The sequence below is a fragment of the Anomaloglossus baeobatrachus genome, chromosome 3 (assembly GCF_048569485.1).
Source record: "Anomaloglossus baeobatrachus isolate aAnoBae1 chromosome 3, aAnoBae1.hap1, whole genome shotgun sequence".
Taxonomy (NCBI): Eukaryota; Metazoa; Chordata; class Amphibia; order Anura; family Aromobatidae; genus Anomaloglossus; species Anomaloglossus baeobatrachus.
The window spans coordinates 661,996,490-662,140,668 of NC_134355.1; the positions used below are offsets into that span (position 1 = coordinate 661,996,490).

General features: G+C 49.3%; 1 protein-coding gene across 1 annotated transcript; it reads right to left on the reverse strand.

Moving 5' to 3' along the window:
• Positions 1-37,751: 37,751 nt before the first annotated feature.
• Positions 37,752-99,165, reverse strand: LOC142297003 (cytochrome P450 2C5-like). The gene is made up of 9 exons (XM_075341210.1): positions 98,989-99,165; positions 88,990-89,152; positions 81,832-81,981; positions 79,269-79,429; positions 73,027-73,203; positions 51,930-52,071; positions 40,112-40,296; positions 39,818-39,959; positions 37,752-37,930 (listed from the first exon to the last, which is right to left on the reverse strand). The coding sequence occupies exons 1-9, from the start codon at positions 99,163-99,165 to the stop codon at positions 37,752-37,754; spliced, it is 1,476 nt and encodes a 491-aa protein (XP_075197325.1).
• Between the last annotated feature and the right edge of the window lie 45,014 nt (positions 99,166-144,179).

The following is a 144,179-nucleotide window of genomic DNA, read 5'->3' on the forward strand; positions in this document are numbered from 1 at the left end:
GCTGCCCCTAAAGCCCAGGCAGCACCCCTTGACCCACAGTCCAGCACAAGTTACCCGAGCGGGATCTGTCCTTCCCTCCAGAGGGTAGCCACCGGTTCCTTTGGTGGCTGGGCCCCAGCCTGCTCTGCTGAGGGCCCTCCCTCCAACCTGCCTCTCCGGAGACGGCATTGCGGAAACGGCAACGGTAACCAACATATTTACAAGCCACTAACGTCTGTGGTTGCCCTGCAAGTTCACGGGCTTGTCCATGGATAGTTCCCATGCAAAACTTTAAACGGTCCCCACGGGGACAACGGTGCCGGCTCCGGCCGGTTCAAATCACAAAGACAATCTGGTGACTTTCACGGTATCATCATTTTTCATCATTTCAAACTTTTCAAACAAACAAACAAACAACTCAGTGGTGGTCCCAACGGGGACGGTGCAACGGGCATCCGCTGCCCTACTCCGGTCCTTCTGCTGCTTCATCCGAGGGAGGGGGTGCAGAGCTCACCCTGCTCTCGTTGCTGCCCCTGAGCTTCACATCCAGGGCAAACCACCCCCTCTCTCCGCAGTGCCGGGTATACCGCACCATGTCCCCCGGCATGAGGTTACGGCCAGGATGCTCCTCGGGCAGATGGGCATTCACATCCCGCCGGGCTACAAACACTTCGGCCTCCAGGCCCGGTTCATATATAAATCCGTAGCCCCGGCGGACATCAAACCGCCTCACCTGCCCTTCATACAACGGGCCCCGGACACGGAAGGTCGCTTGCCGAAGATTTTCTTTCTCCCGAATGGCTCGGGCTACCAGCTCGGCTTTCCTTCTCTCCCTCTCCGCGATCTCCAGGCCCAGCTTTGTCGGCTCCCTATCCCAATATGGCGCTGCTGCCAGCGCCGGCGCACGGGTCGGGCCCCGTGGGACATCCAGAACGTTACCCACTGTCAGGAAGGTGGGCGGCGTATCCCGCGGTGTCATGGCCTTGGGCGCTGCCTTGCAGCAACAACCCGGCGCCACCTCAGCCGAGGTGTGGGGGATGGGCACAGGGGCTTTCCGCAGCTGGGCCTTCGGCTCGGAGCGGGTCATCGGCTCCGGCTCGGGAAACTGCTCCGGGACTGTCTCTGGCACAATCTTCGGGGCCTTCCATGGCAACACCTCCGGTTTGCTACGGGCTCCGGCTACAGGTCGGTCCGCTGGGGCGGACGGGCTGGGTATCGCTACCGGTTGCGGTGGTAGCGGGCCTAGTGGCGGGGTCACGGCCCCCGAGACGGGTGGCGAGGGAGGCAACGGGGGGAGAGGGCTTGGACCGGGTCCCTCAGCCGCAGCGACCGGTCCCTCCGGGACATAGGGGCGTGGGTCACTCACCCTCCCTTCCTCCTCGCGTCTCCGCACGGTGGCTATAACGTCCGCCATGTCGGTCTCCCACTCCTCCAAGAGGAGCTGCATCTTGACCTGCAGCCTTAGATGGAGCTGCGCGGTCCGGATTTCCACCCACGCTGCGGTTCCCGGCGCGGGGGCCACGGTGTTTCGGGACGGCATCCACATGGTGTCTTTCTCTCTTTCTTCCAGGAACGGTATGCTTGCAGGGTCCTGGCGTCCCTGCTTTTATAGCCGCGATTACATGCCGCCAGCCGCCATCGCGTCCCCCTTAGCTCTTTCCGGCCCCTCCTCCCTCGGGGCGGGGTTTTGGCCTTCGCGCCTCTACTGCTCGAGAAGACGCTCGAGCGGGAACTTTTCGCGCCAAAGATGGCGGCTTCTGAAATTTTTCTGCCGGATACCTCCGGCGGTAACAAGGCGCACCTCTACCAGACGGCAGAGCGGTAAGATCCTGTTCGTGACGCCAAGTTGTCGCGGGCGGGGAGGAGGGTGTCAGCACACTACGCTCACCCCTTCTGCTCGGGTCCGGCGGCCGCTGCTCAGTGGTGGCTCGAGCCGTAGGCCGGATCCCAGGGGCTCCTCGAGCGGCACTCCTCGCCCGTGAGTGAAAGGGGTTTGTTGGGTGTGGGGATTGTTATAGTTCGTGACGCCACCCACGGTTGTGGTGATTTCACCACCGCTGCTCAATGCGGGGATCCCGAGGATGGTAATGCGGAGCAGCCAGGTGTTGTGTTGCCCCTCCGTGGGCAGGGGTTGGTGATCCCGGGGCCCGGTGATGGTTTGTGAGGTGCGGGGCCTGGTGGGCGCAGGGACGCGGGGGCAGCGCTGTGCCTTGCGGCACTGTGGTACTCACTCAGCCTGAGACGTGGACACAGTTTGTACAGTAAACCAAACGGCTGGTAGGACGGTCCCACAGACGGCTGCACCTGCACTCCCGGTAGGTGACGGTGATGTCCCTCTTCCTTGCACCTATGGTTGACTTGTGGTAGCGGTGGATTCCCTCCGGTTACCCGCTCCCCGACTACAATCTGGGCCGGAGGAGCTCTACACTTTGCCCGCAGGCGCTGGCCCTGGGGAAGCTGGTGCCTTGGCGGTGGCGGTGTCTCCCCTATTCTGGTTGGGCTGTTGCCTTCAATCGGGACTTGGTTGTTGGGGGATCTACGTCCCCTTCACTGACGGATTCGGCAAATTTGGCGACTCCTAGCCTTGCCGGGGTCCGAGAGGCCTCTGCCCTGGTGCTGACTGTCCTTCGGAACACTGCTCCAGACCACCGGGCACACAGCCAACGGGGTCCTTCCAGGAACTTCCAAACGGTCCCCCTCCAGACAGTCACCGCCGTCGCTGACCTTGCTGTCCTGGTCCTACACAAAGCTGGACCCTTCAGGCTTTCCTTCCTTCTTGTCACCTCACTTGCTTTCCTCCTTTTCCACTTTTCTACTTTTCTACTTTCACTGCTTGTTGACTCTCACTTTAGCTCCTCACACTTGCCCTGCCTGGGCTGATCTGCTCTCTCTAGCTCTTCCCTGAGCTGACTGCCTGGTTTCTTCCCGCCTCCAGAGCTGTGATCTCCTCGGTGGGCGGAGCCAACCGCCTGGCCCACCCCCTGGTGTGAATCATCAGCCTCTGGAGGAGTTTAGCTGTGATGTGCCTACCTGGAGTGTGGGGTGTGGTGGTGTTGTGACCTGTGACCCCTGGCTTGCCCAGGGCGTCACACATGATGCCTATATACAGTACCACCATAGGCCTAAAACACACATCCTTGAAAACCACGTCCGTGTAAAACGGGCCGTTTTTTAGGTCCGTTTTTATGGTATGTGTGGCCTGCGTATGTATCCCGTGTGCTAGCCGTATGTGCGTGTGAAATGTCCGTGTGTGCGTGTGAAACTTAACTGACATGTGTTTGTGTTGTCCGTGTGGAATGTCCGTGTGTGATGCAAAATGTCGTTTACTACATGTGGGCAGACAGCAGACAGAGCAGCTGGATGAGAATGAACTCGGGTGAACTTCACCCGACTTCATTGTCATGCCGCGGCTCTGTCTGTGTGCCGTGTACTGATTAGCGGTCACCTGTGAAGGATTCACCGGTGACCGCTAATCCCCCGAGTGACTGAAGTGTCCCCCCTCTCTCATACTCACCGATCACCGGCGCTGCACGGCGTTCATACTGCTCCGGCGGCTTTTTCTAATTTGAAAAAGCGAGACGCTCATTAAACAATCTCGTATTCCCTGCTTTCCCCGCCCACCGGCGCCTATGATTGGTTGCAGTGAGACACGCCCCCACACTGAGTGACAGGTGTCTCACTGCACCCAATCACAGCAGCCGGTGGGCGTGTCACTATGGAGTATAGAAATAAATAAATCAATAATTAAAAAAAACAGCGTGCGGTCCCCCCAAATTTAATACCAGCCAGATAAAGCCATACGGCTGAAGGCTAGTATTCTCAGGATGGGGAGCTCCACGTTATGGGGAGCTCCCCAGCCTAACAATATCAGTCAGCAGCCGCCCAGAATGGCCGCATACATTAGATGCGACTACCCGGCTCTTCCCGATTTGCCCTGGTGCGTTGGCAAATCGGGGTAATAAGGAGTTAATGGCAGCCCATAGCTGCCACTAAATCCTAGATTAATCATGTCAGGCGTCTCCCCGAGATACCTTCCATGATTGATCTGTAAATTACAGTAAATAAACACACACACCCGAACAATCCTTAATTAGAAATAAAAAACACAAACACATTCCCTGGTTCACCAATTTAATCAGCCCCAAAAAGCACTCCATGTCCGGCGTAATCCAGGATGGTCCAGCGTCGCTTCCAGCTCTGCTGCATGAAGGTGACCGGAGCAGCAGAAGACACCGTCGCTCCTGTCACCTCCATGCAGCAAATGAAGAGAGCCGCGTGATCGACTGAGCTGTCACTGAGGTTACCTGGATCCAGCGGTGGATGCAGCGGTGGCCGCGGGTAACCTCAGTGACAGCTCAGCTGATCACGCTACTCACCGCCGCTCCAGTCAGTTGCACGCAGCAACTGAGGTGAGTAGCGCGATCAGCTGAGCTGTCACTGAGGTCAGGGGTGGGATTCAAATTTTTAACAACAGGTTCTCTGTAAACCCCGCCCAGTTGAAAACCCACACCCATTCTGTAACCACACCCATTTTGTTAACCACACCCATTTTCACGCACTTTCGTCAACCAAAAAATACAAGTAATTTAAAGTAAAATCTCTTTCCCCTTCTTCCCCTCCTTTACCTTCACTCTCCTGTCCAGCACCAGATGCTCCAGTCACTGTCTGTCATATTGTATTAAACGGTTTTTATACAATTTTTAAAAATTATTACTAAAGGAGTCCTGCTAAAATTGGAAAGGACGACTCTCCCCATACAGATCCCATCCCATGTGCTCCTTTTCTCATATAGCTGCCATCTATGCAGCCTCCTCTCCCCATAATAGTTGCCATCTATGCAGCCTCTCTCCCCATATAGCTCCCATCTATGCAGCCTCTCTCCCCATATAGCTGCCATCTAGGCAGCCTCTCTCCCCATATAGCTGCCCTCTTATGCACCCTCTCTCCCCATATAGCTCCCATCTATGCAGCCTCTCTCCCCATATAGCTCCCATCTATACAGCCTCTCTCCCCATATAGGTCCCATCTATGCAGCCTCTCTCCCCATATAGCTGCCATCTATGCAGCCTCTCTCCCCATATAGCTGCCATCTATGCAGCCTCTCTCCCCATATAGCTGCAATCTTTATGCAGCTCATCTCCCCATATAGGTGCCATCTTATGAGGGTCCTCTCCCTGCATCTTCGGCTCTATAAGCGCTTACCTGCTCCAAACACCAGCAGCTTCTCCTCTGTCCTCCATCCTCCTCTGCGGCTCTCTGCACACACTGACGCTGCCAGACGGCAGTAGGAGTAGTGACCTCCTCACACTGCCATGACCTCTCTGCAGCGTCAGCACGTCACTGCACGCCTGGTCAGGAAGCCGACAGGCTGCCCTGCACCAGGAAGTGCGGCGCGGAGGTACGGGGATTCATTTGTGCTAGTGTCTTAAAGAGACACTAACACAAATGAATACAGGGAACCGGATCGCCACAGCTGTTTCTTGCCGGTTCTGGGAACCGGCTGCTATTTTAACAACCGGTTCTCCAGAACCGGATAGAACCGGCTGAATCCCACCCCTGACTGGAGGTTACCCGCGGCCACCGCTGCATCCACCGCTGGATCCAGGTAACCTCAGTGACAGCTCAGCCGATCACGCGGCTCTCTTCATTTTCTGCGTGGAGGTGACAGGAGCGGCGGTGTCTTCTGCTGCTCCGGTCACCTTCATGCAGCAGAGCTGGAAGCGACGCTGGACCATCCTGGATTATGCCGGACATGAAGGGCTTTTTGGGGCTGATTAAATTGGTGAACCAGGGAATGTGTTTGTGTTTTTTATTTCTAATAAAGGATTGTTCGGGTGTGTGTGTTTATTTACTGTAATTTACAGATCAATCATGGAAGGTATCTCGGGGAGATGCCTGACATGATTAATCTAGGATTTAGTGGCAGCTATGGGCTGCCATTAACTCCTTATTACCCCGATTTGCAAATGCACCAGGGCAAATCGGGAAGAGCCAGGTACTGTCCCAGAACAGTCGCATCTAATGTATGCGGCCATTCTGGGCGGCTGCTGACTGATATTGTTAGGCTGGGGAGCTCCCCATAACGTGGGGCTCCCCATGCTGAGAATACCAGCCTTCAGCCGTATGGCTTTATCTGGCTGGTATTAAATTTGGGGGGACCGCACGCCGTTTTTTTTAATTATTTATTTATTTCTATACTCCATAGTGACACGCCCACCGGCTGCTGTGATTGGGTGCAGTGAGACACCTGTCACTCAGCGTGGGGGCGTGTCTCACTGCAACCAATCATAGGCGCCGGTGGGCGGGGAAAGCAGGGAATACGAGATTGTTTAATGAGCGGCCGGCTTTTTGAAATTAGAAAAAGCCGCCGGAGCAGTATGAACACTGTGCAGCGCCGGTGATCGGGGATCGGTGAGTATGAGAGAGGTGGGGACACTTCAGTCACTCGGGGGATTAGCGGTTACCGGTGAATCCTTCAAAGGTGACCACTAATCAGTACACAGCACACAGACAGAGCCGCGGCATGACAATGAAGTCGGGTGAAGTTCACCCGAGTTCATTCTCATCCCGCTACTCTGTCTTCAGACATGTAGTAACGACATTTTGCATCACACACGGACATTTCTCACGGACAACATAACCACACATCCGTGCAAGGAATGTTTTATTTGGACTACCATAGGCTAACATTATGTCCGTGTGTGCGTGCTCCGTCCCAAAAACGAACATGCTTCCGTGCCAAGCGGAGCAAAAAACGTGGGACGCACACGAACACACGGAAGATCAAATAACACGCACGTGTGCCTTTAAACATAAAAAAACATATGTGCACGTTTGGTTGTATCTCCGGTATGTACAGAAACGGACCAAACACGCACGTTTTAAACGGATGTGTGTTGCAGGCCATAAAGAGCACCGTTCCCATGTCAACCAGATAATGAGAGCTCTACTGGAGATGTACTGACAACAAAAATAGATCACAGATCTACTGAACTGTGCCCCATCACTGTCAGATCTTGTCCTCATGGCTGTATTTTTGGTCCGAGTGCTTTCCAACAAAACATCAGATCGATCTTGGACCAACGTTATTCTATGGGGCCGAGCACAAGTCCTTTTTTTTTCGGGGGGTTTTCCTCAGACCAAGACGTTCCGAGGAAAAAGTTACAGCATAACTGAGTTGGATCCAATAATCGAACCATACTCCGCAATGTAAGTCAATGATTCTGTGGCGCCCTGGTAGCCATATGAATAACACTCACACCCTCACCACCAGGCAGAAACACCAGAGTCAGACACAAAATCCTTGTTGCCTCCCTCCAGGGGCTGATGTCCACACCAGGTGGGGTGGAGCCAGGCGGTTGGCCCCACCCACTGTGGAGTTCACAGTCCTGGAGGCGGGAAAAGAGAAAGCAGTTGCAGACAGTTGGTATTGAGCAGTGAAAGTGAGAGGAGCTACTGCTAGTGTCTGGGTTGGAGCTCAGGCACTGACAGCAAGGTTGGCAGACGGTGGTGGCCGTCTGCAGGAGTGGTGGATCGACGTGGAACCGTAGGACCGGGGTCGGGCGGTGGCCCGCCGGTACCGAACTGGGGAGCGAAGTAGAGCCAGCACACACAGGCAGGGCCTGCGGACCCCGACCAGGCTTGGAGCCGCCGACAAAGGTCAAATCCGTTAGTGACCGGAACCCCAGGGGTTTCCTAACAACCCAAGTCCCGTTAGAAGGCAACCGTCTGCACCAGAGGATATACAGCTACCACCAGAAGCTAGAGATCCAAGGGCCAGCGCCTGCTGGCAAAACGGGCTCCTCTGGCACATATACGCCAGGGAGTGGGCTATCGTTGGGAAGCCATCGGAGCCAAAACACTACACAGGTGCAGGGAAAGACAGCCACCATCATCTGTCTGGGGAGAGACACTGCAGCCGGCTGCAGGACTCATTCATCCAGCCGTTTGGTTTACTGGAGACTTTTTTTATCGATTACTGAGTGAGTACACCAGTACCATCCGGCACCGCGCCGCGCTGTCCCAGCAACCCTGCACCTCACCAACCCTGCCTCCCCGTCACCTCACCGGGACCACCAACCCCTACCCACGGAGGGGGAGAACAACATCCCAGCTGCTCCCTAACACCGCTCCCGGGATCCCCGTCACCAGCAGCGGTGGTGCCCATCTTCACCACAACCCGTGGGTGGCATCACGGACTCAATCCCCAAACCAAAAACTATCCCCTTTTAACTCACGGGCGAGGTGCACCGCTCGAGTCCCCGGATCCGGCCCACCGCTCGAGCCACCGAGCAGCAGCAGCAGCAGCAGCGCCGGACCCGAGCGTTTAGTGCGAGCGCAGCGCCCCGCCGCCCGCGACAATTCCATAGGAAACATTGAATTATACTCAGATGACATCCACATTAGGTATCATTTTCATGGACTGACAAAGAGAAGATGTTCATTTTTTTTCTCCATCTTCCCCTCAAATTGAGAAACTTGGATCACACTTTGCGCACACTGATCAGTGTCACGATTCTTTGTGCCGAGCTTCACACAGACTTGGAGATGCTCTGCGGTGCTTAGGCCGGTTTCACACATCCAGCATTTCGCCGCTTTGCCGGATCCGTCACACTCCAGTACATGGAGTCATGTGACCGGAGGTTGCCGTGATGCCATTGTACTGTATTGCACTGTACTGGAATGTGACGGATCCGGCAAAGAAGCGAAATGACGCATGTGTGAAACCGATCTGACAGTGTGTCTATTCCTTTGTGCAGAGAATCTTGCCTTTGGAGATGCTCTTCATCACTTACAGATCTGGCAGTGTGTCCCCATTCCTTGTGCAGAGCATCCTGCCCTTGATGATGATCTAGCAGTTGGGTCACTATACTGGAGTCCAGACTAGGTTCTCGGAGGTGCTGATTACTCATCTGTTCCATCTTCCAGGTAATTGCTCTGCTTCTTTACTGAGCATGCTCCCCCAGAACTCTGCCAGTTGTATTCTCTGGCTCTGCTGTGCTTGCTGTAGTTTTTGTGTGTTTGCGAGTATTCTGATCTTGGCATTCTGACCCCGGACTGTTATTGGACTTCCCTCTGCCCGCTCCCTATTCCTGTCTTGGGCCCGGACCATTATCTTACTACGTCTTTGCTTGCTTCCTTTTATTACTATGCGCTCTTCTGGTATTGTGACCCTTGGATTGTGCCCTGACTACGTCTCTGTTTACTCCTCCTTATGCATACATCCCAACATTTAGCGAAAAGAAAGAGAGACAGAGTAGGGGCAAGTTTTGACCACACCCCTGGCCACACCCATTTGGCAGTAAGGGTCATTCAGTAGATGCCCCGGACTGTTTATTCATAGTCATACCAGCCAGAATTTTCTTATATTTATGTCTCACTTTATGACATGTTGCTTATTTGTACCCATAAGGCCGTGTTGACACGTTGCATAAATTCTGTTTATTTTTGTTTCTGCCGCTGTCTGCACCAAACTACACAATCCATTTTTTCTGCCTTTTCTCTATTATTTAATGTGGTTTTGGTTCAAATATGAATCTGCATTTTTAAGTGTTTTTATTGTACAGAGAAGCTTTTTCCTGCATTTTTTTTCAGCTCCACATAGAAACCTCCAGAGGAAAAAAAACCCCAAAACCACAGAGTTCAGCTGACTCGCCCACCCCAGGGCTCTGGGACACCTGGTGCCGGGACGGACTAGTCCAGGGGTCGTCAGCGGTGGCAGGGCCCGGCTCCGTGACCCTGGCGCGGTCAACTAATATGACGGTTGTGGGGATGGTAATTATAATTAAAGTTTATGGAATATTCGTGACGCCACCTGTGGATTGCGGCTACGGAGCCGCCGCTGCTGGATGGGACCTCCGCGGCTGATGGATTAGCAGCTGGGATGGTTCTGCTCCCCACAGGTGGAGTGGTACCCCGGGGCAACCGTTGGTGCTTATGAAAGTCTATGCAATGGTGGGGCGGTGCAGGGCCAATCAGGTAGTGTAAAGAACCGACACAAACAACAGTCTCTTTACCCTCTTTTCTTTTACTCGGCAACAGTTCAATCCTGGGAGACAGTCACAGGTGGTAAGGGTGATTCGGTCGGCCTGGAAGTACCTGGGGTGATCTCCTTGGCCAGTCGAGTAATGAGGCCTACTCCCTGCTCTTTCTTTGCTTCTACAGGACCCTGCAATCTTGGTTTAGCAGTGGCCCTCTTGCTGCTGGGACTTGTGGTACGTCCCTTTCCCCGTGTGGTAGGCTGCGCAGGCCCTCTCTGGTGCTTCTCTGCTGGAGTCCGCACCGGGCCCCTGTGATGCAGCTGGACCTTCGGGTTCTTTTGGGGGCCAGGAGACCTGCAGCTCTCCTGCCCTTCGGATTCGGCTACCGGGGAAGGGTTTTACACCCTGGCAACCACAGACTCCGACGTCCGATGTTTTGTTGCATGCTCTTCTGAGGCGAACAGGTCCTGACCCGTCCTCCTCTAGCATCTTCTCTATGTGCCTCGCTATGGCTCCTGCTTTCCTGGGTTGAGCTAGCCTAGCTTCAAACCCCAGCTCACAAGACCGTACTACTCAGCTCCTCTCTCCTTCAACTTCCCTCACAGACTCACTAACTTCTCCCTTAGGTCAGGCTTAAGAAAGTGCTCCCTGGAACTCCAGGTTTAGAGCTGCCTCTGCTGGCCTGAGAGAGGAACGGCATTAGATGTTGGTACTTACTGGCCAATAGATTTCCCCAATTACCTCCAGGCTCAGCATTAACCCTTTGGGAGGGGCAACACTATTGTGGCAACCAGATGCTGGGGCGCCACACAGCGATATTATTTCATGGAATCGCATCTACTTTGCTTGGACAATTAAACACAGCAGAATAAGGCTAAGACCCTACTTTGCTTTTTACCTGCTTTTTACCTGCTTTTTCAATTGCAGCGTTTAATGCCAAAATGGATGTGCTCTGCTTTTCAAGCTTAGTCTATGGGAATTTGGGTTTCTAAACCAAACTATGCAGTTCAAACTGCAGCCTTTTTGTGGCAGAAATTTGGGCAAAAACTCTGCTTTGCAGTTCTAAACGCAAATTGCAAAAATCCTTTTTTTTTTAAACAAAATTAAAGTAATTTCAAATGGCAACTTTCTGGCTTTAAGAAACACTAAAGAAAATCATGGAAACAAAGTACTAGCCAGTAACGGGTACCTTTCAAGACCAAACAGGGGGAAAAATTATGAAATCATGAAAAAACAAACAAAAGAACCCTGCAACACATCACTAGTATTTTGTTGCACCACCTCTGGCTTTTATAACAGCTTGCAGTCTCTGAGGCATGGACTTAATGAGTGACAAACCATGCTCATCATCAATCTGGCTCCAACTTTCTCTGATTGCTGTTGCCAGATCAGCTTTGCAGGTTGGAGACTTGTAATGGGCCATTTTCTTCAACTTCCACTAAAGATTTTCAATTAGATTGAGATCCGGACTATTTGCAGGCCATGGCATTGACCTTATGTGTCTTCTTTCAAGGAATGTTTTCACAGTTTTTGCTCTATGGCAGGATGCATTATCATCTTGATAAATGATTTCATGATCTCCAATTCGGTCACAGACATTGACTCCAGTTTCCTCCCATTCGTTCCTCATTTTTGTTGTTGTGCATTTCCTTTAAGTTTCCTGTCTTGACGCTTTGATGTCTTCCTTGATCTACCAGTATGTTTGCCTTTAACAATTTTCCCATGTTTGTCTTTGGTCCAGATTTTAGACACAGCTGACTGTGAACAACCAACATCTTTTGCAACATTGCGTGATAATTTACCCTCTTTTAACTGTTTGATAATACTCTCCTTTGTTTCAATTGACATCTCTCGTGTTGGAGCCATGATTCATGTCAGTCCACTTGGTGCAACAGCTCTCCAAGGTGTGATCACTCCTTTTTAAATGCAGACTAACTAGCAGATCTTATTTGATGGAGGTGTTAGTTTTGGGAATTAAAATTAACAGGGCGATTCCATGATGTTTTCCTCATAATTGAGTGAATCCATTACCTCCCCATTTGGTCTTGAAAAGTAACAGTTACTGGCTAGCACATTATGTTTTCATGATTTTTTTTTTAGTGTTTTTTTAAAGCCAGAAAGTTGCCATTTGAAATGACTTTAGCAGTTACCCTTCCAGTTCAAGGTCACAGTCCTTCACCAGATGCCACACTGAAGAGCACTATGTGGTTTTGTCTATGTCTCCCATCTGCCGCAATAGTTGTTGTATGGTCCTTAAAACTATTCAACCATAAAGAATATAACATGTCCAAAACCGGCTAGTACATCTGGTGATCCGTCTACCCTATCTAGACTCACGATTCACTGTACTGGGCACAGTCTCTCAGGGGATGGACAGGGCAAAATCAATAGGGGTAGGATGTAAATGAGCAATGTCCAAAGGGGTAAACTTCAAATGGCAGTTTAGAGCAGAATTCCTGAGAGCTGCAAGGTTAAAATGCTTGACTGAGAAGGCATCCTCCTTCATCCCAGAGAGCTCAAAGTTCTCCAAATTCAGCAGAGGGGGGCGAGCGCAACAAGTGCAAAACTTGGTGTCACAGTTCAGGGTTCTCCTGGGTCCTGAACCACTCCTGTCCCTACCTCTCCTCTTGCTGTGGTGCCTGCTGGCTCCCCTGCACCATCGGTCCACCATTCTGGACGCTTAGCAGCCAGGCTTCAGGTGTTCAGGGTCTGTGTGTCTCATGAGGCTAAGTCCCTAAATTGCCCTACCACTCATGCGCGGGTTCCCAATACCTTTCCAGGCTCTAAGTGCAGGAATCGTGCTATCACACATGCATGTGACGTCACCAGCAACATGGAAGCCGCTGATTGGCCACCGCTGACATCAGTGGTGACGGGGCTGATTGGTCGTTAATGATGTCATTGGTAATGTGGTCCCTGAGTGGCCGCTGCCGACACCATTGCCGTCTGGCATCTGTGTTTGGGGCTGGGCTTAGCCTTTAAAGAACCATGAACGACGCCCATGGGTGCGCGAGTGTCACATGCAGTCACTGGCAAGCTAAGCCAGATCATTGTTGGAGATCATTGTCATCAGGGACAAGTGGCGAAAGTCATACCTAGAAACATTGTGTGGGCACCACAGTAAGCTGTGGGTAGTCCAGGGGCAGACCAGACATGGTTTCTTACTCTTTAGTGTTAGAGACCTTCACTGCCTACCCGGCTAGGTCTAACACTTGGTAACCTCCCTGGGTTCCTCCCCTCTCCGTGCAGTTGCACGTGATCCATCTCCATTAAGTGTATGTTATACATTGACCTCTGTGAGGTAACAGGGGTCAGTTTTCATTATACCCTCTGTAACAAAGGCCGTGGTTGTGGTAGTTAGTCAGTCCTTTTGTAGCTTCTCCCTCTGCTCAGTGGACCTTGGGAGACGTTTGAGTTGTCCATATTTTCAGCTCAAACCGTCCCCTTCCATAAAACTTGGAAGGGGGAAAACAGCACTCCAAAGAAAAAACAAAGAAAACAAAACTGGCCTATCCGGGCAATATCATCTCCTGCCATTTAAACTGTTAACTTCAGGGCCTCTTCTGGCCAACGTGGCATCCTGCCCAACCGAGGCTCTGGAACTATCCTCTTTTTCAACTTGGCCATCAGCCAACTGTGGAACTGTCCGGTTCAAGACGCCTTTTTATCCAGACCACCCAGGACCTAGAGGACTGGGGCCTGGTCCATTTCCATGGCTGGTCTGTTTATTCATTCCAGTCCTCTCAGAAAAGGTTGGTGCCGGTATAAAATAGTTGTGCCTTCTAGTTCCTGGTAGCATTTATGGTAGTACTGGGCATGATGCTGGTACTCCTGTTCGGCCACATGGGAATCCGGGCCACAGGCTCCTTTTGGCAAGGGATGTCCTTGTGACTGACAGACTGGGTCCTCCTGCATTGCTGGCTTTGCCATGGCCCGATATTCATATATGTGGTACCCGGTCTTACTGTCGGCTATAAACCCAATACCTCGAGTCTGATTAAAGTTGTTGACCTTGCCTTGGGTACACCCATTTTCAAAGTCGCCTCTCTTCGGCCCGTCAGCCGCTCCTGGGCTAAGGCATCTGCCCTCATCTTCTCCCCCACATTTAATATATCTGCTGTTTTTTTAAGGCAGAAACTGGAGACAGGGGGCAGGGGACCACAACTTATCTGGCTCCAGTTGACTGCAAGGTGGGGTGGGGCCTGGACAGCTGATTCACTTGGGCAGGTGGGAGGACTTCTTTCTCTGATTAATCTTCCGCCTTCTCTGGCTGGCTCTAACGGGGCCATTACAAGGTGGTCCTCGGGGGGGGGGGATGGGGGAGAGGAAAAAAAAAAAAAAACGGTCCCCGAAGATACCACCTCCGCATCAGAAAGCTCCTCTCCCATCTGGTCCCAGTGCTGGATCCCGAACTTGCTGCAGATGAGGGCTAGCATTGGGTGCTGTACATCCCCCTCATTACATATAAGTGAGACGTGTTGTCCAAATCAAGATTGCGATACACAGAGGGTGGGCGAGGAAAGCATTGAAAATTCATTGTTTAATAAGCGTACCCGAACAAAGTCTGACTGCAATGATTTCCCTGGCCAATCACAGCCATGCCAATACTTGACTTGGCGGTGATGGGGTCGGTAGTGGATGATTTCTGCAAACTAAATAGTTACCGAACAAAACCTTACATTGCTAACTTTTGACAAAAGTGTTCAGAAATCCAAGCCCGATCTGGTCAAAAATTGTACCGAATATGAAATTGGCTAACCTTTTAGGAACAAGTTCACTTATCTCTAGTTATGATTTTCCATGGCTTTTTGCACCTCTTTCTTCATGTTTTTAATACTTTTTCCCTGTGTCATTTCTCATTATTACATACAACTTAATTTACGGACATCTATGGCATGATCCTGTGCAAATTCAATAGGTTGTTATTGACATCTGGCGATAGTTTCATGTCAAATATATTTAGAAAATTGGTGACGTTTTCAATACTTTTTTGACCCACTATATGTGTCTAGGATATGATTTTGTGTCACATACTAATATATAATTATTACAGGTTCTGCTTCTTATTAATATACAGTGCTCAGCATAAATGACTACACCCCAAAAACCTATACTTTCAGAGTCAGCATTTGCTATCGGATAACATACTACTAAATATTACCACATATGTGGGCCATTGATTGCAAATCTGATTTGTTATTTTGCACATCGAAATCTGGGGGTCCTGTCTGTGCGGCGATCGGGCTGCCGGGTGCCTGTGGCTGCGTGCAAGCGGCCAGGTACCTGTGCTTGTGTGGCGCCCTGGACAAGCCAGGGGCCACAGAGAACAACACTAACACACCCCACACTCCCGGTCAGGCACACCGAAGTCAGACAAAACCCTTGTTGCCTTCCTCCAGGGGCTGATGTCCACACCAGGGGGTGGAGCCAGGCGGTTGGTCTCCGCCCACCAAGGAGTTCACAGTCCTGGAGGCAGGAAAACAGTCAGTCAAGTGTTAGAGGAGAAAAGGAGAGGAAGGAAAGTGGCAAGTGAGCAGACTGAAGTTAGTCCGGGTGTGTGGCCCGGACGGAGTAGCGGGGTTGGCAGACGGTGGTGACCGTCTACAGGAGTGGCCTATCGGAGTTTACCACAAGGACCGTGGACGGGCGGTGGCCCGGCGGTACCGGACCGGTACACAAAGAGAAGTCAGCACCATCTGGCAGGGGCTTACGGACACCGGCAAGGCTAGGAGTCGCCGTGAATTTGCCAAATTCGTTAGCGAAGGGAACCTCCGGGGTTTCCCAGCAGCCAAGTCCCGACAGAAGGCAACAGTCCAACCAGGAGAGGGAGACACAGCCACCGCCAAGGCAACCGTTTTCCAGGGCCAGAGCCTGCGGGCAAAAGGGGCTCCTCCGGCCCATATCCAAGCCGGGGAGCGGGTTACCGGTGGGAACCCATTGGAAACGTTACACTACATAGGTGCAGGTAACGGCAGTCACCATCAACCTGCCGGGAGAAACAACACCGCAGCCGTCTGTGGGACCCGTCCATCCAGCCGTGTGTTTTACCGAGAACTATGTCCTCATCATTGGCTGAGTGAGTACCACCGTGCTGTGCGGCACAGCGCTGCCCCTGCGACCCTGCACCTCACCAGGCCCCGCAACCCGCCTGCAATCCATCCCTACCTACCCCCATCACCGGGCCCCGGGACAACCAACCCCCTACCCATGGAGGGGAGAACTAACATCAAAGCTGCTCCCTGTCACCGCTCCCGGGATCCCCGTCCAGAGCAGCGGTGGTGTCACCAATATCACCACAACCGTGGGTGGCGTCACGGACAATATCCAATCCCCATAATAAACCCCCTTTTCACTCACGGGCGAGAAGCGCCGCTCGAGTCCCCGGGATCCGGCACGCCGCTCGAGCCACCACCGAGCAGGAAGCAGCAGCCGCAGCAGCAGCCGGACCCGAGCAGTGGGAGAGCGCAGCGTCCCCTCCTCCGCCCGCGACACTTGCGTGCGGGTGGCAGCCGGGTACCTGTGGCTGTGTGCGGGCGGCAGTCAGGTGCCCGTGCGGGCGGCAGCCGGGCGCATGTGCGGGCAGCAGTCGGATGCATGTGCCTGCGTGCGGGCGGCAGTCGGATGCATGTGCCTGCATGTGGCCACCGGGTGCCTGCGTGAGGGCGGAAGCCGGGTGCCTGTCCGTGCTGGCTACCTCTCTGTGCGTGCGGGCGGCTTGTGCAGCAGGTTTCCCAGTGTGTCCGCGGTCTCAGTTTCAAATGATGGTTCCGGGAGCAGGCGCGTGCGCAGATGGAGCGCTTAGATGAGAGCTCCATCTGCGCATGCGCCACTCCGGGAGTCAGTGCGTGCGCAGATGGAGCCCTTGGATGAGAGCTCCATCTGCGCATGCGCTGCTCCAGATGCCATCATTTGAACCGGGACCATGGACACTGGGACACTGACCGCACCGGTCTGCTGCACCACTGACCCGCTGCCGCCACTACTGACCTGCCGCGCCTGCCCCCATGGACCCCTCCGCGCCTGCCACCACGGACCCCGCTGCACCTGTGACTATGGACGCCGATGCCGCCAGCACAACCTCTGCCTCCCCGCTTCACCACCACTGCTGCCCCCCCCCCCAGGTAAGACAACACCGGAGTATAAGACGGACCCCATTTTTATTTTTTTACCTTTTTTTATGTCTAAATTTGGGGTGTGTCTTATAATCCGGTGCATCTTATAAAGCGAAAAATACGGTGATTCAAGACTAAGCAGAAAAAATTAGTACACTCTAGAAGCAAAAGCTATAGTTTAGACTACACAATTCTAACAAGAATTTAACTCCAGTTAAGTTTAATTATTTATTAAACAGGTGCCTTGCAGATAAGCGACTATAAAAGGAAGTTAGTCACCTAATAAAGATAATCCCTCCAGTCTGTTAGCAATGGCACCACACGGAAGAGAAATGTCACAAAGATCTGGGCAAGAAAATAATTTAATTTTCAGTAGGAAGGTCAACACTGTTGCTACATGCCTTCAAATCAAAATAAAAAACAGGAATATTTACTCCATGGATACATTTTGACAAGGCAATAATTATGACTCTAAAAATCTGAATTTGAATTGTTTTTTTAATTTGGTCATAATAGCAATATGAAACCAAAACCAAAATATATCTAAAATCCAGAAAACAAAATATCAAACCTTAGCCACCATATTCTAAGTTCATTTCAGGAAAATCTCATGGCTCTAAGTAATGCTAAAAAGTGAACTTATACAGTAATGGCCATCCTAGAGTTTGTCATCACATTTTGTTTTATGCTTTCTTCTTGAACAAATTCTGTTTTATACTTTTACTGACTGTTCAATGGTCTAAAACATCTGATAATCCAACAGGTCCACACTTGCTTATCATAAAACATGTTATATACTGAAAAATAATAATTTGGGTGCACCTACCTCGAAAATGTAGATTTATGTAGAATCAGATATACAGGTATGTTCGTGATCAGTAACATCCAGAAAGTAAATGGACAAAATGAATTTCTATGCAGTTTTAGAGATTTTTACACTTTCATTTTATAGAAAACCAGCTCCCTTCCTAAAGGGGATATTTTCCTGAAAAACTGGTTAGTCCGGGTCAGAAATATTCTAAATGTATAAATTCTTGGATAATAATGTCCTGCAAGTCTCTTCTTTTTTTTTTTTTTTTTTACTGTATGAAGAAGTACACTCAATGCAAAACCTCAATATGTTAAATTTAAGTTTTACTTTTTTAATATATCAAGTTAACTGCAGATTTAAGCCAAAACCTATGGAAAAGCTGACTGTAGTGTTTTTTTATGGATTGAATTATTATTCAGCGCCACTGGAGGGCGATGTTGTTGGAGTTGAATATGCAATATCAGTTAATACATAAAATTGTTGATAATGGTTGGTTTTATGCCAATTTGCCATCCTGATGAGTAGTATAAGCTAGAATGTTAATTACAGCTTCTAATACTAATATTTTGAGAACAAAGTTTCATTACTTTTATACAATAAAGGGGTGTTTCATTGAAAAATATCAAGGTTAACTATTAAAAGTAACTGTACTTTTAAGTAAATTTACAGAATATGCCATTGTGTCTGTGTAGTGCCCAGGGTTATGGGGTACTTGGTCCCGGGCAGTGAATATCTGAGGAATGTCACTTTGGTGGCCGTTGCCCGGTTCCGTGCCCTGGCACTTTTTGTAAAGGGGATATATTTACAGGGGATTAGAAGTGTTCACACGTGATGCCACTTCTGGTGTTGTGGCTATGTAGTTGGAGTCGCCGCTGCACAATGTTCATTACTGGGGCTGGTGTTGTACCGCCCCGTGCTCGGCTGCAGCCGAGTCGCTCGGATCCGGGCTCGTGTGTCGGTGGCTCGAGCGCCTCCAGACCGGGGGTCACGTCACTCTGTAAAGGGGCTGGCGTGTCGAGTGGGGTTTTTGGATTGGATTTAGAGTTTGTGACGCCACTCACGGGTTGTGGTGAATGTAGGCACCACCGCTGCCGGTTACTGGGCACCCCGGGGGAGATGTTGGGGGCATCTTGTGATGTTAACCCCTCCGTGGGCAGGGGATGGTGGCCCCGGGACCCGGTTGATGTGGGGCAGTGTCGGTGCGCGGCCCGCGGGCCCAGTAGTACTCACTCGGACAAACACACAGGAGTTTCTGGTAAACCAAACAGTGGACAATTGGTGTCTGCAACTGGTCGCTTCGGTCCTAAAACGGTTGGTGGTGTCCGTCTTCTCCTGCACCTTTTTGTAGATTTTGGACAACCGCGCTTCAGCAGATCTTTGACTCTTGGCAGTGGCCATTATCCGGAATTGGTGGGCTGTTGCCTTCTTTCGGGACTTTGGGTGGGAAAGGACCTAGAGTCCAGACCTCAATCAGTTAATTAATGGAGTCCGGTAGATTTGTGATCGCGTTTCAGGGTCCGAGTACCCCCACTGTGCGCCGGTTTCCAGCTGGTTTCCTGGTTCGGCACTACCCTGTCCCGGCTACTTACGGTTCCACCAGGACTGTCTTCCCGGCTCCTGCAGACAGCCACTACCATCTGCCTCCTGGTCACAGTGCCCGGGCGCCTACCCAGGGCACAGACAGATTCTACTCCTCACAACTCCGTCTCACAACTACTCCACTCCACTGTCACAAATAATCTGACGTGTTTTCCTGCCTCTGGGCATGTGAACTCCTGGGGGGTGTGGCCAACCACCAGGCTCTGCCCCCATGGTGTGGACATCAAACCCAGAGGGAGGTAACCAGGGTTTATTAGGTTGGCTGCTGACACCTTATTTGGGGATGGGTGTAGTGCATGGGGCTATCTGTGACTACCTGGCTAGTCCAGGGCGTCACAGTGTTAATGGCAGCCTGGATGTTAGACCCTCTGTAAGCAGGGCCAGGCCCCAGAGGATAGGTGTAATGGCAGGTGTCGGAATAAGGTAGTCCACACAAGGGGTTCAGTACAACTGGTTCTTTACTCACTTTCTGGAGGTAACTGGTCACCCGAGGCTGGCTGTTTTCACCATCCCCTTTGTCCCAGTGCCAGTGTAGTAATCTGGTACCTTCTTCCCCTGCACCTGTCTCTGGTTAGCGGGTCCCCATGGCATAGAAAAACTGGGGGTCCTCGTCCGGTGTTTTTTCTTTCCACTGCTGTAAGTATGACGGTAGAGTGAACCCTGGGGGGTTGGAATCTCTGGTCCTGTCCCCGGCTCTCTCTTTGCTACTGAGTCTCGGATTTTTAGGGTCAGCGAGGTACTTGATGGTCCCCTCGCTGTACAGGTGGTGTTAAGCCTGCCTAGAGCTTTATGCCTGACCTAGGGTCCTGTACCTGTTGGTGGGTAGTTTTGGGAGTACTCCACCAGCAACTACCCTCCTGGGCACCAGATTACTGTCAACTCCTTGTCAGTGCATCTCCTCATGTCCACCCTCACTCCTCTCCTACTCAGACTCTGACTGTCCACAGTCTGCCCCTCCCACCTGGTAAACTAGTGGACTGGACTGGCTCCACCTCTAGGCGGCCATCCATTGGTCCAACCCTAGCTTTGCACTCTTGTATGAGGATTGTTGGGCAAAACTGGGATTACCTGAAGTGTTTGTGTGTGACCAGCACTGGTCTTCCAGGGCTATAGGGGGTAGACCCTGCCTCTCGGTGATGATGCAGAACCTTGAGGCTCCTTGATGGCTTCAGGGGCGCTACATCTGAATAGGAACTTGCATTGTTCTTTGCCATCACATGACTTATATCCTGATTTTTCATAGGTTATTTCCCTTTGTAGGCACTATCCCTTAATTTAGAATTGTGTCTATGATGGCGACTGAAGACTAGCTGATATGATGTCTCCAAAACCAATAAACGTTGGGATTACTCCTCTTCATTTCTTAGCCATAACCCAAATAGCAGCAGCATGGTGGTTATTACACAGCAGTATCAAGCAGTGTAGATGTGAATCAACTCTGGGGGTGAGATAAAAGACTTGTTAGAAAACTCAGTACAATTTTTCTGTGTCTCCTTCCTATTTTCTCACTCTGCTCCGCACACCTCATTCCCATGGAGTATAGTGGGATGTGTAATCTCACGACAGTAATTGTCTTGTTGAGCTGTTTTTCACATTAATGGTTCTTTTCCACTTGCATACCACTTCCGTTGCGAGAGCATCGGAAGCGATATGCTAATGACCCTTTACTGCGGGTATCAGCCGAGGGTCATGCGACTGATGTGATCTTGTGATCATATCACAGCTGCAAAGAAGAGGGAGCGAGCACTTTATCCCATCGCCTCCCCGGCCAGTCTCTGCGTTTATTGCACTGCAGTCGCATAACATGCGAGTGCAGTGCAAAGTTTCACATGCTCCTATTGACTTGTATGGGGGTGCGTGAGCAGAGACTCGCTGCCAAACGCAGCATGATGTGACTGCAGTGAGAGCATGATTCGTGTCGAGAAGTAAAAGGCAAGAGGACACTGCCTCATTGATAATCGGATCACATTCGCACATGAAAATTGCAAGTGGGGAAAAAAAAAAAAAAAAAGTCCTAAATGGCAAGTTCAGGAGATGGGAAGAGGAAAAAAAAAATGTCTGAATAGTGAAAATGAAGCACATTTCTGTAAAAACATATATTAAAGTTCATTATCATTGAGCTATTGATATATGCAAATCATTTTTAAAGTACAGTACCCTTTCAAAAAAATTTGACAAGTTGTCATAGAGAAAGTCATGACTTTTTCAGTATGAGAATCAAAAACACTGCTGGAACACCATTGTAAATGTGAACAGGGTGCTAGCCAAAAAATACACAATTTATATAAAGTGAAAGCTGCATACAAAATTCAGAGAAATATGAACAAGCATAACTGCTTTATAATACATAAGGAATGAAAAAAACTAGCCATATGAAAAATTGAAATTTTTTTAAATGCGACATTGTATAACTGCTGAGGATTATTTGAAAAAAAAAAAAGATATTTAGCTAATGTATTGATCAATTCATTACTACCCCATAACCAACGTCACGGTAATCGCTTATTTATGGAGTTCCTAACCAAATGTTACCTCTGTCCCGCCCTTTAGCCATGATTATTCCACTTCCTATATAGCCAGGTCCCTTGCTTCCGATACAAAAGCAGGTTTTAACCACATATAGAAGTAAAATTTGGATAGGGACCCCATAAATAAGAGATTACCGTGAAGTTGGTTATGGGGCAGTAATGAATTGATCAATACATTAGCTAAGTATCTCTTATTTTTCAAATAATCCTCAGCAGTTATGCAAGGTCACATTTACATTTTTTTTCAATTTTTCATATGGCTAATTGTATTTTTCATTCCTTATGTGTTATAAAGCCGTTATGTTTATTCATATTTCTCTGAATTTGGTGTCCAGCTTTCACTTCATATAGATTTTTCAGTATGAGAACTTTGTTTGCAGGAGAAGGTCAAGGATTTTGTGCTATCATGTTGGGTACATAATTTACTAACTCTGTGGGACAAGGAATAAATAACCTCGTTTAACTTGCAGTGGGGCATAAATGATATGGTAACGTATGTTGGTATGATATGTATATGGTAACGTATGTTGGTATGATATGTACTTTTTATCATTTAATATTTTTAGTTAATGCTCAAAAAATTCCTTCTATTTAAAAAAAAAAAAAAATAATTTTGAATATTTCCTTTGTAAGACATTTGGGGGAATCTAGCTTTTGTAAGTTCCTTTGAGAAACAAAACCCAAAACAAAAAACTGCAAAAATAGATTTGAAGAACAGCAACAAAAAAAAATAAAATGTTGGCTACCCCCTCTAGCTTCAATTTTTTTTTTTTTTGGGGTGTGGGTGGGGGGGGGGAAATCTGCAGATATAGGCTCTCTTTACTGTGGAAAGCTTCAAAAGGAACCTGAAGACCAATCTCTTCCAACAAGCTTACAACCTACAATAACGCACAGTCCAGTACACCACTGCGCAACCAGCTCTGTCCTCACCTACTGTACCCTCACCCATTCCCTGTAGACTGTGAGCCCTCGCGGTCAGGGTCCTCTCTCATCCTGTAGACTGGGAGCCCTTGCGGGCAGGGTCCTCTCTTATCCTGTAGACTGGGAGCCCTTGCGGGCAGGGTCCTCTCTCATCCTGTAGACTGGAAGCCCTTGCGGGCAGGGTCCTCTCTCATCCTGTAGACTGGGAGCCCTTGCGGGCAGGGTCCTCTCTCATCCTGTAGACTGGGAGCCCTTGTGGGCAGGGTCCTCTCTCATCCTGTAGACTGGGAGCCCTTGCGGGCAGGGTCCTCTCTCATCCTGTAGACTGGGAGTCCTTGCGGGCAGGGTCCTCTCTCATCCTGTACCTGTCTGTTTCGTATTGTTAATGATTGTTGTATTGCTTTTATGTATACCCTTTTCTCACTTGTAAAGCGCCATGGAATAAATGGCACTATAATAATAAATAATAATCTTAATAAGCTTTGGGTCAAGTCAGAAAAAAGGCTCTGTAAAGGCTTTTTTTTTAAGAATGTTTTGCTCTACGGTTGAACTCTGGCAATCTTGGCTGTGTGGGATAACCGAGTAAAGAGACTGTTTAGTGGCCTTTTTTTAAATTTGTTAAACTCCTTCCTCTGGCACAGGCCAAAGGATGTTCCTCGGCACGCCACAACATTCTGCATCACCATCTGCTACACTCCATCAACATGGTTGGAGGAATATGTGTCCACACGTCTCCAGGTACTGAGTGATGGGACTTCCACATTTAGTTCATGTTCCTTGGCTTCGGCTTCCACCCATACCCGCTTAATCATGACTCTAGTACCGACAATAAAGCAAATATACACGAAGTCCTATTTATTACTCCTTGCTGTATTATTCAGCCATGGTTGCCTGCTTTGAACAATAGCTTTTTCAAAATAATCACTTTAGGCCCCCTGTACACTTTGTCAACAGCACGAAGGAAGTGCCTAAAGGCAAAGTGGCTGAGGCTGGCGGTAGCAAGGCTAGCTAGCGAACCGACAGTTTGATCCCAAATCCATCCATAAGCTTTTTAACTGCAGCCGCTGTATTATGTGCTACTGGAGTTTACATTTTGGCTCGGGGGAAGGGGGGGTTACTATGAAAGCAGGCTCTTTAGGGTCTTTTCTTAAACTTTATGCTCTGTGTTTAAACTATTGCAATCTTGACTGTATGGGTGAACTGTGCGTACAGGCTATATAAAAGGAATTTGTTAAACTTTATGCTCTGTTGTGGATTTCTTCCAATCCTTTCTGCAGATTGCCAGCTCAATCAGAAATCCAACTACAAGCTTTTTACCTGCAGCAGCTTTAGTGTATGCTACTTGAGTGTAAAATTAGGCTCTCTAGGGGCCTTAAAAAAAAAAAAAAAAGTTAGTCTTTGGGGGTACCCTTCCAATCTTGCCTATGATGGTGAAATGTGAAAAAAAGTTCTGTAGGGTGTAATACAATGTGCGACTTAGGTGGAAACAGTTTTGGCTCATGTCCTAACACCACAGAGGCTTGGTGCACATTTTTTTGTCCATGTGGCCACTTCCTACTACTCTGCTTCCTGCACTTCCTTCTCATCTGGTCAGGGTACACCTGCACGACCAACCTCAATCTAGCCTTGGGGGAAACCACAGCAGGATGTTTTGAGATTCTGCTGTTTGGGGTTAAAATCCCCCACCTCAAAAAGGAGCTGTGGATTTGTAACGCCCCTGGACTACTCAGTTTGTCACAGGGTACTGCACAAACTGCCCTCCCCGTGCAGTATTCAACCCCTATGGTTCTGGGTCTCTGTCTTGCAGTGTTGCCTCCACCAGCATTCACAAATCCTAGATACACCTCGCACCACACCTGTCAGGCACACCAGTGGGCTGCTTAAGCAGGAATAGGGTCCCCCACCTAGGTGTCAGGCAGGGAGGTGGGAGGTGTCAAGTGAGTTCTGTGGTAGCCCTCGAGCTGTGAGGAGCTCTGAGGAAGCTGGGAGTTGGAGCTCCCAGGGGAGAAGGAAACTAGGTCGCAGATGGTGGTCTGGACCTAGAGGAGTCGGATTCCCGGTCGCAGGGGATTGAGGCTAGGTGCCTGGAACCCATCGAGGAGGATGGTCAGCAGCCTGGTTCTATTGTAACGGGGTGCCGGGGGTGCCTTGGGGGTTGTAGTCGTGGCCCCTCTGTGTGACAGGCTAACCCCTGGCCCCGCCGTCACTATTGGGACAGGGGATTGTTTTGCGGGGCAGAGTATGGATGAAGGAAGCACGTTGACAGACGCAGGAAGATTCTGCAGGCGGGCATCAGTTGAACCAAACGGCATTTTATTGCACATAGTTTCACAACAGGCTCAATGTACGAATCTTGTAACAAGCAATCACAATTCCTGCCGGGGAAAAACTGCTCCTGTCTTCTCTCCTCAGGGGACCTTGCCCGGCTACTTCTAGTCTTCTGCACCCGGGCTCCCGCTCCGGCTACCACAGATTTGACCCACACAACTCTGCTTCACCGACTAGGACACTTTCTTTCTCCTTTCTTTTGCTAGCTGCCACCATAGCTCCCACACTCTGCCCCCGTTGCTCTTGCTCCCCCGTCCCGGACTCGACTCACTCAAACTTTCCTCCCTACAACACTCTCTCTCCCTCCCCTAAGCTGCCGGCTCCACCTCTCTCCTGCACTGTTTCTATGGGGACAGCCGTCCCACCAAGCCACTAGGGGGGGGGAACCCACTAATACAGTAAAAACACAATTTATCATTAACAGCTTTATCTACCCCCAGCGTGGGGTATCTTCAGGGGGGGATACTACTCCTCTTTGTAAGGGGCCCGTCCACCCCTTACATTCCTCCCCTCTTTTTGCCTTAGCCTCCCGGCAAGGCTCGCACCTGCAAAACACAATCTTAGCAGCAAGGCAATTTTTATAAAAACCTTAAAACTTTCATGTAAAAACACACTCAATGGGCGCACAAGTCCGGCGCCCAGAGTCCCTCCAAGGGAGCTCCTGGTCTTTGCAGCAGGTTTGCCCGGAGGCCTTTAACAGGCGCTCCCGGTCTTGGCTGATCTTCTGCCCGGAGGCTCTCACAGCACTCCCGGTCTTTGTAGGCAGGGAGCACAAACAATAAAGTCTCCGTCAACATCACAGAGGGAGTCCTTGCACAGTTCGGCATCAGGCTCCTTCCGGGCTCGGTAGCTTGAATGTTGTTACAACTCTAACTCTTCACCGGTTCTTTCCACAATACCGGTACTTAGCACAATTATGTCCACCACCTCCGGTCGCTATGATTCACACGAGGTGGTAAGCGCGCTGCCATTCAGCCCGCTGGGCCCTCACATAGTCGGAGAGGGATTGGCCTGGCAAGCGGCGCAGCCTCCGGAACGGTTCATAGTTGACTGGTGGCTCTGACGCCTCTGTCTCCGGTTTTGACTCCTCGACCCCCGACGGGGGTGACGGGGTCGCTGTACGGGATGGCTGGGGACTACCCATGACGACCACCGGGTGCGTCACCATACTCTGGTGGATCGCTAACACCGCCGGTGTCCCCTTTTCTGGCTCAGCTATCAGTCCTGTAATGACTTCTGGCGACACCGCCAGCGTGTTTCTCGGCCGGCAAGTCTCAGCCAGCACCGGTCTCTGTTGTGTACGTCTCCGGTACTGACACTCTTCCCACTCAATCTCTTGTTGCCACTGTGCGGCCTCTTGCGCAGTGGGCATCCGGGTCACTCCTACGGCAAATAGGCCCCGGCATCCCACTTCTCTCCGGAATTTCACTTTCTCTCCCGGATACAGGGTATGAAGGCGTTGGGGCAAGCCCTCAGTGTCCAGGTTAACCCAGTTATAAAAGAAGTGATCCCCGGTCTCTTCGTCCTCTATGAACCCATAGCCCTCGGCCTGATTAAATTTGACCACGGTGCCAACGGTACACTGCCGATCAAACTCTTCGCTAAGGGGACCGGCCATTATCTCACGGGCCACGGTCTCGGCCAGTAACCTTTCTTGCACCGGATCTGTTTCAGGCGGCGGGGACTGTCGTCGGGTCAGGGGCGCCGGCTTCACCGGCTCCCAGAAAAATCCCCACTCGTCTTCCTCTAACTCCGGGGCATGTTGCTCTCCCAGGGCCGGAACTTCTGTGGGGGCTGGAGGTCCCACCTTGACTGGCGTAACCACCTCCGGACTCTGGAGGGGTGTTCCCAGGGTTTCGCTTCCCGGCTGTAGTTGCGTCTTGTAGGTGGCCCGGACTTCAGTGGATGTTTCACCGATCACGGCATCCCATGAAGTGACCCACGTTACTTTTGCGGGCCGCTCCGGACCTCCTGGCACAGCCGGTAGCTTAATGGTAAGTGCCTCCTCGGCTGCAGTCTGCCTTAGGCGTCCTCTTCCCGAGCTGGTTGCCACCAGCGCGCCCGCTGCAGCTCGCTGTTTTGTCTGGGTCTCCATCTCACTCAGAGTCAGTCGCTGAGTTGGCGTCTCTTGCAGCCCTTCCTGTAATGGCGCCGGGGACGGTGGAGATGCTGGGGAAGGTGGAGGCGGGCCTTCTTTTCCCGCTCTTGTATACACTCCACCCCCAGTCTCGCACATCAAATCGACCCAGCATAGGCGGCCCTTCTTTTTTTTCTGTAACGCCGCCCTCTTCACATGTCTTCAACAGCATCTTGGGGCCAGTACCTCCCCTCTTTGGGCGGCGTACTCTGTACTTCTTTTTCTTCGCCGGCCAGCTCAGGGTTCTTCGCTTGGTGCCAATTCTTCGCGTGCTCACTATTTGTGATGACGGCGGCCATCTTAGCGCCATCTTGTGCCTGGTCCAACGCCTTAGGCACCACTTGGTCTTCACATTCAGGGATCGGGACCCCCCCGCAGATAGTCCGCATCCTGCCGACTACGCCACATGTAACGGGGTGCCGGGGGTGCCTCGGGGGTTGTAGTCATGGCCCCTCTGCGTGACAGGCTAACCCCCGGCCCCGCCGTCACTATTGGGACAGGGGATTGTTTTGCGAGGCAGAGTGTGGATGAAGGAAGCACGTTGACAGACGCAGGAAGATTCTGCAGGCGGGCATCAGTTGAACCAAACGGCATTTTATTGCACATAGTTTCACAACAGGCTCAATGCACGAATCTTGTAACAAGCAATCACAATTCCTGCCGGGGAAAAACTGCTCCTGTCTTCTCTCCTCAGGGGACCTTGCCCGGCTACTTCTAGTCTTCTGCACCCGGGCTCCAGCTCCGGCTACCACAGATTTGACCCACACAACTCTGCTTCACCGACTAGGACACTTTCTTTCTCCTTTCTTTTGCTAGCTGCCACCATAGCTCCCACACTCTGCCGCCGTTGCTCTTGCTCCCCCGTCCCGGACTCTACTCACTCAAACTCAAACTTTCCTCCCTACAACACTCTCTCTCCCTCCCCTAAGCTGCCGGCTCCACCTCTCTCCTGCACTGTTTCTATGGGGACAGCCGTCCCACCAGGCCACTAGGGGGGGGGAACCCACTAATACAGTAAAAACACAATTTATCATTAACATTAATATTAACAGCTTTATCTACCCCCAGCGTGGGGTATCTTCAGGGGGGAAAACTACTCCTCTTTGTAAGGGGCCCGTCCACCCCTTACACTATCACCGGTCCGGGACGGAAGGCACAAAGGGGTATAGGGACCCTAGGTCGGGGAGAAGCTTCAGGCAACCCAGCAATTAACCTGAGGAGGACGGGGCCTTTATGGACTTTTCCCAACCCGCTCAGAGATCGGGGGCACTAGCCCAATGAGAGGGATAGGGCTTTCCTTGCAAGCAGCCCACTGAAATCCCAAGCGTGAGCTCCTGAGAGCAGCTCCCTCACTTAGCCATAGTGGGGAGTGGGGCCTGGATAGCTCCAAGCTACTAGGCCACAACGGACACTTACAAACTTTAGTGCCAGGAGGCAGGTTACGGACCAGCAGCAAAACTGCAGGGGACAGGACCCAGACTAGCTCCTTGCGAGAGGCAACGGTGTTCAGAGACTTGGCTTACCCTTTTCTCAGCATCTGTTTATTGGCTGAGTGAGTACCCGACTGACCCCTGCACTGCGTCCCCCTGCATCCCAGAGCACCATCCAGAGTCCCAGGGCCTTTCTCCTACATGTGGAGGGCAACAAAACCTTGCTGCCCCACTTCATCACCTCGAGTATGTACCGCCCCACGCTCGGCTGCAGCTGAGCCGCTCGGATCCGGGCTCATTTGTCGGTGGCTCGAGCGCCTCCGGACCGGGGGTCACTTCACTCTGAAAGGGGCTGGCGCTTTGAGGGGGATTATGTTTAAGGCCGGGGCATGGTTTGAGTTTGTGACGCCATCCACGGGTTGTGGTGAATGTGGACACCACCGCTGCTGTTTACTAGGCACCCGGGGAAGATGGGATGCAGCTTTAGGTGTTAACCCCTCCGTGGGCAGGGGTGATGGCCCCGGGACCCGATTGGTGTGGTGTGTCGGTGCTTGGCGGTGCAGGGCGATGCATGGCCCAAGGGCCCAGTTGTACTCACTATTACAGATGCACGAGAGTCACTGGTAAACCAAAAAGATGGTGGTCAGTGCCCAGTCGGCTGCGTCTGGTCCCCCACCCAGGTTGGTGGTCTCCGCCTTTCTCCTGCACCTTCTTTGTAGTTGGACACCCATGCTTCAGCTACGGGAGCCCCGCTCCCCGGCTTGTATGTGTCGGGAGAGCCCGTTTGCCCGCAGACGCTGGCCCGTGGGATCTCTAAGCCTGGGCGGTGGCGTTGATCCCTCTCGGTGGGCTGTTGTCTTCAGTCGGGACTTGGGTGGGAAAGGAACTAAAGTCCAGACATCACTCAGTTAATTAACTTAGTCCGGTAGTTTCGGGACCAAGCTTCAGGGTCTGAGTACTCCCACTTGTGTTCTGGTTTCCAGTCGGTTCCCCGGTTCGGTACCGGCGGGTCACTACCCTGTCCCGGTCCCTTACCGATTCGACCTGGCCATCTTCCCGTCTCTTGCAAGCTGAGGCCACTGTATGCCTCCTAGCCAGGAGGTGACTGGGCTCCAACTCAGGCACCTGGTATAGACTGTGGCAGACCTGGGCAAAGGTCTGCCTCTGCACTTAACCTTCACTCCTCAACTCCCTATCACAATCTCCCACTATTTTTCCTGCCTCAGGGCCGGTGAACTCCTTGGTGGGCGTGTCCAACTGCCTGGCCACACCCCCCCTGGTGTGCTCATCAAACCCTGAGGGAGGGGACTAGGTTTTAAAGGTTGTCTGTTACCCTTTTTAGGGGACGGGTGTTGTGCAAGGGCCTACCTGTGACTACCTGGCTAGTCCAGGGCGTCACAAGTACTCCCAATGGCAGCGACGGTACTCCCCATTACCGTCAACCACGGGTGGTGTCAGGAACTATATACCAAATCCCCTGTAAATATTCCCCCTTTTCAGTTAGTGTGGCCCAAGGACCCCGGGTCCGGAGACCCTCGAGTCACGAGTAGTTACTTTCCCCAGACCCGAGCGGTTCGATACGCTGCACAGATTGACTGCATGTGGGCCCATTTAAAATTGTTTTTCCATCTTCACTGCGTGTCATGTGACGTTCAGCTCTGAAAGTACTTGGTGGCACGGTGGCATCAGACTCTGTTCACACTACAGAGTCTGACAAGCAACCTGAGGCTTCTGAATTGTTCAGCCAGAGCTGGGTGTTGTCCGATTCAGGGTCACTGGACTTCAACTCTGCAGGAGTTCATTCCTGCAGACCAGTGGGTAGGAGCTAGGAACTCAGGTTCCTAATTGCCACATGTAGCTGTCTTTCCTATTTAAGACACTGCTTTCTTCCGGTATCCGTCAATGATAATTTCAGCATAAGCTCTAGTCATCCTGGTCTTTTAGGTGAACCTATTTATGGTGATCTTTGTTGCGAGTTTGAGGTGAGTGGACATTCCCCTATTGTGTGTTATGTAGCACCCCTGAACCCTTGAGGGTGCTACAAAGTTCTGCATCCCTGCCAGGATGCAGGGCCTACCCCTTTAGGGACCCAGAACCCCAGTGCCGGTAGCACCAAAAACCCAGGTAATCCCAGTTTTCCCCAACATTCCCTCATACAATGGTAGCCAGCTAGGGTGGGACCAATGGATGGCCGCCTAGAGGTGGAGCCACTCTAGACAACTAGTTGACCAGGTGAGAGGGGAAGACTGTGGAGACTAATCCGTTGAGAGTTGACAGCAGAAGTGTGAATGTGTGACTGAGCAACGTCCTGACTTGGGTTGACGGTAACCTGGTACCCAGGAGAATTGGTTGCCGGAGGAGTACTCCCAGAACTACGCACCGACGGGGTACAGGACCATAGGACTGGAAAGAGCTTCAAGCCGACCTGTTAACACCTGCACAGCAAAGGGGACCATCAAGTATCTTGCTGACCTTAAAGAATCCACAGACTCAGTAGCAAAGGGAGAACCGGGGACAGGACCAGAGACTCCAACCTCACAGGGTTCAAGCTACTGTCAGGCAGACAAAAGTGGACAAACCACAGAACAGGGACCCCCAGTGTTCTATACCACAAGGACCCACTTACCAGAGACTAGTGCAAGGGAGGAAGGTACCAGAGAACCAGACTGGCACTGGGACGAAGAGGACCTGGAGGCGAAACTAGCCGGCCGTGGAACATCTAAAGTGAGTAAACCAGTTGCACTGAACACCTGTCTGGACTCTCTTCTGATGCCCACTGCACCATACACCTGCTGGGGAAAAACCCTACTTGTGGAGGGACTACCAAGGACTAGTAAGCTGCTAATACCACCAGCCCCAGTAGAGACATTCTGCAGCGGCGGCTCCCTACACATAGCCGCAACACCGCAAGTAGCATCACGAATAAACTCTATTCAAATATCCCCATTACAAAAAAGGCCCAGGGCACGGAACCAGATAACGGCTATTATCGTGACATTCCAAGACATACACTACCTGGAACAGAGTACCCCATATCCCGGGGTGCTACATGTTACTTTCTTCCCTTTTCGTTGTTCCCCTGTACACATAATGTCTCTCCTGTGTGTTTTGAGTGCAATATGTACACTTTTTTTTTTCTCCCTGATCCATGCAGTTTTTGTGGGATTTTGTCACTTTTTTCCAGCCTGCTCCAAGAGTTGGGGAGAGGGGGAGTAAGACCAAGGCTCGGACAGGAGTCAGGGTCATGCTGAAAGCTTAGACCTGGCTACCATCAAGCCTACCTCTGAGATAAGAGACAGCGCAGAGTCTCGAGTCTGAGGGTCAGTCCAAGGGTTTTAATTCTGTCATTGCATACCCAGTGACACGTGGGTGAAGTGGGAATACAGGTATATAGGGGCCATTTATTTAATTTCTTGCCCTCTACTCCTCTCTAAAGATGAGCAGAACAATTAAAGTTGAGCTCAGACAGATTTTAGAGAAAGTTCTGTTCTGGACATGAACACTATTGGAAGTTTTTTGGACACGCTACATCTGATAACAAGAAGATGTGTATCCAGCACCGATGTAGATAAAACTCAAATTTATTAGTAATAGTAAAAAACACAGAACAGCTGATGCGTTTCAGGTGTTTGTATTTCTAAATTTGAGAGTTTTATCTACATCACTGCTGAATACACATCTTCTCACTTTCGGTGGAAGCCAGCCACGTATTGCCATGCACCTCCAATCAAGTCCAGCACAACATAATGGCTGCTTGGACATTACATGAACTCATGGCGAGCTGATCATCTAGTTTTTGTTTCTAAATCCATCTGTCGTGGGCGGAGGGGAGTTTCGAGGAACGCCGCTCACCTGAGGGATTCGCTGGCGCTCGGGTCCGGTGCTTCTGCTCCTCGGTGGCTCGAGCAGCGCCTCTTCGCCCACGAGTGAAAAGGGAGGGAAGGTTAGTTGGTGATGGGTTGTCGGTTGTGACGCTACCCACGGGGTTGTGGTGATGGTGGGCACCACCGCTGCTGGTGATGGGGGTTCCCGGGAGCGATGGCGGGGAGCAGCTGAGGTGTTGGCCCCTCCGTGGGTAGGGGCGGTTGGTCCCAGGGCCCCGGTTCGGGGAGTAGTGAGGAGGGGATAGGTGCAGGTGCCGATGCGGGGAGGCCGGGTGGATGCGGGGGGGGCAGCGCCGTGCAAGGTGGCACTGGTGTACTCACTCAGGTAGTCAATAACAGAGTCACTGGTAAACCAAACGGCTGGATGGACGGGGCCCACAGTTGGCTGTGGTGTCTTCACTCTCCCCAGACGGGTTGATGGTGGCCGTCTTTCCCTGCACCTGTGTGTAAGTGTTTGACCCCTATGGATTCCCACAGGTGGTCCGCTCCCCGGCTTGTTCGTGTCGGGAGAGCCAGTTTTGCCCGCAGGCGCTGGCCCTTGAATCTCTGGCCGTGGCGCTTATCCGGACGGGTTGGGCTGTTGCCTTCTGACGGGACTTGGTTGGGAATGAACCCCTGAGGTCCAGACCACAATCAGAGAATTTGACCGTTACGGCGGCTTCCGAGCCTAGTCGGGGTCTGAGTACCCTGCCTTGGTGCTTAGCTTCGATCCGCTCCCCGGTTCGGTACCGGCGGGCCACCGCCCAACCCCGATCCTACGGTTCCGCAGACTTCCACTAACGCCTGCAGACGGCCACCACCGTCTCCCGACCTTGCCGATGGTGCCTGACACACACACACACACACACAGTGTTACTCCTCTCACTTCCACTGCCTAACACAATCTGTCTTTTTCCCGCCTCCAGGCCTGTGAACTCCTCGGTGGGTGGGGCCAACCGCCTTGCTCCACCCCACCTGGTGTGGACATCAAACCCTGGATGGAGGCAGCAAGGGTTTTGTTTGACTGGTGTTCCTGTTTTTACCCCCAATGTGAGCCATTCAAACACTGCAAGCGGCTCACACTGGGCCGAGCACCGAGCGAACCCGGTCAAGGCGATGCTCGCTCAAGTGGTTTGCATACGTAAAGCACCTGAGCTCCGAACTCTTAAGGGGGCTTAACACGTTAGCGATATCGCTAGCAATTCGTAGCGATAGCGAGCGTGTAAGTACCCGCCCCCGTCGCGCATGCGATTGTTTGTGATCGCTGCCCTAGCGAACATTATTGCTACGCAGCGTCACACATACTTACCTGGTTGGCGGCATCGCTGTGACTGCCGAACAATCTCTCCTTCAACGGGGAGGAACGTTCGGCATCATAGCGACGTCACCGGAACGTCACTAAGCGGCCGGCCAATCAAAGCGGAGGGGCGGAGCTGAGCATGATTTAAACATCCCGCCCACCTCTTCCTTCCGCATTGGGGCCGGCGGCAGGTAAGGAGACGTTCCTCGCTCATGCTGTGTCACACATAACGATGTGTGCTGCCGCATGAGCGATGAACCACAACGCTAAACAACCCTTACTGATTTTTGAGTTTGGGACGACCTCTCCATGGTGAACGATTTTCACCATTTTTGAGGTCGCCTAAGGTCGCTGGTAAGTATTACACGCTGCGATATCGTTAATGACGCCGGATGTGCGTCACTAACAACTTGACCCCGGCGACCAAACATTAACGATATCGTAGCGTGTAAAGCCCCCTTTACACTAATTTGTAAAATTGATGTTCAGTACAAATATTGAATTCTAAAGGTTGGTTTCGCTCATCTTTATGCATTTCTCCTTAATATATGCAATTCTTTTCAAATTTTTGTCATAAATAAAGCCTCCATGTTATTGTAGTTTAGTTACAGTGAATAAAATGCAGCTGAGCTGTAATACCAGCCATGGCCTAAAGCGAACAGGGTACCAGACAAAAACTTCAAAAGTCATAATATCAAAAAGACACTACATTTTGTGTGGTAATCAGACATAACTTAAAACATTGTAGGAAACCTTAAAAAAAAAAAAAAAAAAAAAAAAAAAAGGACATTCATAAGTGAAAATAAAGTTTAATAATTTTACTGCTAAATTTTTACAATTTTGTTTATATTACTATTCATTCTTATGCAACAATACTGTGAGAAATTACAAGAGTGGTCTGTTCCATGGCTGTGGACCATTCAGAACTTTAAGGCCTAAAACACACGGCATGAAAATCAGAGTGAGTGGAATGCGATAAAACATTGCATTCTACTCGGACCAATATTAGCCTGTGTGTCAGCACCCATGAGCGATTATTTTCTCAGCCCTAATCGGACCGAGAAAACAATTTGAGCATGCAGTGGGTGCAATGCAATCCTGGTTTCTGTCGCACCCATTCTAGTCTATTGGGCGAGAGAAAAATTGCACTGCACTTGCAGAACACCGGTGTAATGCGAGTGCAGGGCGAGAATGGCAATAGCCAGCAACGGAGGAGAAAGGGAGATAAAGCCCTCCCTCCCCTCCGCAGCTCTGGCCCACCCCCCACAGCTGAGGTCCGATTGCACGATCGAACCTCAGTCGCAGTGACACTAGCATGACACTCGGATCCCGCTGTGTTGCCAGCATAAGCAGAGTGTCATGCGAGGATTGCAGTAGTCCCCAATGTGGCCCTGGCCTTAGCCTGAAAGTAGTGTTGTATAGCAACTGTGAGATCATGAATGTCTCCATATTCTCTGCATGTAGATTCATTTTAAGTGGGAACAATCTACTATGGCACAATTTTTTTTTAGATAAATGCATCTGCTCAAAGAATCAAAATTGCTTTGAATTTTCATTAAAAATCTAGATTTCACATATTTTGGGGATTCTATTTGCTGGAATGGGGCAAACACCAACTACCATTTTGCAGGTAACAGCCTGAAAGGAGTAAAATTGTATAAAAAAAAAAAATATACTACATTATGCATAACTAATACTCCCCTTGCAGTGGCTTTCATCTCTCTAGCCTCACAGATCTCTCAGACTCCAGAGTCTCTGCAGTGCTGGCACTCTGGTGATGACTGGTCTTCACAATGTCATGATATCGGGTGGTGACATCATGGTAGGCTTACTTCATCCCTTGTGATATCATTATGTTGTGAGGCCTAGTCAGCACCCAAGGCCCTGAAGAGTGACTGGTGCCAGAGGAATCTGGACAGATGGAAAGGATAGTATTATACCTATTTTCAGTCCTACATTTAGTATGTTCTGGGGTCTGCCAAGATTCCTGTAGCATATTAAAAAGTCTTTAAAATAGCAAATTTGAGGTGAATCAAATTTCACCAAAACAAGGCAAATCTTCTGAATCTGAATTTTGGCAATTTTACTCATGTCCAGATACGGTATGGTCACGTGTTTGACATCTTTGTTTGCATATGTGTGATATCAGGGTGACATGTACCAGAGAAAACAAGTGTCTTTGAAATAAAAGGAATTTCTATACTCCCCTTTCTCCAGGCCTTTCTTCGGCTCCTTTGTCTCCTGCTTCTGACCCCCACTAATTATGCTTATTGTATATTCACTGCACCTCGGGCCAGGAAGAAGGAGCATTGCCTGGGACAGGCGAGTATCCAGCAGTGTGTGTACAGTGACGTCAAAGAGGTCACCAGAGTTCTCAATGAACTCAGATGACCTCTTGATGACACTCCCACTACAGCGGGCGTCACTACGGTGACTTCATGAGTTCATCAGAGTTAATTGGGAACTCGGATGACTTCCTGGACGTCACTGTACACACACTGCGGGATACTCACCTGTCAACGGCAATGCTGTCCCTGGTGATGTTGTCCCTGGCAATGCTCCTACTTCCAGGTCCGAGGTGCAGGGAATATTCAATAAGCATATTTAGCAGGGGTCAGAAGCAGGAGACAACAAAGCTAAAGTCATCAGGACTGGAGACAGGCGAGTATAGAAATTCCTGTGATTTCAAAGACATGTTTTCTCCGGTATGTGTCACACTGATCTCACACAGATCACATAAGTGTTCATTCCGTATGACACCCGTGCTGTTGGAGGAAAAAAAAAAAAAAAAAATGGACATAGCTTCAGGCAACCTGACAATTTACTCGACGAGAACGGAGCCTTCAAGATCCGTTCACCAACCGCTCCAAAAATCGGGGTACTAGTGCAACGAGGGGGATAGGACTTTCCACAAATACGGTTCAGAAAATCCCAAGCGTGAACCCTGAGAGCAAGCTTCCACACTTAGCCATAGTGGGGAGTGGGACCCGGCAGGTTCCACACTACCGGGACCAACAAAGAAGTAACAATGCCAGGAGGCAGGTCATGGATCACCAGGCAACACCATCGGGGACGGGACCCGAACTAGCTGCCCTCAGCGGCAGCGGTATCCAGAACTTTGGTTTATCCAGTTGTCGGTGTCAGCTTTATGGACTGAGTGAGTATGGAAGTGGCCCCTGCGGTCCCCATTGCACCCCCCAAACACTGTCACCGAGTCCCAGGGCATTCCCCCCACCCATGGAGGGTTCTAACACCTGGCTGCCCCATTCCATCGACCCCATGCACTCCCAACTGCAGCGGTGGTACTCCCAAAATTACAACAAACCACAGGTGGCATCACGAACTCTAACACATCCCCTGTAAATAATCCCCCTTTGTTTGAGTGGCCACACGACCCCCGGGTTAGGAGACCCCTTGAGCCACCGCGGATCCGGATCCGAGCAGCTCTGCTGCTGGCACGGGGGCGGCACAAAAACACGGATGTGTGTAACGCCAGAGAACATGGGTATATGTGCCATCCGTGTTAAAAATAGATGTCACATGTACCTGACACACGGACGTCTGAAACCGGCCTAAGGCAAATTTGTGAACAATGCTTGAGAGAAAAAGTCCTCTTCTATAGTAGGTAAAAAAAAGTCTTAGACTTAGATTTTTGAAGTCAGCTCATGAAAACTGGGAGTAACCAAAAAAACACAAAAAAAAACGCTTGTGTATAGTGTTGTTCAGCAAAATATACATCATATACATATATATTCACTGTGTCTTATCTGCGAGGGATTGCACAGATTTCATGGGGTAATGGGGCATTAGTAAACCCTGGAGCCGGGCTAAGGTCCAGTTCTGCCCCTGGTGGAGCCCGGAATATAAAGTTCTGTAATAGAGTTGTGAAGAACAGAAAGATCTCCGTTTTTGCCAAGTTCTCTCCAGCGCAACTTCTTTTACCTGTATAAGAAAAGAAAGAAAAAAACAAACATTCTGATGATCGGCCATATTGATCATGGATGTTATACAGTAGAAAGATCTAGTTTTTTGTTTTTTTTTTTTTACTGAAAACTTAAATCAAAACCTGGTAGAAATTGTTGTAATTTACAGTTATTAATAGTTGATGATTTATTTTTAGGCCCTTTAATTGTGAACAGATGCTTTGGGGTTTGAGTGCCTAATTAGAGATTGTGCAAATTGATTTACAGGAAGGGGTTCAACAGCACATCCGCCATTGGTGGTCAGTGGTCAGGAGACATTGAAAAGGGTATTCCCATCTCCAAGATTATCCCAATATGTAGTAGGAATAATAATAAAAAAAATAATAATAGCAAATACCTCTAATTAGAAAAGTATTATAGTTCTCCTGATTCACTGTGTCACTTGCCTCATATTCAGGGCATTGTAGAACCTTAAGTAGCCACAATTATGACCACTAACTGACTATATGTGTAGCTGTAACCATGGATACCCAAGGTCCTGCAATATACCTACTACATATTAGGATAGGATATTGGAGATGGGAATAACCCTTTACACCTCATCTTACCTTCCTGCATCTATTGATTAGCCGTCCTAGCTCAAGGATTTTCTCACTGCAGGCCGGCTAATCAAAAAAAAAAAAGCCTAAGATTCCGGCAGGTAAGAGTCTGAACACAAATGGTGGAAACAGATAATACATGTGGTGTGCAAGTTGATCCGCACCATTTGTAATCCTGAAACCCTCACTGACCTCTGGGAAAAGAAAAAAAAAAGACCACAAAAAAAAAGGTCAATTCAATTTTTGGATTTTTTTTTTTTTAATTTTAGAACCTTTAAAAAGGTTGCCCCAAGAAGAAAGTTGATTTTAATCCCTAGATCTTGTAGTAATAATAATTTCCACAACTGGATGTGTTTCAAATATATGTTCTTGTGCTGAGATAATCTTATACATGTGCCCGTGCTATGTACTGTGTAATGGCCATGCCATGGGACATTGTGGCATACTAATATAATATAAAAATATATTAAAATATATATATAGGTATATATATATATATATATATATATATATATATATTAATATATTAAAATATTATATATATATATATATGCGCATGCATGCATTATATATATATAATGTGTGTATGTATATATATTTAGGTGTGGGTGTGTGTGTGTGTATATACAATATACACCATACACCATACACCATCACATACACATACACATACATATATATATATATATATATATATATATATATATATATATACATACACACACACAGTGCATTGGACCCGTGGAAGCTAAGTTCTAGCGAAATGGCACGCCGGCGTCCGGCGTTGATATGGTGATCTGGATCTGGAGTGCGACTTTCTTTATCCTTTGGATTTATCTTGGTCTTCACCGCAAGTCTGCACCATGATCCCCTCCATGGCTCAGCAGGGCTCAAGTAGCTGAACGTGTAGTAACACGCGGAGTAGGTGGTGCACCGGGACTCTTACCTCTTTCATTCTAAATATATATATATATATATATATATATATATATATATATATATATATAATGTGTGTATGTATATATATTTAGGGGTATATATATTATTATTATTTTATATTATTATATATATATAATAATATACATACACATATATATATATATATATATATATATATATATATATATATATATATAATGTGTGTATGTATATATATTTAGAATATATATATATACACACACACACACACACACACACACACACACACACACACACATACACATATATACATACACAAACTCAGTACCTATACATATGGGCACACACACACACACACACAGCCATTCAAGAGGAACAAAAATATTTACCCAATGAGAAGGGAATGAATGCTTCATTCTTCTTAAACTTTCCTTCTGAGTCAAGAAAGTGCCCAGGGTAAAATTCTTCTGGCTTCTCAAAATAAGCTTCATCTTTGAGAGCAGAGTGAAGTAATGCAATGACTGCGGTACCCTGGGGAAAAAAAAAAAGTAATATAGATCACCATATCAAATCTAATATATGACAATATAAATAGACAAATGTTACACATTCAATGTAAAACACACACACACACACACACACACTACTGTATAACCTGAAGTTAAAGAACAAGCCTTCCTCACCTTTGGAAGACTATAGCCCCTGAATGTGAGGTCTTTAGTTGTTGCATGTGGGAGGCTTCCAGGTAGGATGTCCCCAAATCTTTGAATTTCGTGAATGACTGCATCTGTATACGGCATTTCCTTCCTGTGTTCTATTTGTGGTTGAGCCAATCCTATAACATTTTCAATTTCATTTTGCACATTTTCTAAAAAAAAAAAAAAAAATATAGAAAAGTATTGCTCATAATGCAAATTCTAAAAATATATAAAAATTAAGTGATTTACAAGTCCAACATTTTGAAATTGTGCATGTAAATCTTACTTCATTTTGTTAAGGTCATTAGGATGAGTTTATTTGTAAAGAACTAACAATATTTACGGTGCGTCATTTAAACCCCTTAAGCAACAAAATAAATTGTCAGATTCCAAGTGTCAACCGTTTTTTTTTTTCTTTTTTGTATAGCTGTACAAGGTTTTTTTTGCGGAAAGATATGTGCTATTGGCACCATTGAGATTTTTATTGCACTTTTTGGTAGATTAGACTTTTTGATCAACTTTTATTCCTCTTTTTGCTATGAGAGATATACAAAAAAAGTAGATATTCTATGATTGCCATTTTTTAGCAATAATTAATACTATAATTTTTAGGTGCCTTTATTTTTTTCAAAATAAAACCACAGGAAGGACTCATCCATTGCATGCTTAGGAGGGAGACAGTCATTTATGACACAGTATGCAGCATCTTATATGTAGCACGTTTCAGTCACATTTTGCATACTATGCCACTTTATTAGATATTTGTATATAACGTAAGAATAGCATTATGTACACACACACATATATAAAATATATCTACTACACACACACACACACACACACGCACACACACACACACACACACACACCAAAAAGAGTAACAATGTTTTGAACATTTGAATTTCAGGCTCCATATCTCTCCATCCACTACAGCTTTGAGTGCAGGAGGACCTTCATTTTATAGACAATCATCCTGGCTATCTCATACATAAATTTGGCGTGTTACTTCATTGTTCCTCTTTTGCTATTAAAAATCTACATAAAAAAAAAAAATGTATTATTTTGTAAATCCTTCTTTGGCTTTCAGTACTGTGACTCCTTCTGGGCTCTATATAATAAAATCATCATCATTTATTCATTTATTTAGCGCTATTAATTCCACAACACTTTACATACATTGGCAACACTGTCCCCATTGGAGCTCACAATCTAGAGTCCTTATCTGTATGTCTTTGGAGTGTGGGAGGAAACAGCAGGACCCAGAAAAAAGCCACACAAACACTGGGGGGAGAACATACAAACTCCTTGCAGATGTTGCCCTTGGTGGATTTGAATCCAGGACCTCAGCGCCTCAAGACTGCAGTGCTAACCACTGAGCCATTGTGCAAGCATGTCTCAACTAAAATCCCATCCCAGGTCTCATCTACACATTCCCAATGTTGGTGTATACTGGTCGGCTCACTTGGAGATTTATACAGATTTTTCTTCAACTCTACCAACAAGTGTTGGGTTGATTGAGGTCTGTCAAGCCAATCCAGCATCTCTAATTGTCCCTGAACCGTTTTTGCCAATCTCAACATGTGCTTCGGGTCCTTGTTCTGCTGGAACACTAGGTCATCCTTTTCCTACCCATAGTACTCAAATGAAGGATGTAATTAGTCTTTAGGATACTCACATATACAATAGGACCAATTGAGTTCAATATACGCGTCGCGGGCGGAAAAGGGGACGCCACACTCTCCCACTGCTCGGGTCCGGCTGCCGCTGCTGCTGCGGCCTGCTGCTGCTCGGTGGCTCGAGCGATGGGCCGGATCCCGGGGACTCGAGCGGCACTCCTCGCCCGTGAGTGAAAGGGGATTGTTTTTTTTGGGATTGTTTATTGTCCGTGACGCCACCCACGGTTGTGGTGATTGTGTGGACACCACCGCTGCTCTGTATGGGGACCCCAGGAGCGGTGACAGGGAGCAGCTTTGTTATTTCTCCCCTCCGTGGGTAGGGGGTTGGTTGTCCCGGGGCCCGGTGATGGGGTAGGGATGGATGGCAGGCCGGGTGCGGGGCCTGGTGGGGTGCAGGGACGCGGGGGCAGCGCTGTGCCTCACGGCACTGTGGTACTCACTCAGCCTGAGACGGGGACACAGTTCTCGGTAAAACACAACTGGAAAGACTGTTCCCACGGACGGCTGCTGTTGCTTTTCCCCAGTAGTTGACGGTGACGGTCCCTTTTCCTGCACCTAAGTCTATGTTGGTAGCGATGGGTTCCCACTGGTAACCCGCTCCCCAGCTTGGATATGTGCCGGAGGAGCCCCTCTTTGCCCTCAGGCGCTGGCCCTGAGAAACTGGTGCCTTGGCGGTGGCGGTGTCACTCTCTAACGGTTGGACTGTTGCCTTCAATCGGGACTTGGTTGTTGGGAGACCCAGAGGTCCCCTTCACTGACTGATTTGGCAAATTCACGGCGACTCCTAGCCTTGCCGGGATACGAAAGGCCCCTGCCAATGGTGCTGGCTTCTCTTCGTATACCGCTCCGGTACCGCCGGGCCACCACCCGTCCACGGTCCTTTCGGCAACCTCCAAGCAGCCTCTCCTGCAGACGGTCACCGCCATCTGCTAACCTTGCTGTTCTTAGTCCGGGGCACACACCCGGACCAATTTCAGGCTTTCAACTGTCACTTTCTCTTCCACCTTAACTCCTCTCTCTTGCTCCTCTACCACTTCACTCCAACTTCACTCACTGTTCTCACTAAACTGAACTGCTGGTTTTCCCGCCTCCAGAGCTGTGAACTCCTCGGTGGGCGGAGCCAACCGCTTGGCCCACCCCCTGGTGTGGACATCAGCCCCTGGAGGAAGGCAACAAGGATTTTTGTGTAGCTTTGGTGTACCTATCCGGGGTGTAGGGTGTGGTGGTGTCATGACCTGTGACCCCTGGCTTGCCCAGGGCGTCACATACGCAAAACAAAAAACCTCAATTTCAATTAAATTTAAACTTTTATTGATATATTTTAAAATTTAGTGAACACACAAAGGGCATAGATGATGAAGGTGAGGAGCTAAATATATGGGGTCCCTATAGCACCCTATGGGACCTTGCTCCTACCTACCAACGGAGGGTATGACGCCGTAACTGTTTTGGGCGCCCCCGTTCCACGTCGGCTCACCCTCTAGTGCCCTGGATAGTTAGTGAATTAAAATAGTAATTACACTATGGATGGCCATACAATAGTACTAGCATGTATTAAGTACAAAGTGCTCATAGAATCACACTGTCTGATAGATAACAGATTCCTATCAGGAAAACCAGGACAAAAAAAATCAAATATTAAGCCCCAATATAGGTAGGCTTCTGCAGAAAAATTAGTCCATAGTACATGATCAAGTACAAATTAGTACATAGTATCATAGTATCATAGTATCATAGTTTTTAAGGTTGAAGGGAGACTCTAAGTCCATCTAGTTCAACCCGTAGCCTAACATGTTGATCCAGAGGAAGGCAAAAAAAACCCCAATGTGGCAAACAAGTTCCAATGGGGAAAAAATTTCCTTCCTGACTCCACATAACCATTCTTTTCTTCCCTGTGGGGTTATCTATACCCTTTTTTTCTGCTCTATAACAATCATCTGCATGATTGCCCTGAGACATTGCATTACATGTATCAGCATCGGTTTATGCAGTGCAAATCTGTGCAATTATTATTGTGTAAAAGTTTATCCATGTGTGATTGCCATACCATACTATATCACACTGGGACAGGGGAGGAAAAACTGACAGATGGAACTGAATTTTCCATTATGTTAATGTGTTCCTCCATTATGTTAATGTAGATTGTGTATTATGTAGTATGTACTAATTTGTACTTGATCATGTAGTATAGACCAATTTTTCTGCAGAAGCCTACCTATTTTGGGGCTTAATATTTGATTTTTTGTCCTGGTTTTCCTGATAGGAAGCTGTTATCTATCAGACAGTGTGATTATATGAGCACTTTGTACTTAATACATTCCAGTACTATTGTATCGCCATCCGTAGTGTAATTATTTTAATTCACTAACTATCCAGGGCAACTAGAGGGTGAGCCGACCTGGAACGGGGGCGCCCAAAACAGTTACGGCGTCATACCCTCCATTGGTAGGTAGGAGCAAGGTCCCATAGGGTGCTATAGGGACCCCATATATTTAGCTCCTCCCCTTCATCTATGCCCTTTGTGCGTTTGTGGCGCCCTGGGCAAGCCAGGACGTCACAAGCACTACACCAACACACCCCACACTCCCGGTCAGGCACACCAAAGTCAGACAAAAACCCTTGTTGCCTTCCTCCAGGGGCTGATGTCCACACCAGGGGGTGGCCCAGGCGGTTGGCCCCGCCCACCGAGGGGTTCACAGTCCTGGAGGCGGGAAAAGTAGACAGTTTGGGGAGTTGAAGTTTGGAAGTGAAAGTGGAAGGAGGGAAGTAGCAGTTGAGTAGCCTGAAGTTGGTCCGGGTGTGTGGCCCGGACGGATCAGCAAGGTTGGCAGACGGTGGTGACCGTCTGCAGGAGTGGCCTATTGGAGCTAGCTGTAAGGACCGTGGACGGGCGGTCGCCCGGTAGTACCGGACCGGTACGCAAAGAGAAGCCAGCACCATCCGGCAGGGGCTTACGGACCCCGACAAGGCTAGGAGTCGCCGTGAATTTGCCAAATCCGTTAGCGAAGGGAACCTCCTGGGTTTCCCAGCAGCCAAGTCCCGACAGAAGGCAACAGTCCAACCGAGAGAGGGAAACGCAGTCACCGCCAAGGCTAAAGTTCCCAGGGCCAGAGCCTGCGGGCAAAAGGGGCTCCTTCAGCAACCTTCAAGCTGGGGAGCGGGTTACCGGTGGGAACCCATTGGAACCGCTACACTACACAGGTGCAGGGAAAGGCAGTCACCACCAACCTGCCGGGAGCAGAAACACCGCAGCCGTCTATGGGACCCGTCCATCCAGCCGTTTGTTTACCGGAGACTTTGTGTACATCATTGGCTGAGTGAGTACCACCATGCCGTGCGGCACAGCGCTGCCCCCGCGACCCTGCACCTCGCCAGGACCCGTAACCTGCCTGCCATCCATCCCTACCCCATCACCGGGCCTCGGGACAACCAACCCCCTACCCACGGAGGGGAGAACTAACATCCAGGCTGCTCCCTGTCATCGCTCCCGGGATCCCCATCCAGAGCAGCGGTGGTGTCACCAATCTCACCACAACCGTGGGTGGAGTCACGGACAATATCAAATCCCCACAATCAATTCCCCCTTTTCACTCACAGGCGAGGAACGCCGCTCGAGTCCCCGGGATCCGGCCCACTGCTCGAGCCACCACCGAGCAGCAGCCGGACCTGAGCAGTGGGAGAGCGCAGCGTCCCCTCCTCCGCCCGCGACATGTTCACTATTAATGGGTGTTCAAATTTTAAAAGATATCAATAAGTTTAAATTTAATTGAAATTGAGGTTTTTTGTTTTGCGAAAAAAACCCATATCATCAGGCTTCCGCCACTGAACGTCGCAGTTTATTCAATTTCTCGGTCCGTTAATCCCTTTTCCCCTTGCATCTTCCAGACCTATTTGCACCCATCACAGCCTTGTCTATTGACTGTCATCTCATGGCTCCAAATCACCCATTTCCAATAATTCTACTGTCCACTTTCTGTACTGCTTTGCAAAGTCGAGCCAACACTTCTTAGTTCGGCAGTGTCTATCTTTTCAGAAGTGCACAAACTGTGGCCAACCATGCCTTTATGAACATTTAGAAAAACGGACCGCTGGATCATTGGCCAAAGTCCAAAGTGACTCCCTCTGCCTCATTATACAGAATTATCAATTGGGGCTTCTACTTCAGATAGAGTCACAAATCCAAAGTAGCCTCCCTCCGTTTTGAGATCCACACTGTGCTTAAAAAGCAGTACTGAGGAGAGACCACTTGATTACTGAGCGTGTTTCTCCAGAGGCACAAGAGAGGCACAATGTATGGCCATTATAATGGCATATTTTCAATTTTTATTTTGCAACATACATATACTAAAGCTCCAGAAGCAAGGACTAGGGGACACAATATGCAACTGGGTAAGGAATTGGCTAAAAGATAGGAAACAAAGAGTAGTCATAAATGGTACATTCTCTAAATGGGCTATAGTCAGCAGTGGGGTGCCGCAGGGATCTGTGCTTGGACCAATTCTTTTTACTCTCTTTATTAATGACCTTGTGGATGGGATTGATAGTACAGTGTCAGTCTTTGCTGATGACACCAAACTATGTAGGATATTAAAAACTGACCTGGATAGTACAATATTACAAAAAGATCTGGATAAGATGTCAGAATGGGCAGATACTTGGCAAATGAGATTTAATGTTGATAAATGTAAAGTAATGCACCTAGGACGGAGTAATCCTATAGCTGCGTATACATTAAATGGAAGTAAACTCGGGACTACAGAACAGGAGAAGGACTTGGGTATTTTCATTACAAATAAGCTGAGCAGCAGCACTCAATGTCAGGCAGCAGCTGCTAAAGCAAACAAGATTTTAGGGTGTATAAAAAGAGAGATTAGATCCCCTGATCCCAACGTATTGTTACCCCTCTATAAATCACTTGTAAGGCCACATCTGGAATACGGGATCCAGTTTTGGGCTCCACATTTTAAAAAGGACATTCAGAAGTTAGAGTCAGTTCAAAGGCGGGCAACTAGACTATTACAAGGAATGGAGGCGTCCCATATGATGGCAGGTTGAAAAAGTTAGATATGTTTAGCTTAGAAAAAAGACGTCTCAGAGGAGATCTCATTTATATGTATAAATACATGTGTGGTCAATATAAAGGACTGGCACAGGACTTATTTCTTCCGAAAACAATACTAAGGACCAGGGGGCACTCACTGCGAGTGGAAGAAAAGCGATTCCGACACCTAAATAGGAAAGGGTTCTTTACAGTTAGAGCGGTCAGACTGTGGAATACACTACCACAAGAGGTAGTAATGGCAGATACTATAACAGCTTTTAAAAAAGGGCTGGATGATTTCCTCAGTACACACAACATTGTTGGTTATAAATGACTTAGTGACTAAATGTAGAACTGGTGGAGGAAGGTTGAACTAGATGGACCTAGGTCTTTTTTCAACCTAAGTAACTATGTAACTATGTAACTATAACATCCCCTGCTCATTTCTGGAAATCTCCCAAAGAGTCAAATTCATTACTACACTGAAATGAAGTCCCCTAGGGGTATCATGTCCACAATTTGGTCCCATTGAAGGGAAATTCTTCTCTTCTGGCACTTAGGGGCTCTGCAAACGGAGTCTGCAAGCTATTCTACCAAAATCTAGACTTCAAAAGTCAAATGGCGCTTCTTCCCTTCCAAGCCCTGCCGTGTGGCTACACAGTACTACTCACATGGTCAAAATGGAACCAACATTTGTTAGACAATTTCTGTTGAATGTGGCAATATCTCATAAGCGAGTACACGTGGTCACAATCATTGGTGTCCCTCGTTTTATGAAAGAAAAACCCACAATGGTCACAGCAATAACTTGAATCTGACAAAAGTAATAAATAAAAGAAAAAAACATGAAAATGAAAAAATGAAAGTCAGACATTGCCGCTTTTCTGCGTCCACAGAATTAAAAAAAAAAAAAATAATAAATAAATAAAATAAATAATAATATAAAAATAACACTCATGAAACAGGCCTGGACAGAAATGATGGTACCCCTGAAAATAATGTGGCAAAAAGGACAGGTTTAATAAAGGTGTGTCCACTAATTAGCATCAGAGGTGTCTATAATCTTGTAATCAGTCAGTGGGCCTGTATATAGGGCTACAGATACTCGGATTTTTTATTTATTATTACTTTTGTCAGATTCAAGTTATTTCTGAGACTATTGTGGGTTTTTATTTCATTAAATGAGGGGTACCAACAATTTTGACCACACGTGTATATACCCACATGAGGCATTGCCACATTCAACAGAAATTTGCTAACAAATTTTGATTCCACTTTCACTTATTCCCTCTTGAGAAAAAGTAAAATCTTGGGCTAAAACAAAATTTTAGTGGTAAAAATGTAATTATGTTGTTATCTTCACCACCCAATGGTGTAAAATTCTGCAAAGTTAATCAACCTTTGATGTCAATATGCTCATGGCACTGCTAGATCTATTCATTAAGAGGTGTAGGTTTGTAAAATGGGGTCACATGTGGGAGGTCTCTGCTGTTTTGACATGGTCAGGAACTCTACCAGAGTCACATGGCACCCGCAACGCATTCCAGCAAATACGCATTATATTTTGATATTTTGCTACTTCCCTTCTGAGCTTTGCACGGTGTCTAAAAAATAGTTTGACCACATATCAGGTACTGGTGTACTCAAAAAAAAAAAAAAAAAAAAAAAGTTTGTTTCGTTTCTTACTCCCCTTCTTCCGAGAGCCATTACCTTTTTTCTTTTTTTTCCTCTCTCTTCAATATTGCCATATGAGAGCTTATTTTTTTTGTGAAAAAAGTTAAACTTTTGAATGAAATCATTAGTTTTACCATATAGTGTACTGAAAAATGGCAAAAAACAAAAAAAATCCAAATGTGGAGAAAGTGAAAAAGTGAAATTCGTTATTTTTGTGTTTTTTTTAATTCATTCATAGTGTTCACTATGTAGGAAAACTGACAGAAGTATGATGCCTCAGGTCAGTATGAGTTTGATACCAAACATGTATACTTTCACCTAAATGGTGAAAAAAAAAATGAAGATGTTTGTCCAAAAAAAAAAAAAAAATAATATGCTTGTGTGACCCTTTTCCGAGACCCGTAGTGTTCTCATTTTTTGGGAATCTGGGGCTCAGTGGGGGTCTATTTTATGCAGCTAGAGCTGATGTTTTTAATTTTACCATTTTTGTGTAGATGCAAGGTTTTGATCACATGTTATTGAATTTTAAAGAAATGTTATGACGACCCAAAAACATAATTGGATCAGATGAATTGATTTTATATTTTAATAGATCGCGGGCATTTCTGAAAGCAGTGATACCAAATGTGTTTTTTTGTTTTTTTTTTAACGGTTCTATTTTCATTGGGGCAAAAGAGGGGTGATTTGAACTTTGTTTTTAAAGCTTTTTTTTTTTTTTTTGCTGTATTTAACTAGACCCTCAAGGGGAATTTAGCACTGCAGTGTCAGATTGCTTCTCCCGATCAGAGCAATGCTGCCTCATTGCTCTGATCAAGAGAGATGCTAATCTCCTGTGAGAGCCGGCCCTCTGCCGGCTAACAGGAAGTGTCATTGTCGCAGGCGGGGAGGAGGGTGTCGGCACACTACGCTCACCCCTTCTGCTGGGGTCCGGCAGCTGCTCAGTGGTGGCTCGAGCTGTGGGCCGGATCCCGGGGTTTCTCGAGCGACACTCCTCGCCCGTGAGTGAAAAGGGGTTTGTGGTTGGGTGTGGGGATTGTTATAGTTCGTGACGCCACCCACGGTTGTGGTGATTTCACCACCGCTGCTCTATACGGGGCTCCCGGGGATGGTGATGCGGAGCAGCCAGGTGTTGTGTTGCCCCTCCGTGGGTAGAGGTTGGTGATCCCGGGGGCCGGTGATGGAGAAGTAGGTGCGGGGCCTGATGGGCGCAGGGACGCGGGGGCAGCGCTGTGCCTTGCGGCACTGTGGTACTCACTCAGCCTGAGACATGGACACAGTTTGTACGGTAAACCAAACGGCTGGTAGGACGGTCCCACAGACGGCTGCACCTGCACTCCCGGTAGGTGACGGTGATGTCCCTCTTCCTTGCACCTATGTTTGACTTGTGGTAGCGGTGGATTCCCTCCGGTTACCCGCTCCCCGACTGCAATCTGGGCCGGAGGAGCTCTACACTTTGCCCGCAGGCGCTGGCCCTGAGAAACTGGTGCCGTGGCGGTGGCGGTGTCTCTCTGCTTCAGGTTGGGCTGTTGCCTTCAATCGGGACTTGGTTGTTGGGGGATCTACGTCCCCTTCACTGACGGATTCGGCAAATTTGGCGACTCCTAGCCTTGCCGGGGTCCGAGAGGCCCCTGCCCTGGTGCTGACTGTCCTTCGGAACACTGCTCCAGACCACCGGGCACACAGCCAACGGGGTCCTTCCAGGAACTTCCAAACGGTCCCCCTCCAGACAGTCACCGCCGTCGCTGACCTTGCTGATCTGGCCCCTACACAAAGCTGGACCCTTCAGGCTTTCTTTCTCTTCTGTCACTTCACTTGCTTTCCTCCTTTTCCACTTTTCTACTTTCACTCTCACTTTGCTGTTTACTTTCGCCCTGTCTAGACGACTACTCCACTCCTTCCACTTCCTCCTCCCTGACTAGACTCTGTTCTTCACTCTTTCATGTCCCTCACTGGACTGCCCGGTTTCTCCCGCCTCCAGAGCTGTGTCCTCCTTGGTGGGCGGAGCCAACCGCCTGGCCCACCCCCTGGTGTGGATCATCAGCCTCTGGAGGAAGGCAACAAGGATTTCTGGTTAGCTGTGATGTGCCTACCTGGAGTGTGGGGTGTGGTGGTGTGCGACCTGTGTCCCCTGGCTTGCCCAGGGCGACACATCATGATAGCATCAGGGGTCATCAGCTGACTCCATGCTTCCATGACAACACCATGGCACCCCGTGATCAATCACGGGGCCGCTGATTGCTTCAGGGAATTGCACGATCCCCGCTGTGGCCCTTTAAATCACACTGTGTTTGATAGTGCAATATAAAAGGATTAACAGGTACAGGTGGATCGCTGCTACATCTACGCTTCTTAGCCACACTTGTCTGCTGATGTGATCAGCAGATATGTGCAGGGAATACCATGCACTCGCCGCCAGAACCTACGGTAACCGGAGGGAGGCGACCAAGGACATACCAGTAAGTCCTTTGTCGTCAAGTGGTTAAAAACAAAGTCTGGCACTAAAATATTTCCACTAAAAACATGAACAGAATTATTTCTCACCGCCCACTGACGTTTCTGTGGTTTAATTTGTTTGTTTTTTTTCCCTTCCACATTGCTTAAATTTCAAGCAACAAAAGGGTTAACTATACTTCTTGAATGTGGTTTTGGGAACTTTATGGGTGCAGTTTTTTAAATGGTGTCACTTGGGTATTTTCTGTCATATAAGCCCCTCAAAGTCACTTCAAATGTGATGTGGTTACTATTAAAAAAAAAAAAAAAAAAAAATAATTTGTTGGAAAAATAAGAATTCTGATACAGTCTAACTTCCTAACAAAAAAAAAATATTTAACAAAAATGATGCTAATATTAAGTAGAAATGCCTTTCATTAATGAATTTGGTGTGATATAAGTGGTTTAAGGGCATAAAGATTAAAAGTTTGAAAATTGCAACATTATTTATGAAAAAGTAGAAAATTTTACAGACATTCGGATTTCTGATCAACCAATATTTACCAGTGACGAAGTACAATGTTTCACGAAAAATAAAAACAAAAACGACAATTCTGAAAACCACTGGAATATGTTAAAGGATTACAGCGTTATTACCAGATTGTCAGAGTGACAATGGTCAGCATTGTAAAATTTGGCCTGGTCAGGAAGGTGAAAAACAAGCAGCCGTGAAAGGGTTAAAAAGTTGCATTTTGGCATCACAAAATGAAATGCGCTAGAGGCATCACACGAGAAATACCTCTGAATCACCTACATGTCATGATAAATATATGGTACTTATTGCATTCAGGTAATATATTGAAATTTATAAACTGAGGTAGATTCAGTGCCCATCGCGGTACCATAAATTATTTCATTGATGCAGTATAGAAATCCATGTTTGTATCTGTGGTTCAGTCTCAAGTTTACATTCATTACTTACTTTGGATTTCAGGATATTTCATCATTAATAAAAGGCCCCATCGCAGAGTGGTTGATGTAGTCTCCATACCCGCAGCAAATAAGTTGCTCACCAGTTTGCCCAAGTTTTTATTGTGGAAGTATAATGTAGATTCTGGCTTACCCTTTGTAAAATATAAATATACAGTTCAAGTTATTTTTTTATTTTATTAATTGAATTATAACACTTAAAAGCCTAAATGAATGATGCACAATATTTAGTGATAATTAGTGATTACAGAATACACAGAAATTTGGTTCCCCAAATCAGCATAAGGGAGAAAAAAAAAAAAAAAAAAAAGAAAAATCGGATTTGGGCAGAGGAACTTGACATCAAACAATGAAACCCATACAAGTTGTTATAGCAATAATATAGAGTACCCCTCACAGAAAATAAGAGTAGACAATCTCCACAAATGATAATGTATAGGTAACACTCTTCAGGGCAAGGCAGATTTAGATCAAAGATAAATATGCAAAAAATACATATTGTAAGCCATATATCAACAGGTATTGATGTGAAATAGAATAGACCCTGAAAAGTCCTTTTGGGTACAGCCAGTGATGTGTCAGAGGTTTACTATATCAATAAATAGTTCAGATGACCACAAAGGGTTAACTGGTGAAACCCATGAAGCATAAAGCACACCATAGGCTCTAGATGTACTGGTAATTCACTGTTTGATTGCAAGTATATACCTGACGTGCCCAAAAAAAAAAAAAAAAAAAAAAAAAAAGATCAAGTGTGTATCTAGAGGAGAAGAAAAGGTAATACATTGGTCAATCTATGATGTGATGGCAAACCTAGGTCACAGACCCCTGGTGATACATAAGCGATCACCTAAAGTGCATTAAAAAGTTAAGATAGTAGATCAAGATAATGCAAAGTCTGGATCAGGAGTATGGGTAGCCTGGACGGTCATCCAGATAGGTAACAGGACCATACTCACACCTGACAGAATCACAGCGATACCAGGGAGAGGGAGGAGGGTAGGTACAGAGAGGGGAGGCGGATGCTACCCGTCTAGGCTACCCATACTCCTGATCCAGACTTTGCATTATCTTGATCTACTATAGAAACAATGTTTTGGGGGTGTTTCTCTGCTAAGGGCACAGGACTACTTCACTGCGACAATGGATAGAGCAATTTACCGCAAAATTATGAATGACAACCTCCTTCCCTCCATCAGGACAATAAAAATGGGTTGTGGCTGGGTCTGCCACCTTGACAATGACCCAAAACACACAGCCAAGACAACAATGGAGTGGCTGAAAAAGAAGCATATTAATTTCATGGAGTTGCCTAGGAAGTCTCCAGACCTTAATCCCATAGAAAACTTATGGAAAAGCTAAAGCTCAGAGTTGCCAAGCGACAACCTTAAAATCCTAATGTTTTAGAGAGATTATCAGCAAAGAGGAGGGGAGAAAAATTCCTCCTGCCATGTGAGCAAACATCAAAATCAACTGCAAAAAATGTCTGACTGCTGTGCTGCCAACAAGAGTTTTGCCACCAAGTATTAAAGGGTGCTTTACACGCTGCGACATCGCTAGCGTTCTAGTTAGCAATGTGACACGCCAGATCGCAGATGCGATCTGCCGAGAACGCACATAGGTCGTTTTTATAGTGCCGGTCGCATCTGTGATCTGGCGTGTCACATCGCTAACGAGATAGCTAGCGATGTCACAGCGTGTAAAGCACCCTTAAGTAGAGTTGAGCGAGGTTCGAGGTTCTCCAGTTCGCGGCTCGAGTGATTTTGGGGGCTGTTCTAGATCGAACTAGAACTCGAGCTTTTTCCTAAAGCTCGATAGTTCTAGATACGTTCGAGAACGGTTCTAGCAGCAAAAAGACAAGCTAATTACTAGCTGGCTTTCCGCTGTAATAGTGTAAGTCACTCTGTGACTCACACCATTATGAAATTTCAGTGTATAGTGTGCGGGAACAGCGTATTCAGATCACTGCTGTTTGGATAATGGCGATCGCCATTTTTTTTTTCTTTGTCTTCCTTCCCTAAGCGCGCGCGTGTAGTAGTGGGGCGGGCCAGCATGTCAGCCAATCCCAAACACACACACAGCTAAGTGGACTTTTAGCCAGAGAAACAACGGCATGTGTGATAGGATGTCCATGTCACATGTCCCTGCATTATAAAAACGGACATTTTCCTCCAGCACGCCATTATCTGCCTTCTGCGTCTTTGTGTCAGTCACCGCTGGCATAGCTCTTGTCTCAGATACTGCTGTGTATGCTCTATACACAGCGCTATACAGAATAGGGATAGAAGTTTCTTTCAGCCCTTGTAAGGGCTCATACCGGCAGGGTCAGAGCCATAGGTGACAGTCAGGGCCGTGAAAACAGATTTTAACAGCTACACAAGATGACCGCGTCTGTGTAGCTAAGGTCAGGGATTTCCTCACTGCATTTCCCCATTAGGAGGGATAGAAAGGGAGGCTTCCTTTCCTCTACCCAGACCCACAAACCTGCCACTGTACCCTCCTGCCCTTTGCACACTCCAACTCATTATTACTAAGCCATTATACTAGCAAACACTGAGGAAACTTAGTGGCATCCTAAAAGTGGCTGTTGGACTGCTGTATTGTCCCACTAGTGCAAAGATATTTGCAGCAAGTCTGCCTGCATTGCACACTCAAACTCATTGTTACTAAGCCATTATACTAGCAAACTATGCTGCCAGTTTAAGGGCCGTAGTTGCATTGTCAGGGATAGTTATTGTTGTTTATTCTGCTGTTAATAAAGCTAGACCACCGCTGCAATCTACACCACCTCTCAATTTTTACTACCACATTTTAAGTGCACAATCTTGTCGCAATCAAAATGAGTGGCAAAATGACAGATGCTGGTGGAAAGGGGAAGAGGCGTGTTGGAAAAGGAAAAAAAGGGTTTGTCCGTGGGGAAGGTGGCAAAGCTCCATTAACATCTGCTGAAGATAGACCATCTACCAGCAAAAGTAAGATGTCTACTACTTACCGTGGACAATCCGATGTGCTCCCTTTTTTACGGACACGAACAACTGGAACAAAGGTAGATGATGGCCAAAAAAGGAAAATGCTTGAATGGATCTCAAGTAATCAACAAGTGCCCTCTCAGCCACCTCAACTACCGCATCCAAAAAACACCAGTCCTCTGAGTTGTCAGCCCAATCACACTTGCATTCTCCCAGCTCTGAAGTCTCCATCCGCCCTGCACAGTATGGTGGAACTGAGATGGCTGAGTCTGCAGAGCTGTTCAGTCACACTATAGCCTGGGAATCAGAAGTCTGCTCCCAAGCTACAGTGAGTACAGACCAGGAAATGGTCTGTAGTGATGCCCAGAACCTTTGTAATTCTGATTCAGGCCGTGAGGACCACGTTTCTGAGCATAATATTGACCCTTTTTCACAAACTGTAACACCTGTTGTTATAGACAATGAGGAACATACTGATGACGATGAGACGCAGATACCAGATTGGGATGACAACTTAAATATTCGGTCAGGGCAAAAAGAGGCTCGGTCTGAGGGTGAGGGGAGTGCAAACACAACAATTGATGAGGAAGTTCTAGATCCCACCTACTGGCAACCCACAGTCAGGCACTCGAGGAGGTCAACAGAGGCGGTGGAGGAGGACGCAACCGACGACGAAGTTACCTTGCGCCTTCCTGGACAGAGTCGGAGCACTGGTAGCACGTCTACAACTACATCCTCAGCCACCACTGTGCCTCTGAGCACTAGTCAGGGGGGGGGATCAGCAGGTCGCATACCCTCTAAGCCTTGCCTAGCCTGGTCCTTTTTTGACATGGCAAAAGATCGGCCAAATTATGTGATCTGTAAAATTTGTCGTGATTCTGTTAGTAGAGGGCAAAACCTCAGCAGTTTGACAACTTCTTCCATGAATCGTCACATGAATAAATATATGTCCTAGTGGGAAGCTCACCGTGCTGCAATACGGCCTAGCGAAGCGAACCATCCACCGCCTGCCCCGTCCAGTGCATCCGCGCGCTCTTCATCTTCTAGGACTGTGGGGACAGCTGTCACACCTGGTTTTCCACGCACAACTTCCACCACTGTAACCGCAACAGGCAGTTTGCTTGGTAGGTCGTCAGTTGGTTTGGAAGGGGAAACAAGTGCGTGTGTACAACTCTCTCAGACATCGATAGCACCAACATTGGATGAAGGCAACATCATGTTTACACCTGCACTTTCCTCATAAACTTGCATTTTTCCAGGGACACCCTACTTAACACCGTCTACAGACAGCAGCCAGATCTCTGTCCCTCAGATGTGGACAAATAAAAGGCCATTTCCTGCGACCCATGACAAAGCTAAGAGGTTGACTTTATCCCTCTGTAAGCTCTTTGCTACCGAAATGCTGCCTTTCCGCCTGGTGGACACACAGGATTTTAGAGACCTTATGTCTGTCACTGTGCCCCAGTACCAGATGCCCAGTCGCCACTACTTCTCTAAGAAAGGTGTGCCCGCGATGGTGATAGATGGTGAAGGGTCTGCTGCACAAGTCTTGCCGTCCCCACGACTTGTGTGTCAATCCTCTGTCTGTCCAAGTTCCGCCACTGCTTCTGCCTCCTCCATCTCATCTTGGTCCACCACCTCCGCCCCAAGCCTGCCTGGTCAGGCCACCAGCGTTCTCACTGCGCAGAAGGAATCACGCACCCCTCATTACTATGCTGGCAGCAGAGCGATCTTTAGCTTGACATGTCTTGGAAATAGGAGTCACACAGCGGCTGAGTTGTGGGCAGCTCTGGAGACTGAGTTTAATAAATGGTTGTCTCCACTCAACCTGCAGCCTGGTAAGGCAGTGTGCGACAATGCTGCAAACCTGGGTGCGGCCCTTCGCCTGGGCAAGGTGACACGTGCCTTGTATGGCTCACGTGTTGAACCTTGTTGTCCAGCAATTTTTAACACACTATCCCGGCCTAGATGGCCTTCTGACCAGTATGGGGAGATAAGGTATGCTCACCAGTGACTATGTAAGGGGAATACATGTAATAGCAGAAACTGCTGTGTGAATACCGACTTGAAAAATCCAATAGCTATATGTAAGAGTGAAAATGTGAAAAATGGAATCTGCATTACTGCCATGAACATATGAATCAAGAGAAATTTAGCTACTGAATTGATCAATGCAATAGAGCCCCAACACTACGCCAAAGTATTTCTCTACGTTGGGGTCCCTAGCTTGTGTGTGTGTCCTCTCATGCAGTTAAAAAACTTACCGTGTATGGGAAGCTGAGACCCAGGCTATTTATGCGTATGATATGAAGTTTCTGCTATTACATGTATTCCCCTTACATAGTCACTGGTGTGCATACCTTATCTCCCCATAGTGATGTTTTTTTAGGTTTTTGCACCCAGTTCGGACTTAGAATGGTGTTCCAAACGTTATTCCTATTTGTTAATATTTTTTCGTTTGGGAACCCTCCCCAACCACACCTATTGCCAATTCATATCATACGCATAAATAGCCTGGGTCTCAGCTTCCCATACACGGTAAGTTTTTTAACTGCATGAGAGGACACACACAAGCTAGGGACCCCAACGTAGAGAAATACTTTGGCGTAGTGTTGGGGCTCTATTGCATTGATCAATTCAGTAGCTAAATTTCTCTTGATTCATATGTTCATGGCAGTAATGCAGATTCCATTTTTCACATTTTCACTCTTACATATAGCTATTGGATTTTTAAAGTCAGTATTCACACAGCAGTTGCTGCTATTACATGTATTCCCCTTACATAGTCACTGGTGTGCATACCTTATCTCCCCATAGTGATGTTTTTTTAGGTTTTTGCACCCAGTTCGGACTTAGAATGGTGTTCCAAACGTTATTCCTATTTGGCCTTCTGACCAGGGCATGAAAACTGTCTGCTCACTTCCGCCGTTCAACCGCCGCAGCTGAGCGACTTGCATCGCTCCAGAAGTCTTTTGGCCTGCCGGTTCATCGCCTGAAATGCGATGTGGCGACACGCTGGAATTCAACTCTCCACATGTTACAGCGATTGTGGCAGCACCGCAGAGCCCTGGTGCAATACGTCATGACGTATAGCCTGGGCCAACGAGATGCAGAGGTGGGGAAGATCAACCTGATGGAGTGGTCTCAGATCAAGGACCTATGCACCCTTCTGCACAGTTTCGACATGGCGACGAATATGTTTAGCGCGGACAATGCCATTATCAGCATGACAATTCCAGTCATTTACATGCTGGAGCACACGCTAAACCCTATTCGGAGTCAGGGGGTGGGGCAACAGGAAGAGGAGGAACTACAGGAGGATTCATATGCGCAAGACACAACATCACCAAGGTCCAGACGTTCATCATCACCAACGCGGAAGGCATGGGACCATGGGGGACAGGGATCAACAAGGGCGCATGGTAGCAGGCGAAATGTTGAGGAAGGTGCAGGAGAACATGAAGAAATGGAGGACGAACTGTCCATGGACATGGAAGACTCAGCGGATGAGGGAGACCTTGGTCAAATTTCAGTTGAAAGAGGTTGGGGGGAGATGTCAGAGGAAGAAAGAACGGTTAGCACCTCTATGCCACAAACACAGCGTGGACTTGGTCCGCATGGCTGCGCAAGACACAGGAGTGCCTTCTTGCTGCACTACCTCCAACATGACCCTCGCATTCTCAAAATTAGAAGTGATGATGACTACTGGCTTGCCACACTATTAGATCCCCGGTACAAGTCAAAATTTTGTGACATAATTCCAGCCATAGAAAGGGCCGCACGTATGCAGGAGTATCAGCAGAAGCTGTTACTCGATCTTAGATCCGCTTTTCCACCAAACAACCGTGCAGGGAGTGAATCTTCCAGTTGTAACTTGACAAACATGGGACGGTCTCGTCATCTTCAACAGTCTACCCATACCAGTAGCACCGTATCTGGTGCTGGTAACAGCAATTTTATTGAATCTTTTCATAATTTTTGTAGACTGTCCTTTGCAAGGCCACCAGAGACAACAAGTCTGACACATAGTCAACGGCTGGAGAGGATGATACAGGAGTATCTCCAAATGAACATCGATGCCATGACTTTGCAAATGGAGCCTTGCTCATTTTGGGCTTCAAATCTTGAAAAATGGCCAGAGCTCTCAACTTACGCCTTGGAGATTTTGTCGTGTCCAGCTGCCAGCGTTGTCTCTGAACGTGTCTTCAGTGCTGCTGGGTGTGTGCTGACAGATAAGCGCACGCGTCTGTCCAGTGACAATGTGGACAGACTAACGTTCATCAAAATGAACAAGTCATGGATCCACAAGGAATTTACTACCCCTGTGTCATCCTGGGGAGAGTAAATGCTTGTGGATTTGGAATGTGCTTGATGCAAATCTACCTGTGAAGTGTACAACTAGGGCACAAGTGCTGCCACTGATGGGGTGCATGTGTGGCCCAATTTTTGGAAAAAAAGGGAGACTCCGCTTGGAGTAACCCTTGCTTGCTGTGTTTTTAAAAATGATCCAAGATGAACAGAGCTGGGATCAGGAAAGACTTTGCTACCTACCCCGGTGCAATCCTGAGGACGGAAAAGGATGGCTTATTTTTGAATGTGCTTGATGCAAATCTAGCTATGAAGCGTACAACTGGGGCACAACTGCTGCCACTGAAGGGGTGGGTGGGTGTGTGTGTGTGTGTGTGTGTGTGTGTGTGTGTGTGTGTGTGTGTGTGTGTGTGTGTGTGTGTGTGTGTGTGTGTGTGTGTGTGTGTGTGTGGCCCAATTTTTGGAAAAAAGGGAGACCTCCGCTTGGAGTCACCTTGTGGTGTTTTACAGGATTTTAGAAGGGCGTGCCATGCCTATATCTGTGTCCCCTCCTTTTTCCTTGTCCAGCTCTTTTGTTTTCGCATGAGTATATGTCCTTGTCACTTTCCCATATGTTTGTGTTGTGAGTTGTTTGTCACCTTTTGGACACCTTTGAGGGTGTTTTTTAGGTGTTTTTATGTGTTTGTGATTGCCTGCCATTATTTCCTATGCGGTTCGAGTTCGGTTCGTCTAACGTTCGCCGAACGAGACCTCCGTTCGACGAACCGAACTAGAGCCGAACCGCGGCTGGTTCGCTCATCTCTACCCTTAAGTCTTGTTTGCCAGAGAGATCATATATTTGCAAAATGCAAATTAATTTATATAATTTCTACAATGTGAGTTTTGGGGGATTTTATTTCGATATTTTCTCTCACTGTTAAAATTAACCTACCCTTAAAAGTATAGACTGTTCCTGTCTTTGTCAGTGGGCAAACTTACAAAATCAGTAATAGATCAAATATTTATATCCCTCGCTGAACCTCACAATGAATTCCTCCGCACATATGTGGCGCCCTGGACAAGCCAGGGGCCACAGAGAACAACACCAACACACCCCACACTCCCGGACAGGCACACCAAAGTCAGACAAAAACCCTTGTTGCCTTCTTCCAGGGACTGATGTCCACACCAGGGGGTGGGCCAGGCGGTTGGCCCCACCCACCAAGGAGTTCACAGTCCTGGAGGCGGGAAAAGTAGACAGTTTCAGTTTGGAAGTGAAAGTGGAAGGAGGGAAGTAGCAGTTGAGCAGACAGAAGGTGGTCCGGGTGTGTGGCCCGGACGGATCAGCAAGGTTGGCAGACGGTGGTGACTGTCTGCAGGAGTGGCCTATTGGAGCTAATCGTAAGGACCGTGGACGGGCGGTGGTCCGGCGGTACCGGACCAGTACGCAAAGAGAAGCCAGCACCATCCGGCAGGGGCTTACGGACCCCGGCAAGGCTAGGAGTCGCCGTGAATTTGCCAAATCCGTTAGCGAAGGGAACCTCCTGGGTTTCCCAGCAGTCAAGTCCCGACAGAAGTCAACCGTCCAACCGAGAGAGGGAAACACCGCCACCGCCAAGGCTAAAGTTCCCAGGGCCAGAGCCTGCGGGCAAAAGGGGCTCCTTCAGCAACCATCCAAGCTGGGGAGTGGGTTACCGGTGGGAACCCATTGGAACCGTTATGCTACATAGGTGCAGGGAAAGGCAGTCACCATCAACCTGCCGGGAGAAACAACACCGCAGCAGTCTGTGGTACCCGTCCATCCAGCCGTGTGTTTTACCGAGAACTGTGTCCTCATCATTGGCTGAGTGAGTACCACCGTGCCGTGCGGCACAGCGCTGCCCCCGCGACCCTGCACCGCACCAGGCCCCGTAACCCGCCTGCCATCCATCCCTACCCCATCACCGGGCCCCGGGACAACCAACCCCCTACCCACGGAGGGGAGAACTAACATCCAGGCTGCTCCCTGTCATCGCTCCCGGGATCCCCGTCCAGAGCAGCGGTGGTGTCACCAAACTCACCACAACCATGGGTGGCGTCACGGACAATAACCAATTTCCCACCATCCAATCCCCACCCTTTTCACTCATGGGTGAGGAGCGCCGCTCGAGTCCCCGGGATCTGGCTCACCGCTCGAGCCACCACCGAGCAGCAGCAGCCGCAGCAGCCGGACCCGAGCAGTGGGAGAGCGCAGCGTCCCCTCCTCCACCCGCGACACATACACTCTCCATGATGACACTATTGTACTCATCCTGAACTACCCTGGCAAAGTATGGTGAACCCCAACACCATATGATCCCCACACATCCCTCCAAACTGTATAATGGCCGCCAAATAGCCCTCTACACGGTATGTTGGACCTCACTGAAACCTTCACACTGTATAATTACTTGCATGCAGTATAATGTCCCTTAATAAAGTATAATGGATCCCTCACAGCCATTCAAAATCTTTTAATGGCCCCCACAGTCCTCTAAATAGTGTAATGACATCTACATAGGTTTTTCATATAGTATAGTTGGCCCAAAAAGTCCTCCATAATATTATGCACTCTCCATTGTCCTCCATATAGTATAATGGGCCCGATCTTGCTTTTCATATAGTGTAATGCCCCCCATAGTCCTCCATATAGTGTAATTGGCCCCACTTAATCCTTCATATAGTATAATGTAATCCAGGGGTGGGCAATTAATTTTCCCATGGGGCCGCATGAGAAATTGGGATGGTTTTAGAGGGCCGGACTAATGTAATTAGCTCAGTTCTACCCAATACTGTATATAGTATATATACTATCCCTTCATAAACAAACAGAAAGGCAGGCTTTGCACGTTGCGACATCGCAAGCCGATGCTGCGATGTCGCACGCGATAGTCCCCGCCCCCGTCGCAGGTACGATATCGTGTGATAGCTGGCGTAGCGAAAATTATCGCTACGCCAGCTTCACACACACTCACCCGCCCTGCGACCGTCGCTCTGGCCGTCGCCCCGCCTCCTTCCTAAGGGGGCAGGTCGTGCGGCGTCATAGCGACGTCACACGGCAGGCGACCAATAGCGGCGGAGATGAGCAGGATGTAAACATCCTGCCCATCTCCTTCCTTCCGCATATCCTACGGAAGCCGCGGTGACGCCGGTAGATGTTCCTCGCTCCTGCGGCTTCGCACACAGCGATGTTTGCTGAAGCAGGAACGAGGAACCACATCGGACCGTCGCGTCAGCGTAATTATGGATTACGCCTACGCTGCAGCGATGATACGATTACGACGATTTTGCGCTCGTAAATCGTATCATCTAGGCTTTACACACTACGATGTCGCATGCGATGCCGGATGTGCGTCACTTTCAATTTGACCCCATTGACATCGCACCTGCGATGTCGTAGTGTGCAAAGCCGCCCTAAGTTAAACAACAATAAGATTCAATGAAAATGTGGGGGGGCATACACATTACTTGGGATCAGTGGGGGGCACAGACATTACTGGGGACTGTGAGGCATACAAACTGGCCATGGTGGCCAGTGGGGCATGCATACTGACAGTGGTGGCCAGTGGGGCATGCATACATACTGACAGTGGTGGCCAGTGGGGCATGCATACTGGCCCTGGGGGTGCTGAGGGCACAGGCAGGCAGCACTGCAGCAGCAGAGCCTGAGGGCTCCTCTGGCTGCTTTCTCTGAGTCCCCTGTGTGTCTGCTTCCTCTATTGCAGGCACAGGGGGGACCTGAGAAGACACAAGTGCTGCTCCCCCCTCCTGCAGCCACTCTGCACTCTCCCTGCTGCACAAGTGCACCCTACCTCAGTTTGTAGACCAAACGTTTTTGAAGTGGCCGCTGTGGATATAAGCCGGTCACGTGAGGATCCCAGGGTAGAATGGGCATGCAAAGTGGGCGTGTCCAGCATCGACAAAGCAGGAGGGGGGGACAAGGGAGGCATCCGAGGAGTGTGTGTCCCCAGCATTGAGGGGGCGTGGACGACATCAAAAGGGGGCGTGGCTAGTGAGAGATTCCGTAGAAGGCATCCAGAGAGTGTGATCAGTAAGTTTAAGGATATACTGCTAGAGTCCTGTAAAAAACTTATACCCTCTGGTAATAAAATGTCCAGGAATAAAAAGAAACCACTATGGATAAATAAGACTGTACAAAGTATAATAAAACAAAAACAAAGGGCGTTTAACATCTTAAAGGCTGAGAATACAGAAATAGCATTGCAGGAGTATAAAGATTGTTCTGCCTTCGTCCACGTGTGAGCTGTGTGGACTCCGGCATACAGCTAACCTTCATCCACTGTTTCAATAAACAGACTGTTGCCTTTAAGTCTTTATTTATTAAATGATGATGGATAGGTGGATGATCATAAGAAATGGATGATTGATTGGTAAAAACTATAACAAAAGATACAAATCCATATCAGTACAGGCATATCACAAATAACAGAATGACATACATAGTAGTACTGGTATTTACAGAATCTGCATAACATAGAGAGCAATGCATATGACTGAACACAACATTTACACTGCTGAAGCTGCCCCATACCTGCTCTGCATGTATCACAGCCTATGCAATCTGAGTAGAGCCACTTCCACTTCACAGTGCCTACATAACAACTGTACACATATTCCAACACAAATATGTAGTCTAGTACAATGATTCCTACCGGGATCCATTAGTCAGGAGAAACGATTGAAGAAAGGGAGCTGGAGCCGGCCATAGCACCTCTGAATCCTATGGAGACACCAAGACATCTGCGTCTCCAACTCAGTAAGGGAAGGGAAAAAGGGGCAGTCCAAGGAAGTATCTTTTCCTTAAAGCAACAGGCTCCAAAACAGAAATACTGTAGAGATGTATGAGGAAACCATAAGAAAGCCAACAGTGACCTCTTGTGGGCAACAAACGATATTACCCTTATCCTATTTAATGAATAGGAGACAGAACACTCCCCGCTTGGCGTTAACCAATGCCACTATTGGACTCCTGAGGGGATAACAACAACACAAGTTCAGTGACTGGTCTGGTGAACAGTTTGTTCTCTCCGAGCTTGCTCACTCTGACCTCTACCTTGCGTACTCTCCCATCCTTGCTGGGAAAGGGTTTGGTGACTAGGCCGAGTGGCCACTCATTTCGGTGTGATTGACTGTCCTTTACAAGTACCACATCGCCAAGTCTGATGTTTGGATGGTCTTTCTGCCATTTTGTTCTGGTTTGCAGAGTGGAGAGATATTGTTTCCTCCATCTGTCCCAAAAGGCATTGGACACGTTTTGTACTTGCCTCCATTGTCTTCTGTAGAGGTCTTTCTCGGTGAATTCTCCAGGTGGAGCTCCTGGGACACAGGTTTTCTGTGTAAGTAACATGGCAGGAGTAAGAACTGTTGAGTCTCCAGAATCTCCAGAAAGAGCTGTCAATGGCCTAGCATTCATGATAGCTGTAACTTCGGCCAAGAACGTAGTCAAGCTTTCGTGGGTAAGTCTGGTGTTTGCTTGCAAGAGGATAGAATCTAGAATCTTGCGTGCAATTCCTATCATTCTTTCCCAGGTGCCTCCCATGTGCGAAGAGTGTGGCGGGTTGAAGGTCCAGGTGCATCCTTGCTCACCTAGGTACCTCTCTACATTTGTAATGTCTAGATTGGAAGGGATTTGGAGTTCTCTTGCTGCTCCAATAAAGTTTGTGCCTCTATCAGAACGAATGTGCTTCACAGGGCCTCTGATAGCGATGAAGCGTCGAAGTGCATTTATGAAACTTGAAGTGTCCATAGATTCTATTACTTCGATATGAACAGCTCTGACAGACAAACAGGTGAATAGAACTGCCCAACACTTTGCTTCGGCATGGACCTTCCTAGTGCGTCTTGTAGCTACGGACCAGGGGCCAAACACATCCAGTCCAACGTTGGTGAAAGGGGGTTCAGTACTGAGCCTGTCAGGTGGAAGATTAGCCATCTTCTGGTTTTGAAACATGCCACGAAGTTTGCGACACGTAACGCAGTTGAAGATGAGTTTGCTCACGCTTCTCTTCGCTCCGACTATCCATAGTCCAGCCGTTCGTAGACTCCCTTCGGTAAACAAACAACCTTGATGTCTCACCAAGATGTGATGATGTTGAATAAGCAAGGTTGTGACATGATGACGTCCGGGAATTATTACCGGGTGTTTCTCTGAGACTTCTACCTTAGCTTCTTGAATGCGGCCACCTATTCTCAGCAGCCCATCTTTGTCAATGAACGGGTCGAGTTTCCTCAACGCACTGTCTCTTGGAATGGGTAGTCCTTTGTCGAGATTGTCTATCTCCTTGTTGTAGGCTTCATTTTGTACAACATGGAGTATTGTAATCTTGGCTTTCTCTAGGTTGGGAGCAGTAAACGCATGCTTGCAGTGATGCCAACCTTTACTGCATCTCTGATTTGTTGGTAGTTCGGACTTGTAAAACTGAGTCACGTGTAGTAAAAAAGCGATGGCTCTAACAAGTGAGTTCCAGGTTGAGAATCTACTGAACCGATGAGATCCGAGGTGACGTCCTGAAACCACTGTATGAAGAGCTGACACTTGAGGACGAAGGTCTTCATCGACATCTGGATCCACCAGTTCGAATGTATCGGGCCTGCTGATGTAGGATGTTGTTCGGTACAGGAAGGCAGGGCCTGTGAACCATGTAGTGTCCTTAAGGTGACTTGGTGCAACGGATCTAGTCGCATGGTCGGCGGGATTGTGATGAGTAGATACGTAATGCCACTGATCAGGGCGAGTTGATCTTCTTATTCTCAATACCCGGTTGCTGACGTAGACATAGAAGCGTCATGTTTCGTTGCAGATGTATCCTAGTACCACCTTGCTGTCAGTGTAGAACTCTGCATCTTTGATCTCCTGATTCATTCCATCTGAGATAAGTTCAGCCAGCTCTACTGCAAGGACGGCAGCACAGAGTTCCAGTCTAGGTATCGTGTGTTCACGGAGTGGCGCCAGATTTGTCCGACTCATGACGAAACCAATATGGATCTGTTCATTCACATCGGTGGTTTTAAGGTATACTACTGCTGCGATTGCTTTGACTGATGCATCGCAGAAGATACAAAGTCTTTGAGACTTGACTTCTGTGGATGGCACAGGAGCGTATGGTCGGTTCACATGAAGATCGGTCAAGGCCTCGAGAGACTTCTTGAGCTTGTGTCTGAGGGAGACAAATCGACTGTAGACCTGTTCCCTGTTGTTGGGTAGGCGTTGTCTCCGTGGTCGGAATGGTAAGGGTGCCACCCAGCTGTTCGACTTGTCTTTGGTTATTTCTTGGTCCATGATATCCAAGAACATCCTGTCTTCTATGGACATTGCTGTTTTGTTGTCCTCTTTGGTCCTGTGGAAGACTGTACAGCCTATGTGGTCTTGTTCGCCCTCACAAGCGTGGTCTTCGTTGGAAGGAACTGCGAAAGGACATGGCAGAGGAGTACTGCTTGGTAATTCCTTTACCAACAGACTGTTGTGACATGGTCGGAAGAAAGACGGATGTCCATTTTTTAGTGTGTTGGTGAGCATACTGTTGACTGAGGCTGGCTTGTGTGCTCCTCCTAGACAGACATCTCCTATTACGACCCATCCTAGGTCAAGTCTCTGCGCATATGGAGCGTTCTGGGAGCCGTTAATGGACTCTCTAGCCTTATGCACACGTAGCATGTCTCTTCCAAGGAGTAAGGCTATTGGAGCTTCTGAGTCCAGTTCTGGAATCAGGTGAGCTATACGCTTCAGATGGGGGTGATGAGCTGCTACCTCTGGTGAAGGTATCTCGGACCTGTTGTCAGGAATCTGGTTGCACTCCAGTATGGTAGGTAATGATAGGCAGGTCTGGCCATCTATGGATTCCACCTTGTATCCGGTTGCCTTCCTCCCCGCCGTCTCAACGGTGCCTGAACATGTCTTCAAGGAGTAGGGAGAACCGGGGCCCGCAATGTTGAAACTGCTGAAGAAGATGGACTTGGCAAGAGATCTGTTGCTCTGGTCGTCCAAGATCGCATAGATCTTAATTGCTTTGTCCCTGCGGCCTGCTGGGTAGACTCTGACAAGGCAGATTTTCGAACAGGACCTTCCTCCTGTGAGTCCTTTACAGATCTCCGTACATTGAGAGGTAACCACCGTGGTGTCTTCATCAGTGTTCTTCTGTTTTCCATCGTGTTCTTCTGCTTGCGGCAACACTCGTGTAGGTGGTCCAGGGTGTAAGGCTGTATTGTGATCCGTGCTGTCACATTCTGCACATTTCATGCTAGCTTCGCAGTTCCTGGCCATGTGCGATGTTGCAGCACAGCATTTGAAGCAGATGTTGTGTTCCTTGAGGAAGCCTTTGCGATCCTCTAGAGACTTCTCCCTGAAGGCTCTGCATTTTAGTAGAGGATGTGGTTTCCGGTGTAGAGGACACTGTTTACTGATATCCTGGGGTTTGTTCTCTTCTGGAGGATGCTTACTCTCTTTGTGAGCAGGACCTGAGGAGACAATGTTAGTTTTGTGGACTGCCACGGGTGTCCTACTGGGTTTGACACCGGGGGCAGTGGTACACGACAGAGTAAAATCAAAACTAGGGTCATTTCTGATTTTAGCTTGCTGAGCTACAAAATCTACAAATACAACAAAAGGAGGGAATGGCACGTTATGTGTTTGCTTATACCGTGAACCGTGTGAGACCCACTTTTCTTGTAGATTGTAAGGAAGTTTTTGCACTATCGGATTGACACCCATAGCGGTATCCAAGAATGCCAATCCGGGCAAATCTCCTTCCTCTTGGGCAACCTGTAACTCCACTAACAGATCACTTAGCTCTCTTAGCCTTTGAAAGCCTTTGGGTCCTATCTTAGGGAAGTCATCAATTCTTTTAAACAAAGCATTTTCAATAACTTCTATGGACCCATAGCATTCATCAAGTCTCTTCCACACCAAGTGTAGACCTTTGGGTGGGTTTTTAATGTTAATGTCTCTTAGTCTTTTGGCGTGTTCTACCGATTCACTACCAAGCCATTTTACCAGGAGGTCTAACTCCTCACTACAAGAAAGGTCCAAACCTCTTATGGTGTTCTAGAACGAGGCTCGCCACGACCTATAATTCTCGGCACGATCATTGAACTTTACAAGTCCTTTTGTGACCAGATCTCGACGAGCAAAGAACTTTGCAAAGTCCATGGTGGCTTGGTCAGTGCTGGTGCGAGCCGGTGTATGGTCATGTCTATTGTGTGGTGTATCACCATACCTGTAGGGTGTTTCCGCCTTCGGAAAGTCAGCATAGTACCTCCCCGGAGAGAAAGGTGTCTCTTTGTGGTAAAATGGTAGTTGTATCTTCCGCTCTGTGGGATAGTAGTTTTGGTGAACCTCCTCGTGCTGTACACTCTCTTGCTTGAAGCGGTGTAATTCGAGGTTGGATGGCTGGCAGTCTGCGTAGTCTGTTCGGTGAAGCACATCTGAGCTGTCATCTATCCTGGAGTATTGGTAGACGTATTCTGCGACGCGCTGTGCTGGATCCTGCTGGTTTAGGTCCGGCCCAAGAACATCGCTACGTCTTCCTTCGGGTTGCTCTGCCGCTTCCAGGAACTCTGCCTTGGCTATTGCGGCCGCTGTCTCCTTTTCTACGGCAAGTCTTTCTAAAGTCAGTTGCAGACGTGCATTCTCTGCTTCTTGCTCCGCTTGCAGACGTGCACTCTCTGTCTGCTTTAGTTTGAGTTGCATTTCCTGTTCGGCGAAGGAGGACCTCACTTTAGCTGCTTCGGCCTCAGCGCGGGCGACGGCAGCAAGCTCCCTAATTGAGGACTTAGTAGAGCTTGCCCGTGACCTTGTCTTCAGGGAAGACGCTCGGCTGACAGACATTGTGCACTTGGCTGCAGACTATTTTAGCGGGAAACAGAGTCTATTTGCGGACGGCCTTCCACGTGGTGGGAGTGGAATGGTGGTTTCTGGTGTACTGCGGTCTAGTCACTGCGGCTGTATGGTGGCTGCTGCGACATCCATATGCGGTACAGCGTGGATGTTAGCGGTCCCGTACTACAGCCTGCGACCGGCTATCTTTACTGGAGCTGGACTGCGCTCTTGTTCTATGTAGCTGTATGGCGGCTGCTGTAATACCCGTGTGCCGTGTAGCGTGGGTGTTAGCTGTCCCGTACAGTTCGTACAATCGCTGCCTGCGACCAGCAGCCCGTTTTTACTGTTCTGCCTTCGTCCACGTGTGAGCTGTGTGGACTCCGGCATACAGCTAACCTTCATCCACTGTTTCAATAAACAGACTGTGTTGCCTTTAAGTCTTTATTTATTAAATGATGATGGATAGGTGGATGATCATAAGAAATGGATGATTGATTGGTAAAAACTATAACAAAAGATACAAATCCATATCAGTACAGGCATATCACAAATAACAGAATGACATACATAGTAGTACTGGTATTTATAGAATCTGCATAACATAGAGAGCAATGCATATGACTGAACACAACATTTACACTGCTGAAGCTGCCCCATACCTGCTCTGCATGTATCACAGCCTATGCAATCTGAGTAGAGCCACTGCCACTTCACAGTGCCTACATAACAACTGTACACATATTCCAACACAAATATGTAGTCTAGTACAATGATTCCTACCGGGATCCATTAGTCAGGAGAAACGATTGAAGAAAGGGAGCTGGAGCCGGCCATAGCACCTCTGAATCTTATGGAGACACCAAGACATCTGCGTCTCCAACTCAGTAAGGGAAGGGAAAAGGGGCAGTCCAAGGAAGTATCTTTTCCTTAAAGCAACAGGCTCCAAAACAGAAATACTGTAGAGATGTATGAGGAAACCATAAGAAAGCCAACAGTGACCTCTTGTGGGCAACAAACGATATTACCCTTATCCTATTTAATGAATAGGAGACAGAACAAAGATATCAATAGGCAATGCAAAAAAGAAATCAAACAAGCAAAACTAGCTACTGAAACAAAAATCGCCAATGACATTAAAATAAATCCCAAAATCTTTTATAAATACATTAATGCCAAAAGGAAAACAAAGGATAGTATCGGACCCTTAAAATATAATAACAAGTTAGTTATAGAGGACAAACAAAAGACTGAGGTATTAAATAGGCATTTCTCATCTGTATTCACCAAGGAACTGACTGTACCAGGGATCATTCAACAAGTGAAAAATCAAAGTCCACCACCCGATATAATTAATTTAACACAAGATGAAGTACGCCTACGTCTGCGTAAATTAAACATTGACAAATCCCCAGGGCCAGATGGCATTCATCCACGAATATTGAGGGAATTGAGCTCCGTAATCGACAGACCGCTGTATGTCATCTTTTTAGACTCACTTGTAACAGGGTTGGTGCCTCAGGATTGGAGGATTGCTGATGTGGTACCGATATTTAAGAAAGGTAAGAGGGTAGATCCAGGCAACTACCGTCCAGTAAGCCTGACATCAGTAGTATGCAAAGTTTTTGAGGGCATTTTAAGGGATGACATGCAAAAATATATTGCAGAAAATAATATGATAACTGACAAACAGCATGGATTCATGAAAGACAAGTCGTGTCTAACCAACCTGTTGGGGTTCTATGAGGGGGTAAGTGCAAACCTGGATATTGGTAATGCAGCTGATGTGATTTATTTGGACTTTGCAAAGGCATTTGATACTGTACCACATAATAGCCTTATACTAAAGCTCCAGAAGCAAGGACTAGGGGACACAATATGCAACTGGGTAAGGAATTGGCTAAAAGATAGGAAACAAAGTAGTCATAAATGCTACATTCTCTAAATGGGCTATAGTCAGCAGTGGGGTGCCGCAGGGATCTGTGCTAGGACCAATTCTTTTTACTCTCTATATTAATGACCTTGTGGATGGGATTGATAGTACAGTGTCAGTCTTTGCCGATGACACCAAACTATGTAGGATATTAAAAACCGACCTGGATAGTACAATATTACAAAAAGATCTGGATAAGATGTCAGAATGGGCAGATACTTGGCAAATGAGATTTAATGTTGATAAATGTAAAGTAATGTACCTAGGACGGAGTAATCCTATAGCTGCGTATACATTAAATAGAAGTAAACTCGGGACTACAGAACAGGAGAAGGACTTGGGTATTCTCATTACAAATAAGCTGAGCAGCAGCACTCAATGTCAGGCAGCAGCTGCTAAAGCAAACAAGATTCTAGGGTGTATAAAAAGAGAGATTAGATCCCGTGATCCCAACGTATTGTTACCCATCTATAAATCACTTGTAAGGCCACATCTGGAATACGGGATCCAGTTTTGGGCTCCACATTTTAAAAAGGACATACAGAAGTTAGAGTCAGTTCAAAGGCGGGCAACTAGACTATTACAAGGAATGGAAGGCCTCCCATATGATGGCAGATTGAAAAAGTTAGATATGTTTAGCTTAGAAAAAAGACGTCTCAGAGGAGATCTCATTTATATGTATAAATACATGTGTGGTCAATATAAAGGACTGGCACATAACTTATTTCTTCCGAAAACAATACTAAGGACCAGGGGGCACTCACTGCGAGTGGAAGAAAAGCGATTCCGACACCTAAATAGGAAAGGGTTCTTTACAGTTAGAGCAGTCAGACTGTGGAATGCCCTACCACAAGAGGTAGTAATGGCAGATACTATAACAGCTTTTAAAAAAGGGCTGGATGATTTCCTCAGTACACAAAACATTGTTGGTTATAAATGACTTAGTGACTAAATGTACAACTGGTGGAGGAAGGTTGAACTAGATGGACCTAGGTCTTTTTTCAACCTAAGTAACTATGTAACTATGTAACTATCAGCAACCAGAGGGGGCGCGACTGGCAGAGTGGGGACGTGGCAGCTGCTTATCTATGCACTGCGGGAATCTGAGCTCCCGGCAGTGAGAGCGAGGCTGAGGCATAGATCAGGCCAAGCCTCCAACTCTCAGCAAGACGGGCGGGCCGGTCACAGACAGTAGGCGGGCCACATCCGGCCCGCGGGCCACCCCTTGCCTAGGTCTGATGTAATCCCATAATCCTCCAGATCATATCATGATTTAGTATAATGCACCCCACATGATATAATACACCACCCGTAGTCCTCCATAGAGTAAAATAGACCACACATTGCCTTCCATATAGAATAAAACCTCATAATTATCCATATAGTATAATGCACCCTATAGTCCTTCAAATTGTACAACACCCAGTATACACACACACCCCTATATTGTATAATGTACTCCATAGTCCTCATATACATTGCACCACCCATAGTCCTCCATATATTATAATGCACCCACCATAGATTACATTGGACCCCTATAGTCTTTCATATATGATAATGCACCCTTATAATCCTTTATATATGGCTGAGTTAGTAATGAGAGTTTCTGATAGTCACCCACCCATTATTAACACCTGGGCTTGATGCCAGCTGTAATTACACAGCTGGCTTCAACTCCTTAAACCATTACCATGATTCTGCAGCAATTCCGCGGCAAATACGCAGCGTGCGCACAGGGCCTAAAACAGTTTTTGGTACTGTTTTGTCAGTTATTTAGGCTTACAAGCATTTATTCCCTACATTCACTCAAAAGCAGATGGTAGGGGTTATAGAGCCTTTAATGAAAAGAGATGAGAGCACTTTAGGCATGCGAACCAGCCTTGGGAGCACTTGCCGGAGAGATGCTGGCCATAAGTTCACATTAATTTTGCTGCTAAAACCACTACACAATGGTATGTTTAAACTCAACAGTTCTATCCTGCACGGTAAGGATTTTTCAGGGTCAAAATTTACTGACAAACCTCTTTTAAATAGTAGAATATCATACCTCTTGTTGTTTGGCAAGGAAGGCATCGATGAGGTTCCTCTGATTGTTCACATCCAGTTCTTTCTCCTTTCTTGTGAATGTTTCTCTTATAAAATTCTGCATCTCAATGTGGTTTTTATTCAGTTTTCTATGGCTCCCTGGAAGCCAGCCGACCAGTCTGGGATAACTGTTGTATAGCTTTAAATATAAAAGGTCAAATTGTTTTATCAAATCTAAAAAAACAAGTTTAAAAAAAAAAGTCATAGAAACTAAAATGAGTTATGGAATAATCAGAGCTTAGACATCTGAGAAATTATTTTTTTCACCCCTGAAACCCTGACATCTCATGTGTTTACAATCATAGCGAAGAAAATAAAAAAAAAAAAAAATGAAAATATATATATATATATATATATTTTATAATATAATATATATATATATATATATATATATATATTATATTTTATAATATATATTATATATATATATATATATATATATATATATATATATATATATATATATATATATATATATATATATATTATATTTTATAATATATAATATAATATAATATATATATTATATTTTATAATATATAATATAATATAATATAATATAATATATATATATATATATATATATATATATTATATTTTATAATATATAATATAATATAATATATATATATTATATTTTATAATATATAATATAATATATATATATATATTATATTTTATAATATATAATATAATATAATATATTATATTATATATATTATATATTATATTATATTATATATTATAATATAATATAATATATATATATATATATATTATATTTTATAATATCTAATATAATATAATATAATATATTATATATTATATATTATAAAATATAATATATATATATATTATATTATATTATATTATATTATATTATATTATATAATATAATATAATATAATATATATATATATATATATATATATATATATATATATATATATATATATATATATATATATATATATATATATATATATATATATATATATATATATATATTTTTTTTTTTTTATTTTAATACCCATTTTCTGGTCCTTCCTATAGACCAAATCAGTTCACTAATTAATTAAGTTGATAGTAAAAAAAAAGAAAAAAGGTTCTGGGGATTTCTAGGTGTACAAGGTTCTGTATTTTAACCCATGAAGTCAGTAGACTCCTGAACCAACTCCTTATTGTTTATTACTACAAAGCTTGTATTATTTCTACAAACTTCAAGTCTTTTTTTCTTGTTTAAATTAAAATGGGCGACGATTGTATGAGCTTTATGGGTAATGGTAACAAAAGTCAGCACATTTTTTCTGCCATAAAATGTTCACATCTACATTTGCTGTGGTTTATGACACTTAAGTATTTTTTGGTAGGAAGAGATCCACTGAGTAGTTGATTATTATTTTTCCTAATGTCTTTTTTTACCCCTTTTATTAGCCAATTGTGAGGGGCAGAAAATGCAGGCTCCCCTAGTCTGGCCTGGCACTGGTGTTCCAGGTCCCAGGGGGTAGGTCTTGCATCCCCGTGAGGATGCAGTTCCTATAGTGCCTAGAGTGGCTCAGGGGCACTACAAAACCTCAAGACGGCCCAACGTACATTTCGATGGATCGATATTTTCCCCATCTTCATCAGTGAGAGGTGCCTCTCCCCTGATTAATGTTTGGCCGTCCTGAGGTTTCATCATCCAGAGAATGAACGCCAATATACTATAACGGCAAACCTACCTGTCTACTCTCATTACCATCTGCTGGGTATGATTTTGACCATCACAAGGACTATGACCATATATTACATGTGGATGCAGGTTATGATAGAGGTTTAATGTATGGACACTTGGCTTTATTGTTCTATGTATACTATTGTACCAATATGTTGTGGATGACATTGACCAGGATTTTTATGTGGTGGTCACATCCAATGGGGTATGGTCCTAGTTTTTAATGTATTTTTAAAAAAAAAAGATGCTCACCTGTTCTAAATAAAATTGTACCACTTTTTTGCACTTTAAAAATGCTCCTCTTTTCTCTTCAAATTATGCCCTTGAGTTTGTGCCATAGGTGGGAACTTTGTAAAATCCAAACCCACAGCATACTTTGTATGGTGTTACGGAGTATTTTTTTCATATAGGGAAACTTTTCTGTAGTACAAGACGACATTATTTCCCTGCACTAGTGCTCTCAGACTCATGGACGCGGTATGAAATGGCATGAGGACATCACTGTGATGCTCCTTCTACACCTTTGTCCTGTCTGCTGGTGGACTTCTCAGTATCCATGGGTGGATATGTGGCGCCCTGGACAGGCCAGGACGCCACAGGTACTGCAACAACACACCCCACACCCCGGTTAGGCACATCATCCGCACACACAAAATCCTTGTTGCCTCCCTCCAGGGGCTGATGTCCACACCAGGTGGGGTGGAGCCAGGCAGTTGGCTCCACCCAACGAGGAGTCCACAGTCCTGGAGGTGGGAAAAACGGCAGAGTTAGGAGAAGTGAAAGGAGAGGAGTGAAGGAGTAGTGGAGGACCTGACTGGCCGTGTCCGGGTACGTGGCACCTACGAGCAAGGTTGGCAGACTGTGGTGACAGTCTGCAGGCGAGGCCGATTGACGCACAACCGTAAGGACCGGGGACGGGCGGTGGCCCGCCGGTACCGGACCAGGGAGCGAAGAGAGGCCAGCACCATTCGGCAGGGCCTGCGGACCCCGACCAGGCTTGGAGTCGCCGTTAAACCGGTCAAATCCGTCAGCGACGGGAACCTCCGGGGTTTCCCAGCAGCAAAGACCTGACTGAAGGCAACCGCTCAACCGTGAAGGGAAATACAGCTACCGCCACAGCTAGAGTTCCCAGGGCCAGCGGGCAAAAGGGGCTCCTCCGGCAAATATACCGCTGGGAAGCGGGTTACCGGTGGGAAGCCATCAGGGCCGAGAACACAACACCGGTGCAGGGAGAGACAAATCCCGCCAACCTACCGGGAGTGACAGCCGCAGCCGTCTGTGGGACTCGTCCATCCAGCCGTTTGTTTTACCAGAGACTCCGTGTACGTTACTGGCTGAGTAAGTACCACCGTGCCGTCTGGCACTGCGCTGCCCCCGCGACCCTGCACCCGGCCAAGCCCCGCAATCTACCTTACAGTCAACAACTCCGGGCCCCGGAACTACCAAAATCCCCCTACCCACGGAGGGGAGAATAACATCCCAGCTGCACCCTGTCATCGCTCCCGGGATCCCTGTACAGAGCAGCGGTGGTGCCCCAACTTCACCACACACCGTGGGTGGCGTCACAAACCGACATCCCAAACCCCAACAGCCCACCCCTTTCACTCACAGGCGAGGAGCGCCGCTCGAGTCCCCGGATCCGGCCCACCGCTCGAGCCACCGAGCAGCAGCAGCAGCCGGACCCGAGCCGCAAGCAGAGTCGAGCAGCGCACCCCCCGCCCGCGACAGATAGGTTTAAGAGGTTTGTGTGGGAATAATGGAGGTCATATTACAGTGTGTGTGTGTGTGTGTGTGTGTGTGTGTGTGTGTGTGTGTGTGTGTGTGTGTGTGAGAATATTGGAAGCCACATTACAGTGTGTTGGGGGCGGGGGAGAATACTGAGGAACATCATAAAGTGAGCAGGGCTACTGGGGGCCATCATACAGTAGGGGGATATAGGCTACTATGGGGCCCATCATGTGGTGTCGAGGGAGTGGTGTATGAATCATGAGAGATAGATATATATATATATATATATACACGAGCTGTATGTTTGGGAGCTGTGGGGGGGGGTCATCATGCATCGTAGATGGGACTATGTGGGCAGTCGGGAGACAATATCAAAATATTAAGTGAACACTAAAGCATTATTGTTATAGTTGTATTCAGTGTATAGTGATTGTGAAATGAGCACACTGGGCATTATTACATTCTAGGGTGTGATATGGGGGGTTGTGCATCATGTTGTGTAGGCTTGCATTTTAGGCGTGGTTCACTGTCCATTATTTGTATTTCTTGTGTGTACATTGTATTGTCTGTAGGTAATCACCCCCTGTAGTGTTTCTGTCCCTAAGTCTGGGGGAGGGGGACCTGGGATCCACCTAAACTCTCTGCTTATGTCGCGTCAAGGGATATGGGGTACTCTGTCCTGGGCAGTATGTATCTTGGGAATGTCACTGTGGTGGCCATTGCCCGGTTCCTTGCCCTGGGCCCTTTTTGTAATGGGGTGTATTTACAGGGGATTTAGGTTAGTGTTCATACGTGACACCAGTTGCAGTGTTGTGGCTATATAGATGGAGCTGCCGCTGCAGAATGTCACTACTGGGGCTGGGATTACTTGCAGCCTGGTTAGTAGGCCCTCCAGAAGCAGGGCTGGACCCCAGAGGATGGGCGATGTGACGGGCGTTGGATGAAGGTAGTCCACACAGAAGTTTAGTGCAACTGGTTTTTACTCACTGCTGGTTGGTGGTAACTGGTTAACCGAGGCCGGCTGGTTTCACCTCCAGGTCCCCTTCGTTCCAGTGTAGTAATCTGGTACCTTCTTCCCCTGCACCTGTCTCTGGTAAATGGGTCCCCATGGCGTAGCGCAACTGGGGGTCCCCATCCAGTGGTTTGTCCACTTCTGTCAGCCTGACGATAGCATGAACCCTGAGGGGTTGGAGTCTCTTATCCTGTCCCCGGTTCTCCCTTTGCTACTGAGTCTTCGGATTCTTAGGGTCAGCGAGGTCCTTAATGGTCCCCTCGCTGTGCAGGTGTTAACAGGTCGGCTTGGAGCCCTTTCCTGTCCTAGGGTCCTGTACCCTGTCGATGCGCAGTTTCGGGAGTACTCCACTGGCAACTACTCTCCCGGGCATCAGGTTACGGTTAACCCCACCTCAGAATGTCTCCTCACGTCCACCTTCACTCCTCTCTTACTACTGTCTGACTGCTCTCCATAGTCTGCCCCTCCCACCTGGTCAACTAGTGGACTGGATTGACTCCACCTCTAGGCGGCCATCCATTGGCCTGACCCTAACCTTGTACAATTGTATGGGGGATTGTTGTGGAAAACTGGGATTACCTGGGGTTTTTGTGTGTTACCAGTACTGGTCTCTCGGGGCCCTAGAGGGTAGGCCCTGCATCCTGGTGAGGATGCTGAACCTTGTAGCTCCCTGATGGCTTCAGTGGCGCTATTCATACCTGGGGGATTGTGATTCTAGGTGAAACTTACAAGAGAGGAAAAGCAAGATTGAACTTCTGAGGGAAAAGCTGAGGCTGCAGCCAGCACCCCAGATAGACTGTGAGAAACCCCGATTTCCCTGGAGAAGGACTGCTGGAGTGTGACTGATACCCAGGACATTTATGCGCTTACTGGACTATAGTCGTGTTTCTGGACTATTTTTACCCTCTGTATGGTGGATTATTTTATGGACCATTTGATTTGCTTGGAATAAATATTCTTGGATTGTTCACCCATCTCCTGCTCTGTTGATTGTGTGACATCGGAGAAGGACCCTGTGACATAGGGGTAAAATGTGGACACTTTCCTTGCACAGCACATTAATATTTTCTATTGGCAATTTTACCATCTAGGTGGCACAAAGGAGACATTTTACGTTGTAAGAGGCACAGTGGTAGATATTATGTGGGTTATTACAAGGATCAGTAATAGAGACATGCGGCAGGTCAATATTGGGATATCGGCAGGATGAGTAGTTTATGGAAGTTGATGGAGACTGGGATGGAAATATGAGAAGTCCAATGTGTCTTTGTTCTTAATTTCTGCAAACGAGATGTGAGTGGAAGACGTTATGTTGGCCTGTTCCAGATGGAAAACACGTAAAAGTGAATGATGTCACCAGAAAGAAAATCAACATCTATAACTGTACTGTAATCTTATATGTTTTGCAGGATGGGTATCTACCACTATATAATCCCCACATGGTGGTAGTATTGTTAATATTTGTAAAACGATTTTCAAAAACATCGCGATCTGCTGAGTTTCTCCTATACAGTACCTACGATTAGGTTGCTCCACCATAGTTGTACACATGATTTCCTAGCTAGGGGTCCACTCAGATGTTTCGTTAGCCAGAGCTGAATTCCTATGTATGCCTCTGTTACAGGGGCTAATTTGACCATCATGGTGGTGGGAGCCCACTTCCAAGTTTTTTCATCAGGGCCCGTAAGACCCCATTCACGCCACTGCCGATATCCCATTTCTTCTGGCATACTGGTGGAATATTACATACCCGAATCATTTTGCTTTCCACAATCCTCACATTTTCATTAACTAGATTCATGAGTTTCAGGACTGTAGGGTCATCATAGTCATATCGATGATCCAGCAGGATATACACTATTATGTTGGCAACAGCTGCATTTATGATGGTCTGATTGTTGAAGGGTTTCCCTAAAAATAAAAGATCAACATTTTTGTTGCAAGGTTTTAGAGTTTATTAGATCAAAGAAAATCCCCACTATTTATGATATATGTGGCACCCCTGATGCTCTGGTCGCCACAGGGTACTGCACCTCAGTTAAGGTGTGGTATCCATCTCAGGTAAGAGGGGGGTTATTCACCGGTGGTCCACATTTACACACTACATACAGCTTAGGAGGCTTCACACAGGGTGGAATGGCTCAGGGTAGGCAGGGGGGTGACCATCACGATCATGTGACTTCCCCGGTCACTAAAGCCAGCCACCTGGGTGACTGGTTCTACCTGGGGGTAGATATAAGCGCAACACTCACATCAAGGCAGATCTGACGGGACCATAGTTCTGGCAAGACGTCTCTGGAAAACATGGACTTTACTAGGCCCGGGGCTTGGAGCAGGAGCTCAGCCAGGGTACCATCCTGTTGAGGGAGGAGGAGGGGTTGGGGGGGTTTGGGGACGGACGGACGGACACCCTAGAAATAGGACACTCTCTCTCTCTTCCCTTTTCTCTTGAAACACCAGTGGTGGCCACTTGCTTGCTTGGGATTGACCAGAGCCCATCACGGCAGTGACCAGAACTACTGGGCTGGTGACCGAAGCAGTGAGTAAACTACACCTTGAACCAGCAGAGACTGTTGGCTTGCCCTTACCGGCGTCGCCGCCCAGTGCTTATGACTCGCCCACCCCAGGGCTATGGGACACCCGGTGCCGGGCCGGACTAGTCCGGGGGTCATCAGTGGTGGCGGGGCCCGACTCCGTGGCCCTGGTGGGTGTCAATTATATATGGCTGCAGTGTTGGGGGTGAATAAAGTTTGTGTTTGTCGTGACGCCACCTGTGGTTTGCGGCTATTAAGCCGCCGCTGCTGTGTGAGGCCTCCGGGGTGATGGAATGGCAGCAATAGTAGTACTGTTCCCCACAGATGGAGCGGTCCCCCGGGGACACTGTTGGTGCTCGTAAGTGTCTATGCAGATAAATAACTGAGGCAACATCAGGGGTGCAGTTTCAAGGTCTTTACTCACAGTTCTTGTCAAGGCCTGCAGGAGCCTTTGGACTGCAGGGACCACCGTCAGGGACCTCCGCCGATCCCGGGTAGATCTGGGGGTAAATGCCAGTGCACCACTCTAATTGTGTCCTTTCTCAGCTGACTTCACTAGCCTTGCCTTTTGTGGCTGAACCTGGCTCGGCCTCCACTGCAGCCTCCGGGCTGGGAGCTCGCCTGTCGGTATTTGCCCCTTTTCCAGAGATTCTTGCTGTGGGCTTTGGTCCGGGGAGCATGCAGCTTTCCCTGGACCTCGGTCTTTTAACCTTTGGAGATGACTTCTCCTCCTCCAGTGACTAGGGACCGTCCCCTGATGCAGCTTGATCCCTCCACCGATGTTCCTGTGGAACAGGCCACCAGCTCTGAAGCTATCTGTGGCCCTGGAATCCCTTCGCTCCCTGCTTGGTGTCACCTGGACCCTCTGAGTCCCAGGGTCTTCACCAGGAAGCGTCACTTTCTTCTTTCTTTAGCTCCTGCCTGACTAGAGCTCTTTTTCTACTCTCTGTTGCTTTCTTTCTCTGTTGCGGACACACTGAACTCACAGAGCTCCTTTCTCTTTCACAGCTACATGCTGCCTCCTCACTCTCTGAGGTAAACTGAAACTCTGACTTTCCTCTCTGCTCTACACTCGGCTGGCTCTTCCCACCCCCCGGTTGCTAAGCTACCACCCTATGGGAGCAGGGATGGGTCTTACGACCCCTCCCAGCATGCAGCATGGGAGGGTTGCTGCCACTGTCCCTGGTCCCAGTGTGTGCCTAGCAATGGGTGTAGTGCAGTTTTACCTGTGAACTGGCAGGTACCCCCCTTCTTACCCAGGATGGGACATCACACCTCTGACTGGGGTGCAATGTCTCTGTGGCGACGGAAGCCTCAGGGGCGCCACACTTATGCTCCAATTGCCACAATCTTCCCTCTTCATCCACCCGGGGCCCGTCCGCCTGTGGGGAGCGACACCATCCAGGCTGCCTTAACACCTGCCCTGGCGAGGAATTCTGCAGTGGCAGCTACTACTGACCGCATACCACAGGTGGCATCACGACAAACTTTCCCATTTCCCCTCCATTTACTGTATGCCTTGGGGCAATGGAAGCAGGCAAGGCCACCCGTGAAATCTCCGACCCTCAAAGGCCCAGCAACGAGTAAGTTAACCACCTGCCCCGTGGGGTGCTACATATACAATAATTCCAATCAAGTTTTTTTTTATACAAATACAAATTAAGCAACTTTGCAACAGCCATGATAAAAGAACACTTCCTTCCATTTTATCACTATAGCTCCAATGTAGACCCATGTGTATCCATACACGAAGACAAACAGTATTATGAACTCTATTACCTCCATAGGTTCTGAATGTCTGTAATAAGCAGTCACACTCTTCAGTGATCTTGTTTTCTATGTCCTTCTTGCCCATTCCATAGTCTCGTAATGTTGACAGCGTGAATCTTCTCATCACTCTCCAGCTCTCTCCATTGGAGAAGAGGATACCTGCATAATATGAGCACAGGTTGCTGCTGTTATCAATTATTATCTGATAAATAACATAAGCCCAAGCCAGTGTGTTAGCCTTGAAAAGCTTTGCATTCAGAAAAATGTGGCTCCAAAGCTGTTAAGTCTGCCATAAATGCAGTTCCCATGTTAAGATCCTCTGTCTGTGTCCTGTTGGGACATGTGGAAATAATAGTGTGGGGGGGGGGGGGTCAAAAGAAGAGAAGCTCTCAGTAGTTCATTACAAGGAGATTTTTTGCAGGCATCACCAACTGTCATGGTGGCGTCAGGATCTGTGGGAACTACAGATTCTGGCACTCTGCCTGATCATTTCTCTGATGTCTGTGATCAGCGCAGGGAGAGATGAGTGTTGACCCACAGACCTAGGCAGGCTAGCAAGAGTTATTCTCTGCTGGGCTGCTTGATAGTCTCTTTGAACACATGCATGAGGGAGTCAGTCACGTTAGCTCCCCTCCTATATATGCTGGCTGGACTATTCCATTAATGCCAGCTATGACTTACTTTTACTGGTCTGGTGTTGTGATCCAGACTTACTGGTGTTTGTGTATTTTTGCCATCAGTGGTTGTGGTGTTATGGTGTTGTCCTTTTGCTGCTGTCCTCCTGATCCTGCTTTACTCAGTCTTTTACGATACAATATTTACCTGAGTTTTCAGTGTGATTAAGGTTTGGTTTTTCCCTGTCTCTTAATCTGTGCTTCTATCACACTCCTGCCCTTACTGTCACTGGGCTGGGGAGTAGGGGAGAGAGTTACAAATTAGATCTGGTCAAGAGAATACTAAGGCATGGCACTCCGGCGTCTTCCACCTTCAGGGGTAATCTGGAGGTCAGGGATAGCCTAGAATCCCCTAGCATGTGGGACAGTATAGGAGCACCCTGTCCCTCACCATCCTGCAGTCACGTTGTGACATTCACTCATCTTATTGGGAGCTGTACATGAGAAATGTATCTGGCTGCATTTTCCCTGTTAACAGCCATTGTTTGTTAGGGCTATGGAAATAGAACTTGGTGTAAATGGTTAATCATCCAGTCCCACATTTTAAACTTTGTGGACATACACATGGGTATATCATTAGCACAGGTCCTTGTAGTCAGATAGTAAAACGATTCTATAATAGAATTAACATAAATAACAGGGGGAGGAGGGATAGGCAGAAGTTGAGAATCACTGAATATCCACCCCAGCTATCAGCTAATCGGAAGCTGCCGACATTCAAAAAGCTGCTCATGTTACAAACTTTACTTGCTTATATTTCAAAATCTATACACCCTAGCTGATATGGTGCCCCTGAGGCTTCAGTCGCCACAGAGGTACTGCACCTCAGCCAGAGGTGTGGTATCCCATTCCCGGGTAAGGAGGAGATCACAAACCGGTATACACAAAACACACAACACTCTGTGGCGCCCTGGACTAGCCAGGTCGTCACAGGTACTGCAACAACACACCCCACACCCCGAGATAGGCACATCAGTCACACACAAATCCTTGTTGCCTCCCTCCAGGGGCTGATGTCCACACCAGGTGGGGTGGAGCCAGGCGGTTGGCCCCTCCCACTGAGGAGTTCACAGTCCTGGAGGCGGGAAAGGAAGTCAGAACAGTTAGGGAGAGTGAAGTGGAAGGAGTAAAGTGGCAGTTGAGGAGCGATCTGACCGTGTCCGGGTACGTGGCCCGGGCACCAGGAGCAAGGTTGGCAGACGGTGGTGGCCGTCTGCAGGAGAGGCGATCGACGCGGAACCATAGGATCGGGGTCGGGCGCGGTGGGCTGCCGGTACCAGAACCGGGGGAGCGAAGAGAAGCCAGCACAATCCGGCAGGGCCTACGGACCCCGACAAGGCTTGGAGTCGCCGTTAAACCGGTCAAATCCGTTTGCAACCGGAACCTCCGGGGTTTCCTAGCAGCAAAGACCCGATAGAAGGCAACCGTCCAAACCGAGAAAGGGAAATACAGCTACCGCCAAGGCTAGAATTACCAGGGCCAGAGCCTGCGGGCAAAAGGGGCTCCTCCGGCACCTATCCAAGCTGAGGAGCGGGTTACCAGTGGGAAGCTATCGGGACCGAAGATACACAACAGGTGCAGGGGAAGGCAGCCACCACCAACCGTTTGGGAGTAACCACCACAGCCGGCTGCGGGACCCGTCCATCCGGCCTTTTTTTTTTACGGAGACTCCGTATACATTATTGGCTGAGTGAGTACCACCGTGCCATCTGGCACCGCGCTGCCCCCGCACCTCTCCAACCCTGCCTCCCCCATCACCCCTCACCGGGCCCCGGTACCACCCAAATCCCCCTACCCACGGAGGGGAAAAAAACATCTCGGCTGCTCCCCGTCATCGCTCCCGGGATCCCTGTCCAGAGCAGCGGTGGTTCCCCAATCTCACCACACACCGTGGGTGGCGTCACGGACCAACTCCCCAAACCCAAAACAACCACCCCTTTCACTCATGGGCAAGGAGCGCCGTTTCGAGCCACCGAGCAGCCAGCGGTAAGCAGCAGCAGCACCGGACCCGAGCGCTAGCGAGAGCGCAGTGGCGGCGGCCTCCTCCCCGCCCGTGACAACTCCATCAGACCAGAGCTGTAGCGGCTACAGGGTGGTGGTGGGGGGTGGAGCCTAGTTAGTGGGAGCAGACTGTAGAAAGTGTGGAGCCGAGAAGGAACAGTGGAGGAGTAAAGACCTGTGGTCTGGAGCTGCAGCAGCTTGTCCTAGGCACATGACAGAAAGGGTCCTTGAGCCCACGGAAAGTTTACCATACTCCCGTGGCCTCGTTCCACAAACATATATCGGAGTGGAGGGACTTGGCCGCAGAAGGGGAACAGCCTCTCAACTAGTGGAAAAAATTCAAGGCTCGGCTAGCTAACCAGAGGTTGAGGTTACTTCAAGTGCCGAAGCCAAATCCACACACAACCAGTGAAAGGGTGACCACATAGGGCCAAGAGATAGAGCTTCAACCCACCCAACAACACTGGCTCAGGGCTCTGTGTCTGCAGGCGCGGGACAGGCCGGAGAGGTCAGTGCAGGTGTCGCGGGCAGAGCGGGGGACGCTGCGCTCTCCCACTGCTCGGGTCCGGCTGCCGCGGCTGCTGCGCCTGCTGCTGCTCGGTGGCTCGAGTGATGGGCCGGATCCCGGGGACTATAGCGACGCTCCTCGCCCGTGAGTGAAAAGGGGGGATTTTGGGTGTGGGGATTGGTTAATGTCCGTGACGCCACCCACGGTTGTGGTGATTTGTTGACACCACCGCTGCTCTGTATGGGGATCCCGGGAGGGATGGTATGGAGCAGCCAGTTGTTGTGTTGCCCCTCCGTGGGTAGGGGTTGGTGATCCCGGGGCCCAGTGATGAGGTGGGAGATGCAGGGCTTGGTGGGCGCAGGGACGCGGGGGCAGCGCTGTGCCTTGCGGCACTGTGGTACTCACTCAGCCTGAGACGTTGACACCGTTTTCGGTAAAACACACGGCTGGAAAGACGGTTCCCACGGACGACTGCACTTGCTTTCCCCAGTAGGTGACGGTCCCTCTGTCCTGCACCTAAGTTGATGATGGTTGCGATGGGTTCCCACCGGTAACCCGCTTCCCGGCTTGGATATGGGCCGGAAGAGCCCTACTTTGCCCGCAGGCGCTGGCCCTGAGAAACTGGTGCCCTGGCGGTGGCGGTGTCTCTCCGTAACAGTCGGACTGTTGCCTTCAATCGGGACTTGGTTGTTTGGAGACAGACGTCCCCTTTACTGACGGATTTGGCAAATTATGGCGACTCCTAGCCTTGCCGGGATCCGAGAGGCCCCTGCCCTGGTGCTGACTGTTCTTCGTATACTGCTCCAGACCGCCGGGCCACTACCCGTCCGCGGTCCTTCCAGCAACCTCCGAGCAGTCACCCCTGTGGACTCTCACCGCCGTCTGCTGACCTTGCTGTCACAGTCCGGGGCACACACCCGGACCAACTTCAGGCTTTGCTACTGTCACTTTAGCTTTTCTCGTTAGCTCCACTACTACTCCCTTCTACTTTTCTCCCCTAACTGTTCTGCCCGGTTCTTCCCGCCTCCAGGGCTGTGAACTCCTCGGTGGGCGGAGCCAACTGCCTGGCCCACCCCCTGGTGTGAACATCAGCCCCTGGAGGAAGGCAACAAGGATTTTGGTTGCCTTGGTGTTCCTAACTGGGGTGTAGGGTGTGGTGGTGTGATGACCTGTGACCCCTGGCTTGCCCAGGGCGTCACACAGGGAGACGACCAGGAAAGGAACCCAGAAGGGTGTGCCGGGTTGTGCCTCCAAATTATCCGGGATCGCTGGAGCCCATCACAGCAGGACTCAGCACCCCGAGGGCAGCATTTCTCTGGATATGCTAACCTGGAACCCTTAACTGTGAGTAAAGACCTTGTGACTGTATCCCTGTGTCATCAGATTATTCCCTGTGCCTCCGACCTTGCGCCCCGCCATTATAGACTACTACTCACAACAGCCCTGGGGCCCAGCTCTACCTGTGGAGAGCGATTCCAACTCTGCTGCGTCACCACCGACCCCAGGGGAAACTGAATAGCAGCGGCGGCGCTTATCTAGCTGCATACCACAGGTGGCGTAATGAAATATCCCATGTAAATAATCCCCACCACCATCAGCGCCATCTTTATTAACGACACCGCCGGGGTCACAAAACCGGGCCCTGACATCCTGCGAGCAGAACAGAGCCAGCCCGGTAACTCCCAGGCCCCGGTGTGGGCGTGTCACTGACAACTAAAGGTATGTATAGAATCAGTCCGATAGTGCCAGTATAGAACTTGCTTTAGGTTATATACGAAAATCCTGCTGATAACATCCCTGGCAGACCAAGAGACTCAGGACCATGCCCTTATTCTTAAGGCCCTGTTACATACAACGACATCGCTAACGAGATGTCGTTGGGGTCACGGAATTCGTGACGCACATCCGTCCTCGTTAGTAACGTCATTGTGTGCGACACGTACGAGTGACCGCTAACGATCTAAAATACTCACCACATCGTTGATCGTTGACACGTTGTTCATTTTCAAAATGTCGTTGATCTTCTGGGACGCAGGTTGTTCATTATTTCTGAGGCAGCACACCGCTACGTGTGACACCCCAGGAACGACGAACACCACCGTACCTGCGTCCTCCGGCAATGAGGTGGGCGGGACTTTCATGCGGCTGCTCTCCACTCCTCCGCTTCTATTGGACGTGTGATGCCCTGGACACCCCAGGGGTCACAGGTCACTACACCACATACACCCCCTCCCATATTAGGCAGGTAACACCCGTAAACCACAAAGACCTGATTAACACTGAGGGAAGCAGACAGGCGGGCGGAGTCAGGCGGAAAGACACGCCCACCGAGGAGTCTGCTGACCTGAGGCAGGAAAACAGTGAGGACTTCTGCCCAGGGCAGAGAAGAGAGTGCAGTTCAGGAGTAGTGGAGTGGAGTGAAGTGCAGTTCTGCGCGGGGCCTGGGTTGGAGCCTAGGACCCCCAAACAGTCAGGTAGGCAGACGGCAGGGGCCGCCTGCAGGAGACCGGGAACACGACCAGTGGAACCGTAGGGACCGGGACAGGGTTGGAGCCCGCCGGAAGCGAACCGGGGAGCCAACAGTATACCGGAGCACCAGGATGGGTACTTAGACCCTAACTAGGCCGTAGGCCACCACCATAGTCACATTCACAGATTGAGGATCTGGACCTCCCGGGGTTCTTTCCCACCAAATTCCTGATTGAAGGCAACAGCCCAACCCGACCAGATAGTAGCCACCGCCAGAGGCCAGAGAATCAAGGGCCAGCGCCTGCGGGCAAAGTAGCTCCTTCGACACACCCGACGGGGAGCAGACCCCACCTATGCTTAGGCACCGTGGTCCATTTACACTTAGGTGCAGGAGAAAGGTTGACCCTGCCAACCCGTCTAGTGGACTGCAGCCGGCTGCGGGCCTCCCAGTGACTGTGTGACTGAATCGTGAGTACAACAGTGCCATCCGGCACCGCAGCCCTGCACCAGCTCCCCGCAACCAGGCCCCGGGACACACCGCCCCTACCCACGGAGGGGTTAACACCAAAGCTGCACCCTGACACCACTCCCGGAAGTCCCTCACCTCTACCGCAGCGGTGGTGTCCACCATCACCACGACCCATGGGTGGCATCACGGGCAATCACCCCAACACCCGAAATCCCCGCATGCCCCGTGTGTAGCGCCAGCCTCCCTTACAGAGCGAAGTGACCCCCGGGTCCGTGAGAGGCTCGAGCCACCGACCGCAGAACGAGCACGAATCCGAGCGGCTCGGCAGTCGCTGCCGAGGCCGCGGGGAGGTACAGACGCCTGCCGTGTGACATCGCTATGACGCCGCATGAACGGCCCCCTTAGAAAAGAGGCTGTTCGCCGGCCACAGCGATGTCACTAGGAAGGTAAGTAGTGTGACGGTACTAGCGATATCGTGCGCCACGGGCAGCGATTTGCTCATGACGCACAAACGACGGGGGAGGGTGCTTTCACGAGCGACATCGCTAACGATGTCACTGCGTGTAAAGCGCCGTTTAGGTAAAGTCAGTGAAGTGCATCTAATGAAGACCTGCAGTGCTGGCTTTCCTACAATGTATAAATACTGTAAATATGTAGTCAGTGCAAATTCTTGGCACAGAAGTTATCCCTTTAAAAACCCTTACAAAAGACCAGAGGGCATTCATTACATGTGGAGGAAAAGCTTCTGGTAGCTAAATAGGAAAGGGTTCTTTACAGTTAGAGCAGTCAGCCTTTGGATTGCCCTACCACAAGAAGTACTAATGACAGATATACTATAGTATATCACTATTTCTAGGAGACAAAGATTTTTTTCTCACAACAAAATGGCATTGTGGGTGATAATCTACCAATATGGAATGTATGACTGGCGGAGAAACGTTGAACTCTATGGACCTGTGCCTTTTTTTTTTCACCCTATATAACTATTTAACTATGAGCATTGTAAACCAGATAGCATTGATTTCACCCTTTCATTTAATGCTTACCATGGTTGTCTGATACTTTGGAACCTATTGCTGTAATCGGCCTTCCAGCAAATTCTTCAGAATGGTTGACGAGAGCATCTTTCACCGTGTCATAACCAGAGAGGATGACCAACCTTTCGGCACCTAAATAGACGGTGAATATCGGTCCGTACTTCTTTGACATCTTTGACATAAGTTAACAGAAAAAGATTAACAATGATTGTACAGCTTGTCATAAAGAGCTTATTTACTTCCACTTTTTTGCAGCAGCTAGTCTGCATACTAAATTTTGATCCCTACAATGCTATCAGAATAGCTAATTTGCTTATATCTATTGCCTAAAAGTGGTTTTCTAATATTTCCCCCCTCCTCTAAGAAAATGGGCCACAAGAAAGAAATTATATTAAATTAAAAATAACCTTTACTCCCCTTATTAACGCACACTTGGCTCCAGTGCACTGATGCTGGTGATCCTTTTTGGTCTCCGCTTACTTCCTGTAGAAACTTTGTACTAATCATGCTCACATGACCGCTGCAGTCAATTATTGGCCCCATCTGTGAGGTCATGTCTGCCGAGGCTAGTGATTGGCTGCTGATGTGGCGCCCCTGAGGCTTCCGTCGCCACAGAGACATTGCACCCCAGTCAGAGGTGTGATGTCCCATCCTGGGTAAGGAAAGGGGTACATGCCAGTTCACAGGTAAAACTGCACTACACCCATTGCTAGGCACACACACTGGGACAAGGGATAGTGGCAGTAACCCTCCCATGCTGCATGCTGGGAGGGGTCGTAAGCAGGGCCGTATTTACCATTAGGCACCCGTGGTCCGGTGCCTAGGGCGGCAGATTGTGAGGGGCGGCACCTTCTGGCAGCAAAAAAAAAAAAAAAAAAAAAAAAAAATTTTTTTTTTTTTTTTTTTTTTACATTTTTTTTTTTTGTGGCCGCCGAGCACAGGGAGCTGATTGACCCCGGAACTGCCGGCGCCTGCACTACCGGGGTCACAGGCACGCGCCAATCAGCTCCTTCCTCTGTGCTGCGTCCACTGCTGTGTGGACGTCACATGCAGAGCTCACAGCAGGACGCCGTGGAGGACGCCGTGATGGAAGCCGGTGTCAGAAGAGGATACTCACGTGAGCCAGGAAGATGGCGGCGGGCACTGGAGCAGGTAAGTGGATTCATAAGGAGCGTGGGAGTGTCTCTAATGCAGACCAGAGATCTGCGCATGCGGGGGGGGGGAGGCGGCAAAGGCAGATACTGGAGGGAGGCAGAGGCTGAGACTGGGGGGAGGCTGGAGGGAGGCAGAGGCTGAGACTGGGGGGAGGCTGGAGGAAGGCAGAGGCTGAGACTGGGGGGAGGCTGGAGGTAGGCAGAGGCTGAGACTGGAGGGAGGCAGTGGCTGAGACTGGGGGGAGGCTGGAGGGAGGCAGAGGCTGAGACTGGGGAGAGGCAGAGGCTGAGACTGGGGGGAGGCTGGAGGGAGGCAGAGGCTGAGACTGGAGGGAGGCAGAGGCTGAGACTGTGGGGAGGCTGGAGGGAGGTAGAGGCTGAGACTGGGGGAGGCTGGAGGGAGGCAGAGGCAGAGACTGGGGGGGAGGCTGGAGGGAGGCAGAGGCAGAGACTGGGGGGAGGCTGGAGGGAGGCAGAGGCTGAAACTGGGGGAGGCTGGAGAGAGGCAGAGGCTGAGACTGGGGGGAGGCTGGAGGGAGGCAGAGGCAGAGACTGGGGGGAGGCTGGAGGGAGGCAGAGGCTGAGACTGGGGGGAGACTGGAGGGAGGCAGAGGGAGAGACTGTGGGGAGGCTGGAGGGAGGCAGAGGCAGAGACTGGTGGGAGGCTGGAGGGAGGCAGAGGCAGAGACTGGGAAGAGGCTGGAGGGAGGCAGAGGCTGAGACTGGGGGGAGGCTGGAGGGAGGCAGAGGCTGGGGGGAGGCTGGAGGGAGGCAGAGGCAGAGACTGCAGGGAGGCAGAGGCTGAGACTGGAGGGAGGCAGAGGCTGAGACTGGGGGGAGGCTGGAGGGAGCCAGAGGCTGAGACTGGAGAGAGGCAGAGGCTGAGACTGGGGGGAGGTTGGAGGGAGGCAGAGGCTGAGACTGGAGGGAGGCAGAGGCTGAGACTGTGGGGAGGCTGGAGGGAGGCAGAGGCAGAGACTTGGGGGAGGCTGGAGGGAGGCAGAGGCAGAGACTGGGGGAGGCTGGAGGGAGGCAGAGGCTGAGACTGGGGGGAGGTTGGAGGGAGGCAGAGGCTGAGACTGAGGGAGGCAGAGGCTGAGACTGTGGGGAGGCTGGAGGGAGGCAGAGGCTGAGACTGGGGGAGGCTGGAGGGAGGCAGAGGCAGAGACTGGGGGGAGGCTGGAGGGAGGCAGAGGCAGAGACTGGGGGGAGGCTGGAGGGAGGCAGAGGCTGAGACTGGGGGGAGGCTGGAGAGAGGCAGAGGCTGAGACTGGGGGGAGGCTGGAGGGAGGCAGAGGCTGAGACTGGGGGGAGGCTGGAGGGAGGCAGAGACTGGGGGGAGGCTGGAGGGAGGCAGAGGCAGAGACTGGGGGGAGGCTGGAGGGAGGCAGAGGCAGAGACTGGGGGGAGGCTGGAGGGAGGCAGAGGCTGAGACTGGGGGGAGGCTGGAGGGAGGCAGAGGCAGAGACTGGGGGGAGGCTGGAGGGAGGCAGAGGCAGAGACTGGAGGGAGGCAGAGGCTGAGACTGGAGGGAGGCAGAGGCTGAGACTGGGGGGAGGCTGGAGGGAGGCAGAGGCTGAGACTGGAGAGAGGCAGAGGCTGAGACTGGGGGAGGTTGGAGGGAGGCAGAGGCTGAGACTGGAGGGAGGCAGAGGCTGAGACTGTGGGGAGGCTGGAGGGAGGCAGAGGCTGAGACTGGAGAGAGGCAGAGGCTGAGACTGGGGGGAGGCTGGAGGGAGGCAGAGGCTGAGACTGGAGAGAGGCAGAGGCTGAGACTGGGGGGAGGTTGGAGGGAGGCAGAGGCTGAGACTGGAGGGAGGCAGAGGCTGAGACTGTGGGGAGGCTGGAGGGAGGCAGAGGCTGAGACTGGGGGAGGCTGGAGGGAGGCAGAGGCAGAGACTGGGGGGAGGCTGGAGGGAGGCAGAGGCAGAGACTGGGAAGAGGCTGGAGGGAGGCAGAGGCAGAGACTGGGAAGAGGCTGGAGGGAGGCAGAGGCTGAGACTGGGGGAGGCTGGAGAGAGGCAGAGGCTGAGACTGGGAGGAGGCTGGAGGGAGGCAGAGGCAGAGACTGGGGGGAGGCTGGAGGGAGGCAGAGGCAGAGACTGGGGGGAGGCTGGAGGGAGGCAGAGGCAGAGACTGGGGGGAGGCTGGAGGGAGGCAGAGGCAGAGACTGGGGGGAGGCTGGAGTGAGGCAGAGGCTGAGACTGAGGGGAGGTTGGAGGGAGGCAGAGGCTGAGACTGGAGGGAGGCAGAGGCTGAGACTGTGGGGAGGCTGGAGGGAGGCAGAGGCTGAGACTGGGGGAGGCTGGAGGGAGGCAGAGGCAGAGACTGGGGGGAGGCTGGAGGGAGGCAGAGGCAGAGACTGGGGGGAGGCTGGAGGGAGGCAGAGGCTGAGACTGGGGGGAGGCTGGAGAGAGGCAGAGGCTGAGACTGGGGGGAGGCTGGAGGGAGGCAGAGGCAGAGACTGGGGGGAGGCTGGGGGGAGGCAGAGGCAGAGACTGGGGGGAGGCTGGAGGGAGGCAGAGGCAGAGACTGGGGGGAGGCTGGAGGGAGGCAGAGGCAGAGACTGGGGGGAGGCTGGAGGGAGGCAGAGTCAGAGACTGGGGGGAGGCTGGAGGGAGGCAGAGGCAGAGACTGGGGGAGGCTGGAGGGAGGCAGAGGCTGAGACTGGAGGGAGGCTGAGACTGGGGGGAGGCTGGAGGGAGACTGAGGCTGAGACTGGGGGGAGGCTGGAGGGAGGCTGAGGCTGAGACTGGAGGGAGGCTGAGGCTGAGACTGGGGGGAGGCTGGAGGGAGGCAGAGGCAGAGACTGGGGGGAGGCTGGAGGGAGGCAGAGGCAGAGACTGGGGGGAGGCTGGAGGGAGGCAGAGGCAGAGACTGGGGGGAGGCTGGAGGGAGGCTGAGGCTGAGACTGGAGGGAGGCTGAGGCTGAGACTTGAGGGAGGCAGAGGCTGAGACTGGAGGGAGGCTGAGACTGGGGGGAGGCTGGAGGGAGACTGAGGCTGAGACTGGGGGGAGGCTGGAGGGAGGCTGAGGCTGAGACTGGAGGGAGGCTGAGGCTGAGACTGGGGGGAGGCTGGAGGGAGGCAGAGGCAGAGACTGGGGGGAGGTTGGAGGGAGGCAGAGGCAGAGACTGGGGGGAGGCTGGAGGGAGGCTGAGGCTGAGACTGGAGGGAGGCTGAGGCTGAGACTGGAGGGAGGCTGAGGCTGAGACTGGAGGGAGGCTGAGGCTGAGACTGGAGGGAGGCTGGAGGGAGGCTGAGGCGGAGACTGGGGCAGGCTGAGGCTGGGGGGAGGCAAAGGCTGAGACTGGGGAAGAGAGGCTGATGCTGAGGGAAGATAGAGGCTGATGCTGGGGGAGAGAGGCTGATGCTGGGGGAGTGGGAGAGAGGGGCTAATGCTAGAGACAGAGGACAAGGGATGAGGGATAGTGCAATGACAAAATCGATTGTGTGGGGGGAGTGTAAGGACTCAGAATAAGAGGGGGCAGCATTGGGAGCTCATTGTGAAGAAGGGGCAGCATGTGTGGGATCAGTATGGAGTGGAGCAATGTAGGGGAGTCAATATCAAGAGTGGGGTAGTGTGTGTGTGGGGGGTCTCAGCATAAGCGTTAGTGTGGTGGTCTTAGCATGAGTGGGGCAACATGAAGGTCTCATTATGGAAAAGAGGAAGGCAGCATTAGGAGCTCATGGAGAGGGACAGCATGCATGGGACATTGTGAGAAGGGGGCAGCATGCATGGGACACTGAGGAGGGGGCAGCATGCATGAGACATTGTGAGGAGGGGGCAGCATGCATGGGACATTGTGAGAAGGGGGCAGCATGCATGGGACACTGAGGAGGGGGCAGCATGCATGAGACATTGTGAGGAGGGAGCAGCATGCATGGGACATTGTGAGGAAGGAGCAGCATGCATGGGACATTGTGAGGAGGGAGCATCAAGCATGAGACATTGTGCGGAGGGAGCAGCATGCATGGGACATTGTGAGGAGGGAGCAGCATGCATGGGACATTGTGAGGCGGGAGCAGCATACATGAGACATTGTGAGGAGGGGGCAGCATGCATGAGACATTGTGAGGAGGGAGCAGCATTCATGGGACATTGTGAGGAGGGAGCAGCATACATGAGACATTGTGAGGAGGGGGCAGCATGCATGAGACATTGTGAGGAGGGAGCAGCATGCATGGGACATTGTGAGGAGGGGCAGCATGCATGGGACATTGTGAGGAGGGAGCAGCATGCATGGGACATTGTGAAGAGGGGGCAGCATGCATGGGACATTGTGAAGAGGGGGCAGCATGCATGGGACATTGTGAGGAGAGAGCAGCATGCATGGGACATTGTGAGGAGGGGGCAGCATGCATGAGACATTGTGAGGAGGGAGCAGCATTCATGGGACATTGTGAGGAGGGAGCAGCATACATGAGACATTGTGAGGAGGGGGCAGCATGCATGAGACATTGTGAGGAGGGAGCAGCATGCATGGGACATTGTGAGGAGGGGCAGCATGCATGGGACATTGTGAAGAGGGGGCAGCATGCATGGGACATTGTGAGGAGAGAGCAGCATGCATGGGACATTGTGAGGAGGGGGCAGCATGCATGGGACATTGTGAGGAGGGGGCAGCATGCATGGGACATTGTGAGGAGGGGGCAGCATGCATGGGACATTGTGAGGAGGGGGCAGCATGCAAGGGACATTGTGAGGAGGGGGCAGCATGCAAGGGACATTGTGAGGAGGGGGCAGCATGCAAGGGACATTGTGAGGAGGGAGCAGCATGCATGGGACATTGTGAGGAGGGGGCAGCATGCATGGGACATTGTGAGGAGGGGGCAGCATGCATGGGACATTGTGAGGAGGGGGCAGCATGCAAGGGACATTGTGAGGAGGGGGCAGCATTCATGGGACATTGTGAGGAGGGGGCAGAATGCATGGGACATTGTGAGGCGGGGGCAGCTTGCATGGGACATTGTGAGGAGGGAGCAGCATGCATGGGACATTGTGACGAGGGAGCAGCATGCATGGGACATTGTGACGAGGGAGCAGCATGCATGGGACATTGTGAGGAGAGAGCAGCATGCATGGGACATTGTGAGGAGGGGGCAGCATGCATGGGACATTGTGAGGAGGGGGCAGCATGCATGGGACATTGTGAGGAGGGGGCAGCATGCATGGGACATTGTGAGGAGGGGGCAGCATTGTCCTCACATCATGCTGCTCCCTCCTCACAATGTACAGATCATATTTCATAATCGAGGAAGGTGTGGTGGATATACAGTAGTTTATAAGGGAGGGCAGTGTGGTGTTTATTAGGGGCAGTGTCACAGTCACAGTATATAAGTGGGGACGGTGTGGTGGGAATATTTTATACTCATGCTATGTTTTGATGTGCCTGTGGTGATTCCCATTGGGGGGGGGGTTCGTTTCTTATTGATACTTTTTAAAGTGTGCTACAGAGTAGATCTGCCTTAAACAGATGTCGTGTGCGAAAACTCAGTTTTACGTTGTCACTAAGGGGCGCGACCACTTAAAGTGCCTAGGGCAGCACGAAGGCAAAATACAGCCCTGGTCGTAAGACCCATCCCTGCTCCCATAGGGTGGTAGCTTAGCAACCGGGGGGTGGGAAGAGCCAGCCGAGTGTAGAGCAGAGAGGAAGGTCAGAGTTTCAGTTTACCTCAGAGAGTGAGACAGTGAGGAGACAGCATGTAGCTGTGAAAGAGAAAGGAGCTCTGTGAGTTCAGAGTGTCGGCAACAGAGAAAGAAAGCAACAGAGAAGGAGAGAAACAGAGAGTAGAAAAAGAGCTCTAGTCAGGCAGGAGCTAAAGAAAGAAGAAAGTGACGCTTCCTGGTGAAGACCCTGGGACTCAGAGGGTCCAGGTGACACCAAGCAGGGAACAAAGGGATTCCATGGCCACAGATAGCTTCAGAGCTGGTGGCCAGTGAAGTCAGCTGAGAAAGGACACAATTAGAGGGGTGCACTGGCATCAACCCCCAGATCTACCCGGGATCGGCGGAGGTCCCTGACGGTGGTCCCAGCAGTCCAAAGGCTCCTGCAGGCCTTGACAAGAACTGTGAGTAAAGACCTTGAAACTGCACCCCTGGTGTTGCCTCATTTATTTCTCTGCATAGACACTAATAAGCACCAACAGTGTCCCCGGGGCACCGCTCCACCTGTGGGGAGCAGTACCACCATTGCTGCCATTCCATCACCCCGGAGGCCTCATACAGCAGCGGCGGCTTAATAGCCGCAGACCACAGGTGGCGTCACGAACACAAACTTTAATCACCCCCAAGTTATCAGCCATTTTAACTGACACCCACCAGGGCCACGGAGTCGGGCCCCGCCACCACTGACTACCCCCGACTAGTCCGGCCCGGCACCGGGTGTCCCATAGCCCTGGGGTGGGTGAGTCACTGACTTCATGGGCTCAAAGGACAATATCACTGCAGGAAGCAAGCAGACACCAGAGGGGATCATCAGGGTATTGTTAAATACAATTGCTTCTTTGGGGGTGATTTCCTTAAAATACCAAAAAAAAAAAAAAAAAATTTTAATGTAGTAAAAATGTTAAACAAAATTTGCAGATTTAACAATCTTCTATCATTATGTGCAGACCTATAGGTTTCAACAATATCATATTAAATGGAACCTGTCACTAAAGATGAGCCACCCCCCTAGTGTTCGAGTTCGGTTCGTCGAACTTGGGGTGTGTTCGTCGAACACTTTCGAACACCATTGAAAATAATGGTAGGCAAACACAAACACATACAAACACGAATGCACACACACACACATATGATCACCTTATTTTCCGTTCCCTCGTCGGCCTCCTGGGATTTGCAGTTCGCCGGTACACGATGTGTATCGGGTAAGCATCGTGACCGATGCCGGAACTTCCGCTGACGTCAAAGGCAGGAGCCGCTTGCCTCTGATTGGTCAGCGTGGTGCCTTTGAGTAGTGTCTGACAGAGGAAGTTCCTCCCTCTTCGCGATGGTTACCCAATACACATCCTATAGCAGCAAACTACGTGTATCGGGTAACCATCGCGACGAGGGAGGAACTTCCTCTGTCAGACGCTACTCAAAGGCAGCACGCTGGCCAATCAGAGGACAGAGTAAAGTGTGCCTGTGCGAGCCAGGAATGTGTCTGCGAAGGTTCAAGATTATTACCACCTATGTGGATGGCGCCCAAGGCGTCATCCATGTCAATCAGCACAGGAGGTGCAGATTAGGACGCCAATTGGATCGGTAAGTCACATACATGGCAGGAGATTTTATAACGGTATTTTGGGGGTCTACAGGGGAGATTCAGGGGGTAACATGCACCTTTAAAGAATGCAGCACAGGTGTTGCTTAAGGTGCTAGTTTTAGTTTAGAAGGCTAAAATCTGGCGACAGGTTCCCTTTAAAAGCAACAATGTAGTCTGAGGTCTTATCTTGAAGTCATATGTTTTGTTATTTTCAACCATCTGCCTCTTTTCTACCGTCTGCAGGTTAGAAAAAAAAAATAGAGATGGTGACCACAAGGCTTGGAGTGACCCATGACTGCAGGATTAATTCTGGGTTTGTCTGATGTCCACTTTATTAGGACATTAAAGAGCTGCATACACAAAATGATAATATTTTTGGTAACCTATATTTAGGATAGGTCGCCAATGTCTGATCCTCGGGGGTGTGACACTCAGCACCTCAGCCAAATAGCTGTTTTTGGTTTTATTATCAGCCATAACTGCTCAGTTGCAGGGCTCTGTCAACTGTATAATGGCCACAGCTGGATATGGCATACTCGCCCCCTATTGGTATGAAAAGGGTGTGCATGTGGGAGTACCATTGACTGATCTGTGCTGTTCCACAACCGAGCAATTCTGTACAATAACGGCACCAGGAACAGCTGATCACACCCCCATTGATCAGACATTGATGACCGATTCTAAGGGCGGCTTTGCACGTTGCAACATCGCACGTGCGATGTCGGTGGGGTCAAATCGAAAGTGACGCACATCCGGCGTCACTTTCGACATCGTAGTGTGTAAATGCTAGATGATACGATGAACGAGCGCAAAAGCGTCATTATCGTATCATCGATGCATTCTCCGACATTTCCATAATGCCGGTGCCACGACAGGTACGATGCAGTTCCTCGTTCCTGCAGCAGCACACATCGCTGTGAGCCGCAGGAGCGAGGAACATCACCTTACCTGCCGCCGCCGGCTATACGGAAGGAAGGAGGTGGGTGGGATGTTTAAATCCTGCTCATCTCCGCCCCTCCGCCGCTATTGGCCACCTGCCATGTGACGTCGCTATGACGCCGCACGACCCGTCCCCTTATGAAGGAGGTGGGTCACCGGCCAGAGCGACGGTCGCAGGGCAGATGAGTGCATGTGAAGCTGGCATAGTGATAATTTTCGCTACGCTAGCTATCACAAAATATTGTACCTGCGACGGGGACGGGGACTATCGCGTGTGACATTGCAGCATCGGCTTGCGATGTCGCAACGTGCAAAGCCTGCCTTAGAAAAGGCCACCAATGTTAAAGTCCGGAACAATCCCGTTTGGATTGAAAAATTGCTTAAATTTAATTGTATTGGACTTTTAGGTCATCATAACTCAGGATATGAAAGGTCAATACCGTACAATATGTATTGACAATAGAGCCAAATGTAATCCTAACACTCCGGCAAGAATCGCAATGTAACGCACAAGCCGCCATCTGTACATACAGGGATAAGAAAAATAACTATCATTCAATCTGCAGAGAGTAACAGCTGCAAATATTGAATTTTCTCAAATCTGTTTATTTTATTTGCAAAACTTGAATTTGGCAAATCAAGGTCTAGTGTTAATCCGATCCTTACCTCCATGAGGGATTTTTGCGGTTTCAATGTGTTGATCACATGCATATTTCCTATAATCGGTAAAGGCACAGGACCAGGAGGGAAATTGATGCATTTTTTCTGATTCTTAAAAACGTTAAACAGAAATAAGATAACCAGGATAGACACAAGAACTGAGATGGGATCCACGGTGAACATGTCTGCAAGAACCTAGAAAACAGAAAATAAAATATAATTATACCTTTTAAATTAATCTTTTCAATATTGCATTGTATACGTTTGACATAAAGAGCTTAACTCCTTGATGGCCCATGATGGAGACATCCATCATGAAGGGTGCGGAGGAGCTGAGCTCCCACCAAAAAGGTTAGATACTGAAATCAGACCTACACACTGTGTGCAGAATTATTAAGCAAATGAGTATTTTGATCACATGATACTTTATATACATGTTGTCCTACTCCAAGCTGTATAGGCTGAGAGCCAACTACCAATTAAGTAAATCAGGTGATGTGCATCTCTAATGAGGAGGGGTTTGGTGTAATGACATCAACACCCTATATAAGGTGTGCTTAGTTATTAGGCAACTTCCTTTTCCTTTGGCAAAATGGGTTAGAAGAGAGATTTGACGGGCTCTGAAAAGTCCAAAATTGTGAGATGTCTTGCAGAGGGATGCAGGAGTCTTGAAATTGCCAAACTTTTGAAGCGTGATCACCGAACAATCAAGCGTTTCATGGAAAATAGCCAACAGGTTCGCAAGAAGCATATTGGGCAAATAAGGCGCAAAATAACTGGCCATGAATTGAGGAAAATCAAGCGTAAAGCTGCCAAGATGCCATTTGCCACCAGTTTGGCCATATTTCAGAGCTGCAACGTTACTGGAGTATCAAAAAGCACAAGGTGTGCCATACTCAGGGACATGGCCAAGGTAAGGAAGGCTGAAAAACCACCACCTCTGACCAAGAAACATAAGATAAAACGTCAAGACTGGGCCAAGAAATATCTTAAGACTGATTTTTCAAAGGTTTTATGGACTGATGAAATGAGAGTGACTCTTGATGGGCCAGATGGATGGGCCAGAGGCTGGATCAGTAAAGGGCAGAGAGCGCCACTCCAACTTTTTGGGTTGAGGATGGAGTGAAGCTCAACTCCCAGACCTACTGCCAGTTTCTGGAAGACAACTTCTTCAAGCAGTGGTACAGGAAGAAGTCGGTATCGTTCAAGAAAAACATGATTTTCATGCAGGACAATGCTCCATCACATGCATCCAACTACTCCTCAGCGTGGCTGGCGAGTAAAGGTCTAAAAGATGAACAAATAATGGCATGCCCCCCTTGTTTACCTGATCTGAACCCCATAGAGAACCTGTGGTCCCTCATAAAATGCGAACATTTTCTACAGGGAGGGAAAACAGTACACCTCTCGGAACAGTGTCTGGAGGCTGTTGTGGCTTCTGCATGCAATGTTCATCGTAAACAGATCAAGCAACTGACAGAATCTATGGATGGTCGGCTGTTGAGTGTCATCATAAAGAAAGGTGGCTATATTGGTCACTAATTTTTTGGGGTTTTTTTTTTTGCATGTCAGAAATGTTTATTTCTAAATTGTGTACAGTTATATTGGTTTACCTGGTGAAAATAAACAAGTGAGATGGGAATATATTTGTTTTTTATTAAGTTGCCTAATAATTCTGCACAGTAATATTTACCTGCACAAAACAGATATCCTCCTAAGATAGCCAAATCTAAAAAAAAAAAAAAACCACTCCAACTTCCAAAAATATTAAGCTTTGATATTTATGAGTCTTTAGGGTTGATTGAGAACATAATTGTTGATCAATAATAAAAAAAATCCTCTAAAATAAAACTTGCCTAATAATTCTGCACACGGTGTAATGCTGACCAAGTCTTGGGCAGAATTAGGATTCAAGCAGATGAGTATATAAATTCAGATTTTTGTTAGACGACACACTGACCCATATTACTCAATAGGGATGTTCAGATAAATGTTTTTTTTTCTCGTAGTCCAACTGTCCGCAATAAAAAAATAAAATAAAAATTGGATTTTATATCCACGTATTGTATTTTATCTTGTACATAATTTAATGAAGATGTATGAAAACGGATCATAGATGGGCATCACATGAAAAATGAAAAAAAAAAAATGGAAACATGGAAGATTTTCATTCAATATTCCTCAAAGTTTTCTGGATGAATCTCAGAAAATTTTTCTTACTCATCTGCAGCCGGCCTTAATCAGTAACCGGCTCCATTATTGCAGTCATCTTTGCGTTTCTCTGAAATACAGTGCCATTTTTTACCAAAACTTTTATTCTTTTAACTAAAAATAGAAAATACTAAAACTTTTTAGAGAAAGCATACTGTTACAAGCCGGCCAAGGACAATTTGACTAGTCCAAAAGGTTTGTCCCTGGCGGTTTAACCCCCATTGACACATAGGTAAAAAGGTCGATAAATGGGAGCGCGATGAAGAGGTCAGCTGGGATCGGCCTCTCTAGGATTTATCATTCTAGTTGACTTGTTACTGCGCCTGTCAAAAATATGTTTTCAATGAAACGCTAATTTCAGAGTGAAACAAACAGCAGCAATAATGGAGCAGGTCTCTGATTTGTGATTCATCCCGACTATGGTTCACGGAGCATAAATCAGTTGTCAGGTTCACTTTATGGGAAGATTTCTTCTGAATGAATCTGTGACGCCCTGGCCTATCAGGTCGTCACAGGGTATTGTGCAATCTGCCCTTCTGCACAGTATCCACCTCCTTGGTTACGAGTCCCTGACCTTTTGGTATTACTAAGAGCCAAGCCAATCAAAAATCCTAGAAACACTCTACACCAAACCCACCAGACACGCCATTGGGTAGCCTGAAGGAAATAAGGCTGCCCACTTGGGGATTTGGTTTGGGAGAGTCAGGAGTGTGAAGAGAGAGGAGTTGTGAAGTGACTCTCGAGAGGAGAGGTCACAGGTTAGGAGCTGGGCTCCTCAGTACTAGGTGGCAGACGTTGATCCTGTCAAGGGGCACGGAATTGCCGAGGAGGGCAGCCGGCAGCCTTGAGCCATCTCCGGGCAGGGGCCAGGGCATGATGGGGTACGTGGACCCTAGGCCGGGAAGTAGCTTCAAATGTCCAGGTTATTTACCCGACGAGGGCGAAGACTTCATGATTCATTCTCCACCCGCTCCAAAATCGGGGTACTAGCACAATGAGGGGGGGGATAGGACTTTCCCAATACACAGTCCAGAAAATCCCAAGTGTGAACCCTGAGAGCAAGCTTACTCCGTTAGCCATACGGGTGAGCGGGACTCGACTAGTTTTAAACTACAGGGGCCAACAAGTAAAGAGTAGACAGTGCCTGGAAAAGGTCACAGACTAACAAGCAACACCATTGGGTACACACCCCAGCGTACTCCCTCCCTGCTACAGTGATGCTAAGAATTCCGGTTTACAAGTTGTCGGTCAGCGTTATTGGACTGAGTGAGTATGCAGTGACCCTTTCCTCCCCAGCGGTACTCCCCTTTCCCCATCACCAAGCCCCGGGGCACTCCCCCCTACCCACAGAGGGGTTAAACACCTGCCTGCCATTCCATCGACACAGGGCGCTTCTGTGCCGCCCCCGTGCCAGCAGCCACCGCTGCTCGGATTCGGACCTTCTGGGGGTGGCGCAAGGTTCTTCGGACCCGGGGGTCTTGCGGACATGCCGAAGAAAAGGGGGAAGTAGATGTATGAGCTAGGCCGTATTAAGTTTGTGACGCCACCCACGGTGTGTGGTAAAGTGGGACACCACCGCTGCTGTTGTGGGGCACCCAGGGGAGATGTGATGGCAGTTGGATGTTAACCCCTCCATGGGCAGGGATGGTTGCCCCGGGACCCAGTGTCTTTGTGCAGGGTTTAGCAATGGCAAGGGCCGGCGCGCCTGGGCAAGCAAGGGGATGTTTGGTTACTCACAGTAAATGAATCACACGAGTCTTTTGGTAAACCAAAAGGTGCTGGTGGCTGTGGCCGGTTACATTCAGGTCCCCCACCCAGGCTTGTGGTCACTGTCCTTTTCCTCTGCACTTGTTTTGTGTAAGGTGGACTGCCTGGTCTGGAACTCAGGAGTCCACTCCTGGCTGGATGTGGCCTTAGGAGCCGTGCCCGCAGACGCTGGCCCGTGGGATCTATGGGCCCTGGCAGTGGCCTATCCCTATCGGTGGGCTGTTGTCTTCTATTAGGGACTTTGGGTGGGACAGGACCTATAATCCTGGCCTCAATTGGTTAATTAGCTAGGCCGCTGGTTTCGGTCCTGGCTTCAGGGTCCAAGTACCCCCTCTGTGCTACGATTTCCGGGTCAGTTCCCCGTGTTGGTACCGGCGGGCTACAACCCTGTCCCGATCCACCTCGGTTCTGCAGAGCAGTCTTCCCGTCTCCTGCTGAAGGAGACCACCGTCTGCCACATAGCCAAGGTAACAGGGCTCTGACCCTGGCACCACTCAACTTGAACTTCCTCTGCTGGAGCTATGCCTAGCTCCAGCCCACACTCCTCTCCACTCGAACTCCAAACTTAATCTGCTTGTTTTCCCACCCCGGGCTGTCTGGACCCCTGGGTGGGCATGTCCAACTGCCTGGTCAAGCCCACTGGTGTGTCTATCTTTCCCTAAGGGGGGGGGCGTGACTAGGGTTTCAGGTCGGCTGTGTGTTTCCTAAGTGAGGGAAGGGTGTTGTGCAGGGGCCTCATCTGTGACTACCTGGTTTTGCCAGGGTCTCACACTTCCAACAGCAGCGGTGGTATCCCACCTTACCACACACCGTGGGTGGCGTCACGAACGCTAACCACAAAATCCCCTGTAAATACCCCTTTTTTTTTGCGAGTGTCCGCTCGAGCCACCGCGGATCCGGATCCAAGCAGCAGCCTGGCTGTTGGTCCTGGGGCAGTACAAATCCTTTACTGCTGGTATACAAGTAATGGTCAGATAAGGGTATGTCCAGTCCACACGCTGAATTTTTGTGGTAACCACAAAAATGTACCCTGTGGCGAAATAAAAAGGCATCTTGTGGCAAAAAAAAAAAAAAAAAAAAATGCTGACATTGGTGCATTTCTATGCCTTTTTTGACCATTTTATTATGCATTTTTAACTTCAATGGGTGAAAAATGCAGGGAAAAACCGCAAAAAGAGTTGACATGCTGCATTTTTGTGGTCATCACAAAAATGCAGCCCCCCCTTTAAAAAAAAAAAGCAACGTGTGCACTGCAAATCTGAAATCTCAGACTTTAATGGGGAAGGAAAAGCATGCAGTTTGTCTTAAATAAAAAAAAAAGTCACCACAAACTGCACCAGAAGAGTAACAAAAACGGGACGGGAGAGGGACAAAAAAAATTGCAGATTTGCTCTGCCTCACTAAATAACATTGGTTAGAGCGTAATCCCCTTTTTTTTTTCTCTCAAATTATACTCATGCAAACTCTGAGGAAGCTACTATGGCACTCAGTCATGGCAGCATTGGACACTTTAAGAAGAACAGTCCAGACACAACAAATACCCAGCAATGCTTAGTATTGGACTGAAAGAGTGGAGCATGATACAAGGATAATTGTGGCGCCCTGGACTAGCCAGGTCATCACAGGTACTACAACACCCCCCATCCCAGATAGGCACATCAGTCAGACACAAAATCCTTGTTGCCCCCCTCCAGGGGCTGATGTCCACACCAGGTGGGGTGGAGCCAGGCGGTTGGCCCCACCCACTGAAGAGTTCACAGTCCTGGAGGTGGGAAAGGAAATGAGTCAGAAGGTAGTAGGAGTCAGGAGAGGAGTGAAGTAGTAGTGGAGGAGCAAACTGACCGTGTCCGGGTGTGTGGCCCAGGCACCGAGAGCAAGGTTGGCAGACGGTGGTGGCCGTCTGCAGGAGAGGCAGATCAATGCGGAACCGTAGGACCGGGGACGGGCGGTGGCCCGCCGGTACCAAACCGGGGAGCGAAGTGAAGCCAGCACAAACCGGCAGGGCCTGCGGACCTCGACCAGGCTTGGAGTCGCCGTTAAACAGGTCAAATCCGTTGGTGACCAGAACCCCAGGTGTTTCCAAACAGCCAAGACCCGATTGAAGGCAACCGTCCAAACAGCAAAAGGGAAATACAGCTACCGCCACAGCTAGAATTCCCAGGGCCAGAGCCTGCAGGCAAAAGGGCTCCTCCGGCACATATCCATGCTGGGGAGCGGGTTACCGGTGGGAAGCCATCGGGACCGAACACACACAAAAGGTGCAGGGAAAGGCAGCCACCACCAACCGTCTGGGAGAAACCACAGCAGCCGGCTGCGGGACCCGTCCATCCAGCCGTTTGTTTTACCAGAGACTTGCATCCGTTTGTGGCTGAGTGAGTACTACCGTGCCATCCGGCACTGCGCTGCGCAGTTGAGCGACCCTGCACCTGGCCAACCCTGCCTCCCCGTCAACTCAACCGGGACCACCAAACCCCCTACTCACGGAGGGGGAAAACATCTCAGCTGCTCCCTAACAACGCTCCCGGGATCCCAGTCACCAGCAGCGGTGGTGCCCATCTTCACCACAAAAAGTGGGTGGCGTCACGGACCAAATCCCCAAACCAAACCACCCCTTTCACTCATGGGCGAGGAGCGCCGCTCGAGTCCCCGGATAGGAGCGCCGCTCGAGTCCCCGGATCCGGCCCACCGCTCGAGCCACCGAGCAGCAGCAGCACCGGACCTGAGCGCCAGCAAGAGCGCAGCAGCGACGGCGACTATCCGTGTCCTTGCACCATTCCTCCAGTCCAGCCATGGGGAAAAAAAACCCCATGACGTATCTAAAAGGGATAATTGGGTCTCCCATGTACCAAAACACCTCTTAACCACTCTACTTGAAATAAAGACATAACAACTTTTTGGGCGAATGGCCACAGCTTTTATTTAACAGTATACATGTATCAAAACTTGTGGCTCAGCATGCCACCCTCTTTAAACATAAACCGATACATGTATACCCTCCCAACTGGCAAACAACCGATAGGTCCGTCCAAGAAGCCACTAATCATCCTTATCCCCTGGCCGTAACATACCACTGGCCCAGAGGACCACCTCGGCTGTGTCCAACCAACCCAAGGTGTGGGGTACTAACGTTCCATCGTTAAAATACCCCTCCCCAGAACCTGCAGGACCTACGCCCACAAGTTCCCAATCCTGTCTGAAGCCACTACCCCTGAGTGACTTCATACTCCCCACCGACTATCGGTGCTCCCAGCCTCTAGGAACGGACCTATCCCCCCGCTGCGACAAACAAAGAAAACCACCATATAAACCTTTGCAATTTTTTTTTTTTTTTTTTTGAATTTTTCATTATTTTTTTTTATATAATTTTTACATTCTTTTTTTTTTTTTTTTTATTTTTATATTAAGGGCGGGTGGGCGGGCCAAACACGACTGGCACCAACGGCAAAAGAGGAGGTACTGCCCCTAACTGCCCCTTATAAACCCCCCCTTTTCTCCCCACCCCTCATGACCTCTGGCCCAATCCTCGCCGCTCACCAAACCACCAATCCCTTAATCCCTTACACAGCCCTATTCCCTCAACATTAACCCCTTCCTACCCTATACCCTCCCGATAGTCATGGGCTCATTCACCCCTATGGGGCTCATTGCCCATCTTGACGTATCTAAAAGGGATAATTGGGTCTCCCATGTACCAAAACACCTCTTAACCACTCTACTTGAAATAAAGACATAACAACTTTTTGGGCGAATGGCCACAGCTTTTATTTAACAGTATACATGTATCAAAACTTGTGGCTCAGCATGCCACCCTCTTTAAACATAAACCGATACATGTATACCCTCCCAACTGGCAAACAACCGATAGGTCCGTCCAAGAAGCCACTAATCATCCTTATCCCCTGGCCGTAACATACCACTGGCCCAGAGGACCACCTCGGCTGTGTCCAACCAACCCAAGGTGTGGGGTACTAACGTTCCATCGTTAAAATACCCCTCCCCAGAACCTGCAGGACCTACGCCCACAAGTTCCCAATCCTGTCTGAAGCCACTACCCCTGAGTGACTTCATACTCCCCACCGACTATCGGTGCTCCCAGCCTCTAGGAACGGACCTATCCCCCCGCTGCGACAAACAAAGAAAACCACCATATAAACCTTTGCAATTTTTTTTTTTTTTTTTTTTGAATTTTTCATTTTTTTTTTTTATATAATTTTTACATTCTTTTTTTTTTTTTTTTATTTTTATATTAAGGGCGGGTGGGCGGGCCAAACACGACTGGCACCAACGGCAAAAGAGGAGGTACTGCCCCTAACTGCCCCTTATAAACCCCCCCTTTTCTCCCCACCCCTCATGACCTCTGGCCCAATCCTCGCCGCTCACCAAACCACCAATCCCTTAATCCCTTACACAGCCCTATTCCCTCAACATTAACCCCTTCCTACCCTATACCCTCCCGATAGTCATGGGCTCATTCACCCCTATGGGGCTCATTGCCCATCTTGACGTATCTAAAAGGGATAATTGGGTCTCCCATGTACCAAAACACCTCTTAACCACTCTACTTGAAATAAAGACATAACAACTTTTTGGGCGAATGGCCACAGCTTTTATTTAACAGTATACATGTATCAAAACTTGTGGCTCAGCATGCCACCCTCTTTAAACATAAACCGATACATGTATACCCTCCCAACTGGCAAACAACCGATAGGTCCGTCCAAGAAGCCACTAATCATCCTTATCCCCTGGCCGTAACATACCACTGGCCCAGAGGACCACCTCGGCTGTGTCCAACCAACCCAAGGTGTGGGGTACTAACGTTCCATCGTTAAAATACCCCTCCCCAGAACCTGCAGGACCTACGCCCACAAGTTCCCAATCCTGTCTGAAGCCACTACCCCTGAGTGACTTCATACTCCCCACCGACTATCGGTGCTCCCAGCCTCTAGGAACGGACCTATCCCCCCGCCACAGACCGGCCGCGTGACTCCTTACGTGGCCCGGGCCCCCCACACCCCTATGGCTTGCTCCAGACCATCCCGCAAACCAAGCATCCACAAGTCCAAGCCGATATCTGTGAGATGCACCCCATCTCTCCTCAAATATTGACCTGCCGACTCCTCCAATTCCTTATGTCGCACCACCAAGCCCCCATTCCGCGCCACAAAACGGCCAATCGCCCTATTCAATTTAATTCGTGCCCTATTAATACGGTCGACCGACCTCCCAAAACGCCAATTTTCCCTAGCCACAATATCCGACCATACGATAATAATACCCGGGAACGCTCTCCACAGGTGCAAAAGATCCAGCTTAATGTCCCTTTTTAGTTCCCTTGCTGTCCTCACCCCTAAATCATTCCCCCCCACATGCAAAATGAGAACATTAGGATCCTGGTCGATCCTACTATAGTAAGCCACCTCTGGCCGAACTCTCCCCCAGGTCATGCCCCGAATCCCGATCCATTTGACCCGTGCATCCGTCCTCGCCACTCCAAGTTGCCGACCGTCGGGACGCACATCCGCCCGCAACGCTCCCCAGTGAACAAAGGAATGCCCGAGAATCCACACCAGGCACACACCTAAAAAATATAAAACCAAGAGTAAACAGCAACTGAACGAAAACCATGCCTCACAATAAACACCTATTAACCCCTGTAATTCCAAACCAGCTGAGTCACTCCCCCTCACCCCTCAGCAGGTGAGGCCGTATGTACAAACGGAACCTGGACGACTCCCATCTCCCAATACGCCGGATACAATCATCACTCAAGCCCCACTTGGCCGCCTCTGTCGCTGCCCCAATCCGAAAGGAGTGTGACCCATAGTCACCTGGCACCTCCCCTACTCGTGCCAACACCGTTTTTAAAACCGCAATAAACTGGAATCTGGACAGCGCAGAACCCTCCATGTGTCTCAAGAAAACCCCAGGATAACCTCCCCTTATCTTCAAAAACTCCGTCACCTGCCCAACCGGGCACAATGGGTGTCCAGGTATCCCATACAAAACCACCAGGCGCCCACGCCCCACCTGGTCCGTTTTGGAAAAACGTAATCGACATTCCACTCGATCAACTCCAAGCGTTACGTCTTCCAACAACAAACCTCCTACTACCTGCTTCGCCGGACTAACCAACTCGCCAATCCGAAAGGCCCCGAAAAAGGCCAACACAAATGCCACTGCAAACAGCCTCTGCTCGTAAGGGGACACACATACTTCCCCCAAGCAGCCCACTAAACGCACCAACAATGGTAGCGATATCGGCCGCCTAGAGTCCCGCGACCGCACCCCTCTCCTAAAACCCTTCATGGCCTGCCGTACTAGAAAATCCTTCGTGGCATCCCGTACACCTTGCAACTTGAATAAAAAGGCCAAGGCTGACAAACGGTAACTCATTACCGATACGGACCGTCCCGCTGAAAAATCGCCACTAATCACCGCCAAAACCCCCACCACTCGGCCATTATAACCCGGCCCCATGAACTCCGATCCGCCTAACTCTTCCCACTCCTTCCACACTGCCTGGTATCGGCACCAAGTAGCCTCAGACACCGATCTCCTAATGCCCTCCCAAGCTACGCCAAGGCTAGATCCCACAACCATTCCGGACATAGTGCTCCATCGTCGTCTGCTCCCGGCACCAGCCTTCTGAACCTGCGAAACTGAAACCGAGACAGCGCATCAGCCACTTCATTCTGAACCCCCGGCACATGCCTCGCCACAACACAAATGTTCAGTGCCAAGCAACGGAGCACAAGATGCCTCAGATACCCCACCACCGGGGGAGATTTTGCTGACAACGAATTGATCGAATGAACCACCGCCATATTATCACAATGCATGCAAACCTTTTTTCCCGAAAATTCCGAGCCCCACAGTTCGAGCGCCACTATGATCGGGAACAATTCCAGCAAAGCCAAATTCTTCACCAGCCCTTTCTCCTTCCATGCTTGTGGCCACTGTGCCACGCACCAATGAGTCTGGAAAATCGCTCCAAAACCCGTCGCCCCTGCCGCATCCGTAAACAGCTCAATCTGACTATTGGACATTGCCTTGCTCATCCACAGTGTCCTACCATTATACTTGTCTAAAAAAGAATCCCAAACCAGCAGATCCCCTTTCATCAACCTCGTCACTCTGACAAAATGATTCGGCGCTGTCACCCCAGCAGTCGCGCTCGCCAATCTCCTATTAAATATGCGCCCCATCGGCATGATGCGACAGGCGAAATTCAATTTTCCCAAAACTGACTGCAGCTCTCTCAGCTTCACCTTTTTAGCCTGGTACAATGACCGCACTGACGCTTTTAAATCCACCAACTTCCCTTCCGGCAAGCGGCATTCCATTGCCATCGTGTCGATTTCTATGCCCAAAAAGCATAAAGCAGTCACTGGCCCTTCCGTTTTGTCTTTTGCCAAAGGAATACCCAAACTCTGCGCTATCCGCTGCAACGTAAACAACAACAATGAACAAACCGAGGACCTTGCCGGCCCAACACAAAGGAAATCGTCCAAGTAATGAATGACGGAGTGAACCCCCGCTATGTCCCGGACTACCCATTCCACAAAAGAACTAAACGCCTCGAAATAAGAACAAGAAATAGAACATCCCATGGGCAGGCAACGGTCCACATAATACTCCCCCTCCCACATACATCCCAACAGATGCTGACTGTCCGGATGCACTGGGAGCAAGCGAAACGCTGCCTCCACATCCGCTTTTGCCATCAGGGCCCCACGCCCGGCTGCCCGCACCAAATCCAAAGCTCTGTCAAAAGACACATAACAAACCGCTGACAGCTCAGGTGATATCCCATCATTCACCGACAACCCAGCCGGGTAGGATAAATGATGTATGAGCCGAAATTTCTTCGGCTCTTTTTTGGGAACCACCCCCAATGGCGAAATCCGAAGATTGGAAATTGGTGGGTCCTGAAAGGGGCCCGCCATCCTCCCTAATTCAACCTCCTTGTCCAGCTTCTCTTTCACAACCTCCGGATGTTCCCTTGCAGACCTCAAGTTACCCGGGCGAAAAACTGGGGCCCCAGATTCAAACGGAATCCGAAAACCCTCCGTAAAACCCTTCCTCAATAACTCGGCCGCCCGTACATCCGGATACCTACTTAAATAGGGAAGCATCGCCTCTACCCTCACCGGCGTCCTCCTTTTTTCCAGCCCCTTCCCCGGGCATACCCTTCCCTTTCTTAAAGCACCTGGACACAGGATGGGAACCTCCACATCCGGAACACTCGTGCTTGAAACGGCACGAGGCCCCAAATTTACACTGTCCCTCATTGAATTGCCAGCAAGCTCCCTTTCCCTGACCCGCCGAAGACCCGTTGCTTGTACCCGAACCCCCGGCAGCCCCACGAAAGGGCTGAGCCGGGGCTGTCATTAACCTCATCCACAAGGAGATGTCCTTGTGGTCCCATTTTAGTCCGGCCCGCAGAGCCTTGCGCTGCCGAAACTGTTCATCGTACCTCAACCAACCTAAACCGCCGTACACTCTATACGCCTCCCCAATCGAATCCATATACCCGAAAAGTGCGGAACAATGTTCCGGCTCCTTTTCCCCAATGACACTGGCTAAGATCGCAAAGGCCTGTAACCAGTTGGTAAATGTCCTGGGAATAAGCCTATACCTCCTCTTTTCCTCATCCTCCTTCTCCTTTTTTGAGTCGCTTGGCTTCACCTTATCCAAGTTAAATTTCTCAAGGGGAAGCAGGGAAAAAATTTCCACATACTCCCCTTTCCATATCTTCTCCCTCACCTCCTTTTTTAAATGCACCCCCAGCGGACTCTCGAAGCAAACGTATACCTCGCTCCGCGCCCTATCATCTAGCCGCACCACCTCATCCTCTTTCTCCTTTTCCTTCTCTTTTCCCCCGTCCTTCACCGCGTCCGACCCGGCCGCTACTCCTGCCACCTGCCCTGCTTCTGTCGCCACTGCAGCTCCCTGCGTAACAACACTCTGCGCCGCCACCCCCGGCGGCACGCCACCCGAGGGACCCACCCAAGCCCCCGCCGGAGAACCAGACCCGCTCGCACCTGCTCGCTCAGCCGACAGCCCCTGCAACACCCCCAATAACTGCCCCCAAAACTCTGCCCCAGTAACGCCGCCGGCTCCCGAACCCCAGAGCCCTGCGCACTCGCCGACACCGAAGACACCCCCCCCACACTACCCGCAACATTAAGCATACTCGTCGTTCGCTCACCTGGCTGCCTCTGAATCGGATCCGGAACAGCCGTATCACGAGTCTCCTGACGCTCCATCCGTCTCGCTGTGTTGTCGCTTCCGTCCTCGTCACCAGAGTCCGAATCGCCGCTGAGGACCTCAGGGGGGACCAGCAAGGGGACAGCTCGCGATTGGCGGCCGTCAACCCCCACGGTCACCGCACCCTGCTCCTCCAATCGCCTCCTGCTGGACCTTTTTCGTGTCGCCCGACGCGGCGTCCTGCCGCCGTCCACCCACGATGATCCCGAGGTCGGCTGCTGCACTTCGGCTCCACTTGCCATCCCCACTGGTCTCCCTCCCTGCCGACTGCAGGAAGGCCGTCCGGCCTCCAATATCCGCTGAGTCCTCTCCCCAGCACGATCCACGCTGGGGGGGACCGTCACCACCGACAGCCTGCTGTGGCCCTGCCGGCTGCTGGACCCATCCCCCGCAGCCCTGTGTCTGGCGATCTGCAGCTCCTGTGCTGCACTATCCGCATGCCTCCCCTGCCGTCTGCAGGGAGTCCCCGACGCTACATTGCTCTGCAGGGCTCTGCCCCCGGCCGGCACATCACCGGGGGCTGCCGTTAATCTGGTCCGGGGCCTTGCCGCCCGCGGACCGGAAGTAGGCCGCAAACAAGCTCCGCCCACCTCCGGCCCGCAGGATCTCCGATGAGGATTCCTCCCGGAGGCCGGCAAAGCTCCTGCAGGCTGGTGAGGGCTCCCCTGCCCCGGAGGGTCCCGTAAGGGGCTCCTGGATCTTGCTCCCCTCCCGCTGGGGGAGTAACGCTCCGGCGGCCGCGACCGCCGAGCACGCAGCACAGGTCCGGGTGCTGCAGCCGCAGCCACAGCTGAGGGCACCGTCGCTCCGTCCCCACAGGCTGCGCGCAGCTGCTCCCGCACCACATCCACTCCCAGGACTTCAGAGGCTCAACGGACCCACTCCAAAAGCGCAGCTAGGTCAGCCATCCTGGAACCGGCGATGCTGACCAAACACGACTGGCACCAACGGCAAAAGAGGAGGTACTGCCCCTAACTGCCCCTTATAAACCCCCCCTTTTCTCCCCACCCCTCATGACCTCTGGCCCAATCCTCGCCGCTCACCAAACCACCAATCCCTTAATCCCTTACACAGCCCTATTCCCTCAACATTAACCCCTTCCTACCCTATACCCTCCCGATAGTCATGGGCTCATTCACCCGTATGGGGCTCATTGCCCATCTTAAATACCATAAGGGTATGTGCGCACGTTGCTTTTTACCTGCTTTTTACCTGCTTTTTTGCTGCTTTTTCTTCTGCGCTGTTTAATGCCAAAATGGATGTGTTCTTCTATTCAAGCAAAGTCTATGGGAATTTGGGTTTCTTGTTCACACTATGTTGTTCAAAATGCTGCCTTTTTGTGGCAGAACTTTGGTCAAAAACTCAGCTTTGCAGTGCAAAACCCAAATGGCAAAAACAATTGACATGTTGCTTCTTTGAAAAGCTGAGTTTTTGACCAAAGTTCTGCCACAAAAAGGCAGCATTTTGAACAACATAGTGTGAACAAGAAACCCAAATTCCCATAGACTTTGCTTGAATAGAAGAACACATCCATTTTGGCATTAAACAGCGCAGAAGAAAAAGCAGCAAAAAAGCAGGTAAAAAGCAACGTGCGCACATACCCTAACTGTTGGAAAAAGAAAAAAAAAAAAACATGGACCTCACATCCAAGAGTCATAAGTTGATCTAGTGCACCTTGACAAAAAGGTATACAAGTGAACATGAGATTCTTGGTGTAACATTCTGATCAGACTGTATGAAGCCACTGCCACGTGACGGTGAACCTCGGAGTGGGTCCCTAAATTTTTTAAGTCTTAGGCTATGTGCGCACTTTGCGTTGAGTTTCTTGCAGTTCTAAACGCATTCTCTGGCAGAAATTGTCTGTCAAATTTGGTTTTGACCACAAAAACGCTAAAAATACGCGTGCGTTTTTTACCGCGTTTTAAACTGTGATTTACATGCTTTTTCATTGCTTAAAGTCAGATGCGTTTTGATTACAAATACACTACTAAAGTTTAAACATTCAAACACTATGAAAAAAAACGGGAGAAAATGATAAATATGATTAAAATAAAGCACAAAATAGCTAATTTTATTAAAATAATAACTGTTTTAATATTTATGCATAAAATAACATTAAGTTATGGATTTTCATTAATTTAATTCTCGGACTATGTGTAAAGGGACATATCATGCCCTTAATATAATGTCAAAAACGCATGTTTTCAGCATCAAAAAAGCATGTAAAATGCTATGATATTGATTGTGTGTGCGTTTTGAAAGTTCTCATTGACTCTAAGGTTAGCAAAACGCAGCCAAAAATGGCAAAAACAATTGACATGTGAATTGTTTTTGCCATTTGGGTTTTGCACTGCAAAGCTGAGTTTTTGACCAAAGTTCTGCAACAAAAAGGCTGCAGTTTGAACTGCATCGTGCGGACAAGAAACCCAAATTCCCATAGACTTTGCTTGAAAAGCAGAACACAACCATTTTGGCATTAAACGCTGCAGTTGAAAAAGCCGCAAAAAAGCAGGTAAAAAGCAGGTAAAAAGCAACGTGCGGACATAGCCTAACACTAGAAGTCCCAGAAATTTCGAGCTCCACCCTGAAGTCCCGAAAGAGGGTCAAATGACCCTTAAAGTACTGTCACACTAAGCAACATCACTGCTGAGGCACAACTTGCTAGCGATGTTGCTGTGTGTGACATCCAGCAACAACCTGGCCCCTGCTGTGAGGTCGTTGGTTGTTGCTGAATGTCCTGGACCACTTTTTAGTTGTTGCTCTCCCGCTGTGAAGCACACATCGCTGTGTGTGACAGCGACAGAGCAACAACTAAAATGTGCAAGCAGCAGGAGCCGGCCTCTGCGGACGCTGGTAACCACGGTAAACAGCGGGTAACCAAGAACCCTTACCTTGGTTACCCGATATTTACCTTCGTTACCAGCGTCCGCCGCTCTCCGCTGTCAGTGTCGGCTCCCTGCTCTCTGCACACGTAGCTGGAGTACACATTGGGTAATTAACCCGATGTGTACTGTGGCTAGGAGTGCAAGGAGCAGGAGCCGGCACTGACAGCTGAGAGCGGCGGATGCTGGTAACGAAGGTAAATATCGGGTAACCAAGGTAAGGGCTTCTTGGATACCCGCTGTTTACCGTGGTTACCAGCGTTCGCAGAAGCCGGCACCTGCTGCCTGCACACGTAGCAGAGTACACATTGGGTAATTAACCCGATGTGTACTGTGGCCAGGTGTATAGGGACCTAGCGCTAAGCGGTGTGCGCTGGTAACCAAGCTAAATATCGGGTTGGTTATCTGATATTTACCTTAGTTACCAAGCGTAGCATCGCTTCCATGTGTTGCGACGCTCCAGTGATCCCTGCCAGGTCAGGTTGCTGGTGGGATCGCTGGAGCGTCGCTTAGTGTGACATCTCACCAGCGACCTCCTAGCAACTTACCAGCGATCCCTATCAGGTTGTATCGTTGTTGGGATCGCTGGTAAGTTGTTTAGTGTGACTGGGTCTTTAGTCCAAACTGAATAGAACTAACTAGAAACTAAATGGCTAAACTCAATGGAAAACAAAAGCCTCCTGCGGTGCGACAGTAATTGCCTTAATTACAGAACAAAAGATGGTGATTATAGGATGTTAGCTAAATCCTTCAGGTCATTCGACCCATCTCTAGGTTCCAAAGTTAGAAATGTTAAATGACCCCTATCTGGGACTTCTAGTGTTAAAACGCTGCAGTTCAAAAAGCTGCAGAAACGCATGAAAAAACGCAAAGTGCGCACATAGCCTTATAGGTATGGCGTTGGGCAGCAACCACCGCATAGCGACAATGTAACAGCAGGGCAGGTGACCTGGTGCCTCATAGCGGCTATGCTGCAATGCTGAGTCCTCAAGACTCCAGGCCCCAACGACACAAAACCACCACTAAGCACCAGCACTCCATGAAAGGAGCTGTACACTCACCTTCCACAAGCTCCCAGCCTGTGAAATGAGAGCAAAAAAAGGCAGAACCTCTCCTGCAGTCTCCTGCTAATTAAGAATGCCTGTGCCAAATGGGAGGCGTGCTGGTCCAAGTAAATAAAAAAAAAAGAAGGGACAGTCCATGTAGCATGAAAAAGTAGAAAAAGACATGGACCACACATCCAAAAATCATAAGTTGATGTAGTGCAAAAATTTATACCGGTGTGAACATGAGGTTTGTAGTTTAAAATTCTGATCAGACTGTGTGAAGCCACTGCCTCGTCATGGAGGACCTCTGAGTGGGTCTGAATGGGAAATAAAAATTGCCATTTCATAAAATCAGTTCTTTTGGTGCCTAAATCCGAATCCTGAAGTAAATGCCGGCAGCTCACCTCGTCCCCGTCCTCGAGTGAACCTTGATGCAGTGAATGTTAGATCCACAAAATCTTAAAAAATACCGGTGCTTGGGTTTACATTTCTGGTCCAACAGGTTCACAGTGTACTCGAAGAATGCATAAGGCTATGTTCGCACATTGCGTCGGAGTACCTGCAGTTTATTCTGCACGTTTTCCTTCCCTTGGTTTTTGACCAAATGGCTTTTGACCATTTCTTAGCGCTAAAAACGCATGCGTTTTTACCGCGTTTTTAGTGCGTTTTTAGCGCTTTTTACCTGCGTTTTCACCTGCGTTTCTGCAGATGCGTTTTTTAGATCAAGACACTGAGAAATAAAGTTGTATTAGTCAAAAAGAATGAAAAAAAAGAAAAAAAGTATAAAATTAACTTTTAATAAAACTATATGGGAAATTATCAATTTTAATGACAAAATAGTGGTTATGCACATTTTATCTGAAAAATAGGTGAAGTTTATAATTTTTTAACATTTAAATTTGCGGTTATTGTGTGTGTGTAAAGGAACATTAGAACCCATTATTTTTTGTCCAGAAAAGCATGCGTTTTTGGAGCCAAAAACGCAGTGGAAAAGCAGGTAAAAAGCATGAAAAACGCAGGAATTGTGATTTTGGTTGCGTTTTGCCATTTCTCATTGACTCCAATGTTAAGGAAACGCTGCAGAAATGGCAAAAACAACTGACATGCTGCTTCTTTTTCTGCATGGTTTTTGACCACAAATATGCAAATTAAACGCTGCTGAAAAAAAAGCAAAGTGCAGACAGGATTTCTGCTTTTCCCATAGACTTTGCTGGCAATCAAAAACGCATGCGTTTTAGCGCAAAAACGCTGCTGCTAAAAATGCTGCAGAAACGCGGAAAAAAACGCAACGTGCGAACATAGCCTAAGGGTCACACCTAATCCCCCTCCCAAAACAAAGGGACAAAACTCCAATGACATAATACCATGTATGCTATAATCTCATCTATTCTCTCATTCAAACCAGGGAGTGCCAGCTGTCTTTATTTATGGCTGCTCTACTGGTCAATGCAAAAAACGGCTGGAAGTATCATCAGCGTGACATTGTAGGCTATGTGCGCACTGAGCGTTTTTTGGACGCTGCATTTTTGTGCGTTTTTTGACGCTAAAAACACACAAACGCAAAAAAAACCCTGCACCCGTGGCAAAGACGCACCAAAAACACATTTCGGTGCATTTTTGGCTGTTTTTGATCTCTGCGTTTTGGTGCGTTTTTCCAGTGCATTGCATGGAGGGAAAACACAGAAAAATGCAGGAAAGAATTGACATGTCCATTTGTTTTTTAAGCTCAAAAACTAAGCTGAAAAAAAAAAAGTTGTGTGCGGACAGCAAAAATGAAAATTCATAGCCTTTGCTGGGGAAGCAAAGTCATGCAGTTTTGAGCCCAAAAACGCACAAAAACGCACCTGAAAAACGCTCAGTGTGCATATAACCTTAAATTTATGTACACACACACACACACACGTGTTTGATGCATTTTTTTTCTGCAGACAAAATACTGTGTTTGAAACCCACATTTTGCAGCATTTTTGCTGTGTATTTTTGGGTGCAGAAAGTGTGTTTTGTCTACAGTATATAATGAGCAAAGTTGGCTTCCTTCACAAAAAAAAAAAACACACGTTGCCTTTTTGCAGTTTTTTCCACTTTCTCATTGCTTTCTATGGGTGAAAAACTTGCAAAAACAAAGTTCTGAAAGGTATTATATCACCACGGCATTGTTTGTACCATTAGTATCTTCTTTAATACATTCCCTCAATTTTCTCTACATACCCTCTGATACATTTATCCCTTTCACCACCCGGCAAATTTCCATTTTTGGTTTTTCTTCCCTTTTTTCCAAGAGCCATAACTTTTTAGTTTTCAATATAGACATATAAGGGCTTTTTTTTGCAGGAAGAGTTGTACTTTTGAATGACACCATTCATTTTGCCACATATTGTACTGGAAAATAGGAAAAAATTCCAAGTGTGGTGAAATTGTAAAAAAAAAAATACAATTCCACTATTGTTTATTTTTTTTTTTTTTTTTATTTACCATGTTCACTATTTGGTAATACTGACCTTCCAGTATGATTCCCCAGCTCAGTATAAGTTGGTAGATACCAAACATACAGTATAGGGTGCTGTCACACATTCGGCATTTCGCCGGTTTGCTGGATCCGTCACACTCCAGTACAGTGCAATACAGTACAGTGGCATCGCGGCAACCTCCAGTCACATGATCTGGTCACATGACCCGTTCACATGACCCGTTCACATGATAGCACCCTTACTTTCTTTTATTTAAGTGGTGAAAAAAAATTCTGAAATTTGCCCCCTCTAAAAATTGCTCTTCTGTCTACATTTTGCAAGACCAGAAACGTTCTCATTTTTCGGGATCTGGGGGGCTGCGTGACGGCATTAATTTTTTTGTCCTGAGCTGGCGTTTTAAATTATACTATTTTGAGGTATATGTGATATTTTGATGATCCCTGGCTGTTATCACAATCCTTCCGCATCCGTTGATCTTGTCACAAGGCTGTTGATGGGGGCTGGGAATGGTGCATTCCCCGACTCTCGTTAAATCTCACTGTCAGAGATTGACAGCAGGATTTAACTGGTTAACAGGCATGGGTGGATCCCCGATCCACATGCGCCTGTTAGCTGCACATAGCTAAAAAAACCATATTCAGTGGCACTCAATAATATAAAAAGGATAAATAAATAGCTAATGTGAAAATGAGTAAAAAGACATTGCATTACTGCTTTATGCCTCTTTCACACATCCATGCAAAACACAAACATTTTGCATGGTCCATGGTATAGGTATTTATATCTGTCCAGGTGTGCATGTTCTGTGTGCTGTCCCTGTGCTATCCATGTGACATCCGGATAGCACACGGACAGCATGAGCTGCTATACTTGCCTGTCTACGGTGCTGCTGTCTCCCACGCTGCTGTTACAGTACTTCTGAGTCCGTGGTTAATGCAGTGAATATGCAATGAGCCTAATCAGCGGTCCCAGAAGCAAAACCAGCATCAGAGACAGCAACACCAGAGACAGATAAATATAAGGGTACGCTCACACGAGCGTGAAAATCGGACGAGTGCAATGCGAGAAAATCCCGCATTGCACTCGAACCGATACTAGTCAATGAGGGAGAGCTTTTGGTCAGCTTTTCTCGCATCCTGATTCTGGATGCGAAAAAAGTGGCAGCATGTTGCGATTTCATCTGGAAAATGTCTGAGACTCGCCAATACAAGTTAATGGGTGCGAGGAAAAAACGGACGTCACATGGACGACACATGGATCATCCTAGTGACGTCCTTTTTTATGGATACAATTCTATCATGTAGCACAGACCACTTTAATTGTTCCTGTACATGACAGTAAATGAGTAACAGCTGCTGAGGAAAAAACGGACAGCACACTGACAGCACACTGACAGCACACTGAGAGCACACTGATGACAAGTGAGAAAAATTCATCCAACTCTCGCAAACGAGAATGGGACCGTTTTTTCATACGTTCGTGTGAGTCCAGCCTAAGGCTGGAAACACATCTATGCGAGTAAAATCGGTCCGACTGGGCTGAAAAAAACTCGGCTGATTTTAGTTCACGTTAGGTCCGAGTGCAACGCAAGTGCGATGCTTTTTCTGAATAAATTAATGATTTTACTAGCGTGTGTAATGCGTGTGTAATGCGTATTTTTTACTATGTCATCTGCCATTCAGCTCTGCTACATGGCCGCTGACAGCAGACACAGACAGCCATGTAGCAGAGCTGAATGGCCGCTGACAGCAGACACAGACAGAGCCGCACGATCAGAATGAACTCGGGTTAACTTCACCCGACTTCATTGTCATGCTGCGGCTGTGTTTGTGCCGCGTCCTGATTAGCGGTCACCAGTGAAGGACTCACCGGTGACCGCTAATCCCCTGAGTGACTGAAGTTAGCAGCCCTCTCTAATACTCAACGATCCCCGGCGCGGCGCTGCACGGCGTTCACACTGCTCCGGCGGCTTTAACTATTTTGAAAAAGTCGGCTGCTCATTAAACAATCTCGTATTCCCTGCTTTCCCCACCCACAGGCGCCTATGATTGATTGCAGTGAGACACGCCCCCACGCTGAGTGACAGGTGTCTCACTGCACCCTATCACAGCAGCCGGTGGGCGTGTCTATACTGTGCAGTGAAATAAATAATTAAATAATTAAAAAAAACGGCGTGCGGTCCCCCCAATTTTAATACCAGCCAGATAAAGCCATACGGCTGAAGGCTGGTATTCTCAGGCTGGGGAGCTCCACGTTATGGGGAGCCCCCCAGCCTAACAATATCAGTCAGCAGCCGCCCAGAATTGCCGCATACATTATATGCGACAGTTCTGGGACTGTACCCGACTCTTCCCGATTTGCCCTGGTGCGTTGGCAAATCGGGGTAATAAGGAGTTAATGGCAGCCCATAGCTGCCAGTAAATCCTAGATTAATCATGTCAGGCGTCTCCCCGAGATACCTTCCATGATTAACCTGTAAGTTACAGTAAATAAACACACACAAACACCTGAAAAAATCATTTATTAGAAATAAAAAACACTAACAAATTCCCTGGTTCACCAATTTAATAAGCCCCAAAAAGCCCTCGATGTCCGGCATAATCCAGGATGGTCCAGCATCGCTTCCAGCTCTGCTGCATGAAGGTGACCGGAGCTGCAGAAGACACTGCTGCCCTGACAGCTCCACGCAGCAAATGAAGTGAGTAGCGTAATCAGCTGAGCTGTCACTGAGGTTACCCGCGGCCACCGATTTGGACTGAGAAAAAAATCGCAGATGAAAGCTGAATCATTGACTAACGTGTCCGATTCCAATGCGAGTTTTTCTCGCATTGCTCTACTGCGAGAAACTCGCAAGTGAGAAGCAGCCCTAAAACTTTTTTTATTTTTATGTGACTCGTGCTTTCTCCATGCTGCCGTCAGAAAACGGACATGTCGCTGTGTGGCACATATGGACACCCATGTGAAAACATGGATGTGTGACCAAACCCATTGATTTCAATGGGTATACATGAGTTTGTGTCTCCGGTACTTGTGAAAATGGAAGTCAAACATACCGGAGACATATATGTGTGAAGAAGGCCTTAGAAATATTTGCAAAGAGAGACACTTAGCTTATGTATTGGCCAATCCATGTGAGTCCAATACCTTGACAAGGTGATCTCTGGATTTTCTGATATAATTGTAGTACATTTGTTGTGGCCAAGCATCCCACCCTATAGCCAGGGTGTGTCCGCCATCTTATTTAGCCTCAGACACGCAGATTTTTAATTACACATATAGGCATTTAAGGTTAAGTTGTAAATATAATGAGATCACATGAGGTTATCGGGCTCACATGGATTGGCCAATACATAAGCTAAGAATCTCTCTTTGCAAATATTTCTAAAGCAGTAATGCAATGCCTATGTCTTTTTTTCCCCTTCATATTCACATTAGCTATGCATTTATCCCTTTTTTTCCTAATATTTCTAGAGCAGTAATACAATGCCAAAGTTTTTTATATGATTGAGTGCCACTGGATATACTTTTATAGTTATGCTGTTTTTTCAGTTGGTGCCTGTTCACATTTATTGAAACTGCAGGTCAGTTTTCTGATATAGCTGTTAGGTGCACATCAGATCAGCTGACATGTGCAGGGAAAAATGCGGGTTCATCTAATGGATGCGCCAATTGTGGGGCAATTACGGATTCCTATTTTCAGGCTGGGGAGGGCCCCAGATGTCTGCTATATATCACTCCTCACCCCCGGGCGATTTTCCGTTTTTTCATTTTTGGTTTTTGCTCCCCTTCTTCCAATAGCTGTGACGCTGTTATTTTTCCATCAATCTTGCCATATGAGAGCTTTTTTTTGTGGGATGAGTTGTACTTTTAAAATCAACCATTGAGTTTTACCATATAGTGTACTGGTAAACAGTAAAAAAATTCCATGCGTGGGAAAAATTTGAAAAAAAAGTGCGATTGCACGATTGAGTTTTGGCATATTTTATTCACTATATTCACTATATGTGAAAACAGATATGTCGATGTGATGCCTCAAGTCAGTATGAGTTTGTAGATATCAAACATGTGTAGGTTTACTTTTATCTAAGGGGTTAAAAAATTCTAAAGTTTGTCTAAAAAAAGGGGCATTTTTTGCGCTATTTTCAGCAGCCCATATCGTTCTCATTTTTCAGGATATAGGTCTCAGTGTCAATTGTTTTTACCATTTGGGTTTTGCACTTCAAAGTTGAGTTTTTGAACAAAGTTCTGCAACAAAAAGTCTGCAGTTTGAACTGCATAGTGCGGTTTAGAAAACCAAATTCCCGTAGACTTTGCTTGAAAAGCAGAACACATCCATTTTGGCATTAAACGCTGCAGTTGAAAAAGCAGGTAAAAAGCAAAGTTCGGACATAGCCTAAAACGTTTTTTTAATTTTTTTTACTAGTTCCCCTAGGGGACTATAAGGATCAGCAGTCTGATCACTTGTTCATTTCTGCTGATCATAGCTGCACAGCTCTGATTAGCAGGAATGCAACATTCCTGGGAGAGCTGACACTCTGTTAGCTGTAACAGAAACTACTTCACGATAGCAACAGGAGTCATCATATGACCCTGTGCTACCATGGCAACCATCGGCTCCCCATGATCGCATCATGGGACCTCTGATGGCGGTAGGGAAAGGCGCATTCCCCGCCACTGAAAATTATATTGAGCTGTAACATTTTGACAGCATGATCTAAGAGGTTAACAGGCACAGGTGGATCACCTGTTAACCGCACATGTCTCCTGTACAAATCAGCAGACATGCGCAGGACTCACTGCCGGTTCACCGCACCAGACGGCGGTGATTATACCGACATGAGCTAGGATGTACCCAGTATGTCAAATATCGGTAAGAGGTTAAGTGGAGGATTGCACATCATTTTTTTTCCCACTACACCAGCCAATCACTGTAATGCTAATAGCAAGTATGACTGCATCTTAACTGTGATTGGCAAGCAATCTCTGCATGTTTATTGGCTGAATGTCAGGTGAGAAACATGTGGGGAAGGGACTCCAAACTCACTAAGAGAAGACTAAAATACTCAATGGGTAATGAATATCACGAATACCTTAATATTCGTGCGAGCAATGAATAGTGTTGAATATACGGTATTCATTCATCACTTAATCACTTAAGGAATGCTGCTTATTATTTTTTTCTGATGTTTTTTCCTCCATGGAACATTTTCCAAACTGGTTTTGAAAGCGTTTCCTCCTCCCTTTGTTAATCAATCTTATGTCTTGATAGTGTCAAGTTTGAAGTTGATGCCAGAAGGAATCCACCCCCAAAGTAGTAACAACACCTTTAAACCTGTGGCACAGTTTTCAAAACCTAATGTGGAAAATGAAAAAAACTGACACCATTCACCTTTTGAGCGAGAGTGGATTTTGTAGACTAATCATTAGAGAGGAGTGAATAATTTAAAATTGAAATTCAATAAATTATCCAAAAAAATTGATTTGAAGAGAGATGGAGAGAGATTTAAAATCCCCGGCGCTGTCCCGGCGATGCTGTCCCCGGCGGCGATGCTGTCCCCAGTGATGCTGTCCCCGGCGATGCTGTCCCCGGCCATGTTGTCCCCGGCGATGCTTCTGCTTCCAGGTCCCAGGTGCAGTGAATATTCATGAGCATAATTAGCAGAGGACGGAAGCAGGAGACAGCAGAGCCAAAGAAAGCAGCGCTGCATTCAGGTGAATATAGAAAATCTTTCTATTTCAATGACCCATGTTTTCTCAGGTACATGTCACACGTATGCAAACACAGATGTCACATGTGTGACATACGTGTGACACACGTATGACCATACACATGCGTGTGGCATGTACCTGATTAAACACGGATGTCTGAAACCAACCTAAGGTAGAGCTGTGCTACTGACCACCGAGGGGTGAGAGGGATGGGGTCTTTTTTGTGAGAAGTCAGAGAAGAGGGGGGTGAGCAAAGCTTCATGATGATCAAGCGGAGGTCTGAAAAGGCGAATAGCTGGTAGCAACAATCTTTCAGTATCTGTAAGTCAGACATATTCCCTCATCTGTGACCGAGTGGCCAACGGATATCAACTTAAGAAGGAAGGGAGCAGTGGCTGCTGTGTGCGAGTCTTATGTGGGCGTCACATGGGACGATAAATCGTGCGATCTCATAAGCGATCGCACCCGCTCCCGTTGTTTGTGCGTCACGGGCAATTAGTTGCCCGTGGCGCACAAAGTGGTTTACCCCCGTCACACGTACTTACCTCCCGGGCGACGTCGCTGTGGGCAGCGAACATCCTCTTCCTGAAGGGGGAGGGACGTTTGGCGTCACAGCGACGTCACACTGCAGCCGGCCAATAGAAGCGGAGGGGCGGAGATGAGCGGGACGTAACATCCCGCCCACCTGCTTCCTTCCGCATCGCTGGCAGGACGCAGGTAAGCTGTGTTCATTGTTCCCGGAGTGTCACACAAAGCAATGTGTGCTGACTCGGGAACAATGAACAACCGGATGGTCGATTTTTTTAATCTGAGCGACGTGTCAAAGATGAACGAGAAGGTGAGTATTTCTGCTTGTTCACCGTCGCACGTAGCTGTCACACGCTACGATATATCAGACGATGCCGGATGTGCGTCACTACCGATGTGACCCCGACGACATATCGCCCAATATATCGTACTGTGTGATGCCCGTGTGACGCCCTGATCACAACATCACACGCACCCCACATTCCCTGCAGGTACATCCAAGCTAACCAAAATCCTTGTTGCCTTCCTCCAGGGGCTGATGTCCACACCAGGGGGTGGGCCAGGCGGTTGGCTCCGCCCACCGAGGAGTTCACAGCCCTGGAGGCGGGAAAACCAGGCAGTCCAGCTAGGGAAGTGAAAGTAGAAGGAAGTGAAGTGGTAGAGGAGCTGGAGAGAAAGAGTAGTAAAGCCTGAAGTTGGTCCGGGTGTGTGCCCCGGACTGAGACAGCAAGGTCAGCAGACGGCGGTGATAGTCTGCAGGGGTACTGTTCGGAGGTTGCTGGAAGGACCGCGGACGGGTGGTGACCCGGCGGTACCGGAGCAGTATACGAAGAACAGTCAGCACCAGAGCAGGGGCCTTTCGGATCCCGGCAAGGCTAGGAGTCGCCATCATTTGCCAAATCTGTCAGTGAAGGGGACGTCTGTCTCCTAACAACCAAGTCCCGATTGAAGGCAACAGCCCGACCGTGAAGGGGAGACACCGCCACCGCCAGGGCACCAGTTTCCCAGGGCCAGCGCCTGCGGGCAAAGTAGGGCTCCTTCGGCCCAGCTTGAAGCCGAGGAGTGGGTAACCGGTGGGGACCCATCGCTACCAAAGAGACTTTCATAGGTGCAGGGAAGAGACCGTCACCGCTAACTGCAGGGAACATCAGCACCGTGAACCGTCCGAGGGACCCGTCCAACCAGCCGTTTGTTTACCGAGAACTGTGTCGTGTTTACTGGCTGAGTGAGTACCTCCGTGCCGTGCGGCACAGCGCTGCCCCTGCGCCCCTGCACCTCCACAGGCCCCAGACCCGCCTGTCCACCATTCCAATCCCATCACTGGGCCCCGGGAGCACCACAACCCCTACCCACAGAGGGGCAAATCAACAACTGGCTGCTCCGTACCATCACTCCCGGGCTCCCCAGAAAGAGCAGCGGTGGTGTCCACTTAATCACCACAACCGTGGGTGGCGTCACGGACAATAAACTATCCCAAAACCCAATCCCCTTTCACTCACGGGCGAGGAGCGCCGCTCGAGTCCCCGGGATCCGGCCTATCGCTCGAGCCACCGAGCAGCTGAAGCAGCCGGACCCGAGCAGTGGGAGAGCGCGGCGTCCCCTCCTCAGCCCGCGACAACTTGGCGTCACGAACAGGATCTTACCGCTCTGCCGTTGGGTAGAGGTGCGCCTTGTGACCGCCGGAGGTATCCGGCCGGAAAATTTCAGAAGTCGCCATCTTTGGCGCGAAAAGTTCCCGCTCGAGCGTCTTCTCGAGTAGCAGAGGCGCGAAGGCCAAAACCCCGCCCCGATAGAGGAGGGGCCGGAAAGAGGCTAAGGGGGACGCGAATGGAGAAATGGCGGCGTCCTCGAATTGGCGCGCGGGAATACCCGCTACCGGGGCATCCAATCTCTGGGGAAAAAGAGGAGGAGTAGCCTTTGAAGACTGCGGCCCGGGTGAGCTCCCCGCCGGGACTGCTGAGTGGCTGGAGCGGGAGTTGGGTCGGTTCTGCTTGAAGGTGAGGGCGCAGAGCCTGCAGCAGTTGATGGACTGGAAGGCAGAGATGCGCAGGATGGTTGCCGTAGTGGGGGCCCGTGAGCAAGGGGCCGCTGCGGCCGTGCCGCGTTGCGACCAGTCCAGCCAAACCCCAGAACCGGCCCTGATTGAGTGGGAGACGGACAGCAGCGCCGCAGCCGGGGGTCCGGAGAGAATGCCGCTGATGGAGGAAAAGGTCCCAAGTGTGTTGATTCCGCCGCCGTTCCTAACGGCTGTCAGTGGTTCGGGGTTGAATTGCCGATGGAAGGAGAACCCCATGTACCGTACGGTCCCTGAGTGGGCCGACCCCCTGCGGTGGTAGCCGTCTCAAGGTCAGCGGAGGCCCGCTGCAGTTGTCCCCGTTGGGACCACCAGTGTGTTTGAAAAAGATGATGATAAGTAAATAGAACCGAAAAGTAACCTGATTGTCAACCGTGATTTGGAAACCGGCCGTTGCCGGCACCGTTGTCCCCGTGGGGACCGTTTGAAAAGTGTTTGCATGAGGAACTGCTCATGGACAAGCCCGTGAACTTGCAGGGCAACCACAAACGTTAAGTGGCTTGTAAATAAGTTGAGTTACCGTTACCGTTTCCGCATTTACCGCCTCCGGAGAGGCAGGTTGGAGGGAGGGCCCACAGCAGAGCAGGCTGGGGCCCAGCCACCACAGGAACCGGTTGCTACCCTCTGGAGGGGAAGGACAGATCCCGCTCGGGTAACTTGTGCTGGACTGGGGTCAAGGGGTGCTGCCTGGGCTTTAGGGGCAGCATCAGGGCCAGGTTACTTGGGTGGGAGAGAGCGGAGACCGTAACCGTTAACCGTTTAATGTTTGCAACGTTTAAGAACTGAACCTCCCGATGTGGGATGATGCCATAAATTGTATATATGTTACCGTTTTTTATATTTTTCAGAAAAACAAAAGGAAAATAAAACCGGTGTTGGACGGGCAGCCCGAGGACGGTCTGCGTTTGGCTAAGGGGGAATGTGATGCCCTGGGCAAGCCAGGGGTCACAGGTCACAACATCACACGCACCCCACATTCCCTGCAGGTACATCCAAGCTAACCAAAATCCTTGCTGCCTTCCTCCAGGGGCTGATGTCCACACCAGGGGGTGGGCCAGGCGGTTGGCTCCGCCCACCGAGGAGTTCACAGCCCTGGAGGCGGGAAAACCAGGCAGTCCAGCTAGGGAAGTGAAAGTAGAAGGAAGTGAAGTGGTAGAGGAGCTGGAGAGAAAGAGTAGTAAAGCCTGAAGTTGGTCCGGGTGTGTGCCCCGGACTGAGACAGCAAGGTCAGCAGACGGCGGTGATAGTCTGCAGAGGGACTGCTCGGAGGTTGCTGGAAGGACCGCGGACGGGTGGTGACCCGGCGGTACCGGAGCAGTATACGAAGAACAGTCAGCACCAGGGCAGGGGCCTTTCGGATCCCGGCAAGGCTAGGAGTCGCCATCATTTGCCAAATCCGTCAGTGAAGGGGACGTCTGTGTCCTAACAACCAAGTCCCGATTGAAGGCAACAGCCCGACCGTGAAGGGGAGACACCGCCACCGCCAGGGCACCAGTTTCCCAGGGCCAGCGCCTGCGGGCAAAGTAGGGCTCCTTTGGCCCAGCTTGAAGCCGAGAAGTGGGTAACCGGTGGGGAACCCATCGCTACCAAAGAGACTTTCATAGGTGCAGGGAAGAGACCGTCACCGCTAACTGCAGGGAACATCAGCACCGTGAACCGTCCGAGGGACCCGTCCAACCAGCCGTTTGTTTACCGAGAACTGTGTCGTGTTTACTGGCTGAGTGAGTACCTCCGTGCCGTGCGGCACAGCGCTGCCCCTGCGCTCCTGCACCTCCACAGGCCCCAGACCCGCCTGTCCACCATTCCAATCCCATCACTGGGCCCCGGGAGCACCACAACCCCTACCCACGGAGGGGCAAATCAACAACTGGCTGCTCCGTACCATCACTCCCGGGCTCCCCAGAAAGAGCAGCGGTGGTGTCCACTTAATCACCACAACCGTGGGTGGCGTCACGGACAATAAACTATCCCAAAACCCAATCCCATTTCACTCACGGGCGAGGAGCGCCGCTCGAGTCCCCGGGATCCGGCCTATCGCTCGAGCCACCGAGCAGCTGCAGCAGCCGGACCCGAGCAGTGGGAGAGCGCGGCGTCCCCTCCTCAGCCCGCGACACCCGCATTAGATTTGTCTCAACTCCATGGCAAATTTAAATGCACTTAATGAATAAATGAAAAGCTCAAATGCATCTCTTGTGTTGGATGCCTCGGGCAGTCATCACTCATAAATTTTGGGGCATCAGGAGGCTCTCTCATATATTTTGGATGGCCATTAGGCAGCTCTCACACATAAATTTAGAAGGCTCATCAGGCAGCCCTCATTCATAAATTTGGAGGGCATCAGGCTGCCCTTGCTCAAAATTTCTTTTTCAGAGATGCATATTTTCTTTTTCCTATGAATACCAGAAAGTTTGCAGCCATACATTATATATAAGTAACTTATAAAGTGCAAGACTTGCAGTAAACGATGGGGAAGTGGACGTGGGGTTGATGGTGCACCCAGAGCCGGAGACAGTGGACCAAGTGAAACCATGCCTGATGTGGGAGCACAACAACCGTACTGATCCACAAGACTTTGCTTCCTGTCCAACTTTGCAGAGGGGCAGATGACACCACTCATGAAACCGTGCAAAAAGGTGGTCAGTTGGATGTCAGAAAATGCTTATAGTCTGTTTCCCAGCACCACTTTGTCTTCCTCAGGGTCCAGTCTCAGTAGCGAAGAGTCTGCACTACATAATCCTCATGCTGATCTTCCTTCCTCACACCATGGGGAGTCCCAGGAGACAAGTGATCCCACACTTAGACATTTTGAGGAGCTCTTTACATTTCCATTTATTGATTCTGCCCTCTCACATTACACATTTAAAGAGGGACATCAGGAGATCATGTGTAGTGATGCCCAAATATTTGAGTAGCCACGTCCAGAACAAAATAACTCTGGGAAACATCAGTTGTTGTCTTAGGAGGTAGATGAGGATGAGGCACAGTTGCCAACAAGTGATGTTTGTTATGTCAACAAGTCAGGAGCACCACATTATGGAAGTAGAAGACAAGGTGGTGGATGATGAAGTCACTCACTCAACCTAGAAAGGTGCTATGCAGAGCAATGAAAGCAGTGCGGAAGAGGATGGATCCTCAGCATCAAGACAGGCAGGAAGAGGCAGTGGGGTAGCCAGAGGGAGAAGGCCGACAACTGTTCCCCTTAGCATGCACATGCAGCAAGTTCTCAGGCCAAGAGTTAGGTGTTCATTTTTCTCTGGAATATTCCAATTTACTTCTTCTAATCCCAAAAAACATAAAGGGTTCATGGTTTCTTCTTTTCCTTGTCCTTCTACTCATTCACCACTATATCAACAGCGTCATAATGTGGCCCTGGCTCAAAATTTTTAGAGGGCTATGAGGCGGCCCTCGATCAAAATTTTTAGAGGGTAAACAGATGGCCCTCATTGAAAATATTTTCTGAAATTTTAGATTTGATAAAAAAAATTACCCAACACTTTTCCAACACTCTGAAGCATCAGAAAGTGGGATAATGTAGTTTTGTGAGACCCAGTAGGCTTCCCCCATAAATCCAATCAGCAATAATATCACATCCTAGTTTATCAAGCAGTTTATCATACCTTGTAAGTCTCTTCTTGTATATTAAATAAACATAATTATTGGTGGGTCATGGGAGATCAGCAATTCCTAGTGGAACACAGATGTAGACAGTTATCACATACGCCATCGTTGAATTCCATATTCAGATTCATGAGGTAGACAAATCATATTAAATGTTAAGAGACCAATTCATAACAACAATTTCACCAGTATCCTGGCATAAATTGCTTTGAAAAATCATAAAATATATGTATACCATGGAGTGAAGCAAACTTTTGGAATTTCACGCCAGTTTTGGCCAGCTCTGAATAAAAATGACCAGTAATCATGTAATTCATGACCAACTGTGGCATTCGCTGCACCAGAGTAAGATTTCTGGTATAATGAATACCACTCATTAGGTGTGTGCCTCTTAAAGGGAATATGTCAACATGGTTTTGCTATGTAGGCTGAAGACAGCATACTGCATAAGTTAACACAGAGAATTCAGGGATGCCTGTTTTGTAAAGATCCGTGGAGCCTCTGTTAGGAGTTTCGACACAGGAAATAGCCAGATATCCCTCCGGGAAGGATATAGCCAAGGAGTGGCTCTTTTTAAAGACCACCATTAACCACCATATTAAAGTGGCCCTTTTAGTCAATATCCAACTCTTGACGAGTTTAAAGATATGACAAGGGAAATACCAAGGCCAGGTATCGATCAACAGACAGCTTTTTCGGGGTATTGCCCCTCATCAGTGTGGAGTAGGATTCTGGTTATATGGGAGCAATGCCTAGTAGACCAGCAAGACAAAACAATCACTGATCTCTGGAAGATCAGCCAGAGAAAACACTGCCAGCAGCCAGCAAGGGCGCTTAAGATAGTGAAATCCTAGGTGCATTCTGGCTAGGTCCTTCCCGGAGGGATATCTGGCTATTTCCCATGTCGAGACTCCTAAAAGAGGCTCCACGGACCTTTTTGATTTGCATACTTCCCAGGGGGCAGTGCACCTAGGATTTCACTGTGTTGAGCGCCCTTGTTGTCTGCCATCAGTGTTTTCTGCTGGTCTACTAGGCATTGCTCCCACATAACCAGAATCCTACTCCACACTGATGAGGGACAATACCCCGAAACAGTTGTCTGTGGATGGATACCTGGCCTTGGTATTTCCCTTGTCATATCTTTAAACTTGTCAAGAGCTGGATATTGACTAAAATGGCCACTTAATATGGTGGTTATGGTGGTCTCCTAAAAAAAGCCACTCCTTGGCAAGGTCCTTCCCAAAGGAATATCTGGCTATTTCCCAGAGGCTCCATGAACCTTTTTGATTTGCATACTTCCCAGGGGGCAATGCACCTAGGATTTCACTGTGTTGAGCGCCCTTGCTGGCTGCCGGCAGTCTTTTCTCTGGCTTGTCTTGTAAAGATGAAATCTATTGTTTATTTCCTGTATTTGTATTTGCAGGAAGACTTATTATCGCTTGGACTACAATGTCACATGCACGGCAGTCTGATATGCCCCCTCCTCTGATTCATGAATGGATAAGAAAGTCGGGTTTAACACTGCGCTAAAACCATGAAGCCAAACGATGTGATGAATTCTTTGCTATATTTTCTTTATTTAGGCCAGGTCTACGCGTTTCAAAGGCATGTCCGCCTTCTTCATCAGGACAAAGGAAAAAACAGCATGATCAAAATAAAAAAAAAAGGATTTTTTCCTTTGTCCTGATGAAGAAGGCGGACATGCCTTTGAAACGCGTAGACCTGGCCTAAATAAAGAAAATATAGCAAAGAATTCATCACATCGTTTGGCTTCATGGTTTTAGCGCAGTGTTAAACCCGACTTTCTTATCCATTCATGATTCCCTGTTGCATCATCGGGGCTGCTGCTTGACCATTTTCTGCATACATAGGAGTTGTGCCTGTCACAACTTCCATAGGTGAGCACCTGTTTTCATTTTCTAAGCCTGCATTGTTTGCCAGATAAGACCCTATGTGCGCTTTTCTCTCCACAGCATTTTGATTCCCTCCTCTGATTGACATCTCATTATTAGTGTACAATCTCTGTAGAGACCCTGGTGCAGTTGGGGGCAGATCTTTTAGCTCTACTGCCTGGCTAAATCTAAGGCCGGCTTCTCACTTGCGATTTTCTCGCAGTAGTGCAATGCGAGAAATTCTCGCATTGCACTCGGACACATGTTATTCAATGATTCAGCTCTCATCTGCGATTTTTTTTCTCACTCCAAATCTGACTGAGAAAAAAAATCGCAGCATGCTGCGATTTGGAGAGCTTCTCACACGAGTCTCTTCAATGATTCTCTATGGGAGCGGGTAAATAATCGGATGTCACACAGACGGCACTCACACCATCCTAGTGACATTCGATTTTCTAAATACATTTATCGCATGTTTCACAAAACACTTGGAAATGAGTGAGGTCTCACAATGTTGGTCAATTATAGAGATTGACCGACACTGTGAGACCTCACTCATTTCCAGTGTTTTGAGAAACATGCGATTAATGTCAGTCGGTCTCTCCCTCTCGGTCTCTATTCTCTCTCTGTCGGTCGGTCTCTCTCTCTGTCGGTCTCTCTCTGTCCATGTCGGTCTATCCCTTCCCTCCCCTCTCTCATACTCACCGATCCCCGATCACCGACGCGGCGCTGCACGGCGTTCACACTGCTCCGTCGGCTTCTCCTCTTTTGAGAAAGCCGGCCGCTCATTATTCAATCTTATATTCCCTGCTTTCCCCACCCACCGGCGCCTATGATTGGTTGCAATCAGACACGCCCCCACGATGAGTGACAGCTGTCTCACTGCAACCAATCACAGTTGCCGGTGGGTGGGTCTATATCATGCAGTTAAAAAAATGAATAATTAAAAAAAAACGGCGTGCGGTTTCCCCCCCATTTTAATACCAGCCAGGGTAACGCCACACGGCTGCAGGCTGGTATTCTCAGGATGGGGAGCCCGACGTTATGGGGAGCCCCCCACCCTAACAATATCAGCCAGCAGCCGCCCGGAATAGCCGCATCCATTAGATGCGACTGTCCCGGGACTGTACCCAGCCATCCCCAATTGCCCTGGTGCGGTGGCAATCGAGGTAATAAGGAGTTAATGGCAGCAGCCCATAGCTGCCACTAAGTCCTAGATTAATCATGGCAGGCGTCTCCCCGAGATACCTTCCATGATTAACCTGTAAGATAAAGAAAATAAAGACATACACCAAAAAAACCTTTATTTGAAATAAATGACAAAAAAACAACCTCTTTCACCACTTTATTAAACCCCCAAATACCCCTCCAGGTCCGACGTAATCCACAGAGGTCCCTCCACGCTGTCAGCTCTGCTACATCAAAAGCTGACTGTCACAAACCACCGGGGGGGTCATTCAGAAATCCCCCGCGCTGGCTACCAGTACGTCACAATCGGGGGGTAACAAGTGGGGTCACCCCTCCTTTATACCTCCCGACCGACAGACAGAGCACGTGACGCGCTCTCTAGCGCCCCTCTTATAGTCAGGCCAATTATGGAATTGCCCGACAATAAGCAAGGAGGCCGCTATACTACTTATGCCGATTATTGAAGGGTCCCCGGTGAGAGTAGGGTATATATTCCCCCGACCTCCGCGGGCGGAATATATAATATCTTCCCGAATCTCACTGGCCTCCCCACAATAATCCTTGGCACAACTCGCTGCCACCAACCGCTTCACGGTAACTATTAGCCGAACACACAGACGTGGGATTCAAGATCGAGATAACAGAACAGCCCAAGATTAATTATATAATTTAATCAGCCTAAAGCACACTAGAAACTACAATATATACAATAGGGGATCTACAGAATATACATATGTCAGAGTACAGTTACAGATAAAGCATGGTTTACAAACAGGTATGCAATTCACTCAGTTACCTTGTGCGTCTGGCCACAGGGGGGCGCTGTAGACCAGGTTTCCAGGAACTCCCACAGATGTTTCTCACACGTGACCCCCAGCGAAAGAACACTGGAAAATGGCCGAAGTAGGGTTATCAACCTGGACAAATCCAGGTCCCCTCCTACCTTAGTGACCTCAGAGGGAGCACTGCTCCACCCCTGGCTTGAGTTATGGACAATCCACAACATGGAATATGGGCCATAACTTTGCCTGGGAGCGTCGTAGGCGGACGCCAATGCTCTCATTGTGACAGTTATGAATTTAGCTACAGAACGAGGGGACTCATGACCTGTCTGCCAGTTCCCCATTGGCTGATATCACGCCTGGGGCATTTCCCAATGTCCTGCTCCCATAAAAAGGGTGTGCCAGCATCGTCCGCATGCGGAGACACCATTTTTATGGTTGCCATATTTATCGGAAATATGGCTTGCGAGATATGAACCATTTTTTACTGGAGTCGTTCTGTCTGGCTATTTCCATAGCCTTGCTAACTAGCTAGCAGCCCCCACTACAGGGTCACGGCAGGGAGTCATCCTGTGTCCATTGTCCCCAAGCCACCTAATTTCCATATCACAGGACATGGCCATGGAGGTGTAAGTGGAACACTGAGAACAAGAAGGGAGGGGGCACTGCCAGGGAGTGATGAGGGATTATGACTGGAGTCATAATTCATCTTCATATCCCGGGATTTGCCTCACACCTCCCCCCTTTTGAGGGCGCTAGGGGGCAGCACACTCCGGTGTTCCCCCGTGCGCCCGTCCGCGACCTCTCCTTGTCGGGACAGCCCGTCTGCGTTACCGTGGTCACGGCCCCTTTTGTGGCGAATGGTGAAGTTGTATTGCTGGAGCGCAAGGCTCCATCGCAACAATCGCCCATTCGTCCCAGAGACGGTGTGCAACCAGCTGAGGGGATTGTGGTCCGTCTCCACGATGAAGTGGCGCCCGTATAGATAGGGTTGCAGATGCTGCAGGGCCCACACTATGGCCAGGCACTCCTTCTCCATCGTGGAATAGGCAACTTCCCTTGGTAACAGCTTCCTGCTCAGGTACAAGACTGGGTGCTCTTGGCTCGCAGAGTCCACCTGGCTGAGCACCGCACCGAGGCCGAAGTCACTGGCGTCGGTCTGTACTACAAACGGCCGCGTGAAGTCGGCTGCCTGTAGCACGGGCGGGCTGGACAGGGCGTCCTTTAGGGCCCGGAAGGCTGTCTCGCAGTCCATTGTCCAATCGACTGCAGAGGGCAGCTTCTTCTTGGTGAGGTCCGTCAAGGGCTTTGCCAGGCTACTATAGCATGGAACAAACCTCCTATAGTACCCAGCGGTCCCCAAGAAGGACATCACCTGCTTCTTGGTCCTGGGGGTGGGCCAGGATGCGATGGCTTCCACTTTCTCAGGCTCGGGCTTCAGTGTTCTCCCACCTACCCGGTGACCGAGGTACTGGACCTCGCTCATGGCCAGCTGACACTTTCCCGGCTTGATGGTCAAACCTGCCCGGTGGATCCGCCTGAGCACCTGTGCTAGATGCTCTAGGTGGTCCTCCCAGGTGGGACTGAAGACGGCAATGTCATCCAGGTACGCGGCCGCGTACCCTTCAAGTCCCTTGAGCAGGGTGTTGACCATCCGCTGGAAAGTGGCAGGGGCATTCCTCATCCCGAATGGCATCACCGTGGACTCGTACAGTCCAAATGGGGTAATAAAGGCAGAGCGTTCCCTGGCCTTGCGAGTCAGGGGGATCTGCCAATATCCCCGGCTCAGATCCATGATGGTCAGGTACTGAGCCCCGGCCAACTGATCGAGCAGGTCATCGATGCGTGGCATTGGGTACGCATCGGCGACCGTGACCGCATTGAGCCCCCTGTAGTCCACGCAGAACCGAGTGGTTCGGTCCTTCTTAGGGACGAGGACTACAGGCGAGGCCCAAGCGCTGTTGGATGCCTGGATCACCCCCAGCTTCAGCATCTCGTCAATCTCCTGGCGCATGTGTTGCTGCACCTCCAGGGAGACCCGATATGCTGAACGCCGGATCGGGGGATGATCCCCAGTGTCCACGTGATGGACAGCCCAGTCAGTCCTTCCGGGCTGGTTGGTAAACAACCCCCGGAAGGGGTGTAGGGTGGCCCACAGCTGGGACCATTGGTCCTCCAAGAGCTGGTGGCCAACCTCCACATCCTCAATGGATCCGCCTGCCCTAACCTGGGCTAGCATATCCAAGAGGGTTTCCGCTTCTCCCTCCTCGGGCAGGTTGCACACGGGGAGCGCACATGCCTCCCGCTCATGATGTGCCTTCATCATGTTCACATGGAAGGGCTTCCGCCTTCCACGGGCAGGGTCCAGGGTGACCAGGTACGTCACAGGGTTGAGCTGCTGGTACACGAGGTATGGGCCTTCCCAGGCTGCCTGAAGCTTGTCCTGTGGTACGGGGACCAGTACCCACACCTTTTGACCCACTTGGTAGGTCCTCTCACAAGCGTTCTGGTCGTACCAACGCTTCTGATCGGCCTGGGCTTGAGCCATATTGTCGTGTACCAGTTGCGTCAAGGCCTGCATTTTGTCCCGGAAGCGCATGACATACTCGATAACCGACACTCCAGGGGTGGCCAAATCCCCTTCCCAAGCCTCTTTCACCAGAGCCAGGGGGCCCCGCACACGTCGCCCGTACAGGAGCTCAAACGGTGAGAATCCTGTTGAGGCCTGTGGAACCTCCCGGTAAGCAAATAACAGGTGTGGGAGATACCGCTCCCAGTCACGCCCATGGGAGTCGACCAACATCTTAAGCATCTGCTTTAAGGTGCCATTGAACCGCTCGCACAGGCCATTAGTCTGTGGATGGTACGGGCTGGCCACCAGATGTCGCACCTGGACTTGCTTACAGAGGGCCTCCATCAGCTGGGACATGAATTGGGTCCCCCGGTCAGTGAGCATTTCCTGGGGAAAACCCACTCGGGAGAAAATCTCCAGCAATGCGGTGGCCACCTTGTCAGCCCAAATGGACGACAAGGCCACTGCTTCCGGGTACCGGGTGGCATAGTCCACTACCGTCAGTATGAAGCGTTTCCCGGAGCTGCTGGGGATGGCCAGCGGGCCGACCAGATCCACAGCCACCCTCCTGAAAGGCTCATCGATGATTGGCAGAGATACCAGTGGGGCTTTGGGGTGTGGCCCCGCCTTCCCCACTCTCTGACAGGTTTCACACGAACGGCAGTAGGCAGCCACATCGGCCCCCATTTTTGGCCAGTAGAAATGCTGGTTTAACCTGGCCTTGGTCTTAGCGATCCCTAGGTGTCCGGCCATCGGAATCTCATGTGCGATCTGCAACAACTCCGTCCGGAACGGATAGGGTACCACCAACTGTCGGTCCCTGGGCCACGCCTCCGGTGAACCCTGCTGGACCGTGGCCCGGTACAGCCGTCCTTGGTCCCAGACCACTCGCTCCGGGTCCGAGTCCGAGGGAGGCTGTGCCGCCTGCTCCTTAAGAGCTTTCAGGCTGTCGTCAGCTTCTAACGCTGCCTGAAACCCCTGACTAGATGTGGCCAGAATCGACGAGACTGTCACATCTTCGGTCAGTACCCCGGGACCTGTGTCCTGGCCTCCACCTGACTCGGCTGCCACTTGGTCAGAAGGGGAAGAGCTATCGGACCTCCGGGAGGCCCCTTGGCTTCCAGCACTCCCACTGCGGGTGACAGCGGCCACAGCCGCTGCGACCGTGGGTCGTGCCTGCTCCTCCTCCGTTCCTGACCAAGTCGCCGGTTCAGGCAGACCTACCTGGCTTCCTGACACCCCGGTTGTGGGGGAACCATGCACCGAGATCTTACCTGGGAGCACTTCCGCTCCTGGACCGGCCCCAATCTCACCTGCCTGTTCCCCTCCTGCAGCAACAGAACCCCGCTGTGAAATCTCTGGGGACCCCACATTTGCTGTGGTAGCCCCCACCCCACACACTGGTCCTCCCCCTGCAGCACCCTGCTCTCTGCTTATCCCTGCAGAGGGCAACAGATCCCAGCTCACAGGCTGGTTACTTGTAGAGGCATTGTCACACCTTTCTCTGACCCCCTCCCCTGTCACAGCTGCAGCTGAGTGTGTGTCTATGGTGTCTATGCAAGCAGAAATATCAGAGTTCACTCCCTCCTCCCTTACATCATTCATAGATAACACATTAACATTGTTAGGAGTCATGTCAGTACGGGCTGAAGGTTCAGCCCTTGGGGGGGGCCCAAACTGGGAGGTTATCTGCCCCAAATCTGTCCCAAGTAGCACGTTTGCAGGGATCCGATCAGTTACCCCCACCTCCCTCACCCCCCGCCCTGCGCCCCAGTCCACATAAATGTCAGCAACAGGCGGCGCCGGGTCAGTGCCTCCAATCCCGGAGACAGCGAGGGTTTTTCCAGGGATCAAGTCTTGGGGGGACACCATCTCAGGCCGCACCAGAGTCACCTCCGAGGCGCTGTCTCGCAGTCCTATGGTCACAGACCGGCCGACGGTGACAGGTTGGAAGCTGTCCAGGGACCTACCACCACCCCCACCCACACAATACACCTTGGGCGGCCCTTGGGACGGGGACGGAGCCGGGGCCTTGGGACGCTGAGGGCACCTGGCCTTGAAGTGTCCAGGTAGGTTGCACTGGTGGCACCGTCTTGGTTCCGCCACGGGCCTGGAGAGGGGAGTTGAGGGGGACACCCCCTGCAGTCTAGGGGCAGGTGGGGCAGTCGCAGAATTCATCTTACCCCCTCTCCAGGTGCTGCTGGTGGCCGCTCTCCTGGCCTCAGGGGCCCGGTTGTTGGTGTAGTCATCGGCAAGGGCAGCTGTAGCCGTGGACCCCTTTGGCTTCTGGTCTCGGATGAACTGGCGGAGATCCTCAGGGCAGTTCCACAAGAGTTGCTCCGTGATGAACAAGTCCAGGATCTCCGGTCCGGTGGAAAGCTGCAGGCCTTGGGTCCAGTGGTCGGCAGCTCGGGCAAGTGCCCGCCGGTGGTCAGCCCAGGAGTCCTTTGGTCCCTTCTGTAGGCTCCGGAACTTCTTGCGGTAGGACTCTGGAGTGAGGTTGTACTGTTGGATCAGGGCCCGCTTGATGGTGTCGTAGCCCTGATCTGCCTCAGCAGGCAAGTCCCCAAGGATATCCAGGGCCTTACCCCTTAAACGGGGGGTCAGGTATTTGGCCCACTGGTCCTTGTCCAGATGGTGCTGCAAGCAAGTCCGTTCAAAAGCAGTCAAGAAAGAGTCCAAGTCTCCATCCTTCTCCAGCACTGGGAAGTCCTCAACACGGACCTTTGGAAGTTTGGTGTCTCGAAGGTCACATGTGGCTGATGAGGGCCGGAGCTGAGCTAGCTGCAGCTGGTAGTCACGGTCTGCCTGTCGCTCTCGCTCTTCACGCGCTGCCTGCCGCTCTCGCTCCGCAGCCTCACGCTCTGCGTGCCGCTCCGCAGCCTCAGCGTCACGCGCTGCCTGCCGCTCTGCCCTGCGCTCTGCCAGGAGTTCCTTGTAGCCCTTCTGGTCTCCAGCCTGGAGAAGGGCCATAGCCATTTGAAGAAGGCTATCCGAGCCTCCCAGGCTCGGTGGAATGGCACGTGGTGATCTGCGGCACGCTGCAGAGCTAGGCGATTCACTGTCCCTTTCAGAGCGGAGGGCTGGCATCTGGCTCATTGAGGAACCTTGGGTGAGCTCCTCCTCATCTTGTCCAGCAGTGCCAGGTCGCGCAATGTCCTCGGCAGAACGGTTTTCTGGCGTCGAGCTCCTGGAGGACTCGTGGGCAACCTCCTCATTGCTGTCCACAGCACCGTCCTCCCTCTCTTCGGCTCCTGCCTTAGCATTGGCCAGTTGCATAGCTCTGCTCCTGGTGCCATCAGCCATTCTTGCAGACTTTTGGTCACTGACACAGAACTGACACCTGATGCCTCCACACACCTTACAGTATCTGCACTCTGACACTCTAGTGTTGAGCTAGTCTGAAGACCCCAGCAGCCACAGCTGCTGCAGGCAGTCTTTAGTGTCTGGGAGTATGGGTCTCACACTCACACACACTATTATCTCGATCCCACCGCTATGCCACCAATATGTCACAAACCACCGGGGGGGTCATTCAGAAATCCCCCGCGCTGGCTACCAGTACGTCACAATCGGGGGGTAACAAGTGGGGTCACCCCTCCTTTATACCTCCCGACCGACAGACAGAGCACGTGACGCGCTCTCTAGCGCCCCTCTTATAGTCAGGCCAATTATGGAATTGCCCGACAATAAGCAAGGAGGCCGCTATACTACTTATGCCGATTATTGAAGGGTCCCCGGTGAGAGTAGGGTATATATTCCCCCGACCTCCGCGGGCGGAATATATAATATCTTCCCGAATCTCACTGGCCTCCCCACAATAATCCTTGGCACAACTCGCTGCCACCAACCGCTTCACGGTAACTATTAGCCGAACACACAGACGTGGGATTCAAGATCGAGATAACAGAACAGCCCAAGATTAATTATATAATTTAATCAGCCTAAAGCACACTAGAAACTACAATATATACAATAGGGAATCTACAGAATATACATATGTCAGAGTACAGTTACAGATAAAGCATGGTTTACAAACAGGTATGCAATTCACTCAGTTACCTTGTGCGTCTGGCCACAGGGGGGCGCTGTAGACCAGGTTTCCAGGAACTCCCACAGATGTTTCTCACACGTGACCCCCAGCGAAAGAACACTGGAAAATGGCCGAAGTAGGGTTATCAACCTGGACAAATCCAGGTCCCCTCCTACCTTAGTGACCTCAGAGGGAGCACTGCTCCACCCCTGGCTTGAGTTATGGACAATCCACAACATGGAATATGGGCCATAACTTTGCCTGGGAGCGTCGTAGGCGGACGCCAATGCTCTCATTGTGACAGTTATGAATTTAGCTACAGAACGAGGGGACTCATGACCTGTCTGCCAGTTCCCCATTGGCTGATATCACGCCTGGGGCATTTCCCAATGTCCTGCTCCCATAAAAAGGGTGTGCCAGCATCGTCCGCATGCGGAGACACCATTTTTATGGTTGCCATATTTATCGGAAATATGGCTTGCGAGATATGAACCATTTTTTACTGGAGTCGTTCTGTCTGGCTATTTCCATAGCCTTGCTAACTAGCTAGCAGCCCCCACTACAGGGTCACGGCAGGGAGTCATCCTGTGTCCATTGTCCCCAAGCCACCTAATTTCCATATCACAGGACATGGCCATGGAGGTGTAAGTGGAACACTGAGAACAAGAAGGGAGGGGGCACTGCCAGGGAGTGATGAGGGATTATGACTGGAGTCATAATTCATCTTCATATCCCGGGATTTGCCTCACACTGACAGAGAGTGGTCACAGACCACGACCACTCTCTAAGAGCACCCCGGAGCGACTGAAGTGAGTCACGCTTATCAGCGATGACGTCACTCAGGTTACCCGCGGCCACAGATCTCAGCGGGAGGACTTCTGCTGTGGCCGCGGGTAACCTCAGTGATGGCACCGCTGATCGTACGGCTCACTGCGGTCACTCAGGGGATTTGCGGTCACTGGTGAGACCTTCACCGGTGACCGAAAATCAGGCCATGCCACACAGACAGAGCCGCAGGATGACAATGAAGTCGGGTGACGTTCATCCGACTTCATTCTGATCGTGCGGCTCTGTCTGTGTCTGCTGTCAGCGGCTACTCAGCTCTGCTACATGGCTCTGTCTGTGGCTGCTGTCAGCGGCCATGTAGCAGAGCTGCATGGCAGATGACAGTTGCTGAGAAAAAAAAAGGATCACACATGGATCACACACGCATTACACACGCTCTGCTACCCTGGAAATAATTTTAAAAAAAGCATTGCACTTGCATTGCACACTGACCTAACGTGAACTAAAATCGGCCGAGTTTTTTTCAGGCAACTCGGACCGATTTTACACGCATAGGTGTGTTTCCAGTCTAAAAGCTCTGATTGTATCAGAACGGCTGCACCCACTAATCTAAGTGATACATCGTTGGATTCAGGATCTTTTTGCTTACATCATGCAGCTCTCAGATTGTGTAGCAAAAATTTGCTGACATATTCCCTTTAAGGAATCAGGAACTTTTGCTCTAACACGAGCACACATCAATCGGGTCATAATGTATTATTCTTGTGGTCGATGTCTCTCTCTCTGCCCAAAGCCTCCCTCATCCTTTCTACTCACTATAGATATCTACATACATTTATTAGGAGCAAATCAAATTTTAGAGGACAATTCAGCTAGGTTGGAGAATTAGAATTTCAAACAATCCACAAATTTATATTTGTAAATGTTTCTAATATCACAGGACAAGATCTGATTCTGTAATGACCTCATTTTTACCTGCTTCCAACACATTCATTTCAAAATCTCCCCATTTATCATCTGCCTTTATCTGACTCGATAAGTGTCAATGTCACTATCAATGTATCTTAAGCTACCTGTGAGTGATTTTATTGGAAGGCCAGTTGGGATGGCACTAGTGTGCCCATGGTGCAGCCAACATCCATGGCAGCTTGCTATGGCGCAAGTTCTAAAATGGATCATGACTGGGTACATGATTTTACTAAACATCAGCCTGTAAAATCCCAATCCCAATTCCAGATTTCAGATATAGCATGCACCAATGTATTATAATGCACAGTCCCAGCAAAGTCTATGAGATTTCAGAAATCTCATGTACACACACACACACACGCGCACACACACACGCACACACACGCACGCACGCACACACACGCACGCACACACACACGCACACGCACGCACACACACGCACGCACACACACACGCACACACACGCACACACGCACACGCACACACACGCACACACACGCACACACACGCACGCACACACACACACACACACACACACACCACGTACGTCAGGTGTTTTTCCTGACTGTTTTGTCAAATACCTAGGTTTTGGTCAGGTTTTTATAGAATCAGCATGTCAATTCTTTGCTGCAGATTTGCTGCTTTTTTTCATTGATACAACCCATTTTGTAGAAAAAAAAACAACAAATCCGCACCAAATCTGCAGCAAAAACTCCACGAAAAACGCACCAAAAATGCAGCAAAAACGCAGACGAATCAAAGGAGATTTCCTGCCACAAGATCAGGTTTTGGTCATGAAAAAAAAGCACCAAAAAAGCCCTGTGTGAACATAGCCTTACTTAGATTTCCATAGTTTATAATATTTGCAATGAGATAAAAAATAAAAATAATCAGCAGAGCGAGTTCTCACCGTGCCTGCGGATGATCCAGCAAATCCTGTCTTATCTCTGAGTTGTGTGGCTTAGGCTAGAGAATATATATGCCCTCTGTTAAAGTGTGACTGAAGTCCACCCCTAAACATTCCAACGCTTCCTTACTTAACCCCTTAGAGAGGATTCATTCAAGGTAGATTTGGGGAAAAATGTCACAATTTTTTATGAAGTTTTTGTGAGTCAATGATAGAAGTAAATCCAAAGATAATAAAAGCTTTAAAAGAAATATTATACTCTGTACTTCTTCCTCCTGGATCCACTCTTTGCAATGGCTGAAAAACTGTATGAGGCCTAAAACACACTTCCACAAAAAAAAGTCTGTGTGACACGGTCCGTTTTTTGGGTCTGGTGTTCCGTTTTTTTGGGGCGTTTCTCCGGTACGTATGGCATCCGTGTGATGGCGTATGCGAGCCGTGTGTACGTGTAAAATGTCCGTGTTTGTGTGTAAAATGCCCGTGTATGTGTAC

Bases quoted from the DNA above. Each gene is read 5' to 3' on its own strand.
- LOC142297003 (XM_075341210.1), bottom strand. From the start codon at position 99,165: ATGTTCACCGTGGATCCCATCTCAGTTCTTGTGTCTATCCTGGTTATC. The intron at 81,982-88,989 runs GTAAGCATTAAA...CATATTATGCAG, and splicing joins CAAAGTATCAGACAACCATG to GTATCCTCTTCTCCAATGGA. The intron at 40,297-51,929 runs GTAAGTAATGAA...TTTTTTTTTTAG, and splicing joins GAAATATCCTGAAATCCAAA to AAAATGTGCAAAATGAAATT.